At 35.7% G+C, this 102,481-nt stretch overlaps 1 protein-coding gene across 2 annotated transcripts; it reads left to right on the top strand.

The window, feature by feature from the left end:
• Nucleotides 1–11,627: 11,627 nt before the first annotated feature.
• Nucleotides 11,628–97,709, top strand: LOC124359572 (GATA-binding factor A-like). 2 transcript variants are annotated; one of them, XM_046812442.1, is made up of 6 exons: nucleotides 11,628–11,723; nucleotides 85,038–85,126; nucleotides 87,150–87,383; nucleotides 90,575–90,747; nucleotides 92,149–92,401; nucleotides 94,650–97,709. In XM_046812442.1, exons 2-6 carry the CDS (start codon nucleotides 85,063–85,065, stop codon nucleotides 94,937–94,939), a joined length of 1,014 nt encoding a protein of 337 aa, XP_046668398.1. In that variant the 5' UTR covers nucleotides 11,628–11,723; nucleotides 85,038–85,062; the 3' UTR covers nucleotides 94,940–97,709. The 2 variants fall into 2 exon arrangements, with proteins under 2 accessions (XP_046668398.1, XP_046668397.1); XM_046812441.1 differs by having other exon boundaries at nucleotides 90,575–90,759.
• The last annotated feature ends 4,772 nt before the right edge of the window (nucleotides 97,710–102,481 follow it).

Here is a 102,481-nt window from a genome sequence, read left to right as displayed (position 1 = left end):
AATTAAAAAAACGCGACTTTAATAGCTGGTCTGTGTAGTTTTGTAAACAATGCTACAAAACAGTTGAGACCACTTAATAAAGCTAGTAAACTTTTATTTAAAAAAACGCATTTTTCCATTATCCTTAAACACAGCAAAAGTAATTCCCATTTTTGGAACGTCTGATCCATCCGAAAAAAAAAAACAATTTATAAAAAGAGATCTCAATTCTAAAATTTGTAAGATATTCGAAAAATCTCACTTTGAAGACTAATGGATTATTCAACATTACTGTACTGCACTGTACATCTAAGTGTGCTTTGGTGCAAGGCTATTCGGAAATATGAGATTATGGAAAGGAAAACTCTACCTGTACCTGTACCAATAGCAATGAATAAGACAGAAATACAAATCCATGTTCTAAAGTAGCTAAAGAGCGTTGTATCTAGGATTTTCGCTATTCTGTACCATCTTGTCTCTGAATTGAAGAAATACTTCATGTTAAACTCCCGACCAACAATAATCCAAAAACATTAATAAATATATCTACCCCGTTTGTTCTTTATATCTGTGAGGGTTTTTAGTAAAAACAGAAATGGAAATATATACATATGCATTATAGAATATTGAAGATTTCTGCAGCTGAGAGTTCATCATCTTCATGTTACATTGAGATATTATCCTGTATTGTGAACTATAAGGCAATCATCCAATATACGGTATATTTACATTTGGTTAATCCTTCCGTCAATAGAAGATACATTGCATCAACCGTATAACATAATTAGTGACTATTTTATGATTACTACATATATGTAAGAGCATTTACTTCCTGTACAGATGTTCTCTCATTTAAAGGGTTTGGATCTTTCCTACCGTTCTCATTAAGCTATTTAATTACCTCAACGAGTTTAAAGTGAAAATTGGTACTGATTAATACATATCCATTGATTGGAATATATCAATATAATAGGTTCATATAAGGTTGTCACTTTTCAAGTAATGGTAGCCATAAACAAATATCAGTGTTACATAAACTTTCATTACAGTACTTCATAATATTAAAGATTTTGGATCGTATTATGTTTATGAACTACGTTAAAAAATACGACTTGAAATCTCATAACTGTTCTGGCGTACGACAATACGTACTAGTAACAAGTATGTATCGGTAAAAATAAGTAATTTTATTGTGTACAACTTTTTAAATTTTTAAGAATGTTTTGCAAAATAAAAACATTAAGATAATTTCTTTATCTTTGTATTTAAACTTCAGGGATACCGGTAATTTTATCAGAACCATTTAAATTATATATACGCTTAAAGTTTAAACATTCTGATTAACTACATGGTACAAAGTCTTAATAAATACATTTTTAGGTAACATTATTACAAAACTTCATTATATCAGTTCTTTTGTATATGGTTTCAGGTATACTGAGTAAATTAAGTGTTTTTAATCCGTCGTGAGCTCCATATGAAATGGAAATAAGCAATACGTATTTTTACGCCATACAAATACAAATTTGTACGCCACTCTAGGTCTTATAGGTCCTATCCACAGCTTTTCACTCCCCTCCAGTAGGCATGGGTTATATTGTAATAGGTAATCCTTTCTAGAGGCGATAATAAAATGTCTGTGTAATATAAATTGACATTATAATACTTCCTAGCATTGAGGATTACGTATTTTAAAAAAACGTTAAAGAAGTACGACTTGAAACTTTAGAACTTCTCTGAGATACGTTCTTATAAAGAGTACGTAATTGGAAAAAATAAATCATTTTACTGTACAAAAACTTCTAAATACTTAATAATTTGGTATATCCTGTATTTGATTTGGTATTTCCTGTATTTGGTAGCGCATTTCTATCCACATTTTACTTGAACTTCAGTAACAATCTTCCTCAGAATCATTAAAAATTAGACAGAATAAGATTAAATAATTAATAATTACTATCCGATTACGCCAGTGTTAGAAGTATATGAGAATCTGTAAACTATAGTCGTTAGTTTTTAAAACATATAAATAATAATAAATATATTTAGAATACGTATACATAACACAACAGTTACGAAGAATATTCAGGCGACATAAAGACGATGGATTGTTACTGTGTTCATACCCGCACACTTTAATAATTTTATGTGATACAGTACATATGTGATCGACATAAAAACGTGTTTGAAATGTGTATATTATAATTCTTTATAAAATACGATTTGTTACATAGACTCTTATGAGTCGTCTTGTAAATTGATTAACAATGGGACAAACTGTAGTCCTGAAATTATAGTGAACAGGCAGGAAACAATATATCTGTTCGGACACTGTGGTGTATTAAATAGACTGTTAAGAGGCGTGCTGTAAATTGATTTGACGATGGACAAACTGTAGTCCTGAAATTACAGTGAACAGGCAGGAAACAATATATCTGTTCAGACACTGTGGTGTATTAAATATACTGTAATGAGGAGTGCTGTAAATTGTTTTGACAATGGGACAAACTGTAGTCCTGAAATTACAGTGAACAGGCAGGAAACAATATATCTGTTCAGACACTGTGTGTATTAAATAGAGTGTCATGAGTCGTCTGTAAATTGATTTGACTATGGGACAAACTGTAGTCCTGAAATTATAGTGAACAGGCAGGAAACAATATATCTGTTCGGACACTGTGGTGTATTAAATAGACTGTTCATGAGGCGTGCTGTAAATTGATTTGATACGATGGGACAAACTGTAGTCCTGAAATTATAGTGAACAGGCAGGAAACAATATATCTGTTCAGATACTGTGGTGTATTAAATATACTGCCATGAGGAGTGCTGTAAATTGTTTTGACGATGGGACAAACTTTAGTCCTGAAATTACAGTGAACAGGCAGGAAACAATATATCTGTTCAGACACTGTGTGTATTAAATAGAGTGTCATGAGTCGTCTTGTAAATTGATTTGACTATGGGACAAACTGTAGTCCTGAAATTATAGTGAACAGGCAGGAAACAATATATCTGTTCGGACACTGTGGTGTATTAAATAGAGTGTCATGAGGCGTGGTTAAGTTGATTTGATAATGGGACAAACTGTAGTCCTGAAATTATAGTGAACAGGCAGGAAACAATATATCTGTTCGGACACTGTGGTGTATTAAATAGACTGTAATGAGGCGTGCTGTAAATTGATTTGACTATGGGACAAACTGTAGTCCTGAAATTACAGTGAACAGGCAGGAAACAATATATCTGTTCAGACACTGTGGTGTATTAAATAGACTGTCATGAGGCGTGCTGTAAATTGATTTGACGATGGGACAAACTGTAGTCCTGAAATTACAGTGAACAGGCAGGAAACAATATATCTGTTCAGACACTGTGTGTATTAAATAGAGTGTCATGAGTCGTCTTGTAAATTGATTTGACTATGGGACAAACTGTAGTCCTGAAATTATAGTGAACAGGCAGGAAACAATATATCTGTTCGGACACTGTGGTGTATTAAATAGAGTGTCATGAGGCGTGCTGTAAGTTGATTTGATAATGGGACAAACTGTAGTCCTGAAATTATAGTGAACAGGCAGGAAACAATATATCTGTTCAGATACTGTGGTGTATTAAATATACTGCCATGAGGAGTGCTGTAAATTGTTTTGACGATGGGACAAACTTTAGTCCTGAAATTACAGTGAACAGGCAGGAAACAATATATCTGTTCAGACACTGTGTGTATTAAATAGAGTGTCATGAGGCGTGCTGTAAATTGATTTGACTATGGGACAAACTGTAGTCCTGAAATTATAGTGAACAGGCAGGAAACAATATATCTGTTCGGACACTGTGGTGTATTAAATAGAGTGTCATGAGGCGTGGTTAAGTTGATTTGATAATGGGACAAACTGTAGTCCTGAAATTATAGTGAACAGGCAGGAAACAATATATCTGTTCGGACACTGTGGTGTATTAAATAGACTGTAATGAGGCGTGCTGTAAATTGATTTGACAATGGGACAAACTGTAGTCCTGAAATTACAGTGAACAGGCAGGAAACAATATATCTGTTCAGACACTGTGGTGTATTAAATAGAGTGTCATGAGGCGTGCTGTAAATTGATTTGACTATGGGACAAACTGTAGTCCTGAAATTATAGTGAACAGGCAGGAAACAATATATCTGTTCAGACACTGTGTGTATTAAATAGAGTGTCATGAGTCGTGCTGTAAATTGATTTGACTATGGGACAAACTGTAGTCCTGAAATTATAGTGAACAGGCAGGAAACAATATATCTGTTCGGACACTGTGGTGTATTAAATAGAGTGTCATGAGGCGTGCTTAAGTTGATTTGATAATGGGACAAACTGTAGTCCTGAAATTATAGTGAACAGGCAGGAAACAATATATCTGTTCAGACACTGTGGTGTATTAAATAGACTGTAATGAGGCGTGCTGTAAATTGATTTGACTATGGGACAAACTGTAGTCCTGAAATTATAGTGAACAGGCAGGAAACAATATATCTGTTCGGACACTGTGGTGTATTAAATAGACTGTTAAGAGGCGTGCTGTAAATTGATTTGACGATGGACAAACTGTAGTCCTGAAATTACAGTGAACAGGCAGGAAACAATATATCTGTTCAGATACTGTGGTGTATTAAATATACTGCCATGAGGAGTGCTGTAAATTGTTTTGACGATGGGACAAACTTTAGTCCTGAAATTACAGTGAACAGGCAGGAAACAATATATCTGTTCAGACACTGTGGTGTATTAAATATACTGTCATGAGGCGTGCTGTAAATTGATTTGACGATGGGACAAACTGTAGTCCTGAAATTACAGTGAACAGGCAGGAAACAATATATCTGTTCAGACACTGTGGTGTATTAAATATACTGTCATGAGGCGTGCTGTAAATTGATTTGACAATGGGACAAACTGTAGTCCTGAAATTACAGTGAACAGGCAGGAAACAATATATCTGTTCAGACACTGTGGTGTATTAAATATACTGTCATGAGGCGTGCTGTAAATTGATTTGACAATGGGACAAACTGTAGTCCTGAAATTACAGTGAACAGGCAGGAAACAATATATCTGTTCAGACACTGTGGTGTATTAAATATACTGTCATGAGGCGTGCTGTAAATTGATTTGACTAATGGGACAAACTGTAGTCCTGAAATTATAGTGAACAGGCAGGAAACAATATATCTGTTCGGACACTGTGGTGTATTAAATAGACTGTCATGAGGCGTGCTGTAAATTGATTTGACGATGGGACAAACTGTAGTCCTGAAATTACAGTGAACAGGCAGGAAACAATATATCTGTTCAGATACTGTGGTGTATTAAATATACTGCCATGAGGAGTGCTGTAAATTGATTTTGACGATGGGACAAACTGTAGTCCTGAAATTACAGTGAACAGGCAGGAAACAATATATCTGTTCAGACACTGTGGTGTATTAAATAGACTGTCATGAGGCGTGCTGTAAATTGATTTGACGATGGGACAAACTGTAGTCCTGAAATTACAGTGAACAGGCAGGAAACAATATATCTGTTCAGACACTGTGGTGTATTAAATATACTGCCATGAGGCGTGCTGTAAATTGATTTTGACGATGGGACAAACTGTAGTCCTGAAATTACAGTGAACAGGCAGGAAACAATATATCTGTTCAGACACTGTGTGTATTAAATAGAGTGTCATGAGTCGTCTTGTAAATTGATTTGACTATGGGACAAACTGTAGTCCTGAAATTATAGTGAACAGGCAGGAAACAATATATCTGTTCGGACACTGTGGTGTATTAAATAGACTGTTATGAGGCGTGCTGTAAATTGATTTGACGATGGACAAACTGTAGTCCTGAAATTACAGTGAACAGGCAGGAAACAATATATCTGTTCAGATACTGTGGTGTATTAAATATACTGCCATGAGGAGTGCTGTAAATTGTTTTGACGATGGGACAAACTTTAGTCCTGAAATTACAGTGAACAGGCAGGAAACAATATATCTGTTCAGACACTGTGGTGTATTAAATAGAGTGTCATGAGTCGTGCTGTAAATTGATTTGACTATGGGACAAACTGTAGTCCTGAAATTACAGTGAACAGGCAGGAAACAATATATCTGTTCAGACACTGTGGTGTATTAAATAGAGTGTCATGAGGCGTGCTTAAGTTGATTTGATAATGGGACAAACTGTAGTCCTGAAATTATAGTGAACAGGCAGGAAACAATATATCTGTTCGGACACTGTGGTGTATTAAATAGACTGTAATGAGGCGTGCTGTAAATTGATTTGACTATGGGACAAACTGTAGTCCTGAAATTATAGTGAACAGGCAGGAAACAATATATCTGTTCGGACACTGTGGTGTATTAAATAGACTGTTAAGAGGCGTGCTGTAAATTGATTTGACGATGGGACAAACTGTAGTCCTGAAATTATAGTGAACAGGCAGGAAACAATATATCTGTTCGGACACTGTGGTGTATTAAATAGACTGTAATGAGGCGTGCTGTAAATTGATTTGACAATGGGACAAACTGTAGTCCTGAAATTACAGTGAACAGGCAGGAAACAATATATCTGTTCAGACACTGTGTGTATTAAATAGAGTGTCATGAGGCGTGCTGTAAATTGATTTGACTATGGGACAAACTGTAGTCCTGAAATTATAGTGAACAGGCAGGAAACAATATATCTGTTCGGACACTGTGGTGTATTAAATAGACTGCCATGAGGCGTGCTGTAAATTGATTTGACGATGGGACAAACTGTAGTCCTGAAATTACAGTGAACAGGCAGGAAACAATATATCTGTTCAGATACTGTGGTGTATTAAATATACTGCCATGAGGCGTGCTGTAAATTGATTTTGACGATGGGACAAACTGTAGTCCTGAAATTACAGTGAACAGGCAGGAAACAATATATCTGTTCAGACACTGTGGTGTATTAAATAGAATGTCATGAGGCGTGCTGTAAATTGATTTGGCAATGGGACAAACTGTAGTCCTGAAATTATAGTGAACAGGCAGGAAACAAGATATCTGTTCAGACACTGTGGTGTATTAAATATACTGTCATGAGGCGTGCTGTAAGTTGATTTGTCAATGGGGCAAACTGTAGTCCTGAAATTACAGTGAACAGGCAGGAAACAAGATATCTGTTCAGGACACTGTGGTGTATTAAATATACTGTCATGAGGCGTGCTGTAAATTGATTTGTCAATGGGGCAAACTGTAGTCCTGAAATTACAGTGAACAGGCAGGAAACAATATATCTGTTCAGACACTGTGGTGTATTAAATATACTGTCATGAGGCGTGCTGTAAATTGATTTGGCAATGGGACAAACTGTAGTCCTGAAATTACAGTGAACAGGCAGGAAACAATATATCTGTTCAGACACTGTGGTGTATTAAATATACTGTCATGAGGCGTGCTGTAAATTGATTTGACAATGGGACAAACTGTAGTCCTGAAATTACAGTGAACAGGCAGGAAACAATATATCTGTTCAGACACTGTGTGTATTAAATAGAGTGTCATGAGGCGTGCTTAAGTTGATTTGATAATGGGACAAACTGTAGTCCTGAAATTACAGTGAACAGGCAGGAAACAATATATCTGTTCAGACACTGTGGTGTATTAAATATACTGTCATGAGGCGTGCTGTAAGTTGATTTGTCAATGGGACAAACTGTAGTCCTGAAATTACAGTGAACAGGCAGGAAACAAGATATCTGTTCAGACACTGTGGTGTATTAAATATACTGTCATGAGGCGTGCTGTAAGTTGATTTGTCAATGGGGCAAACTGTAGTCCTGAAATTACAGTGAACAGGCAGGAAACAATATATCTGTTCAGACACTGTGGTGTATTAAATAGAGTGTCATGAGGCGTTCTGTAAATTGATTTGGCAATGGGACAAACTGTAGTCCTGAAATTACAGTGAACAGGCAGGAAACAAGATATCTGTTCAGACACTGTGGTGTATTAAATATACTGTCATGAGGCGTTCTGTAAATTGATTTGGCAATGGGACAAACTGTAGTCCTGAAATTACAGTGAACAGGCAGGAAACGATATATCTGTTCAGACACTCCAATGATATGTAGACTCTCTAACCCGAGGCATCCATGGAAAAGGAGATGAAAGCATAAAACCTTTGTAGATCAGTCTTGGCATAATCAAGACTATAGGTTCAAGTACATTATTGATCTCTTGTACCATTATTTAAGAATACAGCAAGAGTCTCCCGAGTAAGATACCTTCTTTCACAGGTTAGGTGTTGTGAGCGACTGTGTTGGTAATGCACATGACCAACTGTGGGAAGAACTCCCCACCTTGTTGGGAGCGGGCAATTGTAACACCCAAGCAAATGGTAAAATATTGTTTATGCCTCTGTCATGTATTGTCTAGAACCCACTAAATAAATACAAAATATCAGTTGATTAACATTCATACTTATTATTGGTTTTGGGTATAGGCTAATTATATTCTTGTAAGACTGTAGTTGGCATTAAATAATTTTACTCTTATTACGAAAAACATACTTCCATATTTCACACTATAAAATACAGATTTTAAACTTGGAGAATTACACAAGTACGGTAAGTACTTGATCCATAATCCGGATATTGCTATTTTGTACTATAATATTTTATTCTGTTTCAGAAACGTATGAAAACTAGATCACTATTAAATCGCTCCCGTAAAGGGCATAAGTTCTCGCTCTAATCTGTTATACACAGATGGACTTCAAGAACAAATAGACTATTTGGTAACTGATGGCAATTTTCTAGTAAAATAAGATAAAGTACGCAGTTAAAGTAGTCTGTGCATATTGAAATATTAAACCCACTAAATTGATGTAAGTTACGTTAAATAACTTCATTCCTCCTTTGTTGAATGTTATTACAGTAATTCTGTATGCTAATAGAATAAATCATCGTCCTGAAATACTTCTAATAAAGAAAAAATAAAGTGCTGCGTTGATCCACAGTAAACCTAAAACATTTTAACAATAAAGCCGTAATGGTGTAAATAAAGAATGAAATAGAAGTGTTGGACTGTATATTGAATATTTTGTAATAGAATTTTAAACATTTAGCTTAATTTAAAATTAATTGTATCTTCAAGTTATTGTATAAGTTGAAAATTTATTACCTACATTTTGAGTTTATTGTTTATTTAACAAACAAGTTCAGCTGGGAATTAGGGGTTTTCCTTTTCCACTGTTAAAAGTAACCCCTTCCATCAAGGCGAATCCTATATTGACCGCTCCCAACACGGAGAATCCTGTATGGACGGCTCTAAACACGATAAATCCTATAATGACCGCTCCCAACACGGAGAATCCTGTATGGACGGCTCTAAGCACGATAAATCCTATATTGACCGCTCCCAACACGGAGGATCCTGATTGACCGCTCCCAACACGGAGAATCCTGCATTGACGGCCCTATACACGATAAACCCTGTATTGACCGCCCCCAACACCGCAAACTCTGTATTGACCACACCTAACACGGAGAATCCTGATTGAACGCTCCCAACACGGTGAATTCTGAATTGACGGCTCTTAACACGATAAATCTTGTATTGGCCGCTCTTAACATGGACAATCCTGATTGAACGCTCAAAACACGGTGAATTCTGAATTAATGGCTCTTAACACGATAAATCTTGTATTGACCTCTCCCAACACGGCGAATCCTCATTGAACGCTTCCATCACGGAGAATCCTGATAGAAAGCTCCCAACACTGTGAATTCTGAATTTACGGCTTTCAATACCACGAATCCTGTACTGACCGCTCCCAGCACGGAGAATCCTGATTGACCGCTCCTAACACGGAGAATCCTGATTGAACGCTCCCAACACGGAGAATCATGCATTGACGGCTCTACACACGGCGAATCTTGTTTTGACCGCTCCCAACAACGCCAATCTTGTATTGACCGCTCCTAACTCGATGATTCCCGTATTGAAGGTTCTAAACACGGTAAATCTTGTATTGACCTCTCCCAACACGGATAATCCTGTATTGACATATCTTAATACGGCGAATCCTGTATTGACCGCTCCCAACACGGCGAATCCTGACTGACCACTCCCAACACGGATAATCCTGTATTGACATATCTTAACACGGTGCATCCTGTATTGACCGCTCCCAACACGGCGAATCCTGACTGGCCACTCCCAACACGGTGAATCCTGTATTGACATATCTTAACACGGTGCATCCTGTATTGACCGCTCCCAACACGGCGAATCCTGACTGGCCACTCCCAACACGGTGAATCCTGTATTGACATATTATCTTAATACGGCGAATCCTGTATTGACCGCTCCCAACACGGCGAATCCTGACTGACCACTCCCAACACGGATAATCCTGTATTGACATATCTTAACACGGTGCATCCTGTATTGACCGCTCCCAACACGGCGAATCCTGACTGACCACTCTAAATACGGTTACGTTTCATACAATATCTAAACTATTATGTAGGCCGAGGGATGTACAGTGAAACTCTTAACATTATTACAGACAATATTCTAAATGCTTCAGTGGCGTAGCGACAGAGGAGCGAGTGGAGCGACCGCTCCAGGGCGGGGGCGACAGGGGGGCGGCGGGCGGGCGGACGATAAAATTGCGGGAAGTATTAATGAAATCTCAATTTCATTCCAAACCCTATGGAATTAAATTGAGATTTAAATACATATTGCTATACACGTAAACTAGGTCTCTTACAGGGAACAAAACTTTATAAAGAATAGTAGACTGTAAGTTATTATAAAAAATGATGTTTGGTCAAAGACGCCTTACATTGCTGATGAAATGATGGCCAAGAAAGGTTTGTTACGGTAGTGAGGTGAACTGTCGGCACTGATTGATCATGTAGGTAAAAGTTGGGGAAGGGGCGCCAGCGACTGAGTCGCTCCATGGCGCCAAAATCCTCACTACGCGACTGAAATGCTTGTTAAATCAGTCTATTATACACAAAACAATCCAAATTTAAGCCCACAGTTATTGCTTGTGCATTGTTTGAAAATAATTCGTTAAAAACATTTTTTTTTTTGCATCTTGATGTATATGTGAGGTTCAAAGTTTTATAAAAGAAAATCAATATAAGAATGCCACAAACAATGACTTCACACTAATAAGGAAAAATGCCCCTTAATTCACGGGAGAAAATGTGACATTAGCGTCTAAACTTCTCTGTTACTCCCGAAAAGAGACGGGTCAGTCGCCGCGGCGTTGATGGACAGATTGTGTTAAACCATCAACAAGCGAAGAAAAAGAGGTGAAGCTCTCAGGCCAAGTGTTTTATACCTGTTCAAGTTCAAGGTTCGGCCGCTCGCACCAATACTGGGGGCTAATTGCAGCCGAAATTCGAGCGCGCTCCGGCAGCAGGCGCCGGCCGGCCCAGCAATGCGGCTAAAAGCCTCCCATAAATACTCGTCGCATAAGTCTCGGGCTTACAACAAATCTTAAGAGCATCTGGATGTTAGTGAACAAAAAGAGAGGTACGTGAGGGGACCAATGGGAGCGACGTGTCGAGAGAGGCCACGCCCCCCGTGTCTGCGGGCACACTGTCAGCCACGACCGGGCCTTCAGTACCAGTACCAGTACCAGACGTGCCGTGTGTCGCGTGTGTGAGTGTGTAACCTGCTAGTGCTGTGTCTGCCGCTGCGGGTTCTGTCACTTGACGGTATGTAACATCACATCACTTTACAATAAACACAGCTATGGCCATTCACTTACCTGCAGGCTGCTCTAAGCACTTGTTTCAATATCTGTTGCTATGTTTGGTTCAATTGTTTGCTCGGTATAGGCCTACTTCAATGGTGACTACAATGAAAATTAAACATAATAAAAAATGATAATATATAATAATTAGAGAATAGGTTAAATTGTAAGTATAATTTTGTTGTAAACACAGCATGGGTATTCTTTTGTACCCAGAATTTTCTTACATTAAGAGTAAACTTTAACCACAAATATGTTATCGTAAATGATTTTGGTAAAATATTTCGTAGCATGGAAAATATGACCTGCAAGAACTATTGCATCATGGTTTAATCATAAAGATTCTATTGAGTTGAGCACGCGATGATATTAACTGTTCTGCGATTTCTTGAATTTTTATAGAATGACAAGTATCCTACGATAGTAAAAATACATTTACAAGTGAACAGTTTTACCATGAGGCATATATATTGAATGTCTGCAGGTAACATTCTACGTACGAAGGCGTAACATACTACTTGTATCAATGTAGGCCTTCCCCTATCTGAATTATTGCTGCATGGGCGACATACATTTAAATTTATGAATGAATTTTCCCTGGTGCTTAAAAATAATTATTTTTAAAATATTCATTTTAACCACTTTTTGTGCACGAACTAAATAACAGTCTTACGTTTTGATATTAATATTAATAGGATTTTAAAATTAGTTTGACCTAAGCTAAAACATTTTCACCATGTTTTGTTGTCGATCACCGTGAAAATCCTAATGTTGATAGATTTTCGATTTTAATTTATAAATAAAAAGTAGTAACCATTGCAAATATTACACTTTATAGAAATTTAAATAATTATAACAATTACAATAAATTATAAGCAAGATTTGGATTCGCGTATTATATAGAATAACATTGTAACAAAATTATAATAAATAATAATAAAACAATAATGCAACCAAATAATAATAATTAATATAAATAATTTTGAATTTCTATCAAATTTCATGATTTTACGTTTAACTTTAAATATTGCCAGAATTTTGCGTTTATAAAAGTCCTTGAGCACATTATGCATTGAATTGTAAACTATAGAAAATATACTACGTAATCAATTGAAGGATATGTTTATAGTTCCTATTGGAAAACATTGAGCATAACATTAATTTATAATAACCTCCCTGTAGTACGAAGACAAACTATGTCGAAGTTAATTCAAACACTAACATCAACCCAAGACAATGTATAAAACTGCCCGATTATGTATTTCGTATAAGCATATGAAATAATCATTACATTTAATCCCATTGAGCGCATAATTTTCAATGTTAGGTTAAACAATTACATAAAGTGTAAATTGGTTCTTGACCGTTGAAAGGAAATAAAATAAAAATAAAGGCTTGTTAAAGGAATTCATAATTAAAAGTAATAATTTCTTACCAATAAACATTTTTTAATCAAATTTCTTTTCAAGAACCATTATAAGTTTCTGAATTTTTATTTTTACATTTTTTCTGCGAGTTAATTATTAACGATTTACAAGTAATCTGAACTTTACTAACACACGTTATAAGATAGAATTTAATATCGTTATTTTTGGGATAATAAATCACAGGAATTCTGGTCTTATTTTTTATTAACATTTATATATATATATATATATATATATATATATATATATATATATATATATATATATATATATATATTTTAGCTGAAATATTTTTAAGTTGTTACGACAGAAAAACGCGTACACAATACTACAATAAGCTAGCTTACAGCTACAACATGAAGGCCTAACAGGTTCAGTGGCACATAACAGAGTAAGAAAGTGTTTACAAATTCTCAGGACTTAACTCAGAGGTTAAGGAGGTAAATAAACACTGAGCTATATATTTTCCATACCTCAACATTCCTGGAATCGTCGAAACGGGATCACACAGTTTACACTTTGTTTTATAACCTCGTAGTTCTGTTAGCTTAGAGGACATTAAGCATCAAAATTATGTTTCAAAATACCAAACCATTGTAGCAAAATAATTTTCACAATTAGCCTACATAAGGGACATCCCTTCATACTTTCGAGTTGGCTAATATGATAGTATCTTTCACCCATCGACTGGCTTACTTGTTCTTTATCGTTTACTTATCAAAAACGTCCAGTAACAATGTACAAAATAGTAGCTATTTAGCTTTTTTACCCTTAATAGGCAGAAAACAATGTCAAAGACTAAACCTATTCTATTTTAAGTTATAATTTTCCGTCGACATAAAGTTAGTCTAAGCTGGTTTGGCGTAAACAACATACCTTGCTGTGGTAACTGTGACGAATATTAAATATCGACAATGCTGGCAATGTTAACGCATAGCTCCCTTAAAAGTTTTAATCAAATTGTTATATGACAACTATGAAATACATTCCATTACGATGAAATTATTGTTGTAAATTTAAAGATCTAACGTGATTCACTATCTTGTACAATTGTCACACTCGATATGACATGGAATGGTTCGATAAAGTCTCGTGTTATTTAAATTTTTTACAGACGAACTGATACAAGAGATGATAATTACTCCTAAGAATTGTAATGTGAGCAGGCATAACTGATTATTTCATGTACCATTAAGTAACAAGGTAATGGTGAATAATGAAAACAATCTACATTAATGATTTTTCTTCGTGTACATTAAAGGCTATGTGTATAGACAATGAATATATTTATACTATTAATACGTATTTTGCGGTTTTCACTATTTACATATTGAGCCTCTCATACAAAATCACTGCGATACAGGAATATCATTGTTTTTTTTTTTAGTAAAAATGAGTTAAAAACATTTCTACTCTGACATGTAATGAAAGATATAAGTGTAAGGTATGAAGAAAATAGACGCATGAAAATTTAAGATTCTCCTCTAAAAGTAATTTGTTACGGTCAAATTTTACCATTGACTGTCAACCTCCTCTCACCAATGACTAAGGTCACTTTGGAAGCCTTTGCAAACAAGGAACAGAGTAAAGAAATTTATAACTATGTATTCTGTAATTAGTACAATAGTTGATAACCAAAACAAAATTTATAATCAGAGAAATTATAGTGGCAATAAAGTTAGTTAATACTGTGTATTACTTTTTCCTTAATTTTAGTATTTTTCAGCAGAGAACATTTTTTAAATTTCCAAATAAACTTTTTCTCTTGGTTGAGTGGAAACCAGGTTATAAAATTTAAAAATAAGTTATATGAGCATGTGCATTTTTTTTAGATCATAGTCAGTTATGTTATTAAGAATACAAACATTTCAATTTACCGCGATGAGAACTTTGTCCTGGCCAAATGTGCACTACTTGCGCTCGTATGAAAGGGTGAAATTTGGCCGTTGTTTCATTGTACAGTCGCGAGTAGCAGTAATTTAGATTATAATTATAGTTCATTATAAATTAAACGTCTATTACATTTCAATGATTGCAATGTATAGCTAATTACTAGACAGACCCCATAGCGCGACTAATCTCTTATTGTTGGACCACTCGAGCACGAGGAATTATGAAACATTTGTATGATGATATGAAATTCCAAAATAGAAGAACCGACAATAACATACTTGTACCGACTTTTGACCAAAATATGTGTTGTATAGTTACAAAGTTGATGGTTGGTTGGTGTGAAAGTGCCAAATATGGGTTCATCTTATTTATATAAACACGCAATATTATAAAGACTTATTTTACTGTAACTCTGATTACTGCAGCTTTGTTTAGGTTGTGAATGGGCATAAAAACTAGGATATCCACTACTTTATTCCAACAGCAATCAAGTGAGAAATATAATCCCTACACTTCTATAGTAGGGCCAACACTACAACACGCTACGGATAGGTCACATGTTAAAATATATCGCAATACAAAAACACAAATTCCTGAATAGTTGCAGTTAAGAAACCCCTTCACCATCAAGCACTCATGAAAATGTATTATTTTGTTTAGTATGTACAATCAAAATTTATGTTCTACTGTTAATTAAAAAAGAAAACTGTTATCGGTGGGATATTTATAGAATTAAAGTTCAATATTGTAAAGTACTACTATTTTAATGAGTTGAATACACGATAGTAACGTTAGAACGTATTTCAGTTACAACAATTATTCTAGTAATTACTAATTCAGTAATTACTTAGATTGGAACGCTGGCGAGAAAGTGTTAAGTATTATAAATCACAGAGTTTAGCCTTCGCTGGTAACAAGTCACATGTCATATGTCATATGTAGACCTCTCCGCTCATTGTATTACTGTCTATTCAATTTGCTTGTAACTTCGATGTTAGGCTTACCTTACCAATATTTACTAATATAATTGAAACTAATACATGTTTCCTTCACAAAACAATTTTTAACTACATAACGTATGTAGTCTAGAATGATATTGTTATAATAAAAGATGAGGATTGGAGTGAAAATGCGGACTGACATACTGTAAACCATATATATATAGATTAGAAGTTAACCTGATATTAACCTATAATTTTGTTATAGCACTAAAGCTTATACTGCATTTATAATCCATATTACTGCATGAAAAATGTAGCCTAATATAGTTGTTATTATATTTATAATTTATTTTTAATTTATTATTTTAAATATTATTTTATTTAATTTGCAGATGCAAGCGTTATTTTATATGCATTAAAATATTTCGAAAGTAATTTTTGTTCTTATTATCAATTTAATTTATCTTAAAGAACATATTTAGTAACTATTATAGTTACCAGAGAGATTTCACAACTCTCAATTTACATTGAAACATGATTTTACATGTTGAATTTCAAACATAACCAATCTAATATAGAGTCTGTTTCTTATCTTTAACAGTTTGTACTGGCCAACTTTTTTGTTTTTACGGCAGATTATTTATTCTGTGTTTTATAGTAGGCCTATCCATTATATGCTCCGCAAAGTTGTTATTTACCGATAACAAAATAATTAATTCTTATATATATTTTTGAAATTGTGTTCTCTGATGTATTTCAGTCTATAGGTACATATTATGATCATGGAAATAGTATAAACCTGTTTGCCGTTGTAAATAGATAGATACGTTAAGAACATACGATGATCTAATTGGTTAGACATCTTGACCTATTTGCACGAAAGTACGGCACATATTCAAATAAACAAAAAATTACGATCACTAAACAAATCATTCACCATTATTAAGTAAACAAAAGAATTCACCACCATAAAGTAAAAGAATTATTAAATAAATATTAACTTGTTTACAAAACAAAAAGTGTATGATTGTTAGATAACGCATAATCACGTATATAGTATTTCATAGAATCATTATTTCACTAACTGAACAGTTGGATTCATATTTGATTCACTGTCTTAACTATACTGTATATATTGCAGTTTATAGTTTCATATATACAATAAAACTAGTAGATATTTTGGTAGTTATAAGACTTTTTGTGATGAGAACTCCATGTACACAATTAATTGCGAGTACCAACCAAAACCATCAACGATACAACATTACGCACCACAAATGATTCGAATTTAATGGGTATAACTCAATGGTCATGTAAATTATTGAAAAAATAGAGTTTTAAACATTTAAATACCGTAAAACAAATAGAAGTAAGTTATATGTTTTTTGTAGGATATTAGACTAGAATATGTTACAGTTATTAGGCTTTATTGTGTTCTTATCCTTATCTATCCTTACGTTATTAATAAATAATTTAGTTATCTCATTTTAATTCTGATAAATTTAATTTCATATATATGTCGCAATAAGACACAAATTTGGTTACCTAACTAAATCATAATTTAAGAGAATGAAATAAAGCTAATCACAAATCATTAAAGATACAACTAAAGGCGTCTTTTTACAGCTTTTTGTTTACATCAGGTGGAATTGTACTTTACAAATCTAATCAATTATTAACAAAATTAACTTTCATTTGTGCCACTGACAACACCATATTAGACAGCCTACATTATAACCTAGCCCTTTGCTAGGCGGTGCCATTCGTCATATCCAGTGATTTGTAAGAAAAACAGCAAAATTAATGATTATCCTATATCTACCGTACTGTAAGGAAACATTAAATCTGAACATGGATGGATCGAGCACTATCTTGTGGGACGTTAACAATGAATGTGTACAGCAGGGAGTTCCTCTGTGTACCACACTGTTCATCATATTAACATTAAATCTGAACATGGATGGATCGACCACTATCTTATGGGACGTTAACAATGAATGTGTACAGCAGGGAGTTCCTCTGTGTACCACACTGTTCATCATATTAACATTAAATCTGAACATGGATGGATCGACCACTATCTTATGGGACGTTAACAATGAATGTGTACAGCAGGGAGTTCCTCTGTGTACCACACTGTTCATCATATTAACATTAAATCTGAACATGGATGGATCGACCACTATCTTATGGGACGTTAACAATGAATGTGTACAGCAGGGAGTTCCTCTGTGTACCACACTGTTCATCATATTAAATTACCTCTCATGTACTTTCCAAACACATTACTATATGTTATACCACCTGAAAACAGGAAAATACAGGTTTTACAGAACGTAATGAATTATTAGATAGCAACAAGTTGATACAAGTGAATACTATCATTCCAGTGGGTTATGCTTCACAAATTACAACATAGCTGATAATTTTTAACACGAGATAAATACAACGTTTAATCTGTAAATTATAATTGAATATTTTCTCAAAAACGTTATCATTGCATCTCAGCACAAGTTTTATTGTATACTATAGTATAAATTGGCAATCTTATATAAAGTCTTACGAGATAAAACAAAACATAGTAAATGGAAGCTCCGGTTGTTTTGTATCCAACAAATGTTTACAGAACATAGATTTTTTTAACTTACATCTTTCTACTGTGTGGCAATACCTATTGCACCTGATGAATGAAACGACCTTCAAATGAATTAAGTTGATTGCAAAATGTATGCAAAAGTTAAAGCCTAAGTCTTATTCCATATGGCATACAGTCGTTGACGTTATAGGCTATCAAGCATAGGCTTGACAGGCTCAATTCACACTATATAAAACATAGGCTATTTCCGTCCTTTTTGGTGGATCTTTTTACTTGTTGTTTGGTTCGTAGAGGGATATACATGACAAATGCGGCCAGAGCCACGCATTGAGGTTCCCTGAGCATTACAGCTGACAAATAAGATTGTTGTGTTCGTTTAAACAATATTACCATAGAAATCGGTTGTGTTAATTCATCCTGAATGATACGAGTATTTGACAAGTTGGTACAATCAATCATCAGCTCGATAAGTTCCCACTTATATCAGAACATTTTACTTTTACGGTGAAATTAACCCAATAAACTGAAAACAGCATTTAACATAAATTTGATTTAAACTAAATAATTCATTCTTTTTTGGAACTTTTGTGAAAATCTACAATTATTTGCTTGTAAGTTAGTTCTTAACTTCGTAAATATCTATTTCACCCAACGTTATATGACACAATATTATGTGTTGTTTAAAACAAATAATATTGAAATGGATACTTGAAAAATTTATGTTGTTCGTAAAACGAGAACAATACACCTATGCAGTGTTAAACATTTGTTTAAAACCCATCACTTGCTAGTAAATGTAATGTGATTCATCCCAGACAATGAAATCGTTGGTTATATTTGTTTAGACAATTTTGAGATTTAACAAATTATAATAAAATTGTATTAAATCTAATTTAGGCAATTTAAGTCAAATTGTAGTTTTATAACTTTATTATATGTTTCAGCGCTACTGGAAATTTTTATCTTAGTTGGGTGTAAACATTTTGCAAAAATCGTAAATGTAAGAATAATATCAAGTTATTTATGAATTTAAACATCTTAACGAGTCAAAATTAATTTCATTTGGAAAACTTTCAAAATAGGTATAAGTGGCTCATGTGAGAGTTAAATATCATTTCACACGGAAGATTGATTCATCAACACGTTTTTAGGATCGGGGTGATAAATAATTACTGCAAACAGGGAATACATATTTTTAGTTTTTGTAAAGGAGAGATTTGAGAAGGAAACATCATATATGGTATATATATTTTTAGGTCTGTTTAGCCGAAACTTTTGTTCGTTTTCACTTGGGTTTGATGCATGCTATGTATTCAAACATTTTGTACAGTAGGCTAATATAATTTATTTTATCCAAGTTGCATGTTTATTTACCATTTTTTTTATTATCAGGACCGTCACTATGTGATGCCACTTCACCTTATCTTTAAGATTATTCAAAACGACTGGCCGCCCTAAAGAGTGAAGAATGTTATGTTGGTAGTACTGTCCCTGCCCTCGGCGGCCGTGCTGACTCGCTTCCCCGCACGTGAGCACTGAATGTAGCTACGAATTTTACTGTAGTCTCTTTCGCTTTTCTTTTCAAAGATGTTCTAATAATTTTACCATCCGTGACATTTTAAGCGAGTGGCTATTTTCTGAAAAACTGCAAACATTTTTGGGCAAATCATCAACGCTTTCTGAGACAACCTTAAAGATAAAAATGAATTATAAGTAGAAACGAATTTCGTTTAAATTATGTATAAATATACAGCCTATGCTCATGGATTTGACATTAAAAAATATCAATCATCACTTTATACTTATAATACACATTTTGGGGCTTTTAGTATTTTATATAATATACACATGTAATAATAACATGAATGTAAAGTGGACTACCTTACTTTTTAGCTCATATGTTAATTTCATAACTCACAGTATTGTCCCACAGGGCCTAAACCTAACGTTATTTCTTTTAAGCTGTACATTTACACTCAAATCTGTCTTTTAATATTAATTTAAAAATATTAAGAATTATATTTTACTGCAACGTTAGATTTTAAACTTCTGTACGCACTAATTACGAAATAATTAGTGTAAGGAGTGTCACTGCCATTATCTTAATATGAGCAACTAAGTGTTATTGTAAATATATACATTTTCAAGTTTCTCAATCACTTTTTAAGGTTAACTTCTTGTATTAAACTCGTGATCATTGAGTAAAATAAATGTGTAAATCATTTGTACTTTTGTCGTGTTACGTTCAACAAAATCAATTCGTATTCATTGTGTAAAGAAAAATATTAGGTTCAATTTCTGCATCAAAATATATTTGTAGTACTTGTGTATAAATACAGAAAATCCCGCAAAATATAAATATTCATTACAAATCTTTTTCTTCCCTGTAGTATGCACTTCCTTTTATAATACACAATGCTATTAGATACTATATACATTATTTCTTTGGCGCAGGCCTAAAACCCTCTACACAAGATGGAATCTACATTTATACTCTTGCCTTATACACCAAAGTACCCTTGTTATGGAATACAGCCTACACCCATATTAAAAACTTTGGCTCAAGAAATTCATAGCATTCTAATGTTCAATAATATATTCAATGATATTTTAATACAGAAAACTTTGGTGCATAAACCAAAACGAATTATCTACATCTTGGCTATCGAAATTTTCTTTTTCAGAATAAACACAAAATTAAATAGAGACTGTCTATATATAACGGAATAATCAATTCTTTTGAATGGTTGTTTTTGTATTTATTTTCACTCCCAATTACCCAATTTTAAATATATTTTGGTTTTCAGGATGGGATTTTTGCGATAGTACTGTAAAACATTTACTTTTAAAGGAAATCCCTGCAAGAAACAGTTTTTTTACAATAGTGTTTTAGCTTGTAAATAGGAAATATTTTTTACTGGTTTCCCTTTAAAAAGTAGTGTTTTGAATATATTACAAATAAATGACTTTAAATTGTAAATTGTGTGAGGTTGAATGTCAGAGAACATTTGTAAATATTTAGATGAAGAGATTTTCAAGTTAAAGGTTACGTATTTTCTGTTATTAAGAGAGCAGAGATGTTTTTGACACGCCTTAATTAATTTGTAGAAAAATCTTTTGCTATTTTTTTAATGTCTCTAAATAGTAACTTGAGTTTTTTAAAGTGATAAAATGCGGTTTTGAATCAAACTCTTTATATGTAATATCTGTAATTATACGAATCTAAAGAAAAATTAAATGTCAATTCATATCTGATATTAAACCCAATATTATAAGGCATTGCTTTGCTCTAAAAAGATTTTTTAAATTTATTTTGTATACAATTATTTTAATAAATTGTTGCCTAAATATTTTCAAGTTTTACAATAACAAATATGCGGTTAATGAATTGATCAGTTTAGTGATTGAGGGATTTGATGATAATTTTTCAACGCTCAATATCTCCTCAAGACCTTTGACTATAACTTATCGATCAATATATTTTTCTTGTCAAGATAAATCACTACGGTATAAGCGGTGTTCCACATAAATGGTTGCAGTCTTATCTTGGTGATCGATGCCAACATATGAAGGCCAATGAACAAAACTGTTTCGTTTCACAAAACTAAACATCGGAGTTCACCAAGGATCAATTCTTGGACCTATTATTTTCTCACCATATGAAAACAATGTCAGTAAATTTGAGCACTGTGATTCAACATGCAGACGACACTACCTCTGTTTTATACGAAACTCAATGAAGGATTTTGAAATATCCATTTTTGAGGAACTAAACAATTGTGTTCAGTATTTTGACAATCTTAAATTTGAAAGTAAGGTAAATGGTATACTTTCATATCTTTTGGAAATTGCATTAACTATCACAATCCAGCTGTTATAACTGGTGAAGAAGGATCGTTAATACGAACGGATCATACCAAACACTAGCAGCAGAGAGTATTTAACTCTGAACTTCCATGTGGCGTACAAGTGTAGGGAAATACCTTCCTCCATTTATTTATAAAGAAACTTATCTAAATATTACACAAGGTCCATCATGATAACGGGCTAATTTCCCACCACATTACATTGGTATTGTGTTGTGGGAGGTTGCACAAACAATGCAATACATAGATTGTTTATTTTTCAGAATAAATGCGCTCTAATAAAAATGTATTTGAGAAACAGTTCGTCGTGCAGAAAATCCATTAGGGAGCTAAATTTGTTAACACTCTAGTACTAGAAACAATGATGTATTATCGATTTAGAAGTGAGATGGCCCAGATCAATAATGCATATTCTACGACACGTGGCTCAGGAAAACTATAGAGTTGCATAACATAACTTCAAGCTAGCAAACACCTCTCCCTTCACATTTGGGCGTGAAGCTTATCAAGAGATTTGCTGACCACATTAAGGTCATAACTACTCCCAATAACTTTTAAAATGTGCTAATACATAATATATAAGGTTTTGTACAATGTGGAAGAGTATATAAATGGTTAGCCACTACTTTTTATTTTTTTAATAGGACCTACTCTAGAAATGTTTAATATTTACAAATTTATAAGATTCACTGACGGCTGTACCAAGTGTTTTAATAATTTATTATATGTCCATCGAAGCCGAATCTTTGTACTCAAGATAACCGAATGAGTAGTTGCTGATCATTATAATCGAAACATTATAATTCTCGGAAGTAAAAAATGTCTACATCAGATTAATGAAAGGTGTAGGAGAGAGGAACACAGATGGGCCTGAGATAGGCTACCGGCACTGATAAGATGAGGACAAAAACTGAGTAGCGTGATAATTGCCTTGGCGACACCTCGGCCGTCCTTCAGGAGGTCCTTAGTGCTAGGGCGTGGAGGACGGGAGGAGGAGGGGTGGAATAAAATCTTCCTGAAAATGTGTTTTATTAATCCGTAGAAAACTAACAACCAATAAAATCTATAAGCCAAAATGACAAGCACAACAATGTGTCTGTTATTTAATTCGTCAATTGAGAGACTGAACATTTTTGTTATTGGAAAATAATTTCAGAAATTAAGAGCAGTATAAACTATTCGCCCATTAGTAATGCAATCTAAAAATAACATACATTTGAATGCAAAACGTCCACTTTGCTGCTATGGAAATCTTAATATTGTAGTATTAACTGCTTAATTGTGCTTAACATACATAAATAGAAATGTCTCTTTTATAACATGGAGGTACCCTTGACAATCAGTTCTGAACCGTAACAGTTGGGTTGACAGTCGGACAGCCAGCTCTAGACTGTCTAGACTCTGGTCTACATCTGCCTCTGGACGATCTCAGGCCTCTCCCTTCGGTGGAATTTAACCCAACAACCCCAAAATAGGTGATAATGAACTGCCTGCGCGGAACACTGCAGAGAACTCTTTCGACAGTTCATTATACTCTCTCTTGTTGTATGAGTTAAACTAAATATAAAATTGAGTACATTTTAACTTTCGTCTGATCATTCTCATTTAAAAGTATGGAAGTTTTTTCTTAAACCGTTGGCCTAAATGTATCGCTACAAGAACACTACACTTAGATTACTCTGCATTTAATGAGCTGATTAATAACATAATGAAAAAAATTAATTAGTCTTTTAATGAAGGATATTGGCTATAACATTTAATAAAATAACAGATATTTCCCTCCTCTGTTGTTATTGTTCTTTTTTTAATAGTACTCCATTTCAATAGTAGGGAAGTTACTATATTTAATTTATAATTATAAGCGGTTTGTATCATGAAAACATCAATTGATAATGTCATTACAATTGTTATGGAGGATGACTTTGAAGAGCCTACGAGGAAGACAACTTTATTGCACTTGCAATAATAATAATGTATATATATATCGTATCCCCCCCATTGATAGAAATATTCAAAGTATATTTTAAGTTGCGTTATACTGAAAGTAAACTTATAGTCCAACCATGTATCATGTTCAATAATTTTGTTTTTGTTTATTTCGAAGTTTAAAATATAAACAAGTGACATGTAGTAAAAAGAAGGGCTCACGGTTAGTAGTTTTTCGGAATTACCCTTACGGTTTGACAAATTTAGGCTAATTCGGCCACATCGCTTCCACACTTCCCGCAGTTCCAGAAAGACAGCAAGTATAGACCATGAACGTCTACCAGCCATCTCACTGAAGGGCTAATTTGTAATAGTCTTAACATAGCTCTCATATCTTTCGTTTTTGGCATTAGTGACTTTTATTAATAATGAACTCCGATAGTGGTAATAGTAACCAAAAGTACAAAAATAAAAGTATAAACCTTTAGATTGCCGATTTTACTATTTTAAAATATATATTTCTTCAAAGTTATTACGGTACATTTCAATCGCTGCTACTATTATGCTTCCTCGATTGTTTCACATGTAAAAAGACACATACAAAATTATATGCATATCAAAAAGCGTTTTATAGTTGACCTACCTATAAAAATAAAATAATTGACTATCAACACTTTGACGAAGATTTCTGATATATCGGAAGTTATGCAATAACCAATTTAATTTTTTTTATAGCATATTTGAATCAAATGTTCAAAAACCTTTAAGGCCACAACTAAAGTAAAGAAATATCGTGGTATTTTTAAATAATATCTAAATTAAATTGTAGTAATTTTTAATGTTTTACTTTACATACTATAACATGTTTTGTTTACAGCAATTCCACGAATAAAATAAGTAATATTAAAAAGTATTACTAGAAAGTAGTCTAAATGTTAAGCTCATATGAAAATAAACTCGATAGATTCATGCAAACATCCAAATTTTCAAAAAGTTATTTCATCAAAATTGAGAATCAAAGTAAAGAAATGAATTGTTATAGATGTGTAGCTTCACTTTCTGTATTTTAACTAATTTTAGTTTTTATTGCTGGAGCTATATTCTGGAATTTTAAGCATACTGTTGTTACTTAAAACAAAATAAATGCGAAGATAAATGTATAAAAATGGGAATTTAAGACGCTATATAGCCGGAAATATTAGAAACCCAGGCTATGTCTCAGACTAGACTCAAATACTCCTTAAGCCTCCCTGAGAGTCTCGTGATCGACAATGTCAAAAGCCGTAATCAAACGAGGATTTGAACAAAACAGTCAAGTAAGGGCATAGCTCGGAAACATATTGTTTACTTAGTGAAGACAAAAAAAATCAGAAATTATTTGTGTTATTGGGTCACCAAAAGATTATCGTTTTGCTTATGTTAAAGCCGCTTTTAGAGCATTAAATAAGTATAATAATAATTCTCTCATACGGCTTCCAAACTTACAATTTATAATATTATAGCATTTAACATACATAGTTCCGGAAGAGTGCTGCCGTACCACATATTTACATGACTGGGAGGTACGAAAACATTGTAGTGGTATCCCCTTCGGTCATCCTAGAGGAGCGAGTGCAAATGATTAAATTATGGCATATTCACCACAATTTATATTATTGTTAATTAATATGAACTCGACTGGCTGAAATTTGAATAGATGTATATGTCCAATTTAACAGGACAATGAGAGTGATCATCTCTCCTCCTGGCTCCCGAATTCGCTGAAAATGTTAACCCTCATGAAGTTAAGGCTGAAAGTAATTTCGACAAGATTTTTCTAGATCTTGATCTCTCTATTTTTTTTTTCTTTTACAAATCTTCCTTCACAAACACGTGGTTTTAAGACCTGTATTAATAATTCCCCTGGATTCCGTTTACTTGCTCACAAGGCTTAGATAAACACAGCCTATAAGAATATTTTAGGTATAGTTTAACAGTTTTAAATAATAATATCCACCCAGTCAATCGGAAGAAAAAGGTTGCGTATGTTTTTCAAATAGGCTTTAGCCTTTAAACACTACCGTAATGATTCAGGAACTGCAGAATAGAGTAACTGTATTGGAGTCTGGTAGAGTACTCGGTTGAGTTATGCCCTCACTTAGCGAGGCACGAGTATGGCACCACAATAGTGGAAGGTGGCCAGAGTGTAGCAACAAAAGACCGCAGACTAATGTAACTGTACTGGAGTCTGGTGGTGTACTCGGGTTGAGTTATGCCCTCACTTAGCGAGGCACGAGTATGGCACCACAATAGTGCAAGGTGGCCAGAGTGTAGCAACAAGAGACCGCAGAATTATGTAACTGTACTGGAGTCTGGTGGTGTACTCGGGTTGAGTTATGCCCTCACTTAGCGAGGCACGAGTATAGCACCACAATAGTGGAAGGTGGCCAGAGTGTAGCAACAAGAGACCGCAGAATAATGTAACTGTACTGGAGTCTGGTAGAGTACTCGGGTTGAGTTATGCCCTCACTTAGCGAGGCACGAGTATGGCACCACAATAGTGGAAGGTGGCCAGAGTGTAGCAACAAAAGACCGCAGACTAATGTAACTGTACTGGAGGCTGGTGGTGTACTCGGGTTGAGTTATGCCCTCACTTAGCGAGGCACGAGTATGGCACCACAATAGTGCAAGGTGGCCATAGTGTAGCAACAAGAGACCGCAGAATTATGTAACTGTACTGGAGTCTGGTGGTGTACTCGGGTTGAGTTATGCCCTCACTTAGCGAGGCACGAGTATAGCACCACAATAGTGGAAGGTGGCCAGAGTGTAGCAACAAGAGACCGCAGAATAATGTAACTGTACTGGAGTCTGGTGGTGTACTCGGGTTGAGTTATGCCCTCACTTAGCGAGGCCCTTCAATGCCGTGAAATACTGGACCAATATCGGCGGCCAGGCACTGGAAACCACTTACAGCTCTCGCACCCGCGCCCACACACAACTCGGACACTCTGCCGCTACATCAGCTCTCCTCGACTCTCTCTCTACTTGTCGCAAACACTCCATCCTGAACTGTCTACCCTTGGCTTCTAAGGAATATTAATTTTTGTAGGACAATCATTTGGCAATCAATTTAATTGTAACCCTGTAGAACTTTCTCATCCACCAGGAGACTTTGTTTAATATATTAAATGTTCTGAATTAAACCCATGTCATGAAACAAACAACATTTTACTTAGATTTTTTGATTGAACATTAGTGATTAACGTCTATGTATTGGTCAACACATTATAGATCGGCTATTTTGATCCCTGGTCTACCCAGTCACTTGCAATTGAAAAAGGTGTAAAATCTATATATATAAAAATGAATGTTTGTATGTTTGTCCTTTATGGAATCGTGAACTATTGGACCGATCATGATGAAAATTTGTACGTATATGTATTTTTCCACGGAGAAGGTTTATAAGCTATGCCCATCCCTTTCCCGATTCAGGATTCCGCCCCACTGGTTACAGAAATACCCATAAGAAATGCATTGCAGCAAACATATGTTAACGTCTTTTCAAATTTTTAATCAGCTGTTCTTTGTAAACATATATTACACTTATAGTTTTAAAGCATAGAGTAAGCTTAAGAGAAACGACAAATTTTGTTTAAACTGTTTTTGCAATCACTGTTAAACATAGACTTTACTATCCAGATAATACAATTCAAATTTGACGTAAAAATTCACCTTTAACTGCAATATTTATTTAATATAAACCATGCTCATGCTTGATCAGAAGAGTAATGCAGATATCATAATTACTATCTTACGTTGGCTACAAATATAAAGAATGTTATAAAATCAACCTTAGTTGTTTTTTTTGACAGAAGTATGGTTCTCAAAACTCCGTGTGTACATATTCTCTCGATCGAGACAACAAAGCAAGCTCAATCGTGGCATCGGAGATATAACTAATTTAATCTAAAATTTATTATAGTAAAAAAAAAAAATTTACTAAGTAATATAAGGACTTCGGTTCTTAAGATTTGCGTGCGAAGCCGTGGGTAACAGCTAGATAGAGGCAGGAATATGGTACATACCTTCATAATACGCCCAAGAGGCTCACGATGGAACGACTATCAATTATCTCAGCAATGTTTAGAATGTGATAGAAAAAGAATAAGTGAATATAGTGTACTGTTTTCAACGGGAAATTGCGTGCGAAGCCGCGGGCAACTTTTGCAAAAAAATTATTGAAATGCGCAGCAAAGCGCGCCGGGCCCGCTAGTGTTGTATAAAAATGATGTTTACTGTTGTTTTAGATGATTATTCAATTTTAAATTTATACAGTAGCGTACTATTAATAACAAAAATTATTTTTCATCAAAGCTAATCACACACTAGTGTTGGTCCATTGCCCTTATCAATGGCTACAGTTGAAAATTTTACGAATATGTTAACAGCTTAGGAAATACGTTTGGATCTTTCAATGTTATAAATTAAAATAAATTCCTAAATAACCGAGGTACACATATCACCAAAAGTTTACTTTAAAACAATGTACAATTTGTGGACTTTTATTGCACCGTGTTAGCAGGGCTGTTAAATTGGGGTATTTTGCTCTCTGGCCTTTTTTTCAAAGTCTATTACAAATTATGTAAGTTGTACTGCGGGTTTGAAGAGTATAGATGTGTGAAGAACAGAATTCCGTAATCTGTTGGATGAACATGAGCCTTTCACGCTGACACAAAGTAGGTATTTACCACTATTTAAAGTATTAAAATCATTATAAGATGTCAGCATTACGTAAAATTGTAAAAGGCAAATCTCATCTAGTGAAGAACTTACAAGCGGATGTATGTTTAAATAGCTAAATAGCACGTTTAAAGCTTTTATCCTGATTTCAAGATAGTTATTGTGTGATATTAAAACAAACTAGACTTTACTAAATTCTTACTTTATAATGTCGCCCTACGTGCTATAAAGTTTATTTATTCCATACGCAACTAATAAATAGTGAGGCCAGAAACAAGAGATTATAGGAAACCCTAAATCATCTCCTGCACTCAACACCCATTATGCCCTGTGGAGAGAAACAACCCTATCAATTTTGTAATACATTCTAGTGTATATGTCTAGGATGAGCAGTTTTATATCGCCAAGGTTATGCCCTATCGAGTAGATGGAAACATGTTCGTATCTAGGTAGACATGAAAACATCCCTAAATCCATATATTAATCCAACTTATACTTTAATGCAATAACAAGATTCGATTGATTTGATCAAGTTAAGTCAATAAACTTCTTGAAATGTTTTGTATATTATCATGTGCATAGACTTTGTCATTACTATAGCTGAGTGGAAGCTAATGTTATACCGTAATTTCAATTATATTTACTCATTGTATAAATATAATACATTTTCCCAAAAAAACTATTTAATGTCTACTCTTAATATATTTTATATTTCAAATATACAGTGGGGCGAATTAATACTATTATTTGATTTTACGAGAGTATTTAACTCTGGAAATGATTTTATCTCCAAGCCCTTTGTAATTTTGATACTAAAACATATAGTTGTATAGTCAGCTTATTAGATCAGATATCCGTCAATTATTATGGAATGCTACTCCTTGACGTATACAAAAAAACAAAAGATGTCCTGGGATAGATCCTTGTGCCACTCAATTGACTGCAAGACACACTCAATATCTACTTCATTGTTCTCGCCCCTAAAAAAGGTGCAATCAGAAAACATTGAAATACTTTTGATAATTTCGTGAGCTATTGTATCCATTTCAAGAATTGGGGTCTTTTTCGTTTAAGGGCCAGCACCTTACAAACATACTATACCTGACTGACAGTGCATTTAATCGTTTTATTTTATTTTTTTTTTTGTATGTGTTATTAGTACGTAGGGTAGTATTCCAGGTACTACTTCTAGTATAAACTCGTCTGATCTTATCAGTGATAAACACGCGCCGCTTATCTTTTGCCTGTAATGAAACCTGCGTTAGGCTTGTTCAATAAAGCGTGGTGAGTTGATCTGGGCTTGGACTTTGCAAGCTCGAATAACTTTTTTTCTAAAAGAGCAAGCAGCGCAACGCGCTGCGCAGCGGGCAAGCATCGCGTGATCTGAAAAGAAATCTTACTCAGTCGAAAAGAAACGAATGAATATAAGGATATGATTATTGTATAACAAATTCAGGCTCCTTAAGTAAAATGTTATTCAAAAGCAAATAGTTTTGTTAAATTACACTCTTATTTTTAAGCGCCATCTGTGTTATTTCCTTATGCTATCATTCATATAAATGTAGTTAACGTTTACGTTTTTACTCTCTGGTGTCTTTATTTGTATCTTACAAATAGTTACAAATTGTCCAAATTTTATGCTTTATATGTCTAGTATTCCTCTTGAATTGATCTGACTGATGGTTGATCTCCGTCTTCAGAGATTTTATTTACCTACATGTCTGTTATTTTGAATTTTGTAAAAATTGACCCACACATAAACCTTTTGCACGCTTTAAAGGGTTAACATTAATTTTTTCGATTAAAATCATAACCCTTTCATATACTCTCCCTGAATGAAATAAGTAATTCTTAGATGACTCCACTTGAAATTGCAAGCAAAATTCAGTTTTGTTATCAGACCCAAATAAAAACGGCTGGATACAAAAATGTAATTTTTTACAGTATTTAGATGAGTTATAGCCCCAGAGATTGAAATGTGTTATGTATGTATGACTTAGGAAGTCATAATTTTTTAAGTAATTTTTAATACAGGTTAAATTAAGAAGATAAAATTTTAAAGTATATTTTCTTAGGACTTACTCGTATTTTTTATAAATAAAAAGTTGTTACTCCCTGACATACAGTTGTACATACTGTAAAATTCTTACATTTGTTATCCTTTTAACATCATTTTTTTAAATGAAATTATCTTATAGGACTATGAATTTAACATAATTCCAAACTCAAAATTGACGGCATGATTCTAATACAGGGAGTTAGCCGTTGTTGCGTTAGAACACCAAGGGTATCCAGACTATTATCATTGCTATTTGTAGATATAATAGGCTAAATACGAACTTTTCAGAATTTAAAAAATCAAAGACTACCAGAAAACCGCTCTTTTGTGATAGACAACCTTTTCGATGCATTTGTTCCTGGTAAGACTATTATTGTCAATTTTAAGGATGAATTTGTATGCTTTTAGAGGCACGTGAAAATCCCCATTTCCACAAAAACATTGACAAAATTAGTGAGTGGCGTCTGCATGTGTGTCTAGAGCGTTATTATAGTCTAACATTCTGCCATTACTTTATGTCATGAGTTCTTTTTGGCTTGAGGCTCTGTATGAATGCTATCTCCCCATGCACAAATGCGATAACCATAGACGTAACTGAGAAGCTTAATTTACAGGTTAGTGGCGGCTAAAATAATAAAATTTTGTTATCCAACCCACATTTATCGATTCTGTACTTCATTCTTCGTCACATTTCGAACTTCGTTCTTATGTAATTTGTTTGAAGCATCGATTATTCAAGGAATGTATAGTTGGACGATAATGTTGTGATTGGATGTACGGTCACTACAGCCACTGCAGCGACATGCCCAGCCTGTGCCGGGCGGCCGGGGCAGGACAAGGTATAGGCGCTAATTTAACTTGCCGCCAACACACCGGACGCTAACACAGAATAGCGTTTTGCGCCACTTGACTTATGGTTATCGTGACTCGCGGCTCGGCACGGCTCGGCTGTGCGCGGTGCGGCGCGGCACAACTGCCCGGACTGTGCGCGCCTCGCCGTACAGCACCGCAACACTACTTAGCTTATCGTGCTCGAGCTAGAACTGAGAGGTAATCGCGCCGTGTCTGGCTGGGGCTTCACTCTGCTAGATCAGACTATGCGATATACACCCATCGGCTGCACTTTATACACCCATACCACAAATTATTCGGAACACTGTATCGTGTTACATAGAATACCAATATTAATATTCATTTTCCCTTTACTGTTCTGAACCGGATGATGTGGTTAATTTTTTATATGAGTGATATAAATATTACACTACCAGTAACAACTGATTAGTAATAAATTAGGTACAACTGCACTCAGATATACATTACCAAGAATTCTGAAGAAACAACTGCATTCCAGTGGTGAATTATTTCTAATAGTACAAATAATTGGCAGAGCGTTATAGAAACTTATCGATCGAGGGGCAGGAAAAATTTCATTCCTGTCTGTCTGCCTATCTGCCAAATCAAATTTTTTTGTCTTGAAATATCTCATTATATTTCTAACTAATAGGTATCAACCACAAAAACTATTTGTGTTGTACACGCGTGTAAAAAGTCTTTTCGTTTTTTTCAATTTATAAGAGGTAATTCACGCACTTTCAAAAGCAAGGCATTAAAAAACTCTGATGAAGAAAGCTTAACAGAGTGGCAATATAAAGTTTATAACATAACATAGTTGGGTGGTTCAGTTTCACATATTTTGTAAGAAGAAATTTATATATATATATATATATATATATATATATATATATATATTTGGCTAATAAATTTGTGGTGTATGACTGTAAGATCACGATTTAACAAACGTATAGCGCTCTTTATAATTCATAAGTAAATTCATTCCTAAACCACACTCGACGTTTTGGTAAAATAATAATTATGACACATGACATTTATACTACTCACACAAAAGTGATATTAAAAGCCTTAGGTGACAGAATATATTGTACATAATGCCTCTGGTTTGTGTTGGCCAACCATTTTTATCGCGGTACAACACCTTTATTCCTCTAGTTCAGCTCATATTAGCTATCTCATGTTTGACTGTACAGTTAGTGTTCCAGTTACAAAGATTGGAATTTCAATACTGTAAAAGTTGATCTTTTCACGTCGCTAACAACATATATTACTTCATTACTTACAAACAGAACAAAAATAAAGAAGGAAGAGAGTGGCAGGAAGAACTCCTTTGTAATTCACCTCAATTCTCACACGTGGGATAGTTAGATAGACCCAGACCCCGAACTCCTCCTATGATAGTGGTCATCTTGTTCTACCTAGAAAAAGATCATTTAGGATCCTTCCGGACATTCTCTATGACAACCGAGGCCTGGGACCTGACATATAGATGGTACTCTGTAATGAACAGCTAGTCTTGTGTCACAATTCAGCCTCTTCAGGATAAAGCCGCGGCCGTACTGTATCATGAGGCTCAATACAATCATCGTGAGTATTGTGGTTGATATGTATTTCGTGCATTGCGGTTCTTGATACAGATCATATACTATTCACTAAATTGTTATAGAATATATAATGGCTTCATGGTAAAAGTAACTTTAACCCACATTTGTGAGAAAGTTATAATGATTGGTAATGGTATTAACCAATATTTGCAATGTTTAATGTTTAAAACACATTTGATTGAGCAGGTTTTGTCAATTATTTACTGCCAGACTGCACAGGGCCCAGCCCTGGTTTACAAAATCACATGCCGAAGTAACATACAGACATCCAGCCATAATCAGACATTCAGAGCTCCATAATGTGAATAATAACGAATTAATGTGAATTTGAACGATCCCTAGAATCAATGCCAAAGAATAAAAGTTAAAATGTTAATTTAAAAGTAAGTTTTATCTTATAATTTTTAAATTTAATACTCACAAACGTTATATTGGTTTACAAATTTATTAGGATAAATTAACACAAGTTTCATAAATTTTTAAAGTTTTAGTTTGGTTGTACATCGTCTAAAACCGGTGGCATTTTATTTTTCACAAACATAACAAATGGAAGAAATAGTTTGTGAATATTTTGCTTTATATGCTAAACGCACAAATAAACCGCCTAAACTTTAATGTAGTCCTGGTTTCCCCGAGACCTACTCAGATATCTATAGTTTTTATCGGAGAGTAATGGATATCCAAGTCTTGTAAGTGTGTCACGTCAAATGTACTGCATTGTGTGTAAAGAGAAAAAGTGTGTAGCTTATACACGAATGTGTATGTGTTATTATGGCCGGTAACACATCAATGTACTGCCCCTGAAGCCGTGGTGTAGTTACCATACGATACGGTTCCCCGGCCACTATGACTCCTCACCATTAACCTGTGTATGGTCCGTGTTATCTGTATCTGTAACACATCAATGACACTATCAACTGTACTGTACTCGAGTGATGTGCTACCCCTGAAGCCGTGGTGTAGTTACCGTACGGTACGGTTCCCCGGCCACTATGACTCCTCACCATTAACCTTGTGTATGGTCCGTGTTATCTGTATCTGTAACACAACAATGACACTATCAACTGTACTGTACTCGAGTGATGTGCTACCCCTGAAGCCGTGGTGTAGTTACCGTACGGTACGGCTCCCCGGCCACTATGACTCCTCACCATTAACCTGTGTATGGTCCGTGTTATCTGTATCTGTAACACAACAATGACACTATCAACTGTACTGTACTCGAGTGATGTGCTACCCCTGAAGCCGTGGTGTAGTTACCATACGATACGGTTCCCCGGCCACTATGACTCCTCACCATTAACCTGTGTATGGTCCGTGTTATCTGTATCTGTAACACATCAATGACACTATCAACTGTACTGTACTCGAGTGATGTGCTACCCCTGAAGCCGTGGTGTAGTTACCGTACGGTACGGCTCCCCGGCCACTATGACTCCTCACCATTAACCTGTGTATGGTCCGTGTTATCTGTATCTGTAACACATCAATGACACTATCAACTGTACTGTACTCGAGTGATGTGCTACCCCTGAAGCCGTGGTGTAGTTACCGTACGGTACGGCTCCCCGGCCACTATGACTCCTCACCATTAACCTGTGTATGGTCCGTGTTATCTGTATCTGTAACACATCAATGACACTATCAACTGTACTGTACTCGAGTGATGTGCTACCCCTGAAGCCGTGGTGTAGTTACCGTACGGTACGGCTCCCCGGCCACTATGACTCCTCACCATTAACCTGTGTATGGTCCGTGTTATCTGTATCTGTAACACATCAATGACACTATCAACTGTACTGTACTCGAGTGATGTGCTACCCCTGAAGCCGTGGTGTAGTTACCGTACGGTACGGCTCCCCGGCCACTATGACTCCTCACCATTAACCTGTGTATGGTCCGTGTTATCTGTATCTGTAACACATCAATGACACTATCAACTGTACTGTACTCGAGTGATGTGCTACCCCTGAAGCCGTGGTGTAGTTACCGTACGGTACGGCTCCCCGGCCACTATGACTCCTCACCATTAACCTGTGTATGGTCCGTGTTATCTGTATCTGTAACACATCAATGACACTATCAACTGTACTGTACTCGAGTGATGTGCTACCCCTGAAGCCGTGGTGTAGTTACCGTACGGTACGGCTCCCCGGCCACTATGACTCCTCACCATTAACCTGTGTATGGTCCGTGTTATCTGTATCTGTAACACATCAATGTACTACTCTTGAAGCCGTGGTGTGGTTACCATACGATACGGTTCCCCGGCCACTATGCCTCCTCACCATTAACTTGTGTATGGTCCGTGTTATCTGTATCTGTAACACATCAATGTACTACTCTTGAAGCCGTGGTGTAGTTACCATACGGTACGGTTCCCCGGCCACTATGCCTCCTCACCATTAACTTGTGTATGGTCCGTGTTATCTGTATCTGTAACACATCAATGTACTACTCTTGAAGCCGTGGTGTAGTTACCGTACGGTACGGCTCCCCGGCCACTATGACTCCTCACCATTAACCTGTGTATGGTCCGTGTTATCTGTATCTGTAACACAACAATGACACTATCAACTGTACTGTACTCGAGTGATGTGCTACCCCTGAAGCCGTGGTGTAGTTACCGTACGGTACGGCTCCCCGGCCACTATGACTCCTCACCATTAACCTGTGTATGGTCCGTGTTATCTGTATCTGTAACACATCAATGACACTATCAACTGTACTGTACTCGAGTGATGTGCTACCCCTGAAGCCGTGGTGTAGTTACCGTACGGTACGGCTCCCCGGCCACTATGACTCCTCACCATTAACCTGTGTATGGTCCGTGTTATCTGTATCTGTAACCCTTCAGTGGCTCTGGCTCCCGGCGCCCGACTCTCGAGGATCAAGTGGCCCATAAAAAGCCGTCTGGGAGCTCCATTAGTCCGCAGGCTCGGTCATCAGTTGTCTGGCTACTCCCGAGTCTCCCACGGCAAGTTGTGCGGTTTTTACAGGATGTATTGTTAATTAATTGGTACTTCAAGTTGTTTTAATTGGCTGAAAAATGTATCAACGAAATAGATGAATCACGACAAAGCAAGTGGGATGTCCTAATTTGATCAGTAAACTTCATCAGGAGGTAAAAAGACTTAATAGTCAGCTGAGATATAAGGATACCACAAACATATATCATATATATATATATATATATATATATATACATATATTATTTGTTAGATTAAGAACTCTTTAATGGACAGAAATGTATTACTTTCAAATGCATGAAGATACAATTGATGTATAAATATAAAAACGATGTATTTAAGAAATCACTTTGGAGATTTAAATCGTCTTTCGCATTTAGTGGGTAGAATTTCATTTCATGAAGTAGAATTAAGTTAATGGTGTTTCAAGTTAAAAAAAACATGGTTATTTTGCTCAGATAAGAGCGTTATGGAAAAAGCTATATTATGCGACACTGGAAAGCTCATCAACAGACTTCGCTCCTGAATAGAAAGTTAATGTGTTTGACAATTCAGGCGCACCCCACCATTGAGACTATGGTTTATTTGTTGCAAAAATGTGCTTCGTTTGATTTATAAATGGTAGCTTTTGCTATTTACAATAACTTGCTTTATAAGACTTGAATGCTAAAGTTGTACTATTTCTGTACTTACTTTAGACACAGTGAGAAAATAGAATCTCGTAATTTACAGATAACAAAATCTTTCTATTCTAGAAAATTGAATTTCGTTTTCCAGAGTTCTACACTACGAGCACAAATCTTTTTCGCTTTTTGAGTTATTGATAAAAAAACAAACATTTTGAATGTAATGTACTTTTTATATATTGCAACTAGCTGTTTCCCGCGGCTTCGCACGCGTCTCTTAAGCTTTGCCCGTATATTTCTTTGCCTTCAAATAGTGTTTGGATATTTTAATATACGTAACTACTGTGTTGTAATTGCAGTTTATAATGTGCAGGCGCTTTGATAACTTTTATATCTTGCAGTACAGCCTGGTGGTTAGTTACATCAATGGGCATTGCGTATAAACCTTCTACATAGAAAAATACAAATTTTCATAGTGATCGGTCCAATAGTTTCTGAGTCTATAAAGGACAAACACACAAACATTCATTTTTATATATTATGATTGCAGAAACAGTTTAAACAAAATTTGTCGTTTCTCTTAAGCTTACTCTATGCTTTAAAACTATAAGTGTAAAGAAATTTATATATAAATATATTTTTTGTCGCATTATATATGTTTACAAAGAACAGCTGATTAAAAATTTGAAAAGACTCTTTCACTTAATAACATATGTTTGCTGCAATGCATTTCTTACGGGTATTTCTGTAACCAGTGGGGCGGAATCCTGAATCGGGAAAGGGATAAAAAGTATCCTATAACCTTCTACAGATCAAGACGAACAAATTAAAAAAAAAATTAGGCGAATCCGTCCAGCCGTTTGTGAGTGATGCTGTTACACACGAACAGTTTCATTTTTATATATATATAAGATTATTATAATACACCTGTTCCCTTTTAAATGCTTAAATTGTAATTTTAAGAATACAATCTCAGTATGGACAATTTGTAATTTTATCTAGATTCATTCAAACTCAGCTAATTAGATCATTCAAAGTGCCGTAAGATTGACATAAAATAACATAACAATAAATATTATAGATCAAAAAAACAAATTAGGATAACTACAATATTTAAGTTTTAAGTATATAGTTAATTAACAACTTGGGCTATATATTTCTATAAATTGTCACATAACACCATATTACAGTATATTGTTATGATAGATATCCATTATAAATAAAAATATAAATAAACTATAAAATACAGTTTGCTACTGGCTTGAAAAATTGTATTCTTGCCTATCTACTTGTCCGCAGGATATTGTTTGCATGAAGCTTCATTTTTAAAAAGCAACACTGAGTTCGATGATGGGGCATGTCACTCCACGGAATTTGGCTTACCCTAAATGAATAATTTCACATAGCTCTTATGGGTAACCATGATGGCATCGAGAAAATAGCGGAATGGATAAATTTCTAAATGAACTGCATACAGTGATATGTGAAATTAACGTGTAATATTTTTTTTTTAATGAGGGGAAATTCAACATAAAAGTTTGTAAAAAAATGGATTGTAGCGTACCCTTGCGCTGTAGTACGCCCTTTAGATTACCAAACTGAGTAGAATCATATAAGATTTCAACATCTCATATATTAACACGTCTAACCTAAATACAGTACCATATACAACATATTTTGGTGACGTGGTGTATAGACGTTTATTATTTAAGCACTGCTGTAACTTAACGAACAAAAATTTAAATGTACTATCTATGTATGCATATCATGTGCCAATATATCTAGAGACGGATTTCGTCTGTAAACTTTGAATTTAGCACGAAACTTTGTTTCTACTTATACAAAAATGAGATTGTGCATGTCTAACTATAGAATTTGGCTGAGTATCATCGGTTCCTAATACTCAAAAAGATGACATAATTTCTTCTTTGTGTGTTGGGGGAGGATTTAACAATTTTTCTTCTGTACGATTGCCTGTATATATATGAAAAATTATGACAAATAGCTTAAAATTTTTCTAAATGTTATTATTTTTTCAATTTCCTAATTTATTATTTTATGCTTCAATTTCATTCCTAATTTAAATTTAAATTGTTTCCATTTTCGAACAAAATTAACTACAGGCACCAAATTGCATTAAGATTGTTAATTTTGGAGAATTTTTTAATACTTCAGCACCTAATAATATATAACTATATGTTTGGGGATAGGAGAAAATAGATTTAGCTCTAAGTTTGGAACGATAGGTCACTAATTTCAGTGGATCAGACATTAAGAATGTCTCGGATATGTGCTTGGTTATTCTATCTGCCAATGCCTTCGCTATTAGTTGAAGTACAACAATTTAACAATATCCGGATCATACTCGATTACACAAAGCAGGTGGTTTCAGGTTTTAGGATTTGATTTTAAATTGAAAAGTTGTTTTGTTTTTCTCTAGCTACGGTTGAGGACTTCCCATTATAGAAGGTGTTCTCCTCTATTCCTGAACCTTAACATGATATGTTCATCCTATTGGAGTTGCACGAATAAGAAGGTTCTGACTGCTTGAATCCCCTACACGAGTAGCCTACTCCAGGAGTTTCGGGCATTAACTCTACGAAGACAGAGTAGTCTCTGATGTAGTCTTATTGTTTTGTTCTTGACTCTGACAGTTTACTTGAAAATATTTGTACTGTCGAAGTTTGATTCTTTTCAATCCGCCGATTTCGACCCATCAACATCACCTGACTTGTTGTTTGGTATCTCCACATGTTTTAGGATCAGCACCTTCAGGAAACATTCGTACCAGATTTGCGCCAGCGTTGCTTCTCAGTCGTGATGGAGATCTCAGTCACTGATGTTAAAAGGTCAGAAATCCATAAATTACATCATCCAAGTTGTCGCTAAATGTTATGTCGTCATTCATGTTTTAAAATACGAAAATTATTGTCTTTGCTAACAACTTTGGAATCTCAAATGAGTTTAGATAGTATGTAGCAAGTATCTATGAACCATAACATATGGTAATTAAATAAGCTTAGGAGAGTCACAGTTATGTCGAATGCAATGCAAAATTATTCGTAAATCGATGATTTGTGGTTTTGAGACGGAGACCTAGCTGGTCAATTCTTCTACTTTTTATTACTGGCGATTTCCCAGTTTGAGAAACTCCTGGCCACATGATCCAAAGGTGGTTCATAAATCATGATGATCATGTTGGATTGTCATGATGCTATTTGTCATAGACGTTGTTAGTTGGTGGAGCAGATTTGTGATATCGATGGTACGCGGACCTCACCAGACGTCTACTTGAAGGACCGTGGCGATGGGTAGCGAGACACGACGGGGCCAGGCCCAATATCTTTTCTGGGGCCCCCCGAAGCTGAGGCCCTGTTCATAAGGCAAGCATTCGTAGATAACCGAGGCAGACCAATAAGACAATATAAAGATCTGAACAAGGTCAGGTGACATCTCCTGACTTTATCCTTTAGTGCAATCCCTTTTTTGTAACATGACATCAAAAACAAATTTAATAAAGTAATTTCTATCTACCCAAATAAAAGAATTTATAAAAATAAAAATTATTTCAGCTGTAATGACGTTTCAATAATTTTAAACAACATATTTGTTAGTAAACCAATATATTTGAGATGTTTTGTTGTTCAGTTCGGAAAGAAACCGGTCGCGGTTGGAATTTGTCGATGCAGCAGTGTCAAGATGGCTACCGCACACGGACCCTCATTGCTCCAGCTTCTATTAGCGTACCTGTAAATCTTGAGTTGCAGAGATGGCGACTGCAATGCGGCACTTCTCCATTGTTAACCTCAACATCGCCTTGTTTACAGCTGCCCGCATCACCGCCAATTAATAACCGCGGCCTCACCGCTGCGCTGTTCACGAGACCGGCTAACAATGCTTTTCACATCAGCCTGCTTGCCACTTAGCGGTGCTTGTGTGTGCAGGCCGTAAACTGTTCTAAGCAGAGTATACACGTAGATCTGTTGCTACAACGATCAATTATGTATTATTGCTACAAGGCTACACTCCTATTGCAATCGGAATCCGATTTTTCTCATTTAATAGACTTTTTACCTCATGCTTTACTTTATTTCTAATCTTCTGGTGTCCTCTCTCTCTCTCTTAACCAATTTTGTTATCACTAATAATAACAAATATTATCAATCGGTATAAGAACTGGTGTTGTCTGAAAGCTAGAGGAGCGGCGCGGCGCGCTGTGGCGGGACACCAGACATTGCGGGACTCTGACCGGACACGGAAACAGCATTAGTTTCATTAGTGTCAGCTGATTCATCACCAGCTGGGCCTTTGTTCCACCTGAGTGGCGTAGACGTGAACTGGAGTGGACCGGAAGCTATACCTGCCCTGCCCTTGGCTCTCTCTTGGAGACTCATTCAACAGGTCTTCGCAAACCGGAAGTGAATTGTTGAAATCGCAAGTTTTTACGCAAAAATCAATATAAATGTCAGGGTGAAAATTGACGATATATTATTTTACTGGAGCGTGAATAAAGGAATTGATGGGTGAAATTCAAATGGTAAGACGTTTACTTGAAAAACAGAGGGCACTTGGTATGGAAACAGAATGGTATGGATTTAAACATTGTTAGACCTTTATATAAACTTATTTTGAGTGATCAGTCCAATATAAATGTTTTTTAGATAAAAAAAATATTTATAATTCACAATAAGACAGATCTCTTTTACGTATTCGTATCCGCAATATTTTTAAACTTTTCAAGTTTTAAGAACAATGCATGTTTTCTGAAGTATCATTACCAAACTTAGTGGCTAACATTCCAAGATATTAAATTTTAACCTACAAGGTATGTAAATGCACACATTTATCAGATAAGCTATAGAGCAAGTCAATTGAATTCAGGAATTTACCTCACATAGCAAGAAGATGATACATAATGGGAATAAACAGTTATCAGGTTAGTTAAAATATATTAAATCTATATAATCATTCAAATATGTAATGATTCCAAATAATTTATTGTTGTCAACAAACCACCACGCTGCGTGATTAATGATAAGCTTATTCTAATATAAATTTATGATGTTTCTGAAATTAAAGTTCAGTAGAAAAAACACAAAATCGTTACATGTGCATCTAGTATTATTACTGTACTGTATATTCTGAGACTTGTATTGACCATTGGTGAGTCTTCAGTTGCAGTTTAGCCAGGTCGGCCGGTCGGAGATAACCCGATCCCTAAGGATAAGGCTTCCGAAGAGTCTGGAGGGGCTGAATAATCCCGTCCGTGCCGTGATAAGTAATTTTAATACTTGGGATTCCCCCAAAATGATAGATAGTAACTGAAAATTAACTACCTATACTTTTCTATCGATGCCTTATCGTTCATGTTTTCTTAAATGCGAAATTGTGAACAAAATATTGAAATTTTTTGTTTAATGGAAAAGACATTTTTTGTATACTTCCACATAAAATTTATTAAAATAGCGCTTTCGCCGGTTAAAGCATCATCAGTTTGACATTGTTTACAGAAAAAAACATATGTGTAAAATAGAATAAACATATGATAAAATAGAATAAAATTTAAAACTAACTACTGTAAAGACCAAAAACTATTAAATTATAAAAGAATTATGTAGAAAAATATGGTTTGCAATTCATAATTTTGGAATGGATTTCTTTTTTCACTAATGGTATAAAAATATCACTGAAATTTACGGAGGTTGGGAAATACAATTATCTTTTAAAACTGTCATACACGCACTTTCAATTTTATTTCTTTTAGTCCAGGAAGATTCTTTAAACACTACACTAGACGATTCAAAATTTATATGATGATTTTCCTTTACTGCATGTTCAACTAATTTAGATTTTTCAATGTTTTCTTTTTTATAATTATAAATATGTTCTTTTACTCTAATTTCCACAGGTCTTGATGTTTGGCTGATATACGTCTTGTTGCAACCACAGTCAATTTTATATATCACATTCTTGGTTTCTTGATGTTTGTTTTTCGGTTTTAATTTTGTTAAGTAGCTTCTTATATTATTTTGGGACTTAAAAACAGTGCGGATGTTAAATTTATAATTTATCCTACGAATTTTTTCTGATGTTCCTTTTACATTAAGGAATAGTTACGGTAGTGAGATATTTAGGATTGTTTGTTTTGGTAATTTGCTTGCAACTTTTGTTTTTAGCCTTAGCTCGTTCAATAATTGATAGGCGGGTAGTTGTTTTTAATCAAAAGTTCTGTAGTATAATTTTCTCCTAAAATTTTATCTTTGTTATCAGTTACCAAATTATTAATCTTCTGGAACAAATTTTGTACTAATCCAATTTTTACATGTTGAGGATGATTTGAATTATAATTAAGGTACTGTCCACTGAAAGTCTTCTTGTAAAATAATGTTGATTTAATAATTGTGTTTTCTTTTGTTTTTGTTATCAAAATATCAAGAAATGGAATTTCACTGTTAACCTCATTTTCAATAGTAAATTTTATCGATGGTCTAATTGAATTGATGTGTTTTAAAAATTCGTCTTGGATGTTAATTTTATTTTCCCATACACAAAAGACATCATCAAACATACCGTAACCAAATTTTGGGTTCCTGTAACCAAATACAGTTCAACAATCACATCTGGAATTTATACTTGCTAGTCAGTATTAAACTGACAAGGTGAAAAGACGATTTTATGAATTAACGTTATAATAATTAAAACCCGGATCCCCTTAGCTAGGAGGGGGAAGGGGGTGTTCCTGGTAATCAGAAGACTGGTACCATTTACCAGCTAAACAAGTGCCTCCAATGACGTAATACCGCTCCTGTGAGTCTGTGTAGTGGTCTCTTGTAGTGATCACTGTAACTATTACTGCTATGCTGATAAGTCCTAGATATTTCAATGTCAATATTATGGCTAATTAGTTTCCAAGATGATACGCGCTTAAAACATGTCAGTTAACCATAACAGAAGTTTAATATATATATACTACACATGAGTGTGCACATCTCTTACATCTCGAGCACAGGCATTGCTAATGACTTGCATGAGCTCGGAATCAACCCCTAGCTTTAATGACAGGAGCCCATTTAAATTCCAGTGAGTGTCATTATGATAAACCGCACTTAATGCAGGAAAACCATTACTTAAAGAATATGAATTCTTAATATATAGTATTTACCTGTGGTAGTCTCACTTCATGGCCATCACTATCAACAATTAAAAGTAACGTGTTTTTCACCGATACTCAAGTGTATATACATTTTTAATCATATTTCTGTGGTCATTTAATATGCTAGAAGAGCATAAAATAACATTTTCACAGACTCCATCGTTCTTGGAAAACAGAGGTAAAATGTTACAGAGTCCGGAAGCCCAACTTCATGGCACATCACCAATTAAATAGAGAAGGTCTACTGTGTATTGCAAGGTGAACTTTTGCAAACTTCTCTCTACCTCTAATCTCGTACTATAATAATTGAACCCAACTCCAATTTTTAAATAACTGAATAGAATATATATTAAATCTTAGCAATGCAGAATTTCGTGCAACCACTGGTTTGGAATAAATTGCCATCTGGTAAACATTGGTCGTTTTAACCACTCGAGGCAGATGGAACTTTGATAGTTACGATGGGATTTGTGAGATCAAAGAGCTAATAGACTATCAAGGGGTGTTACTCACATCACTAGGCGTGGTTCCAGGAATTCTTCCTTGCCAGCAATTAAGGAGTTCTTTTTCAATGTCACGGCGACCTCCAAATCCAGCCCGATGGTAATAAGACTGCCCTACCCGAGTAAGAGCTTTCAAAAATACAATTTTCAGTTGCCTGGATCAATTTCAAGTTACCTCCAAATTTACCACAAGCTTGTTCTATATTCAGTTGTTCCCAACTATGTTTCCGTAATGCACGCCAGACGTACAAGACAAAAGGCTATCCTGGATATATCAAATGAACATTTCTCTGGTTTACGACACATATTAATGTAAGATGTAATTCAATATCACTTAGTCGTTCCTCTCTATTAAAATACGCCATTACAAAATTGCGTGGAGTTTATTTTTCCTTCTAAATTGTCAAATATCTTAAAATATATTACCTAATAACTATATAATTATTTGTATGTGGTACAAAGAGTTTTATAGTCTGCATTTTAATCTTCTACTTTTCGTGGTCGATAAACTGAACATTTCCGCCAATAAATATTTGAATTACAAATATATTAAAAGACAAATTGAGGAGTTGTAAGTTGCGAGCAGGTTCGGGCAGATGTTCTAGTCCGCCCACTGCAGCAGCTGCAAACAAGAAATTTGTACCCGAACCGACAGTGCGAAGTAACGGTAACGGAACCTGGAAGAGCGACGCGACAGTCGAGGCCCCAGCGGCACACCAGAGGATGGACAGTACATCCATAAAACTGGGCGGGGGGGACAGATCACCAGCCGGAATGGAGTGTAAGGCTCACTAATTGGGGAGTTGTGTTGCGAGCGAAGTGACCCGGACCAGGTGACATAATTAGACTTAATTGAAAAAACCTGTCGAGATCGAGCCCCGGGCGACGGGGGCTGGCGCCTCACAAATTAATTTAATCCCCCCGGAGTACAAATAGCGGCACCCTTTAGGTGGTCCGAATGAAACATCAGAGGCGTTACTATAGGATCGCCCGTGAATGGGTGAGTCACAGGAGGTCGCCGGGATCCACAAAGATACCGAACCGTACATAAATCACGGTTAACCGGCAAGGCCGGAGTAGGACGGCCTCGTACCTACACCGCCGGTCCTTCGGCAATGTCCGAACAAACCTCTTCACGTGTTCGTCGGTCGATCAAAGTACAGTGAGACTATCGTGAGTCCAGTATTTTACCTCGACAGCATCCAAGCTTTGTGACGTAACCGCGGATAAAATGTTCATTTAGATGTAAATTTCCTTGGTGTGTTCAAGAGACTGATGTAACCAAACGACCTTCAGTTTTCCCTATAGTAAAAATGTTAAACATTAAACATATATGGTGTTACCTTTTGTCGTGTTATTTGAAGAGGCATATCCCCATACAAATATAAGTAATACGTAGATCCAGATCATTTTCAGTTTTCCATCTAAACAGCCAACTGTTTAAATATTTATCGAAATACAAACTTGAGATTATTGTAAAAAGTCAATAACAATATTGAAAATACAACAAATTGTTTGGGTATGAATAATTTTAATATTTACAAAGACATTCTGCAATAATTCTACAACCAAAAATATAGGTTTAACATTAGTGTTTTAACATTGTTTTATAGAGTAAATATCTGTATGACCATCACTATGGATAATTTTAAAAATAATTTTCGAATTGACACGTCATTCGTATGTAATTTTTTTTGCATATTGTAATGTGAAATTATTTTATTTCGTGTATCGTTCTACCTTATTATATTAACTTGCAGGTGTTTCTTGGATATCAGGGCCGTGCGCAGAATTTTATTTAGGGGGGGGGGGTTCTATACTTATTTTATGAAATAAAAAAGAAGAAACTTAAATAAGTAATAGATTAAAAATTAATACGTATGGAAAATGAGTTTATTATAAAATTGTAAAACTACATACTTTTAATACATTTGTAACTCATTCTTTAAACAAAGTAAAAACTTTTTCAAATAAAAACATATGTGATCTACTCTTTCAATAAGTTAATGCGTCGAGGTACAGAAAAAAATTCATCTAATACTGAGTTCACATCTACTTCAATGTCTCGGAATCTACAGGCGGAAAGCGTGCGCAATCAAACGATCGGAAATATTTGCGCGCGCATGCGCGTAAACTGACGGCGCAATAGAGCACAATTAAACTGATATATGGAAACAATATGATATATCCCAATCTTCAAGGGGGGGGGGTTTGAACCCCCAAAACCCCCCCCCCCCATGCGCACGGGCCTGTTGGATATTATACTATTACATTTACTAAAATTACAACATTGGAAAAATGAAGGAAACAGGATGTTTTTCGAATATTTACTATCGTTCAGTAATACGAAAAAATCGATAACTCTACGTATCAAAATCTGCAATCTAATCTCTTCCTTACAATCAATTCTCTGCGATTGGCTAGCTACTGCAAGACTTATTGTGACCTGTATTCATGAGTACAGTTTCATTTTCGAGTTCATACTTTTAGAGATAATGTGCATGGAATTGACAAAAACGTGGTTGTTGTGATTCCTGACAATATCACAAAGTTCTTGTATGATTAGTTTATTTGAACCTAGATTTTTGTCATGTGTTATGGGTTAGTTGTCTACCCGAGGAAGAGATTAGATTGCAGTTATTGAAACGTTACTTTTTTCTAATTGAACGATGGTTTAAATATTGCTTATCACTGGCAGGAGGCTCGATACAAGCAATAGATCCGATCTGGTTTTTCCTATGTAAATCTGCTACCATTCGCTTTCTACAAGTGGGTTTACTCGTAGCACTGTCTTTTATACAGGTAAAGGTATGAATAATATGTAACCATATTTATAAAGGATATTGTAATTTATGTTCTCGTATTAATGAACACTTAAGCCGCAAGAAGCATGAGAAAGATACAGAAAACAAAACTTTGGTGTTAACTAACGTACATTGATTCTAACCAACTTCAACCAAGCGTCAAACTTTAAATTTGCAATTAATTATATTGTTTTAATGATATAAGCACTGTATAAATACAATATTGACAATATTTTCATTTCAATTCTTTAAAAATTTCTATTCATTACACTCAAGGTCAACTTAACTGTGGCCTAAACCAACGCCCTGCCCTGGATATCTCACTCGCTGTTAAACTTATCCTCGTAGCTATTGTTCCCCTTCTCAAATTATTTTTCTGGCGAATTTATCTCCCTCAGGCCAAATAACCACTCCTCCACAGGTTAGTCTACTCCTTAGTAAATTGTACACCTATTCCGTTCAGTCCTCTTAAACTCACAAACAACTTATCTCCATTCACAACTGAACCCATTCGACAGAACAGCTTGGTCAAAGCACAAGACTTACACTGAGAACCTGAAACCAGGTGAAATTAAATCTCCCACCTGTGAACATAAACTTACGCAACTCCCTTGTTAACTCAAACTTACCTGCTTAAATAAATTAACCCCAACTTAGGCTAATCCTCTGATTTATCCAATAATCCTTTTAAAACTGATGATTAGTATTTAGCTTTTGTGACGTCCTTGGAAAAGACCGTACATTTTCTTTCTTTGCCTTAAGAATATTGTCAAAACAGCGGTTCGCATTTTCACAGTTAATAAGATTCCAGTCATTTTACAATGTGGTCAATATTTCCTCTTAACGAATATTACTGCGGTAAATTAACATTTATTAACTGAGTGGACTCAATCTTCTAGGTAGTAAAACGTAGCTCAATAAACCGTCTCGTAAACTTACGTATAAATAAAGGTCTCACCAATTAAATCACTTAATCAAATTATTCTTGGAATTAACTTTAATCTTCGAATATTGTATACTATTTACTATTATATTTTAGTAGAATAATTAATTTCTAATTAAATTTTATTAATTAGAATCATTTCGTTGGAATTTGTATTCTCGGCCCAAAAGCAATAAGCTGGGTTGAGTTGTACTCTGGACCTGGACGTCAAATCAGGCGCTTGCTCTCCATTGACTGATTATGGTCTGATCGGTTGGCATAGCGTCTGCTGGACGCTCCTCGGCAGTGTGTGGTTGAGTTGTCCATAATATGACCTAGGTCGTGGGTCGGAGTCCTCCAGAATGTGCGGGCGTTGTCTCTATTTACCCCTTTGTAAATCTCGTTAGATTTATGATGGAATTTCTTTTGGTCCGAGACAAGTGACTTCCTTTGTACCACTTTTCTTCTCCCGACACAGTGAGTTTTTGGTGTGGTAGCGGCGTCGCTAACTGCCCATCCACCCACAGATACCGAGGCCATGGGAGTCCGGACAGAGGATAAGATGTATCAGCCATTCCGTGTCACGTGTGTTACAGCGTCAGAGAGTTGGCATACATTTTAACCCCTTTCAGTAACTCAATCCTCAATTATTTGTCTATATTTAAATTTTTACTTGTCTCTTTTATTTTAATTCCCGAGTATCAAAGGATTTGTTGTCCTCCGAGTCCGGATGTAATTTTTTTAATTATTTCTCAATCTTAAAACGAATCAATTATAATAAAACTGCTATACAAATTTTCTTCATGATAAACCTGTTTCTCTGATCACTTATGTAAAGGGTGATTTTTTTATTGGTGTGGTTTTTAAGTTGGCACCACTATAAACAGCTGATCTTTGTTTATTACCTTATGTCATTTCGATATTTGTATTGTCTAGTGCGTATTATTGTATAGTAACCATGAACAGACTTACAAAAGAAGAGCGTTTGCGAATAGTGCAAATTTATTTTGAAAACCGCAGTTCAGTTCGGGCAACTTACCGAGCTCTTCGTCCGATTTACGGACCTCATAATCGTCCATCAGAGTCAGGTATTCGAGCTTTGGTTAATCGTTTTCGTAATACCCACACTCTTGTTGACAAGCATCGGCAGAGACGCCGCACAGTAAGGACCGAAGAGGCTGTTGCTCATAGTGTTGAAGAGGATCCAAGTGTGTCGATTCGTCATCGTGCGCAGCAATTAGCGATCTGCTACTCAACTCTATGGAATATTTTACGGAAGGATCTACGGCTATATCCATACAAGATTCAGTTGGTGCAAGAACTGAAACGATTTGACTATCGCAAGCGTCTTGATTTCGTTGAATGGGCTCAACATTAGATAACACGTGACCCAGGTTTCGCAGGAAAGATTTTTTTAGTGATGAGGCTCATTTCTGGTTATGCGGCTTTGTCAACAAACAGAATTGTCGGATTTGGAGTGATGAAAACCCAAAAGAATTTGTTGGTATGCCCCTTCATCCACAAAAACTTACCGTTTGGTGCGCCATTTGGGCAGGTGGTGTTATTGGCCCTTATTGTTTAAAGACAATGCTGGCCAGACTGTTACGGTAAATGGTCAACGCTATCGGGCAATGTTACGGGACTTTTTCTTTCCTCAGCTAAACGAACTTGAAGTGGATTTAGAAAATGTCTGGTTCCAACAAGACGGCGCGACGTGCCACACGGCAAACGACACAATTGGCCTCTTGGCAGAAACATTTGGTGAACGTATCATCTCATTTAGAGGTAGTGTCAACTGGCCCCCACGGTCGTGTGATATCACGCCAACAGACTACTTTCTGTGTGGATATGTTAAGTCTCAAGTATACGCTGACAAGCCACAAACTTTAAATGACTTGGAAGCTAACATTGGCGGAATTCAACCACAGCTGCTGGAAAGAGTATTCGAAAATTGGACTTCTCGATTGGGCTTTCTACGCGAACGAAATGGAGCCCATATGCCAGAAATCATTTTTAAACGTTAATGTAATGACACTGTAGTTCAAATAAATGCATGTTTATGTCAATGCAGGTTGTTTTTCATTGTTTTATTTAGTTTTAAAAACCGCACCAATAAAAAAATCACCCTTTACAACTACATAATGCAGTCGACATCAGAGCCACAAAAGAGAGCCCGGGTTGAAGACGTCACCAAACAGAGTCTCTATACTACATTTCCCCATTTCCACTGTTTTCCTACAAATCTTAGGATTAGTTTGAAATAAATCACATATTGCTGCCCTTAAGAATCTTTGGAAGTGCCTTCTTTTCACCACTGATACCAGCTAATACAGAGATAAATAGCCCCTTAATCAATTGTTTACACTCGACGTGGCAATTGTTAAATTGCCGACGTTATTGCATATTTATCTTTGTTTAAATCAACAATATTCTGCTTTCACAAAAAGGGCCAAAGAGCGATTTACAGTTGTACTAAGAGTTACAGGAAATAAGATAATGGAGGAAGATCAGATGATGGCAATTAAAAAAAAAAACTGAATTTTTTGAAGTGTGCTCATACAATTTTATGTAAATAGAACTGTAAACTCGATTGCTTCTATTGGATTACGTGTGACTAAAATAAACATATATTTCAATTTCCAGCGGTATAACCCGTGGACTAATTAATATTGTACATGGAGATAAGTGAAGGAGAAGCGCTGAGGCCCACAGGCCTAACTTGTTTAGGCATGCCCGTGACGGCGAGGCGCTACCCGGCGCCAGTACGAACCCCCCCCCCCCAGCTCATCACATTTTATCACATCCTGATACATTAATGTTATACAGCAAGATTATTTTATAACGCGGAGGGGCGCGGGAGAGGCCATTACTAACTGCGAGTGTGCGCTGATAGCGGCTATCTGCCCTGCTTTACGACAGAAAGCCGTCGTATTTAACCGTAAGTAATTATTTGAGCACAACTTTTATGCTCATGTGGGATGTAGTTGAGAGCAATCGTTAACATCATCATAAAATAGTTAACATAATAAATTATTGGAATACATATATTTACCGGTTTAAAAGTTTATAACATTTATCACTTAAACGTTTATTTCAATATAAGCGAGGTTTAATAACGTCACGAGGTTGAATGGGCTAAATAGTCCTAACTCCGCCTCAGAATAAAGTAATTTTTTATTTCATTTCATAAAATATTGAAGACATATCCTGTACTATGCTAAAATATAGCCAGTTACAGTATACGAGTGTATACAGTATACAATGGTCTATATGGAATATTGTCGCTGTTTTACATGCTTTATAATATTGGTATATATGAATAGGAATAATACTTTTATTCCAACACATAAATATATGTTACTAAAATATCGTGTAGGTGCCTGTCTGTCTGGCTGTCCGTCTGCCGTCCATGTGGTGAATATTGATAAAAAGGTCCTAAAGACATTAAGCTTTGGTTCCTTCTTGTCCAACAAATAACTCTATTGATTTTTAGATAAAGATATAACGTTCTTCCGTGTAATAATAGTTATATTTTGTCGGGCTATTCGACACTTCGTGATAATCTGTCCGGTTCTTCGATACTTAGTTATGATCAGTCGAGTCCATCGATACTTCGTGATGATCTATCAGGTCTTTCGATACTTTGTTTTGTTTTATCGGGTCCTTCGATACTTCGTTATACTCTATCGGGTCCTTCGATACTTTGTTTTGTTCTATCGGGTCCTTCGATACTTCGTTATACTCTATCGATTCCTTCGATACTTTGTTTTCTTCTATCGGGCTCTTCGATACTTCGTTATGATCAGTCGAGTCCATCGATACTTCGTGATGATCTATCAGGTCTTTCGATACTTTGTTTTGTTTTATCGGGTCCTTCGATACTTCGTTATACTCTATCGGGTCCTTCGATACTTTGTTTTGTTCTATCGGGTCCTTCGATACTTCGTTATACTCTATCGATTCCTTCGATACTTTGTTTTCTTCTATCGGGCTCTTCGATACTTCGTTATGATCTGTCGGGTCCATCGATACTTCGTTATGATCAGTCGAGTCCATCGATACTTCGTGATGATCTATCGGGTCCTTCAATACTTTGTTTTGTTCTATCGGGTCCTTCGATACTTCGTTATACTCTATCGGGTCCATCGATACTTTGTTTTGTTCTGTCGGATCCTTCGATACTTCGTGACGATCTTTCGAGTCCTTCAATACTTTGTTTTGTTTTATCGGATTCTTCAGTACTTCGTTATGTTCTTAAATACTTCGTTACGTTGTGTCAGGTCCTTCGATACTTCGTGCTATCGGTTTATTATTAATTGAAAAAATCGAACTGCCTAAAGCAAATCTAGTCTGGATTATTTCGGAGTAGTTATAAACAGTTCATTCTGTGCCTGAAGAATGTATATCCGCTGCCAATCTGTTGGTAAGGCTGTAACTAAAAGGACCGATTAAAACTGAACCCACACTAAACTAAAACTACAGTAATTAAACACTTCGCAGTGATGAAAGCAGTTGATTATAACAGCCTATTAGGAATATTAGTGGACAGAACAGTTATAGTAGGCCTACTGTATTTTAGCAGTGTGAGGAGTTTTAATTACCCATTACGATAATGCTAATTGGGCTGATTACGTTGTAATTACCTACATAAGTCTAATTGCATCGGTGCACAAGCTGAGCAGATTAAAAAGATTTCAACCTCCTATTTGTTAAAACAATTGTTTTACTCCAGTTTTTTGCTGTAGTGCTACGGTGAATGCCATGACCGTTCCATGAGAGATTTTGCCTTGTAGAAAACATTCCTTGCCTTTTTCTGCAATATAATACGAGACAAATATATTTTACCATGTGCAGCTTCTGATATTAAAATTTGGAAAATGATTATCAGTTATCACATTGTTTTTTTATTCTAAAATCGGGATTTCCAATTTTTTTTATTGATTCGTAAAATAATGTTTAATTACATGTCCTATACTGTTTATTATACATTAAGGGGAAATGCGTGTTGTTCTTATTTCTCATTGTTTTGTCTTTAGTGATTCATATTATTTATTGTTTATAGTTGAAGTTGAACTCAGGTTAAACCTAAGAAAGGCTCAAGAGGTCCTTATTGGAATCTGGAAAATTCATAGACTTCACCAATGATACTTACTATCTCGCTAGTCTCAAGGTGGTTATGTGGAACACAGACTTCACCTACACCATTCTCTCGCCAGTTTCTCATCAGGATTGGGATACGCAGATTCCAAAGCTAGTTTATCTCCCGAATTATATAAGTTTTAAATGTGCAGTGACGTCATGTAATTCATATCTTGAAGGTCAAGGTGGCTTTGGAAACATATCACTTCCTGATCCTTACCTGACCAACACCATGATGGATTTTGGAGGAAACTAATAAGTTTGCTCACCAGTCCCTTGGTAGAACAGGAAATGTAGCGGCTTCGCCTGTTATGAGCTGTAACCTTACGATAGTATGTTAAACAAACCGGATTTGCTAGCAATTAGTAAATCTTGAATTAGAACTTAGCCTTTTCTCAATGTGTCGGCATTTTCAATGAGTTACTTTTTTCAAGAATTTAGAAGAAGGAAACCCCTTCAGGTGTATTTGTACTGGAAGTTTTATGACAGCGCCAGTACATAAATCCTAAGTCTCGGCCCCAGTGTCACACGACGTTATAGTTTTAATTACCAGAAGGGCCCGGCGGCTCTGCTAATTGCCTCAACACGGATTGTCACTTCGGACCTCCCGGGCTCTAATCCTCGACAAGTCTATTCTCTCTCGCTCAAGGCCACCTGAAGCGCCCCCGCGAACTGCTCCAAGTGATTCACATTCGGATCAAGACATTTTATTGGCTGTAAAATACTCGCGACACTTTCCGTCTCCCGCAAAAAATGTCTTTGAAAGCGGCCGCGGCGCCGCTCCGTGGTTGATCTCACAGGTTCTTCTGCGATGCATCGTTGCCTTCTCTTGTACAATATTTTGGCAAAACCCTATTTAAGGCTATCCAACCCAATGTTGTAGAATATAATAGACATAACGAACAATCCTGTTCGGGGATATGGATATAACTTAGGTAATGGGAGAGTAGCCATGAAGAGCCATCTCTTCAACTTATTGTGTATCATTGTAAAAGACTAGACATTCAGTAAGAGAGTATTTCTTAAAACGTCTTTTTTACGGTGGAATGCCCTCGAGCTCACTACTAAGGTCAGTCTCAGATAATGCATGTTTCTCCGACCAATCCATTTTCATTGCAGAGTCCCTGGATGTTCACAATCTTCATCACAACAGATCATGAACAGCAACACTAAATTTAGTTATGAAGGATTGGTGTCAACATCTTAAGATCTCCAGGACTACGGTAAAAGACCTTTTTTCTTTTTTTCTCTTAGGACAAGAAGCTTATAAATTGCACTTAGTCCTGTAAGAACCTTTCCGCTGCTTCCGGAGTGACAGGATATTCAGGATGGGTAAGGTTAGGGGGTAGGGCCGCCTCCTATCGAGATCCATGAGGAAGAATTAGGGCACTACATCTCAAAGTCATGTCTCCCTGGAAGAAGGGAGGCCAGCTCTGAATCAGCCTCTCCAGTCAAAGTAGGCAGAGGGTGGCTCAACCCTTGTTGAGGTTTGCAAAAACCTCTGAGGTTAGGAAACAAACCCCACCAACTCCAACAGTCATCTCCCACAGTATACTAGACCTATCGAATTCCCCATGAACCCCAGAATCTCGACATTTGCGGTTAGTGATATGCCGCTCCTGGACATCCATAAGGTTGCCCAGATTGAAGTGACACATCGGTTTTTGCTATGCCCAGAGGTGGATTCAACTGGAAGGTATAAACTAGCCAGAAGTGATCCCTGCTGGGTTGGTAAAAGACCTTACCTCAGTATCAATTCCATCTCGATGCACATTGGAGGAAGGTCAAGGGCTCTGATGAGGTGCTGTAGGATACACTTGGCTTCGACAGTCAATTTTTTAAATAACTCCTAAGGTCAGTAACTACTATTATTAAACCCTACGTAACTCAAATCACCGTTTCAAATCTCAGAGTTCGGGGACTTTCAACAGAAATTTCACTAGATAACGTTTATTAAACAGTGAACATTGCTGAGATCAGTAAGACGTGTCATGAAAATAATATCAATATTTTTACTTTTGTGCTTCATAGGGGTCTGGGATCTCGAAACGTCCATCAAAGATGCTGCCGGTTATGCAGGAGCGAGGATTCTTATAGCATTTCTAACATGCATGAGTTAATAGTAATATTCTAAATTTATTTATATAGCAATGGTCCAAACATTTAAGAAACCAACAGGTAGGTTGGTTTTCAAAAATCAGTAAAGAGTAAAAGTAATTGTGATCAAACCTAATGATGTATAAGTGAGAAATATACGTGGTTTTAATATATATACAGTATTAATGTTTTGATGTATTAATAAAAATCCTTTTCCTTCTTATTGTGCCATTTATCGTATGGTCTCAGTTAAATCCTCATTAGACTTTTTTTATTGAGAATGGAAGTTGCTTTTTATTTTTATACTACACGCATTTTTTTATAATTTAATATCGTAAGGTAATACGCATTTACTAATATTACATGGGCGCTGCCCTGATTAGGTGACGTTCTCATGATCTGCTCTCGGTAATATTTATTTATTTAATTTTCATATGACAGTTTAATTTTGTGTGTGTTTATAATAGCATAGCAGTACAAACAAAATGCCTATACCAGAAGAATTGATGTAGACAGAGAAGACTGAAAAGTCTGCGTAGATTGAATTTTGTTGACGCACAAATTAGCTCTATTTAAAAAAATGTAATTCGATGCATAAAGTCTCTAAAATTGTAAAGACAACATCAAGTTGGTGGTTCGTGGAAGATAGGTCACTCGTATTAGCATAGAGTACGTTATATGGGATACACCCGTTATAATTTTGGACTCTTTTAAGTCCTACTTTATCTATAACGGCAAGACTTGGTTACGTCTTAACTTCAGATGACTAGAGAGATCACAGTTAATTAGGAACTACATGACATATTACGATCATTCAAATTTAAGTGCACATATTTCAATTAACTTATTACGCTAATCAAACAAATCATTTCATTTCAGTTAAATCATTAGCAATAATCTCGAAAATTGTAATTACTGCAAATTCCAAAGAGGTCAATATCAGTTCAAAATTTACAGCCATGGGCTAAAAGACAAGTTTGGGAAACTGAAATTAGATCAAATTTCTGATTTCTTAGTGGGAGGGGAATATCAAGATGATAAAATTGCAATAAAATGTGTTGTTAAACTGTGAATCCTTAAAACTTTCATAATTATTCTTAATTATTAATTTAGAATCTCGAGGTGGCAAAGAGTTTGTACTCTATAATTTGTTGCAATATTTTTAACGTAAACGCTATTACTTGTCATTAGGAGGTCTTGTTGGAGGTCAAGATCTTTCAAAACAAGACATATGAAATCCAAGCGTTCTCAACATATCTTATATCGAATAAAGCAAGGCTATGTTTTGTTAATCATGATAAAAAATTAAAAGAACCATATCTAAAATGTTATGATCCGATCTGTAACACTAACGACTGCCCACAGATTGCAGGTGGCAATCGATTTCCACGACAGTAAAACCTTTACACCCGGTCACGTTAATTAAGTATTTGTTTGCCAAGAGTCACCACTTCACACTGACCGTTCCCATTTATCTTGTATAGTTAGAATATATCTCCTACATACGAATGGTCGAATTGGACACGAGCCACACTCAGTGACACGAACGTCCAGACTTGTCGGGTTGGAATAATTTCGCAAAAGTAGTAGCATTTATTACCAGGAACTGGAAATTTTGCCAGGAATCATGTATTCTATGTGCAAATTTAATCAATAAGTCCAATATAGTAGCTGCACCTTAACTTCCTTCAATGTTCTCCACAGCCCAGGCTGATCGGCGCGGCTGTGGGGCAGGTGACTGTACACCTGTCCGAAACGTATAGCGTACAATCCTGGAACTGAACAAGTTGTTGGTGGACAGAAACATTTCCATGCTAGTCCTAATTATTTAGGTCATTGACCGTGTAAAAATAAAAAAAAATAAAAAGTTACATAACGTTTTCAAACTAAATAGTTTTAAACTTTTATCAAAAGTTTGGCACTGTAATCTTATTTAACATGGACTCAAATCATATACGCACGTCAAATATATCCTCTTTATATATTGAATATATCATCTCACAAGAAATTTGCTTCTTTCAAGAATTACTCTAGTAAAGCAAATAATGTTCGATAGTTAGAATGAAAATGTAACTCAACTTCAGTAAGGTGGGGAAAATTTAGAGAAATCCCAAAATTAAATATTTATTATTTAATGAAGTCAGTAGAGATGTAGCTGCCACTTAGAAATGGGACATTATTATAAACAGGCTGACGCACGCCCAGCCTGTGGAAAAATGTTCCTGGGGCACGCCCAGCCTGGGGAAGTGTTCCTGAGGCACGTCTGGCCTGGGGAAGTGTTCCTGAGGCACGGCCGGCCTATGGAAGTGTTCCTGAGGTACGTCCAGCCTGGGGAAGTGTTCCTGAGGCACGTCCGGCCTGGGGAAGTGTTCCTGAGGCACGGCTGGCCTGGGGAAGTGTTCCTGAGGCACAGCCGGCCCTTGGAAGTGTTCCTGAGGCATGGCCGACCTGTGGATGTGTTCCTGGGACACGCCTGCGGGACTCCCACACACAGAGGACAAGTGCGGGCGTGTAAAACTAAACAATATGGGCGAGAGTCAGGTTATTATCTTGTATGTTAGTGCCAATGGAGCCACTTTGCTAATGTTGTAAACTAGTCTATTATCGCTCTCTGAAGATGACATTGAAGTACCGGTAATAATAAACTGGCAAGGGTCATAACATTAACTCACTGATAGACTTGTTAGGGTTTTTATTTACAATCACATACTAAACATAAACTCAACTGATTTTTTCTCCCGTCGGATGTAACTTAGAGACATTTCATCGATTAAGTTATAGCGTAGAGTTGTTTGTAATACAATTTTGAGTACTTAGGATCTAATGTAGAGCTGTCTATATCAAAGCATAAATTTTATTTTATTCTTAAGAATTGCTACCCTATTAATGCACAAACTCATGGACATGTATATAAAAGCTGTCGAAGAGTGACATGGCATGCACAAAGTCACCAGTAAAATGTCCAACACACTCGCCCAGTTTCAGCTCCAGGCAGCGAAGTTCCAGCCAGCGATAGCCTGACATGCGACCTCGTTAGTGGTAAACCATTATATGTGATCACTGGTGGTCACTCTCACAGCCTGTGGAGATTACACGGGTACTTTATGGTCGCGGATACTGTAGAGTTTATTGGGTCAACGAGACTGGAACATTTACTCGGTAGAATAATCTTGGAGATTGTAATTTAATATTCACTAGCTGTTTCCCGCGGCTTCGCACGCGTCTCTTAAGCTTTGCCCGTATATTTCTTTGCCTTCAAATAGTGTTTGGATATTTTAATATACGTAACTACTGTGTTGTAATTGCAGTTTATAATGTGCAGGCGCTTTGATAACTTTTATATCTTGCAGTACAGCCTGGTGGTTAGTTACATCAATGGGCATTGCGTATAAACCTTCTACATAGAAAAATACAAATTTTCATAGTGATCGGTCCAATAGTTTCTGAGTCTATAAAGGACAAACACACAAACATTCATTTTTATATATTATGATTGCAGAAACAGTTTAAACAAAATTTGTCGTTTCTCTTAAGCTTACTCTATGCTTTAAAACTATAAGTGTAAAGAAATTTATATATAAACTAGCTGACCCGGCGAACTTTGTCCCGCCTTAAAGGAAATATCACATGATCACATTTTTTACTTTTTAAATTAGGATAATTGTAAATAAAAAAATATAATTATTCAATGATTCTTTATTTGCCATTTATTGTAGCACCTTGTGATAAACTACTACGTTTTTTGTTTTTTTATTAGGCGCGAAAAACGAATAACGCGATGGTCTTCCGACCCGTGGACATGCCACATTTAATTGGCCAAGGGAAAACCATGGATGTTTGAGATTAAGACCACAAACTTTCAACGACTGGCCTTGTGACTTATTTACAGTCATGACGGATCGGAAATTGAAACCGTTTAAACTCAAATGGCATGTCGGGTGGGATCATCGGGATCCTCGGAATGAGAATTTCCTCACCTTTGAGTATTGTGGTGTAAATCAAATTGTTCATCAATTTACTTACCACCAAACTTGTTTCCGTCGCACAGTTTTGGTTGGTATAAGTTTCGAAGCATGATTACTACAGAACCAATATTTAGTTGTAAATTGTGCCAGGTACATCCAAGGAGTTTAAACATTCAATTGGATAGTTGGTGGCATCACCTTCATTTGTTACACAGTCAACAGATTTGAAAGAATGCAGTGTACCAATGATTTTCATTCTGAATTATGTAGTTTAAGTCATCTACATCTTTATTCTTAGCTGCCAAAATTGCTCTCTCACTCAACCATTCATTATTTTTGAGGTTAGTAATGATGTTTGGGAATACTTTGTTGATGAAGTTCGTCTTTCGATGAGACAAAGTTACAGATATTCCGAGGAAATGAAATCAATCCGCTCGATTCGTCGACAGGTACTCGACCATTACCGATAGTCAACAATTACTTCAGAGAAATCTTCAGCAGATGTATCGTTCAGCAATGCAACTCTCATGTTTGTTTGTCAGCTGAAGTTTCCTAACATAGCGCCATAGATGCGATGATTTGAGGCAAGCGTTTATTCTGTCGGCAGCAGTCGATCTGGGAATTACTGGCAATGTTTGGCGGAAATCGCCAGACAGTAAAATAGTTGCGCCTCCAAAACATTTTGAGTCATTACGTAGATTTTGCAATGTTAGGTTAACTGCTTCCAATGCACGTTTATGCGCTATTGTGCATTCGTCCCAGATGATGATCTTCGATTCTGATAAGACTTTCGCCATAGCGGAAGCGCTTTGTAATGTTGCACGTTGGTTCTTCAATATATTGAAGATTTAACGGCAATTTTAATGCAGAAATGTGCCGTACGACATCCTTCTAGCAATGTGGCTGCTATTCCAGAAGAAGCAACTGAAACTGCAATGTTGGATCTTGCACGACCAGTGGCTAAAACTACTGACATGAGGAATGTCTTACCAGTTCCACCATGTAAATATAAACCACCGTTTCCATCATCAATTGCCTTCATTAATGTATCATAAACTTCCTTTTGTTGGGAGTTCATCAGGGGCACATTTGTTTGAACTAATAAATCTAATACCTGGTGCTCATATTCACGTTCCCATTCCAATTCCTCGATTAAATGCGTCATTCATTTTACGATTTAGCGCTGGCATTCCTAACCTGACTAATAAACTACCACACATGAGATAACTCATGTCTTCGATCAAGAGCAAGGCCCGATTATGTATCTCCTCATTCATTTCAAGATCGTAATTTATTGAACTGACACGAATTTGATGTAAAATATCTTCTGCCATATTATCCTTGTATTTGTGCCACAGGTTAGATGGGTTCGATGGAAAGCATGTCGAAATGATGATAGCAAATAATGTACGTATCTGACTTGGAGATGCAGAGATAACTGCTTTGAATTGTAAAAAAATTAAAATTTGATTTGTATTATCTGGATAGTAAAGTATACTGCTTAACAGTGATTGCAGAAACAGTTGAAACAAAATTTGCTGTTTCTCTTTAGCTTACTCTATGCTTTAAAACTATAAATGTAAAGAAATTTAAAATGGTAATTAAATGATATAAACATATATATCTTTTGTTGCATTATTATATATTTTTACAAAGAACAGCTGATTCAATTTGAACAGGCCCTTTCACTTAATAATAAATGTTTGCTGTAATGCATTTCTAACGGGTATTTCCGTAGAGACCAGTGGGGCGGAATCCTGAATCGGGAACGGGATAAAAAGTATCCTATGTGTCTCTCCCAGTTCTTAGCTACCTCCCTACAATTTTCAGCCAAATCGGATCAGCCGTTCTTGACTTATAAATAGTGTAACTAACACGACTTTCTTTTATATATATAGATATATTTTTTGTCGCATTATATATGTTTACAAAGAACAGCTGATTAAAAATTTGAAAAGACTCTTTCACTTAATAACATATGTTTGCTGCAATGCATTTCTTACGGGTATTTCTGTAACCAGTGGGGCGGAATCCTGAATCGGGAAAGGGATAAAAAGTATCCTATAACCTTCTACAGATCAAGACGAACAAATTAAAAAAAAAATTAGGCGAATCCGTCCAGCCGTTTGTGAGTGATGCTGTTACACACGAACAGTTTCATTTTTATATATATAGATAATGGAGAGAATGGTCGTGTTGCCTATTGTTGTGATGGACTCGATGCTGTAACTGTAGCAGCAATGCACCAGGGGGAACCAATTGGCGGAGTTGCTCTGCGGTGGTTATACAGCTCGTAATCAGCTAAGATCTGATTACTCTGTCGCTGATGATATAATACAAGAACTGAGAATGTTATGAGCGATGATTCTGTGTCTCAGCGAGAAGGTGTGAGAGAGGTAGGACACTCACTGGTTTGACACGTCCACTAATGGGCCTGGCGCCGGGCCGCCCCGCGCCTCGTTGTCTACTGGCGTTGTACGCGCTGGGCTTGGGATTGTTCAATCTGGGATAAAAGCTTCTCTGATCTAGAATCAGACCGGATCCGGTCCGCGGCTGAACAGCCCCGTACACTTTTACTGCCTCGACTCTCGTAGTCGTAGTCACAGCGCCGCGCAGCATCCCCGCCATAGCTTTGTACTGACAAGTCTCACTAGCCAGTGATCGCAACGTTCACTAACTCTTCAATAAGTTTTCTTCGATACTTACCTCTTAAAACATTTAAATAAAATTTCTACAAATACCATAAGACATTAGTACATACAATGTGAATGTTGAGTTTTTCTTAGTTCGTTCTTCATCGCCGAATATTGGGGATGTCTTCAGACGAAAATGACTCCAGACAGTGGCTTAGCGAAGGGGGGGGGTCCAGGGGGTCCGGACCCCCCCCCCCCCCGAAATTTTAAGACATATTAAAAAATAAAGCATGGAGCAGGAGAAAAAAGGAGAGTTATCATTACTTTTGTTTACAAACATTAAATTGATTGATTTAATTAATTAAAGTGACCGTTGTTAAAAATATAATTGTCCTTTCGTTTAAATCATAAAGTATCAAACGATACTTTTGGGCTCGGCCTTTCGGATAGTGTAGTGTAATCACGGTATTTCTATTGGGCGCGGTCACGTGACGTCGCCAAGTAACCTGAACCGTAACACGGCGAACAGTTTAAATAAAGCGACCACTTCGTTCAAATTCGTGTTGGGGACGTAAAATGACTGCTTAGAATTAAGTTACGACGTTGATTTTAGTGTCATTAAACTGTAGACGTGTATATAATTATCGACGAAAAAATATAAAAAATCACTTTCGGTCGAAAAATACACTTGAAAAACTCTACTGATTAGAACTTCAACTAATTTGGACTTCAGTGATTGAGGTAAACTTGGTGTTTTCGATTGAGTTAGGACGACGATTTTTGTTATCATTAAACTTTACACTGTACCTATATAATTATCGAGAGAAAAATCACCTCCGGTCGGTAAATACCGAAGAAAAGCTCTCTATACATTCAAGTTTTGACGATTTTGGATTTCACTGGTTAAGTGGTTGAGGTAAAATTGGTACTTACAATTTTTTTTAGGACATAGATTTTAGGTATTAATTCAACGCCGACTAATTCATAATATAATTATCGAGAAACAAAACAATAAAATCACTTCCGGTCGGAAAATATCAAGGATAAGCTCTACTGATAAGAAGTTCCGACTACTTTGGATTTCACTGACTGAGGTATTATTTCATTTTCCTTAGTATATATTCCGATCGGAAGTGATTATTTTTGTTTTTCTTCTCGATAGTTATATATTTATTAGTCGGCGTTGAAGTAATACCTAAAATCTATGTCCTAAAAAAATTGTAAGTACCACTTTTACCTCAACCACTCAACCAGTGAAATCCAAAATTGTCAAAACTTGAATCTGTAGAGAGCTTTTCTTCGGTATTTACCGACCGGAAGTGATTTTTTTCTTGATAATTATATAGGTAGTCGAGTACAGCTTAATGATAAAAAATCGTCGTTCTAACTCAATCAAAAATACCACGTTTACCTCAATAACTGAAGTCCGAAGTAGTTGAAATTCTAATCATTAGATTTTTTCAGGTGTATTTTATTTCCGTGATTTTTTTAATTTTTTTCCCCCGATAATTATATACTTGTCTACAGTGTAATGATACAAAAAATCGTCATTATAACTCATTCATAAATACTTCAATCAGTGAAATCCAAAGTAGCCGAACTTCTACTCAGTAGAGTTTTTCCGGTGCATTTTCCGACCGTTAGTTTGATCTGTACCCGAGCAACGCTCGAAAATTACCCTCCTTTTCTAAAGGTTTTTCGGCCGTCAGTGGCCCAATGTCCCCGAAGGGGTATTTCATTTTCTCCACAGAATATAGTTGTGTCATATTATAGCTTGAGTGAAGAGCTCTGTTTTGTTCTTTTTCTCTCTTATCCAGTGAATCCAACATCACTTTGGTGCCTTCTACTCGGCCAGAATCGAACTTTGTAAAGTTTCTGTAGCTATGCAAGAAAATTGGTGGTACTAGAGTTGCTGTGAGAGTTGAATTGGCCTATTACATCTTTTCACTTTCTATAAGGCGTAGTTACTAAAGCTCCATATTTTTGGTATTTACCTTTTACCAGTGAACTCATTGGCAAATAACACACAAAACGTCCCCCGGATTCCCCGGTTTCGGACCCCCTCCCCCCGAACGAAATTTCTGGCTACGCTACTGACTCCAGATTTCAGGAATCAAGTCTGCGATAGCATTTGTTTTTAGATACTGCACGTAAGAAAATAGTGAACTGGAGCCAAACTCAACAATTCGCATTGAATCAAACTTTCCCGCCACAGCTGCGTCATGTGTAGAAGACTCGGATGATCCACCGTGTTTTGGGATCGTGTCAGAACATCGTAGTGGCGTCGCCGACTATTTTTGATTATCCCTTCAGACGAAAATGACTCCAAATTTCAGATGCTGCACGTAAGAGGAAGTTGAACTAGAGTTAAACTCAAAATTCACGTCAATAGACATGTATGGGAAGTGGAGACATGGCATAGACAAGCTTGAAGCTAATGGAGATGGAGGTTGGAATGGAAGTGCGGATGTTGATAAAGGGAGTGGAAGTACAAGCTATAACTAGCTGTCAAGTACCTGGTGACTTCTAGTCTCAGGCGTTAGTTAACAACCTGGATCTTCTGATGTACTACATCGGTTGTAGGCTAAAGAAACAACTCTTCAAGTAATATCTCAAGTAAAACCAAAGTAACAACTAAGAATAAACGTTTCCTAAAGATTTCACATTCAGTTTAATACTGTTTTATATTAGATCCAACTTCCTCTTTATTCATATTGTGTGAGGATTCCTATAACCGCCATGGTTAGTATTGCAGCAACTGAATTTCAAGAAGGCCACTAAGTTCTCCAAGGTCCCAAGCTCTTGGACGTGCATGAGAATGTACAGATTCGTAGCGGCCCAATACATCATCTGCACAAAATTAAATTCTTGGGATGAGCTCTGTGGTAATGATTGTTGGACTCTTCGGAGAAGTGAAACCTTTAGTAGAAAGTTCTCAGATTGAGAATAGTCCAAATTCTCTCTCAAAGCCGGATCATTTTCTAACAACGCAAATAGATACTGTAGGGAAGAATTAGAAAAATCAAATGAAAAGCAAATTGAATTAAATACTGAACACTAATATATTATTAATAATTTTTTTCTTTTTTGTATCCGGTCAAAATAAAAATATCACAATTTCTCTTAAAACATACATAAAAGCTTGCACGATTTTAAGCTCTACCTGGGCAGTACATTTAAAATATTATTCACTGTAATATAAATATTATTAAATAAGGTAATCCTTTACTATCCCGAGGACCTTAATTATTGTACTTTGTTTAATCATTCACCAAAAAGAGCAATGAAGAGTCTCAGAAAGAAAAAACAACCGTTGGTTTTCCTGAGACACATAGATATATCTCACTTCGGACTTTTTTCTTTTTGATCCGTCGGGAAAATGCTAATTACACCGTCAGCGCTCACCGTTGTGAGTGGGATCTCATTCACTAAAAAAACGCGCCTTCTCCGAACCGCTTCCGCATTACTTCAACGGGTTGTCTCATCTTTCAAGAATATCTCACAGGACAATTATTACTATTAGGTCCTTCGGACTTGGCAATTCGATCTAGTATTTCGTCTATTCTAGATTTCAGCACCTATTTTCTAATTGACAAATGAAAACAAAACTCGACTTGTTTTTCCATTTTCACAGGTATTTTTATTACATTACCGGCAGCATAAACTGAAATAAGGGTGAGTAAGGGTATAAATAGGAAAGAACAGAAATGATAGGATGTGCGCTGATATACTCCGATCTTAGTCGCCCCTGCCGAATTAACCCAACGTGCAGCCCCCGTAACTCCCGTAACAATCGGCTTACAGTACCCCTCTCGGCAAATAGTCGGATAATTTTAACCAGATAGCACTTATCTGTAAAATAAAGATGTATCGAAAAACAGTGAGTAACTTCAGAGTCAAGAGTTTACTTGTGACTGGTTTATACCTCTCCGTAGACATTACACTGGGTGCAGCAAAACCGATGCGTCACTTACACGGTCTATCTGGACACGTTACACCACAAATGTCAAGATATTGAAATAAAGAGATGATCAATATGTCTAACTTACTGTAGATGATTACTGTTGGAGTACGTGGAGTTCCCTTAATGTTGAAGATTTGTGCGAGTCTAAACATGAGGTAGAGCATTGATCGGAAGATGTTGTGACACTCATAGCCTCTCAGTGGCATGACTCGTCACTTATAGTGTCCACTATCCCTCCTCATGACAGAAGAACATGGGATCTGCGCAGGAGACTCCCCTACCTCACCCGAACCGTACCCACCTTTATTTCCTGTCACAACGGAAGCAGTGACTAAGTCCTCATATGACTCCTACGGTCCATAGTTGTATCTAGGATGATGTAGAGGAGAGGGGGGGTTACGCCCAAAAGTTTTCCGTACCTCTAAGGAAAGCTGGGGTACGGGAGCCCCCCCCCCCACACAACCAGAATATGTAAAAAGCTAATAATATTAAAAATTGTAAAAAAATTAAAGTTTTAACAGCCGTCTGAGAGCATTATTATTGTTGTTGTTTTATGCTCTACAAGAACGGCTATAACATAAGTGAAAATGTACCCTTTTGGAGACTTCCCGATAGAAAAAAAGAATTTCAAGAAAATGACGCTGTATTGGTAAGAATGAGAAAGACTTGAGAAAAATAGCTATATCTTAAAACTAAGACACATCCTCCACCTTTTACCTAGAATTTATACGTTCAAATATGGGCTTTCAAGATACATATCTTGTACATATATTTTACTTAAAATATGGACGTGTATTTGTATTACTTAAATGATATGTATTTGGCATTTTAATGCCTTCAAACCATGTCATCCCTTATACAAAATATGTTTATATAAAATGACATATATTTTATACAGGATATATTTACTGTGTATACAACTACACAAATTTAAAGATATAAAATTATTAATTTTGTGTTTTTTACCGCGGCTGTGCGGTTAAGTTAACTACGTGAATTGCGCATATACGCAGCAAATTCTCGGCGATTATCAAATATAGACATACAAAATATAAAATTCAGGTTAAATATAATTTAAAGCACAATATTTCGTTACTTTGGTTGTGTAATTTGGGGTTGCATGTACAAAGTGTGACAGAAACACGTTATAGCGATTTGTTAGTAAATCTCGTTATAATAATTAAACGTAGGCTACACGATATAAATCCACGAAAGATAAATCTATTTTGTTGTTTTCGATTTTAATGTTATCGAAGTATAACTATACTAGTGATAACAAGGACTCTATTGTCATATTATACATTCTTTTGGGTTACAATTTTAGACAAACTATTACAGGCACCAACCTGAGATCTGACAGGGGAGGCACGGTATATACATTTTAATAATTTTTTAATATACAAATTTGGCTTTTATGTAGCAGTTTCTTAGAAGCAAGTACTTTAAACAAAAAAAAACCAAAACTGATAATTGTTAAGTATGAAAGTATCGAAAAACATTGCAACATGAAAATTTGAATAAAGTATTCAATGAAAGAGATGTTGAAAGAATCATTATAGCCAATGTTTCTTAATCAGAAAATGAGAAATTAACAGATGATAAGTGTAAGGTGCTAATATTTCAGACATCAATGGCCCTCTTAATATTAATAGTTATTATAAATTAAAGAAGTTTGAACATACAACTTATTGCTACAGTACAATTTGGCCATGCCAGGTCAACTATAAAACACGTTTTGATAAGCATCGAATTTTGTATACGTCTTACACAATTTTGGTTGAAACAATACCGGAGAAATGTATAACAGTTGCAAGTAAAATTAAATCACTTTAAAGGATTATAATATTTCTAAATGGTAAAATCAGCAATCTTGAGGTTTTGTACTTGTATTTTATTTTTATTAGTACTACCACTATCTGTATTCATTAACAACAAAAGTCACTAATACTCGACTAGAGCCAATAACGGAAAGCGATGAGAACTATGTTAAGACTGTTACAAATTAGTCGTTCACAGAAACGACTGGTAGACAGGCGTTCATGGCCGTTGCTCGCTGTCTCTTTCGCCCGAAGCGCAGGAAGTGAGGTCTGTATTATGTTTGTCAACCCCCACGGGTCGCAGACGGACTCGTCATTCTGAAAACTTACGAAGCATGGGTCTTGTGGCTTACTATATGTCAGCTGTTTGTAGTTAAAATATCAAACAAATTAAAACAAAATTGAACTATGTTACATTATTCGGCTACAAGTATACTTTCAGTTTACCACAAGTTAAAATATACCTTAATGTTTGTACCAATTGGGGGGGGGGGAGAGGTTAAAACCCCCAAACCCCCCCCCCCTGCATACGCCTATGCTACGGTTCTCATATGACTTCTATGGTGCTAAGTACAACAGTTATCCTCAGCGTCTTGTCTAAGTGAGCTAAAAACTATATAGTTGCAGGCTTCAAGTGGAGACAAGCCATTTTGTAAGCAAACAGAAGACTTGTCGACCTTTAAAACAGAAAAGAATTGCAAACAAACATTCTTCACGTGTAGATCTCAAGAGAAATGTTAACTTCGAATGAAAAACTTCGCAACTTACTTTAATTGGCTAAGAATAGAAATGTTGTGTTTTAGTAGTTTTGATTTTCTGGACCACGATGCTACTAAACTTCAAATCATCATCCACTCAAAAGACTCCTACGCCTAATATCCTTGCCCAAAGAAATAAAAATAGCTTTTCCTGGTAACTCGAAAATGGTTTGAATCTCCAATCTGCTTTAAGGAGGCTTCTTTTTCCATAGGGAAGGTACTTATGTAATGGAACATCTAATTTAAACATTTTATATTGTTAAATTCTGAAAAACTAGGTTAGTTATATTGAGGATGAATACGATAAATAATAGTTACGAAAAAAAATATTAAAGTTAAATTTGAACCTACATTACATGTAAAGGAAACCCCCTTATTTTATGGATAGACTAATGTTACCTTTTTAATTTTAGCTTTTTGCTATGTTTAGGAAATCCACCTTTGACTCTTTTCATATTTTTATTCTTAATTAATGACTATGGTTAACGTGGAGTGAGTAATTTAAAGTTCCTCAACAATTTATAATTTTTTCTACAAGGACTTTTAACGCAACGCAGATAAATTCCATTAAAGACTTTCTCAAGGTTATGTCTTTCATCGCACACTCGAGCAATCAATAAAAACACGACAGAGTAAAAACTCTTGTCAGTTGGAACGATACACTGTATCAATACCATGTCGAAGACAACAACACTAACTCTTGACACCGGAAGTGTTATTGTTTTCATGTCAAAACGTGCCGGAAAATGTAGTTTTTTAACTGCGTTACAATGTGGTTGAAAACGTGGGAAATGTCGCTATTTAAAGGTTGAAATTTGTTATGTAGGGGGTGTGTTTACTGGATATTTATTATAAATATAGAAGTTTTATGTTTTCCTTTTAAATTGTATAAAATTCGTCATGTTTCAAAAACTTCAGTTATAAAACAAATAATAGGACAAGTTACTTAAAAATTGAAGCCCTTTGATCACCGTATTTTAATATCAAGTGAAGTGATTTAAAAAATCTTGCTATATCGGACATACATAGGGTGGTAATATTGTATAATGAAGTGTGTTATAGGGGGACCCTACAGTACGTTTTATATTGTATGTTACAAGAAATAAATGTAACTTGGTTATAACTATGAAATTAACCGTCTCAATAGTTTTTCGACAAAACAATTCCATGCAAAGTGTGAATAAAACTTTAGAGACTAGTTCCAATAAACAAGTGCTCCTAGGAATCACCCAATCACAAACTTAGTCCCTATTCAGTAACTGTAGGCTTATTTGAACACAATGAAAAATATATTTTTTATTTTAAGTAGTTTTATTTTTAGCATCAGTGTGATTACGTAAATAGTATATTACATAATGATTACTAAACTTGTTCACTCTCTACAGAGCTAAGATATATGAATGTTTCAGCTAAAATAACAAGACAGGGAGTCTGACTAAATCTTTCCTTCAAACCCATGCCACTCCACAGGAGAATGAAATACAATTCTCTAATGTAAGCTAGTGGAAGTGACACAGTGCGGTTGTGGTATAGAGCACCTGGTGGAGTCAAGTGCCTTGGGCTAATTGGGACTCGTGTGTTCTTCAGTAGCGGCGGCGGCACTACGCTTTGTGTCTTCTACCCGCACCAGATCTGGCTACCCATCTGCTTCCATGACACCCCTGCCACTTACTACACCGGTCTGGCCGCTTCTGGATAGTATGGAGAGTCAAGCTCCTCTTTTTAAAGATGCTCTTGTTGTCTGTTATAGTAAAATCACCTTATTTATATCATTCTGATTTCTTAAATAATATCAAAATTGTTCTACGTGTATTTTAAACGGCACTACTTCAGTTATACGGTACCAAAACGGAATATAACAAAATTTTGAAACAATCCTTTAGATTGACATTTTCTGCAGCCTTTATCATTGGTTCTGGCTTTCAAGAGAAATCTGGACTTGTATCGTGTCCCACAAGATTACAGAACACCCTCCCTTGTCCAACAGCTAGCGAGGATTTCGGTAGAAACGGCCTGTCATATAGATCAGGACTCGGCCACCACACGCACTGTATCGAACTGTTGTGGCCGGTACAATGTGGCCACATCACGCCACACGCCACACGCCACAAGCCACACCATCGATCCTTGAACTAACGAGGCCGACACTCACAGTCTAATTAGGGCTAACTAGCGCTGATGTATGGGCGTGTGCGTGGCGCGTGTTGACTTGCTGACTTATAGCTGTCCACACCCTCACTCGCGAGGCTAAACATAGCGACTACCCTCTTACGTGCAAAACACATTCAGGACTAAATAAATGAGCGTAAAGTGGACGTCTACACTATTGTGAAGGATGTCACGCCGATATCCAGTGAAGTCAGCAGGAAGGTATAATTACCGTAAATATCGATAATATTTTCCTTACAGCGTCCAAAGCCAAAACGCACACAGATATAGTTTTGTGCTTGTTCAGCAATGCATATTCAGTAATCTATCTAAGAAAACAGTACGAAAAAATAACCATTATTCAACTTCGTTCGTGGTGGATGAGCATGCAGATAATGGTAAACGACTTATTTCATCGCCATTAAACTCCTGCGAGATCGGGTATGGAGATCTAAGTGTTTTGAAATATAAAAATATAATTTAAAGTTTTGAACTTTAAAACGTTCAGGAGATTCTTGGTGACCCTCGCCATGAATTAATTTTCTAGCTTATCGTGATTTACGTGGATCTTGTATGGATTGCATCATCTACTTCATTAAACACGTTCTCACTGTACCTGAAACCACCTAGAAAGTAGCCAAACTTAAGTTATAAAACATAGCTAGGTGTATCCGCATTAAGTTCTTAGTTGGAGTAAAACGGATTTGTACAAATCAAGAAATAAACAATACAAAATAGTATCCCTTCCGGCAAGAAGGAAGAAAACGTAGAATACGTGGCCGTCATCTCTAAATGTCAAGTGAAGATGCAACATTATATTACAAGTTTATTTTACCCAAAAACACTGACGAGAAAATAAAGCTCAATGTTTTTGCATGTTAATATAATCGTAATACTTTAAACGTTTTGAAACTTCATAATCTTTAAATTACACACGTTAGACACACATCTTAAACTAATATTGCCATAAGCATAAAAATTTCTTTAAAAAAAATGTAATTGATTTAGTTATAATTAATCCGAAATTATGTTTGTAAACATGTTTATTTATAACAGTTCAATTGTATACTTCTATAAACGGTTGAAATTGTAAGAGTTATCAAAAAGAAGTAAGAATAGTTATTGTTTGACAATTTCGATCTATGTTATTGATATAGCCTACCTGAGAAAACAACCTTGCCCATATGTGAATGACCGTCAAATTGAAACGTATTATTTCCTAAGACTGACTTACGATCCTAACCAAGCTATGTTGTATGCTACTAAATACTTTGTATGCTCTCTACATGTTGAGAAGCCTGACTAGATATATATATATATATATATATATATATATATATATATATATATATATATATATATATATATATATACTAGCGGACCCGGCGCGCTTCGCTGCGCATTTCAATAAGTTTCCCGCGGCTTCGCACGCAATTTCCCGTTGAAAACAGTACACTATATTCACTTATTCATTTTCTATCACATTCTAAACATTGCTGAGATAATTGAAAGTCGTTCCTTCGTGAGCTTCTTGGGCGCATTATGAAGGTATGTACCACATTCCTGATACTTCTGTCAAAAAAAAAAACAACTAAGGTTGATTTTATAACATTCTTTATATTTGTAGCCAACGTAAGATAGTAATTATGATATCTGCATTGCTCTTCTGATCAAGCATGAGCATGGTTTATATTAAATAAATATTGCAGTTAAAGGTGAATTTTTACGTCAAATTTGAATTGTATTATCTGGATAGTAAAGTCTATGTTTAACAGTGATTGCAGAAACAGTTTAAACAAAATTTGTCGTTTCTCTTAAGCTTACTCTATGCTTTAAAACTATAAGTGTAGTAATTAAATTATATATAAATATATTTTTTGTCGCATTATATTTGTTTACAAAGAACAGCTGATTAAAAATTTGAAAAGACTCTTTCACTTAATAACATATGTTTGCTGCAATGCATTTCTTACGGGTATTTCTGTAACCAGTGGGGCGGAATCCTGAATCGGGAAAGGGATAAAAAGTATCCTATAACCTTCTCCAGATCAAGACGAACAAATTAAAAAAAAAATTAGGCGAATCCGTCCAGCCGTTTGTGAGTGATGCTGTTACACACGAACAGTTTCATTTTTATATAATAGATATATATATATATATATATATATATATATATATATATATATATATATATAAACACGCAGAAACGTTATTGTAAATGACCTGATAATTCTAAAACACATGTTTGTTTTGCGCTACAATGCATAATAACTTGTTTATAATCAGGCATTATAATATGTTCTTCTAGGAATACTCAGCAGTCATATGTTTTCCGAACCAAACTTTCATCCTAAATATGTTTAGATCCGGTTTATTCAAACCTAGAGTCCCTAGGAGTTTCAATGTCCGAGACTGTCCGGCCTCTAGGGGCCCTAACCTTTTATTCACTGCACACAGAGAAGTGGTGCCTCACTTTCTGTGATGTGTTCAGCATGTATTGTGCAGTCTTCGACGTTTAACTTATTCTGTTATGATCTTTTGACTTTTAGGCACGAGTTTAACGCCAATTATTCAATTGTACTTACTTACTCGTATCTGCAGGTTTTTCGTCACATGAAAAAGACATTAAATTCCAATCCTCAAAACGTAGTGTTCTATTCTTGTAGAATATAATGATGAAATATTACTAAACGATGAAATCCTGTTATCCTTTCAAATCATTCGTCCTCAATAATAGATTGTACGCATAGAATTTGTATATCGTTTTATATGTGTAGATAATAATGGTCTTCTTTGAAATCAGGCTTAACTTTAGATAGGTTTTTAATAATGGCCTGGTTGAAATTATGTTTATTTATTTCGTTTGATAAGTTACTAATTTTACCTCAGGATCTTTGTATTCTAAAAATCTATTGTAAAGTTAACTTGTCACACCTTAGCCGCATTTTTTATGTTTAAAAATATGCAAAACCATCAAATGTTATAGACTTTAGAGAGGAGATAAGGCACTTGAATAGCGCTGTTAAATCAACTAATATTTTATTTATGTAAATTATATGAAAGAAACCCGCATTCTTATAGGAATCTATTTCAATTATTTCACGTTGTATCATACCAACAAAAACTGGAAATTACCGTACAATTGACATAGAGTCGACTGAGATTAACTTTTTACTCATTTGTAAATACTCTGTACTTATTTCCGTGTTTAACCCCCTCCATTAACTACATACACCCAAATTTGTTGTTATTATAAAGCATACAGTTCTACGGACTCATTAAAATACCAGCTGACTAAATCTTGCTAGACTATTGTTAATTTCAAAGTTATATCCACCTACGTGCAAGGAATTCTAGGGAATGAAGCCTACTTGGTTTAGTTTTAACCTGGTTCTGCAAGATTGTGAGTCCCTGAAATCATTGATTGCTACATTACACTAACTAGTCACGCTAGTTTTGTTGCTTGTGAACAAAGCCTTTTCCTTGGTATCTCCTCAAGTGTCCACGACCATTGTGGAGGCTTTTTGTATTTTTAGTTTTGTTTCTCGTTGACCATATTTAGGCTGATATTTTTTTCTTTAGCTTTCTATGGTCTTCCCTAACCAAACTGGACTATAAAGTAGCTTCATAACGAAATTTCTTTTTTAACATTCAACAGGCGATTCCTCGGCACGGATGTAGGCTGTGCTGTGCACGCCGCGAGTAGCCCACCTTAAAAATAACGCTCTCTTTCCGTTCAGGGTTTTATTCAATATTCAAATTTAAAGAATAAAAAACAACAACAGCGGGGAGGGGGAGATAAGCTTTAGCTCTATGAATAAAGTCTTCGCCCAAAATGGCCGTCTTATTAAAATAGATTATTTTACAATGTTAACAATATAATATTTATCCCTTCCTGCAAGTAATAATTCTTATTCTTATCGACTTTATGCTCCGTAACAGTGACCATTCTTCCTTAAAACCTTTTACGGATCCTGCATTTATTGGGCCCTGCCCTATGTGGGGAAACGCTCGGTTGCTTTCCATACCTCCGCCTTGTGGTGTCTGGGGGGGGGGGGGGGCAATGTGATAGAGACACTTCTATCATTAAAGACTTAGGTTTTTTTTTTTAATTTCAAAATAGAAATTTCTTCTAGAGAAGAACTAGAAATTCATCCAAAAAATTGCTAAAGTATTCCCTCATTCTAATTCCCCAGAAATTTAACTCATCCCAAATTGAGAATCGCCTCCCCATTTAAATTTATCCGTACCGATCTCTCAACCTGTTTCTAAAGAAATTGACAAATTCTCTAGAAAGATTTTACATCCTTTTTAGACTGCAGTATGGGCTCAGAAAAATTGATGATGTGAAGGATTTCATTAACTTAGTAGTTGTCGAGGGACACGTGTTTACCGTAGCTACTTCTTGATCTCCTTAGAATTTTTAATTTGTGTACATCAAACAAATTGTTACATTTACAGGCGAGTGGCCTGCCTGGTCTGTCTAATAATTGACTAGCATCTTACTTTCAAGGCAGGTGCATGTAGGTGTGTGTGTGTGTGTGTGTGTGTGTGTGTGTGTGTGTGTGTGTGTGTGTGTGTGTGTGTGTGTGTGTGTGTGTGTGTGTGTGTTAAAGTTGTGGTAATATCCAGATCCCTTGTTCGTAGAGGCCACCACCACGATAATATCTGTCCAAGAGTTGCGCTATCTGTTATCGCCTAATACGCCGATATATGCCGCCCCATGCCACGTCTCACTTAGCATTCAAAGTGCTAATTCTTTATGAAAACATTGAAACGTTTTCATCCCACAAACTATTATTCTGACTTATATTGTTGCGGGTATTCCACGCGGTGCGAGTGGCCAGCCTGGATATCGATCACGAGAGGGTGAGGGAGAGGGACAACAATCACCTTATCCGCAGCCACCGATTGGTCGTCCGGGACCGGTGGGCGGGGCCACGACATGGCGGCCGTGACGCACGCATCTCATTTATCTGCCGTTATTTAGTGGCTCGGCCCGGCACCGGCCGCCTTATTTATTACACCAGAAGGGCTCCTAAATAACGTTAATGTTTGGGTTACTGTCAAACGCACGGCTTTCTCCAAATTAATAACCAATCCGTCTCTTTCTTTATATTCAACTTCCTGGACGCTGCGGTCTAAATTGAGACATACGACTAGGCTGTAGATTTGGACTGCATTATTCGTGTTTATGAGACAAGGGACTACAATTTACATATTTATCAACACACTAATTTCTGCAGTGGTTCGTGTACATAAATTTATACGGATCATTGGCCAAAGCAGTATCCCTTATGTCCACAATGATCTATTACAACGTAGGCTACTCCTTAGCGTTTTGATACACAACTTTATATAAATTATATTGTTGATATTCGAACGATAATAAAAAGTTAAAATGTTAGGTACCTATTCTTGAAAAAGATTTACCAAACGATAACTGAGTCACGGAACACAGTTCAAAGAAGACTTTCTCAACGCAGTGGTGTGTCTCTAATAACATGACTCTTAATGCAAAGTGTAATATTATAACGACCCATAGAACTAAGACCTCAGAAAAATGTACAGAGTTAACATTGCTGAAGACTTGCATCTGGTGTTTTCCCGTGACCTTCCGTTTGTTTGGTGGGCACATTGACAGTCTGTGCATCAGAGCAAACAAGGTATTGATGTTTATTCTAAGGTCAACACAGAGTCCTACGTAGTCTAATCGCCCTTGGAAACTTGAACTGCTCTCTTATACGTCAGATTCTGGAATATGCGAGAGTCTTTGGTCTCCTGGGCAAAAGAAGAAAAGGAAATTCAAGGCCTCCATCCAAAGGAAATTCTGGAGACTGGAGTGGAGTGCGCTTTCCCATGTAATACAGGGAGGTCCAAATCCAGTTATTGCAATTTTATCTTAATCTGCATTACTTGCAGATTAGGCACTGTATCAACTATTAAGTGGACTATTGGGCTGACCTGACGTGAAGGAGGTTGACGTTCGTGTGTCAACAGGTCTCTTCAGCAGCTGGCATTGTACGAAGGACTATGAATTTCACAGTTCACTTCCAATGGTCTGCAATGATGATTGATGATGATTTCTATGACGACAGCATCCACTCACACAAGGGCGATCATTGGCCCAGATGCATCTCGATCAGAACGCTTTGTAAATTTACATAGTATACACCCCTTACCCTTATAATTGTTAGTTGTGTTTTTTCCTTGGAATGTTTATTTATTTTTTTAACGGCAACCAGTCAATTTACAACAGAAAAATATGTGCAAGTTGCAAAGTAAACTCTTAATAATACACTAATTAGAACCTAACATTACGAAATCACATACCACGAGTATTAACAAAAATAAAAATTATACATCAACAATAGGGGGTTTTTAATATGTGTACACACTAATAACAACACACATAACCTACTTAACTCAACAATGATGATGATCGTGGCTTGAGCTAATTGCATGTCATATAGATAGTATAGTAGTGGTGACTATAGCAATGTGTGAACAATATTAGTGTAATAATAAATTAAGCAACAATAGTATAACTGTACAAAAAGTTTTGTATACTATGTTATTATACTATGTTATCATTCTCTGTTGCAGCTATTGGTTATTTTTGTGGTTTGAAGTATCTATATTTTTAATTGTTTAAGAATAATTTAATAATATTGTTGTCTGACCTTTTCATTTACTTATCATTTACTCAAGGCACGAATTAATCTAGCTAAATCTAACTGTACATGATGCTTGTTTATTTACTGTCTTAGCTTAGAATTACAGTTTTATTCTAGACATACTTGTACACTACAGATTATATAAGTAGTAGGTAATTGTTAGTTATATGTTGTTTGGCTAGTATTTGTTTAAATTGGTATATCTTCAATTAATAGTTTTTTATCTGTAGTGATTGGTATATCTGCATTATTCATAGTCGAATTTTTATTGTTGAGGTTTTATTTGGATAGCCATCTAACTGTTTTGCTATCTAATATAGTTACCGTTATTTTGGAATGTAGTAAAATAAATAGAGCATTTGGCTGTGTCAAATGTTACACTCCTGTTGTCAAAACTCTATTATTATTGAATTAGAGAGTTGATAATAGTCTTATTTGTATAATTATTCTTATAAAGAGGTTTTTATCCACCCAGTTGGTATACAACTTAATGTATACAAGTGCATTAATTCGGTATAATTCTTGGACTTAATGTGCCTCAATAACATAAATAAAAAATGAAGGAATATAACATAAATGATTAGTAGATCGTAACCAGCTTTTAAAATAGCCATCCCTCGTATAAATTGTTTATCCATGCCTTTTGTAGCCTACATCGGATTAAGCAAATATTTCAAAATTATTAATTAAAAGTTACTCTATGGAAAATCTCTGCATTCTTAACTTACAAGCCCACACTGCGCTAGCTTGTTTTTCAAAAACAGCCTCGAGAATTTGTCTTGCTGTTTCTTTAGTACTTTAAACTGGCAGTCTAATAAAACATTTAATATTTATTGCACTTAATAAAATATCGCTCACAATTTTTTGGCTAACGGATTCTTAAATATTAGGTATAAAACCTTTTTAGAACACATGTAATTATTATATTATGCAATAAATTATAATAAGTTATTCATTTCACCAACAAACCTGAACATTAAAAATATACATTATAACAAATAATTTCAAAACGTAAACTCGGAAATAGGCTAAGTTAAATAAACTCTGGAATCCGACGCTGTCACAGACTTGACCTCCGGAATCTGGAGAGATAAAAATTCTATTTGGGTACCGAAGTGCAAACCCCCAAAAGCACTTAAGGTAACCCAAGTACTTCCACATGTATTTTCTTGAAAGACAATACGTATGTAGTAAGTTATGTTTTTAAGAAAACTATCACACATTTCCAGCAAAACATGTCCATTTAGGTACTAACATTAAGATATTTTACAATTATTGATAAATCATTAAACACGTTTTTCTGTTGAAGCATTCCTTGTCTTTCTTGTGTATGTGTGAGATGTATGCACTTGTTTTTGGCCAACAATGTCAATCCACCTTGGCTCGTAGTTTGAAACCTCAATCAGCAAAGTAGATTTTAGGCGTTTTTAGGATTTAACAAAAGTAGTTTTAAGAAGTTTTTTCACTTATATTAATCCAAAAACCAAAAACTGTTCACGTTATTAGTGTTTTGTTCTTTTAAAGTCATCAGTAAAAAGCATACAAGGAAACAATGTAAAATATTGTGGATTATGAATCACTACAATTAATTAATAAAACTTAGGGTGGCTGGGAAAATGGAAAATCTGTATTCTTATAGCACTCCAGGATCTCGTTTGTAGTAATCAGTTAAAGTTGAAGCTCTGAAGATAAATGTTCGGTTTCAACTGAAAAAGCTCTATCTTTTCTGCGGTTGATGCATAATCGAAGTAAACGAAGCGAGTTACAAATCCTCCCTTAGTTTAAAAAATGTATCAACTGCATAATGCAACGATAAAATGACAGGTGTTTCATTATAACCTATTTTCAAAAAGAGCTAGGTTTATTTTAAAATAATTGTCACACGTTAGAAGAAACCATTTACAAACTATTTTTCCTTTGAAGTTTCAAATAATTTATACGAGTAGTCAGATGTATTGCAAATGCAAGCCTCCAAACCAATTGATTATCTGCAAGCTTCTTCGTAGGCTTGGTCTGTGCAATTATGAATATATATCAATAGCTTAACATAGTTTAAAAACTTGCAGCAATTATCCTATTTTTAGGCTACGTACTCTCAGTAAAGGGAATATAGCATATCTGGATATTCAATATCGATTTTTGATAGAAAATACCTAAATTGGGAGCGTGAGACCTAATATATTTGACTATCGTAACAGCAACCTGCATTACTTCTGAAAGGTTTTTACCACACAAGGCTTGTTGGTGAATTATGCTATATAACAAGTGGTTTTTCGTCTGCAGCATTCTAAACTGTATTGCAAACATAACGCAATAAGCTTGGTTTTAGAGCCACACGTACTTTTACTCCCATATTTATATATACCCTTGAGCATTTTGTAGGTGAAGTAAAAGTTTAGAAGTTTTCCATTAAAGAAACATCGGCCAATTCTGATTTGGAAAACTTCATTTTATAAATCACTATTTACATTTCTAATAAAAGAAGTACTTGAGCCGAACAGAACATGTTCGTTTACTCAATACACTCTCGCAGTGGAATAGCTCTCAAACATGTCAGCGCCTTCTGTTGCGCGCCACTGTATTTGCAGACAAGCTGGGTGACATTTGCCGGTTTTGGGGACATAATGTCTCACCGGCCCTCGGTGCAGGTTTTTATTAACTTGCCTTCATAAAAAGGCTTGTCAGCCTTAACTAAAGTGTGAAAAGTCTTGAAACTGGCTCGAGCCACAGCCTCGATCTGATATTTGCACTTGGTAAAAATGTCACGTTGAGATTGAGAAGACTATGTCAAAGATTGCACTTTTACCTGGTTATTTTATAACATATAAATATTTTACTATCTCAACGTGGATATTGTTTCGTCACAAATCAGATACACAAATGTGTTGCTGTTTTCAACAAAGTAGTCGACACTCCATTTATCGTTAAACACAAGGCGCTCACCATCAACCAGCCTCTTGGACAAAGACAACCCACGAACTGCAGAAGCAACTCTGTTTGGTCATCGTCAGCATTGTTAGAGAGCACAGCTAAGTTAGGTTTTTGGTGTTTATTAATCCCAAGAAAACCTATGTTTGCAAACTTTGAGCAGTTAGCCGTGGTCGATATTTAGAAAAAATTACGTATTTGTAAAATAAATAGACAATAAATGTCATTATTTCTTTATATCTCCATACATCTGCTGGCTATATTTCACCTAATTAAATGCAGTTAGTAAAATTAACACGCATTTCATTGCATACGAGTTTGCAAAAGTCATTTTTGTTCCCAGGACTTTAATTTTAGACAAAGAGTCAAATCGCCTTGAGCGACTAGACTGCTACAATCAGTTATCAGCGGACATTATCACTAATGGTAACGACGTCGTGATAAAGGCGACACAACAATGCCTGCATGAACGATAAGCGGGTGTATCAGTGATAAGCTAGCAGACCGCCCGCCCGCATATCCGGCCACCTATCTCTCGATAACGGGGACCGGCTGGGCGCGCCACGGCGTACAGTACACTAATTAATCGCCGCCGCCAGAACTCATCATCGGTGATCATTAATTAACAAAACTAATTATGAATTACAAGCGACACAATTAGACAATACTCCTTCTTTTAACACTGTTTAGTGATTTATAGGTAATGTGTTCAAATGTAGGTGATTTAGTGCGCTATTTTTCATAGTTGCTCACCAAAGCTTCAAGATAAAGTTATGTTGTTGAAAGAACTGTACTAATAATGGTTTGAAATATCAGATCTTCATCTATGTAAGATAGTTGAGAAAGGGTTATTCGAATGTGTCACCTACTCCGTACGCTTTGTTAAACTGAGTTGCTTTATACATATATTTTTTCCTGCAGGCCATGCTACCTGGAATACAGAATTGTAACACTGTAGGGCACAGTGGCGTACCATTAGTAGACAAAGTGAGAGGCCAATCAATTTGGTGGAAAGAAATTTGGCCCGGAACAGGAATTTATGATAGTTATAGCAACAATATTGTGACGTAAGATTATAGAAGCAACAATGTTGTATGTATTTATATGTGTAAAGTTATAGCAAGGACTGTTACTATAAGTAGTATCCACGTTGTAACGCACGTTTCCGGTTACCACTGAAAACAATCCTCTAGCTAGGTGTTAAGATTCAGTAGAGCATCACTTTTGCCTTGATAACATTTATGTCACAAAAGACATTATGAAGTCAAGACCGAAACAAATGGAAAATATCGACTTAAAATCTGCAAATTAAGATACGATATCTAACAAGTAAAAGTATTTAGTTTAACTTATTTCTCATTCAAGGCTACCAAATAACGAAACATGTTCTACTATTATTAGAAATCTTCTCACCTATTAAACATACTCACGGTCTATACAATATACTGAGGAGGTTAATTTTGCATTGTAGCCTATAAGCACAAATGTTTTTATGGACCTTGATAAAGAACACATAACTAAGTGGGAAGGGTTGATTCTGTGAGTCATTTAGTTTGACTCCAGTTCACATTCCTGTTAGTACACATTCACATTGATGGACATTTTCACTAAGAAAGAGGATTGTAGGACTGTAGGTCCACGCCTAGTTTTGACGAGGGTGGCTAACGTCACTTTTCTGCAGGGTAGGACAGTTAGTCCACGCCGACACCCGTGGACTAACTGTCCTACTTTTCAAAACTGACCTGGCCGTGCAATAGTTTTTATACCTGCGCTCATTCTTCATTGTGATCAGTGATGATTCCACTACTGCTAAAGCAGTACATATTAACAACAGTTTACTCAAACCAAAACTCAAGCTATCACATATGAAGTAGATTGCTAATTTGAATTATATTTAAACAAATTCCACACATCACTATATTACTATCTGAGTAATTCGGCATTATCCTAATGAATCATAAACATCTAAAGTAATTAAGTATTAATTATTCCTTCTCTTGGTCCATAGTTAGTATAGGCCCTAATACTGTATCTACGGGTAGTAGTATAAGTAGTAGTAGTAGACACTTCACGTAGTACAAGTTAATAGAAATGGAAAGTTTATTTATTGTTTTATTAACACTTGATAATTAAAACAACCAATAGGTTATATCTAATATATTACATTTATAGTCGTTTAAAATTACTGTAAATAGGTAACGATACGAAAACAAAATATTTTATTACCACTTTAAATAGTGGCTCTTGCCTATAAATCAAAAATAAATAATAACGAAACGTATTGCCTACAGAGACATACTAGCTTACATAATGCCGCTAACGAAAGGTTTTAAATGAACAATATTTAGCAGATATAGAGTATAGATCTGGAACACTCGTTCAAGTGCTGCAGAGTGAGTCGTTCAACCTCTCGTCAAAAGAAACCCGTGAGTCGGACAGTGGGTCCACGATCTCGACCTGGGACCCACTGTCCACCCCTTAAGAAGCAGGTAGGAAATGCTTCCGGCAGATTTACGACGTGGACCTACAGTCCGTTTACCAAGAAAGAGATCGGTCGTCAGCTGCACTCGTTTTGACGAAGGTCAAAATAAGGGGATATAAAAACAGTGTTTGTCTCAAACTATATTTTCTTAGTTTCAAACTTAAAACCTTAAAACTTCAGGTAACCTATACAGACCCTCTGGTCAAGGTGGCGATTTTTAGTCCCTTTATCAAGTTGTCTGACGATGATACATTATTATTTATGTACGGTATTGGTTTTCAGTGTACCAAACTAATAGTCTAAAGATATAATCTGAGAAAATTATCGTTTCATATTTTTAACCCTAACCTTAAGTTTCAACGTTAATAAAACTTATCGCGGCTGAGGATCTAATTCTTTCTTTTAAAAACTCCTCTACCGATTTCGGAAAAAAGTAAATTGTGTTATTGGCTTTGTCAAATTTAATATGATGTAAGACGTGTCCTAGTAATAACAGTAGTTTTCCATTAATAAGACACTAACAACAAATATTATTCAACAATGTAATTGTTTAAAAAGTTGGGATCACGCAAACTCCCCTTCCCCCTCCCCCCTCACAAATTAGGGGGAAAGAGAGCACGCAACGTTCTAACTGAAAAGATTCCCGCGTCCTGTACTTTGACATTATCTGATTCAGGGGCGATGGCGTGATTTGTCCCCAACAAGATTAATTTAAACCTAAAACTGTTCCATCTGACTGAATCATCAATAATTAAATCACATTAATGCATTTCAGAACCATATTGTTGAAATGGAGACATTTAAATTAATTTTCTGACATGATGTCTGTTAATCGTTTTACTGCTTCCTAACTTAGGAATGCCAAAACTTATAATTTATAAAAGTAAAACGAACTCATTCTAAAATGCTAAAATGTGTATCTTGAATTAAATTCTAATCTAATTAAACTAATCTTGGATAAAACCACTATGTCCATGAACAAAATACATCTCCATTCTAGCAAAGACAAAACATATTATAGAACTGTAAAGTTAAAGAAATAGATACGTGTACGAATTGCCCACATTTATTGTAATTCCTAAGTTCGAATTATTAAATGAAAACAATCGTCTTTATCTAGCTAACGACGTCGTTGAATTAATAAATTTAATCTTGAATTAATAAAATACCCCCTTTTGTATCTTGCTAGTTGGGTTTTCGTCGCTGTTTTCTTAAATATTCAAATGGTATCTTACATATTTTGACTACGACATACTATTTTTGAGAAAAACACATGCATTCACAGAGAGAAAAAACTGTCTACATACGATAAAGCAATACAAAAGGTTTTTATTAAAAGCGATTTAATAGGAAGATATACCACAGTGCACTATTATAATGTGGTCGTAGTCTGTCCGTCTGCTCCATACCTCTTGACAAAAAGTTCCACGTAAGTACTCGGTTGATTATGGATGTAAAGGGCAGCAGAGTTGCTCTCTGACACTGGCACTTTTGCTACGTTCTGTCGCAACCTTCGATACTCAGTAGTAACGGTTTATTTTAATCAAAACTTTTTTACCGCTTAAGCGTAATAGTTTTATATACCTAGAATTACATGTATGCAGCGTCATCAAACACTTCACTTGGGTAATTAACCTCATCTTTTGCAAGGATAAGAATTTTTATTTTCTTAATTAAAGTACGTTTTAAATAGTTTTATTGCCTATATATTAACTCCTGGTTCCGGTCTTATCAAATTGTAATGGGGCCATAAAATATAAATGATATGTACATTATTTATGTAATAAATTATGAATGTTAATTTGCAGGGAGTGCTATGCCGTTGGTCTAGACATGTTCCACGGCGCTGCGAGCGCTGCCCCCTCGGCCAACTACTCTCCTGACACCAATACTTCCGGTAACGTCACAGCCTTTATTGTTGTTCTTAACATATCTGCTATATAACATTTTATATGCTGTCATTTTGTCTTTGCTATCGAGAGGTTTTGGTTTTTATTACAATGGGAACGGGTACATTACATTTTAACCCATCAATAAAAGGTACGTTTGATCGCGCAGAGCTCCTTAATATTTAGTCCGATTTTCATTTCATAAAATAAACAAAAATATAAATTTTCCAGAGAGAATAATTTAATAAACGTCTTATATAAAAATATTTTTTAAACATGTTTAACAATCGTTAATTATCTAAACTCTTATATTATCAAACTTAGTGAGCTTAAATATTTTATAGCTTTATTTATTAATTTTAGGGTCTCATGGTCCAGCACCGTTCATTACCTTAGTTCTAACAATTGTTACTACATTTAACAGTGACCAATTAAAATATTACAATTTATTAAATAAAATCATATTGATAGAAAACCAACAATATTTTAATTATTTACATAGTTTCCTTATGACCACATATTTCGCTGTGCTATTCCTCACTTTATGTCTCAACACAATAGTACAATTAGAGGTATTTTGGTACTAGATATACTTGTTTTTCATCTGTTTTGCTCTGCTGAAACTCCAATAAAAATACCTTTTTTAGGGTTTGTATGAACTCTTTAGACTTTTCATGCAGGCCATCTATCATTGCGAGCTTAAAGTTCGATTTCATTATTAATAATTCGTCAGGTCCCGTTTAAAATCGTTTGGCTATTGATCTGGAGGCGTTGGCAGTTCCTCTTGGTCCGAGGAAGTGTCACAAGGCCAAAAGGCAACAACTCAGTGTGGTTAACTTAATTATTGGTTACGTCATTCACTGGCTGCACAAAAAACTGTTTTTGGTCCAAACTCACAGTTCTCTTTTTAGTTCCAGTACTGTAAGGTGTTTTTACATGAAATCTGCATGAAATTTCTTCTAGTTCTGCAATATTATAAAGAAAATATTGTTTAAGACCAGCAAGCACGGAATGTAGGATTCGAGTTTTTTTTTTTAATGGTAACGACAATTTTTTACTTAATTAAAAGAAGGTAGATTCTTTATTGATTTCAAAAATAACATATATGTTATACCTTCCTTGTAGTTTTCATCAAATAAATAATAAAACTAGTTTTTTGTAGTTTGAAGAGAAATGTTATTCTATTAGTCGGATGGTTGGTAAACCTGACTGATAATCTCATATTGCATTGCATTTATTATTGCAATCAGCTGTTACAAAATACTCACTCATTTTTAATGAAAATGATTTTTGTAATCCGATAATTGTAGCGTTGGTAACTTGTAAGGTTTAACGATCAGCTGTTTAACAATGTTTAAATATAACGTGATTTGGCTGAATATGGCATAACAATATTACCAAAGCCGCTATGAGATATTGATGAGTCGTTCTGATGTTGGTTTACGTTATACAGTAGACTTCCCCTGCATACACTAAAACAGATTGTGTTGGTAGATTGTTAAAACTTTGCCGATATATATGGCTGGTGTGATTGATGCTTATGTTACCAGATGTAGTTATGTTGAAAAGTTTTTGTATTCTGGTTTCAAGGCGGACAAGAGAATTTTGATTTCTGAAAAACCCTGATTTAGTCGATTAACCTCGCAGAGTGTGTAACACGTTATATTAATATTGTTATTAATAATAGGCATAGTAAATTAGAGTACGTTTTCCTTAATAATATGGTATTTACCAATGAGAAACTCAATTTTTATATTTTAGATTTGCCACTTTTTAGTAAACTATTAATTGCGTTGGATTTTTTTTAATTTCTTGTTAAAACCTAGTAATCCCCATCAATTTTGAAACAGAAAATTATAAATTAAATTTTTGTCCAAAGTTGAATTAAACATGTTACAATGATATAACTTAAATCGCAGTTAATTACACTATTTTATCTGCAAGTATTTCAATGTAGTTGTTCTTCTACCTTCATTTCTCCTGTATACGTTGTTGCCCTCCCTCTTACCCTAACCTGTGACTGCTCCCCAGGCTACTCCCAGCAGCCCGTGTACGTACCCTCGAACCGCGTGTTCCAGTGGAACCCGGCCTACAACTCCTCTAGTGGCCAGAACTCCTCATGGCACTCCCAGGGCTCCGGCTCTCACCACGAACACTACCATGGCCAGGGCTCCGCCCACTTCACCAACAGCTTCTACGCCGCCCAGACCACTATGATGTGGCGCACGTACGATCCTTCAGGCTTCCAGAGATCTCTTCCCTACGGTCAGTATCAGTCTGTTCATAGTAGCTTCACTTTAGTAACTAATATACTTTCACATACTGAGAATCTCAAACTAGGCAAATACGCAAGATTTTCAGACTGCGGATATTCTGAACAAAATCAGCAATGTTACAATAACGAAAGAGAACGCTATTTAAGTTGTATAATATCACGCCTGGGAAAGAAATTTATCGACAGCCGGGTCATACACTTAACAACTGCCAGACCCGTGTATGATATCATCTTAACGTCTCTCAACTTGATAAAGGGTGATGGGATTTTTCGAACTTTGGCCATTTCGATGTAATACAAATAATCAGTAACTGAACGTTTCTGATCTTTCTTCAGGTGGATAGTAACTTAACACATAACTACAAATTTGTTAAATAAACACATCATGCCAGAGTATTGTCACATACCTAAGCCAGGATAACTGAACGATAGCAACAATATAAAGAAAATTATATTTACTTTACAACATATTTAACAGCTGGTTTTACGTGTCAGGTTTAAAGCTTCACATGTTAAACAGTGTACCATTGGTATCCATCTCCTTCTATAGATTACCATTTTAACCCCGAATTAAAAATACCGCGTTTGGAGGCCGATTTCTTCTATAAGGAAAATTCTTATATCGATTCTACCAAAAACATGGTTGTTACCCAAATCAAATAAACAATTGTCTACTAAACTATTACTTAAACATACGTATGCTACAAGTATCCAGTTTCAGTTGTAGTCCTACAATTTATAGATAAGTATAATAGACTAAGTATTTGGTTATCAACAATGAATAAGTCCGGTTATCTATGCTTAGTTATGCATTAGCAGTCACGTGTAAAATTATTTTAGTTGGATTCTTTGTATTAGCAACTATCAATATCAATATCTATTATTACGTTCATTGTGCTTACTGTTATGATATATAGACGCCTTATATAATATAGGAGATAGTGTACACAATACACTGAGGTTTCAATAAGCTTACGTGGCACTGCACAGATAATAACAAACTTGACAGCAGACCATCACTTTCCACTACACTAACAATTTACATACTTGACAGCAAACCATCACTTTCCACTACACTAACAATTTACATACTTGACAGCAAACCATCACTTTCCACTACACTAACAATTTACATACTTGACAGCAAACCGACACTTTCTACTTACACTGACAATTTACATACTTGGCAGCAAACATCACTTTCTTCTTACACTGACAATTTATATACTTGACAGCAGACCATCACTTTCCACTACACTAACAATTTACATACTTGACAGCAAACCATCACTTTCTACTACACTGACAGTTTACATACTTGGCAGCCAACCATCACTTTCCACTACACTAACAATTTACATACTTGACAGCAAACCATCACTTTCTACTACACTGACAGTTTACATACTTGGCAGCCAACCATCACTTTCCACTACACTGACAATTTACATACTTGACAGCAAACCATCACTTTCTACTACACTGACAGTTTACATACTTGGCAGCCAACCATCACTTTCCACTACACTGACAATTTACATACTTGGCAGCTTACCATCACTTTCTACTTACACTGACAATTTACGTACTTGGCAGCTAACTATCACTTTCTACTTACACTGACAATTTACATACTTGACAGCAAACCATCACTTTCTACTACACTGACAATTTACATACTTGACAGCAGACCATCACTTTCCACTACACTAACAATTTACATACTTGACAGCAAACCATCACTTTCCACTACACTAACAATTTACATACTTGACAGCAGACCATCACTTTCCACTACACTAACAATTTACATACTTGACACCAAACCATCACTTTCTACTTACACTGACAATTTAAATGCTTGACAGCAAACCATCACTTTCTACTTACTCTGACAATTTACATACTTGGCAGCAAACCATCACTTTCTACTTACACTGACAATTTACATACTTGGCAGCAGACCATCACTTTCTACTTACACTGACAATTTACATACTTGGCAGCAGACCATCACTTTCTACTTACACTGACAATTTACATACTTGACAGCAGACCATCACTTTCCACTACACTAACAATTTACATACTTGACAGCAGACCATCACTTTCCACTACACTAACAATTTACATACTTGACACCAAACCATCACTTTCCACTACACTAACAATTTACATACTTGACAGCAGACCATCACTTTCCACTACACTAACAATTTACATACTTGACAGCAGACCATCACTTTCCACTACACTAACAATTTACATACTTGACAGCAGACCATCACTTTCCACTACACTAACAATTTACATACTTGACAGCAGACCATCACTTTCCACTACACTAACAATTTACATACTTGACAGCAGACCATCACTTTCCACTACACTAACAATTTACATACTTGACAGCAGACCATCACTTTCCACTACACTAACAATTTACATACTTGACAGCAGACCATCACTTTCCACTACACTAACAATTTACATACTTGACAGCAGACCATCACTTTCCACTACACTAACAATTTACATACTTGACACCAAACCATCACTTTCTACTTACTCTGACAATTTACATACTTGACAGCAGACCATCACTTTCTACTTACTCTGACAATTTACATACTTGACAGCAAACCATCACTTTCTACTTACTCTGACAATTTACATAGGCTACTTGGCAACAAACCATTACTTTTTACTACACTGACAATTTACATTCTTGGCAGCAATTTACATACTTGACAGTAAATCCATCACTTTCTACTTACACTTACAATTTACATACTTGGCAATAACCCATCACTTTTTACTACACTGACAGTTTACATTCTTGGCAGTAAACCAATACTTTCTACTTACTCTGACAGTTTACATACTTGACAGTAAAATCATCACTTTCTACTTACACTGACAGTTTACATTCTTGGCAGTAAACCAATACTTTCTACTTACTCTGACAGTTTACATACTTGACAGTAAAATCATCACTTGGGATCACACTGGGGTTTTACATTCTGATGTTTTATTGGCATGACACTCCAAACCTACAAAAACTGTTAAGTTAATGATCTACTATGGTTAGATACAAGAGCGACCGACTACCAACACAAGGGTAGTACAAGATATATATATGGTATATCTATCCGATACTAACTGCTTAAGCCTATTACAGAAGACGCCATGCAGTTTCAACTAGGCGAAGGGCGAGAGTGTGTGAACTGCGGCGCCATATCCACCCCTCTATGGCGTCGCGACGGCACTGGCCACTACCTGTGCAACGCGTGCGGCCTCTACCACAAGATGAACGGCATGAACCGGCCTCTGGTCAAGCCGGCCAAGCGACTGGTCAGTCTTGGGGTTTGTATAATTTATGCTGTTTTATCTTTAAGTTATATAGTTAAGTTCTTTATACTCTGTCCAGAGAACGGTAGACACTAAAGGAGACCTAATGGACAGGCTGTGTTCCGGATTTTCAGTAACGAGTTCTTAGTACTTTAAGGTGGAGTCCATAGAAGTCTGCCTATTGCCCCATGACGAAATTTCCGGGAAATTGTTTACATTATATCCGATCAAGTTTCAGTACTCAAAACTACCGTAATAAAAAAAATATATATACAAAAAAAAGTATATATATATATATAAACTTTGTATTTAATATATTGTGACTAAACGTGGTTCAGAGACGCTATTTAAAATAGCTAGGTCGAGTTTGTTAGCCAGTCTTTTAAGCAATAAAACATTTAAAGATGGAGGTCATTCGCGTTTTGGCAAACTGTTTATCTCGAGTATTTCGTATCATAAATCAAAATTGAAATTTTTCTTAAATTGTGAAGCAATTTAAATCAACTTTTATTCTGACTTATTTTCCAATAACTCTTAAGGTTTCAAGGTAGTTTTAAAGTTATAGAAGCATCCAATAGAACTTTTATAAATGGATACGTGTTAAATATTGTGTTAGATTAATTGTCACTAAATCAAGTTTTTACAAAGAAATTTACATGCTTATAATAATTTTTCTTGTAAGTTTGCAAGATTATTCAAAATATTTGAAAATTTTACAATTGTATTATATTAATACGCCAACACTAAAAACTATTATCCAGCATGTGTTGTAAAAATTAAACATCTAACTAACAATGCCTCTTTAGTCTGACATTAGAGATGATGGCCACATGTGAAATCTATCTTCTTTCTGGTTGAGCCTGAGAGGATGTGTTAATTCAATAAAATTTCTTACAGTATATTAATATTCACAATGATATAAAAAATAGTACAAATACAGTATACTTATGAAATGTTAATAGAGTATATAATAAAATTATATCAACACAAAATGTTCTATGTCACGCTCCCAGTTGACCCAGAGCAGCTGGGTAATAGTGGTGAGTGTCTAGTCCTACTCGTCAAAATGTTCTTGAGTGGAACTAGAAAATGAGGGAACAAAAAAGGAAATGTGTCAAACAGAACTGTAGAGAGTGTATTAGTCTGTGGGATGCTTTTCTTAAATGTATTTTAGCGCAAAAGACAATCAATGAAGACATCTTAGCAAATACACTAGGAATTAATAAAGAGCTATTATTTTACGAGGATGGGTGAGGAATTTAGTTTAGGGTTGGTAACGCTACATAACCAACTTACGTTTGTATTTATGTCGTTAATTTCTTATCACATATTCTAGATCCATTAGACAAGAGAACTTCACGTATTTAAGGGTATATTGCATATCTAACCCCAGGAATGTTTCAGACGGCCAGTCGACGACTAGGGCTGTGCTGTACCAACTGTGGCACTCAGACTACCACACTCTGGCGGCGTAACAACGAGGGCGAGCCCGTCTGCAACGCGTGTGGCCTCTACTTCAAGCTGCACGGCGTCAACAGGCCCTTGGCCATGCGCAAAGACGGCATCCAGACACGGAAACGGAAACCCAAGAAGTCGGGTTCGGGCAGTGAGACAATACCGTCCACATCCACTTCCGGTACCGCTGGGTCCACGAGTGGTGAGTCCGTCCTATACAACTATCCGGAGTACTATGTCAGGAGTAGACTAAGACTACCGTCCTATACAACTATCCGAAGTACTATGTCAGGAGTAGACTAAGACTACCGAGTACCGTCCTATACAACTATCTGAAGTACAATGTCAGGAGTAGACTGTGTGCATCATGGGACACTGTTGCATCAGTTATGGACATGTGGTGTCCGAGGTCAGCCGCATAAATGGCTTTCGTCATACCTCAGTGGCAGAGAGCAGTGTGTGCAGATCGCGAACACCCTGCCAGGCAAAGTAAAAATGCAGTACGGTGTTCCCCAGGGTTCAATTTTGGGGCCCATACTTTTTCTCATTTACGTCAACAGATTGAATTCATCAATTCAAAATGGAGAAGTGATTCAATACGCGGTCGATATGACGTCTGCATCAGATCAAGTACGAAACAAGATCTTGAGATCAAAGCCTTTATTGAACTAAACGCATGCATCGAGCACTTTTCAAAGATAAATCTAAAAACTAACTATGCCAAAACTAACGTAATAACATTTTGTCTCCGTCGACAAGAAGACGAATACAGACCAATTGTGATGGCGGATGAAGCTATCTTAGATGAAGCCGAATCCATCAAGTTTCTGGGGATGTACCTGGACCGGGGACTGACCTAGAGCGATCACATTGACAGAGTTTGCTCAAAGAAAGGTTGCTTCAGGCATTTATGTCTTACACAATCTAGCAAAATTCTGCTCGTTTGATGTACTGAAAACAGCCTGCTTTGGCATAGTACATCTACATTTGACCTACGGTTTGAGACTATGGGGCAGCTGTTCTAAATACAAATTTGACAGAGTATTTAGAACACAAAAGAAAGCTGTTCGAATAATTTAGAAATTAAAACCCAGAGAGTCGTGTAAAATTGCCTTCAGGGAGCTTGGATTTCTAACCTTACCCAGCCTCTATATTCTCAACGTCACCCTCTACTGCCGATTCAAATGTGAACTGGTTCGGGGCAGGGACGTCCATCAGTACGAGACCAGAGGCAGGAACGACTTCAGAAATGAACAGCATAGAACGGCTATGTTCGAACACTTGCTATCTCAAATGGGTGTCAAGTTAATCAATAAGCTCCCTGGAGATATCAAACGAATTAATGAACCCAAACAATTCAAATCTCGATTAAGACACTTTTTGTTGTCAAAAAGCATTTTACTCCGTTGATGAGTTTATGATGGGCCGCTGGGATGAAAATTAGCATTTTATTATTATTTTTTATTTATCCTTTTCTGATATCCAAAACATGCAAAATACAATATATTGTTAGGTTCACTAATTAGTATGTGGAATTGACTGTGCTTATGATAAGATAGGTTTTTAATTTATAGATCTTTTTAAATCAATATGTTGTAATGACGCTTGCAATGCAATTTTGTTAATTGTTTTACTGCAATAAAGAATTATTATTATTATTATTATTAGACTAAGACTACCGTCTTATACAACTATCCGAAGTACTATGTCAGGAGTAGACTAAGACTACCGTCCTATACAACTATCCGAAGTACTATGTCAGGAGTAGACTAAGACTACCGTCCTATACAACTATCCGAAGTACTATGTCAGGAGTAGACTAAGACTACCGTCCTATACAACTATCCGAAGTACTATGTCAGGAGTAGGCCTAGATTAAGACTAAAGCGGAAAAAAGAATTTCCTGGTGTGTTGTGATGAGTACCACAATAAATTATATTCTTTCTATATTCATCTACGGTCTTTAGGTTCCTCAGGTGGGTCCCATTCTGGCTGCAAAACAGCTACACTGTATGCAGCAAAACCGATGTATCGCTAAGATTAGAGCGATTCAATGGAAGTCCAGAAGCGGCGAATGTCGAAATATTGTAGCGGAAATGTCTAATTTACTGATATGACTGTTAGATGGGTGGGGCTTCCTTGATGTTAAAGGCTTTTGTAAGTCAAACATATAGGCAGTTTGCCGCCCCCCTACTTGCTGTGACTGGAAGAGGTTGGAACAGCACTAGCTCCCCGTCCTCCCAAGGCGACATAACTGAGAGTGTCCATTATACTTCCTCATGGAATCTCGACAGTACGTCTCCTCCCATGAGGGAACCTAACCTCAACCTTACTCATCCTGAACATCCTCTCATTTCAGAAGCAGCACAAATTGTTCTTTTAGGACTAAACGCATTGCGGGGTATACCTTCATATTCTTGTCCTTAGTGAAAAAAGGTGTTTGGTTGCAGACTTGAAGAGCTCGAGCACAGGCACTGCGAGCTCAGGTGACCGCGAGGAGCGACCGTACCTGGGACACACGAGTCTTCTGTCTGCGGTGAAGTCGGAGCCTTCCTACACGGATACGTCTCACACACAGGATCCTTTCTACTCGACAGCGTTCTCTCAGCAGCATCACCAGCTGGGCTTCGGCTTCCCAGGGGCCACCACCTCGTCTGACCACTACCATCACCACCACCACCCGCACCACCACCATCACCACCACTCCACCCCCGTCCACAAGCTGATGGCTACAAGCTAGATTAGCTGGAACTCTAGGACAAGAACCACCCCATTACCGGTCCACAGGTGTCTGTGCTGCTGGCCGCCGATCCGGACACGTGTGACATGACTTTCCGGAAGTCTAAGTATTAGAATTTGTTAAGTAATGTTTTGACGAAAATCGATATTTTGTAATCTGAGTCGGATTGGACTTAGTAGTTTTTGCACATTTTGGTTTGGTGCGGCGACTTTAATTATAGACCGTACAGTAGACGAAAACAATATAATATAACGTAATAAACAATGTAGACGAAAAACTAATATAATTTGTTTACAGACACTTTTGTGTGTGCAGTAGTAAAATTGAATACAACTGAATGTGTTAAAATGTGAAAATGTTAAATTTAAGATTACCTCTCTTATCCATACATCCGATTCCCTTTACATATTCAAAAGCAGAAATCAATTTTTCTAAACAAGAAATTGATAAAGAATTTAATCATTAATGCATTTTTTACGTAACAACCTTGAACTATATTTATTTAGAGACATGTTTTATTGCTTAATGAATTGCAAAAATAAATTATCAATTACTAAAATAGTGATGCCATTGGGTTATGTTTATAGCTTGATTTCAATGTATTGTTACCAGACAACAATCTGGTTATTTCCCAATAACTAGGAACAAAGTCAAGAACAAAATTATAAGTACTGATGATTATTTGAATTATTCTAGATTCAAACGCAGCACTACTACTTCGTAGTCTTCATGTGATTTGCTTTTATTTTTAACAGGAAACAATTTCATATATCATAAACATCATTTGAAAAGTTTATTTCTAATTATTCATATTTGCAATTAGATCCAATGTAAAATCCAAGCTTGAAAAAAATTCTCTGGTTTAATCATTTTTTTTACTCAGTGCAGTTTTAAGAGATTGAAATTATCATTAAAAGACGTGAAAAATGTTAATTCCATATTCATACAATTATTTTGGTTTAATACAAATTTAGACATTGGAACTTAATGTTCAATGTACAGTCTGAAATGAACAACATTTTATGAATAATGGATACCTCGCATACTCACAGTCACTGTTAGCTAACAACGTGACAACATTGTTGTGTTATGGTGACAGACCGTGACAACAACGGCAACAACAGCGACAGTCGTTATACTTTGTTGTACATAGTTGTTATCGTATATCTAGGCTACGTCTGTACATTATCACGGTTGTACATACCGTACACATACATTGTCTATTTATTTGTCGATCTCTAAAGTTAGTCACGCTCAGACAGCACAGTGCTTATATTTACAGCTGCTTGTATGTTACACTGTAAACTGCCTTTCAGATCATGTAACCGTCAGTCCCATCTGTCACTGGTCACAAAGAAATGACCTATGACCTAGTTAGGAATCCTTTTGGAAAGAAATTCTTATTGACCAACTTGACTTCCTACGTTGGGTTGTGTTTCGTAGTTTTTGTCGAATCTAAGAGAATTATTACTTCGGTATTATCCATATCGTTCACAATTTTACATTTAAAAACATTTTTTACGCGTCTATGATTGGTACAAACAAGGAGAAAGAAAATGTTTGCAATAATGTTTATCATAATGCATTCTTATCTTGTCCTCTCTCATTTTTATTTCAAAGATATTAAATCAGTTGTCCTTGGCAAGTTCTTGTTGGTTTAAACCACCAAAATCTTAGTGTAATGAAACTGGAACATTTTAAAGCAAGATTTGTTCAAAAAACATTTTTTTAATTATAATTTTTTTATTTAAAGATTAATCAGTAGGAGAAGCAGAATTTGTGACATAAAACACAACATTTTCGCCAATTAAATGTTTTTTGTAGTTTGTGTTATGATTGCAGTATTATTATTTATTTTTACCATTATAAAATGTCCCATGACAGTAAACACAGAACTAGAATAATGTAATATAATGTCTGCAAAATGGTACTGTTTACAATAAATAAATTACTTTCTACATAAAAAGGTGAATTAGCACTTATTTATTATTCAGATCGGTTTGTAAAGTAATATTTATATTTAAATTTAAGATGGTATATTTAAAAATCAAAATATTAATAAATCAGTCATCTTTATAAGAACTATACGTTAATAGCGATCAAATGTAATCAATAAAGCACTGTGTAACCTTGTGTAATTTAGTGGTACTATTTTAGAAAATTAAATTATACTTAGCTATTGTAAATTATAATTAGACTTTGCATCAAATTAAATCTTGATGTCTTGAAGTTATTTTATTTGCAGAGAAAATTGGAGATGCAGTAAATTGCATGAAAAGCAGACGGGTTGATAGCATCTCGGATATGTTTCAAGCATTTTGAAACCTCCTTCACGTATAAGACACCATTAGCTATACACAATTGTATTGATGTTGCTGCCTTGTTTTGAAGGCGTTCAGTCACTGAATATTTCAGTTGCTACATTAAAAACGCAAATAAAATCTATACAGTAGACAAAGAACACTTGTAAACATACTTGAACAAATATAAGTGTTCACTATATTGTGTAAAAGTGTCTTATGCATCATAAATGTTATTATGATATCAATGTGAAAAATTGCGTAAATAATTGCGAGAATGAAAATATTTGTTGCGTATTTAGTCTACTCATATGTAAGCATATGAGACAAGCAAGTGTACATAAAAATAAACATGTTTACGAACTATTTCAGTCATTGTACAGTTAATTTAGAGCTTGTAGTTGTGTCTTTGTATACTAAATTGATGTGTATATTTATTATTAGCCAATAAATTTACCTATACTACATTAGAACTTGTTTTTGTTCAATCAAACCATATTTTTCTTAAACCTAAACATTAATTGACGAAAATATGTATAATAATCGTCACTAAAAATGGTATAATTGAGTTTTAAAAAATGTAGTTGAAATTTTTAAAAACAATGATATCTGTAAGTAAAGTTGAAACGGGTTATGCGTTTTACAAAGTCTTTCCGTATCATAGAGTTGATCGAAAAATTAGATAGTAAAGTGGGTTAGTAATTCTCTAATGGGCAAAATGTTGAGGTTTAATGTCTGTGCGGTACATCTACTTACCAATGAGATTATATTGTACAACTATTGTTAATCGTTGAGCCGAGGTACTGGACAGTATGTGTACTCAAGGCTGGTGGGAAGATAGTGTGATATGCCTGAATTCGGTCAGCAATTTAGTAAACCTACAACATACGCAGACTGTACCACCAGATGTGTACTTAACAAAGGATTGCAACAAATCCCGGGCTTAAAAGTTACTCCTCAAGACCTAACTTCTAAAGAACCTTATTGGGTTCCACAAAAAGAATTGAAACTGGAAGATTTGAAAAGATAAAAACATTGGAAATAACATTAGTTTCTCATTGCCGTTTTACCTATTTACTGCATCTATGACTGATTCACAAACATGTAAAAACGATAAAAGATACCAAAACCAGCAGTTTATCCCACTGTAATAACTTTAACTCATGCACTTATGTTTCTCCACATTGAAACGTCCTGCTATATCTTGTAGATTTGTGCAAGAGACCTGTAAAGAAACCATATGTTTTAAACGAAAAAGTAAAGTCCATCTATTTTTTTTTTATATCATGTATGTAAGACAATTATTTAAAAATTTAATTTACTTCCCCGTTTATCTACTCAATATTCTAACATTTAAGACGTATCATACAATAATATTCTAAATAAAGAGCAAACAATGCTGTGGTTGATAATAAGAAGTGGGAGTATGTGAAATTGTCACTGTAACATATTCACAGTTTGCATAATGATTACACGATACAGTTTATAAGTGACAATCAATTTCGGTTATAAAAATAGGTTTTATTTTAAATTCGTAGCCTTTCAGATATTTTCCCTAAAGACTGAGGCAGAATTTTTCCCTAAAAGGTGCGACGATTTTTTATCACTCTACGAGTAATTACAGGAATTTTAGGTAGGAAATTTATGCACTTTTTTAATTAGGCGAAAATACAAGCAAATTTACTGTGCACGCGGATTACAGCGTCAGACAGAAACAAGATTTTTATTCATTTATGACATAATAAAATTATACTTTTTTTAATTAAATATAATTTACGTAGAGTACATGTTTTTTATACTTTTTTAGAAATTTGTTTTATATAAAGAAAAAACGTAACTTTTTCCAGTTATTTCTCATGTACATATTGCAACAAATTTCTGTATCTTAAACAGTTTTTATTTCAGCCTAATAGTGAGATAACCCTAAATTTTGCTCAACATGTTTACAACACGTCTTATGATGATAAAAATGATTTCTACTGTTTCTATCTTCAGAAATAGCATCTTAATGAGCTGAGGTCTACATATTATTAAAAAAAATAAAATTACATTCTATTCGAAACCCCATTGTACCACCTTAATAGAATAAAATAAAGGTGGATTTGATTCATATATTTGTACGTATTCAAACAGTTTTAACGTTTATTTAAAATAAAAACATTGAACACTTAGTAAATATCGATGATGTATCACTTGAAGTGTGTGTTCAGTGTTGTCAGCTGCCCGTAATTATTAATCGTCACCTTTACTTCACCCCCCCCCCCTCACTTTGCCAAGACTACCGTGTAATCAAACAAAACGAGTGAAAAGTGCCCACCAAAAGTGGTATATCGAGAGTGGTGGGTTGTTGTCGGTGTGAATGGGTAATGTGGTGTCCCATTGTTGGCACAACACTGGGGTCATTATAGCCGACAGCTAGAAGCTGCCCAACGGCTGGCTAAATTATGAATAAACAGACATTGCGATTATTGACGTGATCATTGTCATGTGAGGAGGCCTTGCTCTGTCTAGCCCCACCGCCACGACCCTGCCTACTGTGCCGTTGTCAATAAGTTACATTACCGAAAACGTATTTGCTAATTTATTAATAAAACGAAGATGCCTTCTTCAATTCGTGTCATTGTACGATGACTCTTTATAAAATAATCCTAGAGACTAAAAACTGTGTACATAGTTTCTCTTGGTCCAAGTAAGAACTCTATTGATTAAAGGGTCAAAAGGTAAACGGACTGTAGGTCCATGTCGTAAAACTGTCTGGACCATTTCTTACCTACTTCTTAAGGAATGGACAGTAGGTCCACGGTCCCGGCCTGGGACTCACTGTCCGTCTTACGGGTTGCTTTTGACGAGGGTTTGACAAGGCATTGTCGTACTCACTCTGCTACTTGGAGGGATTTTTCCAGAACTATAATCTACATCTGCTAAATAAATTTCTGTAGACTTAGAAGACAGTTACAGATAGAATTAAATAAAATCTTTGTACATAAAACAAAGTTGGGTTACTTACACCATTTCTAACTTAAGAATGGCTGTAATGATTATGATGGTCTTAGCTTTATTGGATACGTTTTCATCCCGACTAACAGAACAACGATTAAAGTATCGTAAACGTGCATAGAAAAAATCAGGCAAAGAAAACAAGACTTTCATATAATAGTATACTGTTAACTTTAGTCAACTGTTCTGTGTAAACATTGTTTTATGGTAGCACAATCATATGGGTAATTAATTTAAACACTATTTTAATTTATACATATTTTTTATTGAAAGTATAGAATAACAACACGTCTTATTTCATCCTTTTTTGGAACCACTGTTGAGCACAAGACAAATTGAGTATGCAGTGCTTGGTGATGGTGTGAACTGTAGGCTACTGCAGATATCAAAGACAAATAATTTACTATATAACTTTTTCTAGAAATTTTAGAGATTTAAAGACTGTTAATCTTAGTTGACTTTTGATTTAAACAGGCTTCTCAAACCTGTGTATCTATATATATCTCCTTGATCGAGTAAACGAAACATCAAGTAAGGCACAACATATATAAAGCCTGGAATAAATTACAATGGCCCTAAGTATACACTTGGAGATATATTTCCTTGATCGTAGAAACAAGGAATTCTCAAAATGGGCGTTGTATATATGATTCACTTGAGCCAGAAGTGCTCATACGAAAGCCTACGAAATTGCTTGCAAAAGCGCGGGGAAATAGTTTTAAAATGAATTGTAATCATATACCTCTCAAAAACCTTATAGAATTTGTGTTTTTGTTTATTTTAAAGGGGAATAAAACTAATAGGGTTTAAGAATATTTTTTTAGAATATGTTGTGTTCGAAGTCGCTGGTAACTGCTAGTAACGAAATATATTATCTCACGTCGTTCCTGGGTCACAATATGAATTAAATTTACACTTTGTTGCAGTGGGATATAGCGATAAATAGCAATTGGAAGTTTGAATGAAACTACACAATTTCTTTATCCGGTCTTCATAGAATTGCTGTTTGAGAGATATTTACAACATATGGTTAGCGGTATACGGTCGCTATCATGTAAGTTAGTCTGTCTTTGAAGGTACATTAGTTTCGTTTACTTTTTGGTTTATAGGCCAAGAGCCACTATTAACGGTAGTAAAATATTTTGTCTTCGTAATTTTGTTAACGTAATTTAAACTATAAATATGATATATATCAGATATTAACTAAATGGCTGTTTAAATTATTATCAGTGTTAATAAAACGATAAACTATCCATTTCAATTAATGTGAACTACTAGTAACGTGTCTAACGTGCCCAAGACAAGAAATAATCGATACAAACTTATTGTAGTTGTTTATAATTCACTAGCGGGCCCGGCGCGCTTTGCTGCGCATTTCAATAATTTTTTGCAAAAGTTGCCCGCGGCTTCGCACGCAATTTCCCGTTGAAAAACAGTACACTATATTCACTTATTCTTTTTCTATCACATTCTAAACATTGCTGAGATAATTGATAGTCGTTCCATCGTGATCCTCTTGGGCGTATTATGAAGGTATGTAGAGGTTAAAGGTGGTAATATGAGCCCTGTAGGTATTATGAGCCCCCAATATATCTGGTCATACAGCGCACGCAATCTAGTGGGGATCGATGGAAACACTGTATTAAGTTCCTGTTTAGGCCGCTAGAGCACTCTGGTTCAGTTATTGATGATAGTTGGTGGTTGCAACAGGTGTTCGTATTTTCTTCAACTAAGAAACTTTAAAAAGGTACTTTTTTAGCCATTAATTATGATTACTATTCGATTGCAGTAACTTTAATAGGCTAAGTAATCTAATATAGAGTAGGTTTTAAGCTTTGATTTATTGTGGGTGATAAATAATTCAGACAGTAACAAAGATAGATTATGGATGAAGGAAATTCAATATGGCGATGTCGGTAATATGAGCCCCTTCTGTGCCTGTTATATGAGCCCCATCTTTAAGGGGCTCTTATTACATGCACTACAACTTGTGTTCCTACTTTTATTGTTTCAGATGCCACGAAAGAGTTTAAGCAAAGGCACCTAAACCTAAAAGAAAAAATTGGAATACCGATGATATGGTCATGGCAATAAATGCGATTAGGAACAAAGAAATGGGATTGAAAAGGCTTCTCAGAAATTTTCTGTCCCAAGACCGACTCTGCAAAGACTTGCTCGAGGTGACAAGCCACCAGAAGAAGCAGCTGCCACTCGTCTGGGAAGGAAAACTATATGGGAGACCAGC

The sequence above is a fragment of the Homalodisca vitripennis genome, chromosome 4 (assembly GCF_021130785.1).
Source record: "Homalodisca vitripennis isolate AUS2020 chromosome 4, UT_GWSS_2.1, whole genome shotgun sequence".
Classification (NCBI taxonomy): Eukaryota; Metazoa; Arthropoda; class Insecta; order Hemiptera; family Cicadellidae; genus Homalodisca; species Homalodisca vitripennis.
The sequence above is the reverse complement of the archived record's forward strand: the minus strand, read 5'-3'. Positions and strand labels throughout refer to the sequence as shown.

Coding starts and splice junctions, on each gene's coding strand:
- LOC124359572 (XM_046812441.1), top strand. CDS start 85,063: ATGTTCCACGGCGCTGCGAGCGCTGCCCCCTCGGCCAACTACTCTCCT. Junction 85,127..87,149: donor TCCTGACACCAATACTTCCG/GTAACGTCACAG, acceptor ACTGCTCCCCAG/GCTACTCCCAGCAGCCCGTG. Junction 92,402..94,649: donor TACCGCTGGGTCCACGAGTG/GTGAGTCCGTCC, acceptor GTTTGGTTGCAG/ACTTGAAGAGCTCGAGCACA.